General features: G+C 38.1%; 5 protein-coding genes across 5 annotated transcripts; 3 read left to right on the top strand and 2 right to left on the bottom strand.

Annotated features, from left to right (window-relative positions):
* Positions 1-13581: 13581 nt before the first annotated feature.
* On the bottom strand, positions 13582-15371 carry LOC140239244 (uncharacterized). Its single transcript, XM_072319124.1, has 2 exons — positions 14947-15371; positions 13582-14059 (listed from the first exon to the last, which is right to left on the bottom strand). The coding sequence occupies exons 1-2, from the start codon at positions 15369-15371 to the stop codon at positions 13582-13584; spliced, it is 903 nt and encodes a 300-aa protein (XP_072175225.1).
* A 5011-nt stretch (positions 15372-20382) lies between these two features.
* LOC140237913 (MIF-like protein mif-2) lies at positions 20383-22531 on the top strand. The gene is made up of 3 exons (XM_072317848.1): positions 20383-20490; positions 21433-21611; positions 22447-22531. Exons 1-3 carry the CDS (start codon positions 20383-20385, stop codon positions 22529-22531), a joined length of 372 nt encoding a protein of 123 aa, XP_072173949.1.
* A 3178-nt stretch (positions 22532-25709) lies between these two features.
* On the top strand, positions 25710-59997 carry LOC140239232 (uncharacterized). The gene is made up of 13 exons (XM_072319113.1): positions 25710-26038; positions 27823-27891; positions 28859-28960; positions 30550-30663; positions 31448-31597; positions 32392-32586; positions 33184-33279; positions 35928-36032; positions 36599-36706; positions 39110-39214; positions 44151-44264; positions 50457-50555; positions 59268-59997. The coding sequence occupies exons 1-13, from the start codon at positions 25918-25920 to the stop codon at positions 59423-59425; spliced, it is 1536 nt and encodes a 511-aa protein (XP_072175214.1). The 5' UTR covers positions 25710-25917; the 3' UTR covers positions 59426-59997.
* Positions 59998-64706: 4709 nt separating this feature from the next.
* On the bottom strand, positions 64707-139496 carry LOC140239222 (uncharacterized). Its single transcript, XM_072319105.1, has 5 exons — positions 139413-139496; positions 71500-71601; positions 70606-70709; positions 69361-70129; positions 64707-64785 (listed from the first exon to the last, which is right to left on the bottom strand). The coding sequence occupies exons 1-5, from the start codon at positions 139466-139468 to the stop codon at positions 64707-64709; spliced, it is 1110 nt and encodes a 369-aa protein (XP_072175206.1). The 5' UTR covers positions 139469-139496.
* Positions 80229-93286, top strand: LOC140239212 (uncharacterized). The gene is made up of 4 exons (XM_072319096.1): positions 80229-81440; positions 82481-82553; positions 92443-92515; positions 93225-93286. The coding sequence occupies exons 1-2, from the start codon at positions 80229-80231 to the stop codon at positions 82526-82528; spliced, it is 1260 nt and encodes a 419-aa protein (XP_072175197.1). The 3' UTR covers positions 82529-82553; positions 92443-92515; positions 93225-93286.
* Positions 139497-144179: the final 4683 nt, after the last annotated feature.

The raw sequence follows: 144179 nt of genomic DNA, 5'->3' as shown, positions 1-144179 counted from the left end.
CAATCAAGACATAATCCTAATCATGTTCCTTAATATTCATGCACATTTGAAGGAAGAATTAGACATTAACCAGTTCATACTCGGCATAGTAATATTGCAGCAATAATTAGAGGCAAGTCCATTGCATTTTGGGTTGATATTAGAGTTTAAATTCATCAGTTTGGTGGACCGAATCTCCTAAACGAGTGGCCGAATAATGTGTCGCCATTTTCCAATGCACAACGTAACGTGATTTATGGTCTTGTGTCTTATCTGACTCGTATTATGACATTGTTCTTAACTGAGATACTAATATACAGGTATATACACATACTATCACAATTTACATGTATCTTTCTAACTCAGTAGAACTGAGAATTGTTGAACTAATGTGGAATCAATTGTTAGAAGGTAGAAGGTTCAAAATGTACCAGCGTTCGTCCAGTCAGTTGTGGACAAGATTTCATTATGACCTTTATACTTCATGCGCGAAAGTTTAGAAGTTGCGGCGCTTCTGTAGCTATGAGCTGAGAATGTGATACCACTTTCATATTAGCATCCGTGGATGTCTTACCAGACCAGAGTCTGGGATGAACGCGGGATGACTGTGCTCCCAAATCCTTATGTATATGAGCACGAGGTATATACGTCCTGTGGTACCCTTTCATACTGATCTCGAAGACAGATCAAACTCGGTACATGTTCCCATAGCAACAATACATTCATACCTAATTGTATGCAACAGTCAGTACAGTGTACAGGGATGTACACGTACAGCTATTGACAGTATATTAGTTATATTTTAAGTGTTTATACAAGCAGCTGCGAGGGACTGGCTTTCAGCCTCCGCTCCAAGATGCTTGTCGTCACCGATTTGTTGGGATGTTTCGGAGGAATTATGAGTTTGCTTTCTGAACTTGCTCGTTGGAGATGTTCTGTGCATTTAATATACTCATGAAGAGTTGATCGGAACACAGAGTTTAGGGTTGGAGGTAAAAGAAGGCACTTTAATTACCTGGTTAGAGATATACCTTCCATATCTCTAATGTGCAAACGTGGCATCATCTTCCGGTAATGTCATAAGAACTAGATGTCTCAGCATTTGTGTACGTTTTGCCGAAACGAGCTAGGAAAATTGTTTTTGGCTCAAGGCACTGAAGGAGTCTATAGTTCATAGGTATCTTGAAACGATAAAAAGTGATTCAAAACAATTGAAACATCCCCAATGTTGTTGTATTTAGGCTTGCGAGGGTCGGAGTTAGATACGCCCTTCATAAGTTCTGACTATAGGGGCTGTTTGCCTATGTCATAGCTCTCGGTTTCAGGTAGTATGGAAGACCGAGCAGGTCTATGAGTTAATCGTGGGGTGGGCTTTGTTGAAAAGCTATGCTATAGGCTTAGATGTTGACAACGTGTTCTGTAGACGGGTTAAAAAGGATCACAAGATTGTTCAGAATACAGACATTGCTACTGTCTTCAAGCACCCTCATTTGTTTTGTTTATTGGTATTGTCTCGCCATGACGATGAGAGGAGCTTTGCAATGTGCTGCGATGTGTCTGCCACTTGTCATCTCTAGCAGAGAGCACCCATGCAGGCGGCTAGTGTGAGCTGGAGGCTCGTCGGTGGGTGAGGGTGTGGGGCAAGAATTTTCTCTAGGAGTAATAGAGGTGGGGCTATTCGCATTTTGAGCGATAATGAGGCCCATGGCTGCCGCCGCCATTGGGGCAGTGAGGATTGCTCAGGTCACCTTGTTCAGTTGAAGCTTGTGGAGGACTGAAAACGTTCTAGGGTAAGGAAAAAGGCATCAAAATTCAGGGCAATAAAACTTAGCTTCCATTTGACATGAGGAAAGTTGCTAATCCATATGTAGAGTTTGTGGATTGTGTGGTGAAAAACATGTAAAATAGTAATTAGTTGTTCATGTCTCTGCGAGACAAGCAGAAAACTTAAGAATTATCTACATCTGTTGAATGTGAAGCTGATATCCAATTGCTAGACACCAATTCCAATGTTGGCCGTGAATTCGTTCGGGTCAGGTATGCTACTAGCTGTAGAAATGTCTTACCGAATTATGAATACATGTAAGCACATTTTTTGTACACGAGCCACACAGGGCTTCAAGATCGTTCTGAATTGCAAGAGGTTCACACACATTGCTATGCGGGGAATTCTGTTTGGCACTCCAGACTCTCTGAGCAAAGGAATTGTCATTGTTCAGAATTAACTACTCTCCATACTGGGATGCAAGCAACTTGAAATTATCATGCTAATAAAGGTAGAAAGTAATTCTTTGTCTTGCGAGACAGCCACCACCAAAGAATGTTTTGTATCGCATGACTAGATAACGACACCAAACTTCGTGTCGATGTCATCTTCTGCTTTACGCAGAGCATTAGTTGATTTATTTTTTTCTAGTCCTAATTGACGAGAATGTAAATTTCTTTGTGGAAGGCATTATAACCCCGAAATTTGGTTTCGTTGCCATACAAGATTGAATTTCCAAGGGCAGTAACCTTGTCAAGCTTGTTCTGAGGAAAAAACTGAAAATCATTTACTGGGAATTAATATGAGAACCAAGGAAGGTCTCGACGTGCTTTGGGTTGAAACTGGATTTGTCGAAATCCTTACTGAAACTCTTATAAGGGTGACAAGTTGATCATTGGCTTTGTCAAGACACTCTTCTCTGGTGTGAGAAAGAATATGGATATCATCGAAATAGGTGATTGTTGTAATGCCACTACTCACCGAGGCAAAGACAGGTTTCATAACTTTAAGGGAATTCTGTGGGGTCAAATTAAGGCCAGATGGAAGGCACTGAAGCAATGCAGTGAAAATACTACTTAGTATTTCCATTCGAAAGACTATGCTTGATGAACAAGGTGAACGGATACGGATAAATATGCACCCTTTGGAGGGGCAAAATTAAGGCCGTAATCAAGCGAAACTGTTCCACTCTGAAGTGTTCGTATCTTACAAATTTGTTCAAGTTTTTCAAATTTATTATTGGACTTAGACCGCCGGTCTTTGGTAGCGCTAGAATAGAGTTGATACTCCATGTGAGGAATCTCTCTAATAGCTTGCTTTGCGAGAATGTTCGGAGACAATTCTTCATGGGTTGCCTTTTCCTCCTCGGTAGAATGTACACTTTGTAGAGGAAAAATTTATTGGTATGGGGTTGAAATGAAATTATTGGCTTCATAGCCAAATATTGTGGCCAATATCCAAGGCTCGGGAATTATTTTGACCAGTCATCTTTGGAAAGCTTGAGATTTCCAGCACTGAGCGGTCTTGGACAGTACTCATCCTTTTTTTTTCTCTCTTTTTTTTTTTTTTTTTTTTTTTTGCTGGCTTGCGTAGAGACATTCATGACACACGATGTATGCTTATGTGACACTTGTCAATTTCTCTCAGATGTCTTTCTGAACAACTTTCTACCAAGTGGAATCGACTTGCTGCGCAAGTGTTGCTGAGAAGGGTTGAGAAGGGGTTTTAAGATACCTCGATGGTGCATGCTCGGATCATACGATAAGCAAAGCCCGGGAGTGTCAGGCCATCGATGGTGACATGAGTTGTTACAATTCTCGTTGTGTCAATTGCATGGATGATTATCCGTGCATGATATGTGAATTTCAGAAGGGATTTATCTATGTGGTAGAAGTCCCTTCACTATATTTTGTTGTAGAAGTTGGGAGCTCACAAGACCCAAGGCCTCGTGAAGGAGGATCGCCCAAATTTTGCTCTCGATTTTTGGTGTGAGAACTGCTTGGGCATTCGATGGCAATTGAGCATTTGCTTCGCGATTTTATAGAGCACTTACCTTCTGATATGGGCAGTGTGACTGCCTTCATTAGCAAATCAGCCAATTTTTAAATTTGGCCCAAATGAGATCAGAATTTAAGTTAAAATCAAATTTGGTACCAGGCTTTGAAAGAGTTTGGCTGTAAGGACATGGCATCCGGATCAATTCGGTTGTCAAAATGACCATAACCACAAGGGCAGAGTCAAGGCCACCCATACAGGGCAACGCAATCAGTTTTGCCAGGAAGGAGGCTGAAATGAGAATATCGTCGTCTGTTGAGCTGCCGATGGGGATGGCTAGCTCGCTGAAGTCTTCGATGGGCGGGGCAGCGCCCCTGTCCCCGCGGACATGGCTCGCATGTCCGGACTAATCGCCGGAAGGAGAAGCTCTCCTGCACCAGCTGGCATGGCTCGCATGCCGTTTGTCATTACCACGGTGTGCCGCCGCCCTATCCATGAAGCGGGAGAGTATCTCGGTCTCTCTAGCTGAGCTTCAAGGCGGCCTTCCATGCCCTGATCTCCCCGCGGGGATGGGGGCTGAGAGGTAGCGTCGTCTTCCTGATCACTAGACATTGGAGTTTGAGATGTATAATCACGGAGGTGTCTCACCTCCCTGGTATAATTCACTGCCGTCACACTTGAAAAAGATGCTTACTGCTCACTGACACGGGTATTTATAGCCAACTGGGACTGCCTGGAATTTTTACCTACTTTGAATTTCATTATGTGACTTCACTGCCTTAAACACCTGGGAAATGCTAACCTCTGAAGACTTATACGAGTATTACGTAATAGAATACGGATACACACTCACGAGAAGTAGCGCATCTGTTCGGACCGTACCAGCTTGTACCTGATACAAAATTTGAATAAATTCTTGGAGTCTCTGAATGCACCTAATCTGTATGAAAACATGCGATTTCAGGCTTAAGTATATGCGACCAAGACATCTGCTATAATTCGTATAATCATTCAGGTCATCTAGTGGAAGTAAAAGCAGTAAAATCAAGAACATTATGATGGTGATATTAGCAGGTCTGTGTGGTTGAACAAGTAGTAGCATTAGCAGCAGTAGAGATGACTATACGTTACTGACAGTGGTACTGCTGGTGAAGAGCAGAACCTTTAGTAACAGCTGAATAAGCGACGGTCATGAGAAAAAAATGGCACAAAAATGATAATAATTCTAATCAACATAGTGGTGTCCAAATGATCTGAAGAATACGAATTGGTAGAAGTTTACTAGTATTGTATGCAATAATACTTGTAAAGGTAGTAAGCCTCCAGTGACCAAAAGAAGTGATATAGAAAATTTTCTCACAAGCTAAGTTTTGATAGTAGTACAAATAAAAGATTTGAACAACACGAACCACATCTTGCTGTTTCCTTTTTTTTTTCAATATTGCAACCCGATTAAATTCTTGCATTCAGTATGTAGCAAAATGATCATTACCTACGATGTAGTATCAACGTTTAACAGTAATGTTGTGTTTGTGTACGTGTTTGTATTAGTTGCTTTTGTTTGTCATTGTTGTGAAAATGATATCAAGTACAAGAGGACATGCGTAGTTTCAATGTTTCAACAAGTTTGCTACGCTCTTCTACATTATTATTTGCGAAATTTTAGATCTGCGACGCTAAAGCTAGGATGACGCTGATTAGGCCAAGAAAGGGTATTTTGCACGTGCTTGAGACAGCTGGTTTCATGGTCCAATTCAAGAGTTTGCGTCGTCTTATAGCGTTCGCGTGGCAGATCTAACACCATCTAAAGAATAAAAGCATAACGTTCCACATTTCTCCTCTTTTTCCTTCTCTCTTTTTTTTTTAATTTCCAGCCCCACCAACTCGTTTTCCATCAATCTATTCAGATCATTAATTCATCTACGTAGTAAACCTCACCGTATCTTTGCAGTGAGACATGTTATTGAAATAAAGTGTTTTCTTTTCAATGTTTTTGTATGCACAATATGTCATGTCTGGCAAGTTTCTGCAGAGCTTCAAATAGCAGCGTTTATCTCAATGTTTAGGTTAATGAACATACACACACACACACACACACACATACACACACACATACACAATATTATAATATAACTGTGAATCCAGCTCTGAAAAGGAGACACTGCGTGTATTAAGCATTTTCAGCGGTAAAGGATGGATTGAATGAATTAAATTAACTTTAAGGAGACACAAGTTGTCTCCCTAAGGCTGGAGCTATAATATAAACATAAATGTATAATATAATACATTGTATATACCTTATATGATATATAATACATGTACATATAATTTTATATAAACTAAAATATATACATGTATATATATATATATATATATATATACACACACACACACACACACATATATATATATATATATATATGTATGTATATATATATATATATATATATATATATATATATATATATATATATATATAAATTACGTATATAATTATAAAGGCCTATTATATTATCATTATACGAGCACACACACAGCTTTAGTCAATGTAAACAGACAGAAAATAGAATGTAGTGTAATACAGATACCAGGGTAGATCAATCCTCCATGCATTTATTTCAAAATTAAAGGTCTGAGTACTTGCTGAGATGCTGATACTGATACTGAGATGGCATATCAATATAGACTTCGATCTAATACACAGTTTGTCATGGACTTCCAGCAGTAAAAGACGGAGCGGAGATACTTCGGTTGACGTTTTCAGTGATTGATTGGTTGTTGTTGAGTCACTTTAATATGGAACAAAGCGTGTATGTAACCACAGAAAACGACTACTGTCTTTTTAAGAAGGAGACACGCAGGGGACATTAGCGAGGTTTAGATAATTATCATACGAAACTATTCTTACGACGAGGCTATGAGCAGAAAAAAAAAAAATGTTCTGCACATGCGCAAGAGAACTTCAACATAGATGAGGCGCGACATAAACATTAGTATTGCAGATGTCAAGCTCGCTATTCTTCACAGGACGTACGTAAAGCTATATGCAACTTTAAAATATATTGATGGAACCGATTCCGACGTTACGTATTTACAGCATAATTACAATCTTGGATAGTGGTTCAGACTAGTCTGGGGTCGACGTGACATTTATACACAGCACGAAACGTAGGATGGTACTTAGCAACGGCGAGAATGTAATTGAGGAATGTTATTGAAGAATAATATGTCACTGAAGAATACTATCTCTCAGTATGTTTATGAATGTTTAGATATATTATGAAATGCAATAAAGTCCCTCATTATCGAATGAGGCCTCGACGTATCGTACAGTTATGTCGGACGTTTGGTAGACGAGTAAATGATGAGCTCCGTCGGTTGATCGGACGATCTTGGCCTCGAGAGCGATTGATTCACGGGCTGCCGGCGAAGTCGCAGACACGGTAATATTTGGGCGAACCTCTCAACTTCCTGTCGCACCAGCAAGCAAAGCCGAATGGGTGTGTGCAAACTGTATATGAATATTACAAAGTCAGTATGTCGTAAATAGGAAAGGGAAAAATATGAAATAGGGGAACCCTATGACTTTTTGCTGTTGCTCATATCACTGTAGCGTTATCATCATCAGTACATGCGAGATGCCCATGCCATTCATGCATGACAGATATTTTCTTCTTTGATAGTACATGAAAAAAGAATACAGCACAGTGTGTGTTTCAATTTTTGCATGCTTCCGACAGAATTATTAACTTCTAAATGAATGAAGTCAACTAAAATCTAAAGCATCGGTGGCCGTGCTTTTTTTTCGTGATTTCACATGGCAAGCTTAAACAGTGGAAGAAAAGAATTTATTTAACTTTAAACTACAGGCAAAGACAAACAATTTCTTATGAGAATATCCCATCAAGTTTACTTATAGAAAAATCACACCTAATCACAGCCAGCTATGTCAAAAGAAAAGACAACAACATAAACACACACACACACACACACGCAATTATCAAATGGCTATCCAGTCAACGTAAGCAGGTAAGCTATTCCAAACAAACTATCCTATGCATTGATACAAACTACATCATAAAACCATCTTGGTCATGTTTCTTTGCTTGTTTCTTTGTTCCGTATTTCAACCTGAGAAAATGATTCGATAGCCCATATTCAGCTGCACTAGCTATGCTAGCTTGTCTTCAATGGGGTCCAGTTTAATGTGAGGCGAGACCACTTCACCGGGTTATGCACCTTGCTCTTTTCAGTGAATGAATGAATGAATGAATGAATGAATGAATGAATGAATGAATGAATGAATGAATGAATGAATGAGTGAAGCGGAATCATCCTTTTACATGCACGAGTTGTGACCCTCTCCCACACGGATTGTCCGAGGGACCAGGGAGCTTCCTCTCGCCTCCCGGGAGGGACAGAGCGGTTTGCCTTTTACTAGGCTGCTAGAGGGGACGTTATGATTACACACAACATTGAAAATCGAACCCGGGTCCTTTGGATCTGGAGGCAGACGCTCTACCGACTGAGGCAAATCACCGCCTTTTGCCCGTACCATCACATTTTAGGATGTGTACAGCGGGTCGTGTCAGAAATACGATATTCAATTGAATTATGTGAATATGAGCTGAATGTCATTTTCCTTTTCATGCATGTCATTGCTTCATGTTATTTCTAACATGTCTCAGAAGATAAATCTGCTCACCTTTGAATCTTCTCATGACGTTTGTTGCGTAATCCAATGTTTCTACGGACCTGTCGATATCTCCGTCGTCCGTGGCCTGTCTCTTGTCAAAATCATCGATATCGATGGTGGCAGCAACGACAACGGCCGCGACGGTAGCGATCAGGAGCAGGAATGTGATTTTTGACGCCATTTTCTTCAAAATCTGAAAAGAAGGAGAAGAGTTTAAAAAATAAAATGAAAAATGAAAAAAAAAAAGAGCTCTGGGGACAAGCAGTGGAGCGTATAATGTTTGGGAGAAAGAGTAGGACGGTTTGTCCCATATGTACAAAGTGCCTAATCATCTGAGTTAAACTATGGAGGTAGCGTTTTCTGTTTCTATGGTTTGTTACACTGTTTGTTTGTTTGTTTGTTTCATTTCCATCTTAGAAGATGGCTGGATAGACCATGGGTAATCTATTCAGCTGCAATAGCTGGTCTTCCGTGGGGTCCAGTTGGATGTTGGGCGGGACCACTTCACCAGGTGAAACACCCTGCCCTTTGCGATGAATAAATGAAGAGGGATCGTTTACGTGCATGAGATGTGACTCTCTCACAAACAGGACCTCCATTTTATGTCCTATCCGAGGGACAGAATGTTTTGCCTCTTGCGAGAGGGGACGGTATGATTATACATAGCATTGCTCAGTCTGTGGGACTCGGAAATCGAACCCGGGTCCTCTGGATCGTGAGGCAGATGCGCTACCGACTGAGCTAACTCACCGCCGCCGCCCTGGTTAAATATTACAGGTGCTGTCTTTGCCTTTCGCCCAGAGTGAGTAAAATAACACTTTGTCTCTGTGTACGTGTTTTTTTTTCTTTGCCTCAATAATCTTATTTCCCTCTGAAAGGAACCTATATGTTGGCAGGCACATTAGAGGATGGATCCTTCAACGAATTTGCACAGTTCATGCATCATGCCTAGAGAAGACATTCTGTTCTGCTTCCGCTGGCCAGAACGGGGCATTCCCGGGCCATTCCGAAGTTTTTACCCGCCGAAGCGGCCCTAGAGACAGATCTTCAGCATGCTGTGCCGGACCTTCAGATTTGCAAGGAGGTGGATGTTGAGTGTGCCCAGATATTTATACAAATGTAATTCCTTCCCATTATGTCAAACAAAGTCGAAATAGGAAATCCCTGTGTAATCCTCAAAAACAATAAATCTTAGACCTTGCTCAAGAACTTCACTCACATAAACAACATTTCATTCGTCTGTCGCAATGATATAGGGGAATACAAGAAATTGCATAAGATATATCCCTCTACAATAATTCTAAAGCGTTAAAGAATGGTCTTTTACGCATGTGATAATGATAACAGCGTGTCGTCAAGACACTCTATTTGTTTTTAGTAGTATACATGACAAAAAAAAAATGAAACTAGTCAATCTCACATTTGTATATTGTTAAAAATGTACATTATTGGCATACAATACTAAACTCGTTTCTCGTCCGTCGAAGTTTTCTCTTATGTCAGTTGTTGGTGGGTTTTTTTTGTGGTACATATTGAAATGTTGTTACTTTGAAATGTTAACAAATTAAAATCATTAACGTTTGAACTCCAAATTATCATTGAGCAACAGGCAACAATGAAAAAAAAAAAGAAGTTGATGAATGTTAGCTTTTGTTTCGAGATTTTCATGAAAAATTTACATCTCTGAATCACATGCATGCAATCTAGGTAAAGGCAAAGAGTTCGCAGAAAAACAAGTTATAGGGACAACTTGTTCACTTTGCTCAAGAAAAACCCTAAACAAAAGCATTTTAAAGGTGACCATGCGCCTTCAGCAGTTTGCACTAATCTCGCCTCAAGTCTTTTCATCCGAATTGCCAAATATCAAATGCACCAAAAATTGTGCACATTGATTTACTTTGTACAAATTAAGTATGACTGTATACACTTTAATGTGTCAAGGAAACAATACTCAGCGGGTTGAATTAAAGTGATGATATTTAAAATGGAAACTGTTTCGGACTTCTTATTGACAACATTAGAAAAACACGATAAATACTCACTGTTCTACAGCTGCTGCTGCCTTTGGTTGAAGTACGAATCAGGGGTTTTCTCAAACTTTTTGGCTTGAAAATGTGAGCCTCTTTAGCGTCTTCGGCCACTTCAACGTCTTGCTGGATTATTTGCAAAATTGCTCCTGGCATATCCACCAATATGCCAGTATTTATACCTTTCCGAGCACACTGAACGTTGTCATCTTGTCCATGAAATATTGAGTTTAATCATTCCCCTTCTACACGTACCCGCCCCCTCATGGATGTTAATATGTTCTGCATGGCATCTCATACTCTTAAATGGCTCTTTTTCCCAACTGACAGATTATCCGTCTGTTATCAGCATTAATGAGCCGCATAAACAGTCATCTTCCCCCGACCTGAAGATTGTTTCATCTTTTGGGTGAAACCCGAAACTTCAATTCCATGTCATTAGTTTTGTTTAGATTGAAGTCATGTCACTGAATTCGGCAGGAGAGATTGGCGTATTCATTTTGTTCTTACAGTCGAAGTATATTACACTCAAAAAAATCTGGTGAAAAAAAAGAAGGATGTGTGTGTGTGTATGTGTGTGTGTGTGTGTGTGTGTGTGTGTGTGTGTGTGTGTGTTTGTGTGTGTACCAGAGTTGATATCTGGGTAGAGGGAGTAACATTTCGTTGATGATAACGTTAAAGGCATTATTTACCACTTGCAGATGAAACAAAACCCATGCAGCTTTAGTGCTTCAAAATAGTTCTTAAATGTGAGTTAGGAATAGAAACAACCAATGATAAAATGTTACTTAGTAATCAGTATAATCAGTGTTAAGTATCGTTAACTGTACAAAATGTGAAAAATAATTTGGATTAAAATATTTCTAGAATAAATTTTCTACAACTATGGTTTATTGAGAAAATAGTGATATCTCCTTATATTTTATGTTTTATTGTGAACCACTTTTATATGGTAGGATGTTTTTGATGCAACGACCTACACATATGCATCAAAATTAATGTGATCACTCGATTTTTTGTTAATCGCTGCTCCCAATGGTAAACAGTACATTTAAGCAACTCTTGTGGCAGTTATGTAGCGAAAGAGCGATATTTTGTCAAAGTTTATAATCACTGTCAAGTGTCAAAATGTAGACTGTATAGAGTCTTCAGGAATCCATCGAATTAAAACATCACCATATTTTTTTTCGTCATCTTTATATGCTATGCCTGTACACTTTTTATGATTAATAATAATCATTTTGGTACTTCACTACAGGTATGATCACAGGACTGAATCATGACAGGAACCTGCCGATCAAATTTTACATTGATCCGTGATTTTTCTATCAGAACTCTGTTCTTTCTATTCTTGACTTTAACCGTATGTCTTTCTATCCACATTGTAATTCTTATTAAGCCTTCATTTTCTTTTCTTTCATTTCCCTGCTTATTTTTCCCTTCTCACTGGTGTCCTTGTTTTAGCAGGTGAACAATTTGTTTAAAAAACGTCACATTAGTCGAAGTATGTGATTTGCCAGCCGTGTCATCATTCCCAATAAACAACAGATTATCATCACGGTGATGATCTTAGCACATGGGGATGATATGATCAGCAAATAAACAACCCACGGCAATTGCAGAAACTTGTTTAAATAATCTGATTGGAATCATTCCCAGCTCCGTTGTCATCCAAGACAGACGGCCACTAACAGATTCAAAAAGGCGAAACTAATCATCTGGTATCCGATATCCGCATTCTAGCCTCGTTTATCTATACTCTCTACGCGCCTTTATATATACATATATATATATATATATATATATATATATATATATATATGTATAATATTTTTACCAGTAAGGTCATCATCAAATAGGGAAAAAATATCTTTTAAACAATACTCCACTCGTTACAAGAAACAAGAAATATCTTAAAGGTACTCTCAAAGTTATCACATAAGCCAGTACAATGTATTCTAATCCATTTTCTTATCTCAACTGGATAAAAATGTATATATATATCTGCTTTACATTTAAACTCTTACTCTCCATATTATGAATATATATATATATAGATATATATATATATATATATATATATATATATATATATATATATATATATATATATATATATAAAAGAAGAAAGAGTCTCAAATACGCCATGGATCCAACGATTACAAAAAAAATTTATTACAATTAGTTTTTATTAACGATTAATTTTTATTTATCGTTGGATCCATGGCGTACTTGAGACTCTTTCTTCTAATAATTACAACATTCGATGTCCAACACGTAGAAAATTCCTATATAAATATATATATATATATATATATATATATATATATGTGTGTGTGTGTGTGTGTGTGTGTGTCTGTGTGTGTGTAATAAGAACGTTAATACTACTCCGAGTTTCACGCACCGCTTGGGATGCGATCATCCGGTCATCGAGCACTCTGTACGAATTAAAATATCCCATCCAAATATGCATATATTTATGACAATTATTTATCTATTCATTTATCTACCTACAAATCGATCTATTTTTTTTTTTTCATTTACTTACGTATAAGGACACACAGACCAACACAGGGATAGAGGGAGAAAGGGAGAGAAGAACATGGCGGGCAAAAAAGCGTGAAATAAGAAGGCAAATTGAAAACCAGTATGATTTCATGTCGGCACTGTTTTATTTCACTCATCACAGAGCAATTTGCAAATGCTTCGGGTGGGTAAATATCAGCATTCATTTCAGTACATACCACTGCCTCCTTTAAAATTACTTAAACACAGCGATGTTATTAGCATTATAGAATTATGAAGGTTATGAAGGTTCGTCGGTTCCAATCATAGCAAGATAGATAGATAGTAATCAAAAGAATTATCTCACTTATGACTGTATAAAACGTTTCGGAATTTTCTGCTGGTTTGAGACCTAGTCGTCTGGACGCTGTTTCAGCTTGTACAGACGCAACTCTAATTAAAGCTTGATTCGGAGAAGAAAGTGTGATTGTGCTGCAGTAAATACCTTGCAAGTGAGCTAGGTCGCACTTGGCACTGCTTGAGACTTTACTTTTGTATTATGACGCCTGTTGCTTATTGTACCTCGTGATCGATTCCGAAATCATTCATGAGATTTAGCGCCTGAAGATGACCTTCTGAAGAAAGTCTTGGTAGCCGGCCGGGAGCCTCCGCTGGAACAGATTCTGCGGGATCCTAGCGTCCGCCGGCGGGGTGGAACGGGCCGGGCGGGGTCTATGATGAGGAGGGGGATTCTGTCCACCACCTCCACCGCTGCCTCCTCCGACTACGTTGCCGTCGCCGTCAGCGTCAGCAGCCTTGTAGCAGTTGTTGCCACCGACGTTGACACCCTGGGGCGTTCCCTTGTAGCAGCCGAGGATGTAAGGGAAATCGGCCGTGGTGTGATACTGGTAGACACCATCGCTGTTGTAGCGCCCGTGACACTCGTCGAGATCGCTCGAAGTCAGCGTGTTTCCGCTCTCGTCGACGGGTCCGTAGATGGCAAAACCGTCGAAGGCGACGCCGATCATCGGCGAGGGAACGCCGGACTCGATATCAAAGAGACAGCTGGATGGCTGCCTGTGATAGTGATACCTGCAGGCACATGAAAATGAAGCACATAAAAAACAACCTGGAAGCTTAGAGAACTATTAGACTAGAACAAACTACAAGGTGAACTATACGTTACAGTGGTGATTACGATTATTGGCATTTCCGTCGATTACCAGCTCTTTATGAAGCGAGCAGTGTACGGCATCGCCAAAGTTGAATGATATGTTACCGTTCATCACAAAACCAACAAGTTGTATGCCAAAATATTAATCAAGTGGTTGAAATGGGTGAACCTAGTCAATTTTCAGTTTTTACTATTTTCTGAGAGAGCGATCTTTCCTTTACATGTGTACGCTTTGGATTGTAAAATGAATGGGAAGTTGTGTTTTTTTTTTTGCAGTTTTTCTATAGAACACCTTTGTTTTTGTAGAAGTGTGATGAGGTACGTTTCAGAGGCCCTGTGTTATTTCTTAGAAGAAACCCTTTACACACTCTTCACTTTCAACTCTAATAACTTCTGAAAGATAAAGCTACTGCTTTGAAAGTTTAAAACGGTAAAATTTCATGGTTTTCCAATCTTAGGTTTGATTTTGATGAATATCTTGCTATTCTGTTCGTCTAATCTTACTCTACGTATAAAAAGATAGAAAAAAGATAGATGCATTTCAACGAAAGTAAATTTTGTCTAACTGGAGTGTCATATTTCGTTCCTTCACCAACCGTACTCCATGGAATAGATAAAGTGAGAATTACTGTCACTACGGGAAATGACTGGTGATGGTCTAACCGTTCTAGTTTAATGTAGAACATTGCATCTTACATGCGTTCATATCTGATGATTCTCAGCACGGAAATAAGAGCAACAACCAAAATATATTTAAGAGGGGAGCGGTTACCATAACTCATCAACTTATATCGACGCCGTTTACCTGCCGTTCTGGTCAGGATGTCCGTCGCACATGTCGAACACCTCGGCACCATCGCCCTCCACCGCGTTCTCGCCGTCGGCGTCCCACGGGTTGTAGATGACAATGCCGTTGACGGAGATGGCAATGGGTCCGCCGGGAAGACAGGTGGTAGTCGATGCCACCTGCGGTTCCTGCGGCACGGTATACTGGTTGCTCTGCTCCTCGATCGAGTTCGGGTTGTAGTTGCCCGGAAAGTTGCCGGTCTCGTGGTCGGGGATGTTGTTACTGCGGATTACCCAGTTGCTACCGCTCTCCGATACGGTTACCCAGCCGACGAGGCCGGTGTTTTTCTCAGTGATGCCCGTGGTACCGAAATAATTCGTCTCATCTTGAGTGATGCCGTGTGCGAGTGCCACGCACACCGCCAACAGCAATGTCGACCGCATAGTTGTATCTGAAATCTGAGACGGCGAAAAAGTACATTTACAATTTGTTCTTCTCTTTAGGCTTCTTCACCACATGGAACTTAGTTTTTGTCTATAGCAGCCCCGTCGTATCTTTCACAAGAAGTATCAACATCGAGGATAGGATAACGAAAAAGCTCACCACGCAGGGACCAAAGGATGAGTAGGAAGCAAAACATACAATTGTACTTTTTTTTTTTTGAATCAGAACAAATTTCGTAAACTGGAATAATACTGTGTCTTTTTTATTGAGCTCAAATAATGTAAAGGAGGTGTCGTGGCTGAGTGGATAAGAGCGCTCGTCTGTGAACGACATGAGCGTGGTATGGTTCGTGGGATCGAGCCCATGCCAAGCCCGACAGGTTTGCCCTTCAGCAAGGCACTTTGTCCACATTGCTGCTCTCTACCAGGAGTATAGATTGGTACCCGGTAGGATGAGAAAGTTAAAAATAACTTAAAACAAAATAACTTAAAATAAAAACGTAAGTTCCATCGAAAGTATTCTATTAAAAATCGAGAAAGTGTTGTGGTCCAGTGGTTAAGATTAATGGTTCGAATCCTCTAGCAGCTGCAGTTGTGCTTTCAGGAAAGGCACATTATCTCATAGTCCTCCAAAGGGAATGCCGATCCTGTAGTTGTCTGCTTGAATGAATTGCCTCCTCAGTGGTCGAGTAAAAAAAAAAAGTCATAATTAAAATCTTAATTTGAAAGGAACTTAATGGAAATATATCAGCTAGTAAACCGTTAGCTTCACGGTCACGAGAGTTGAAAATATCAACTTTTTGAAATGATTAAAAGTAATTTACAGCCGAGTTAATGTTGGTGTTATTTTCTTGATACTATAGAATGCAACTGAAGAGTACTAAGGATCAGCTTTCATACGACAGGTTCAAACACGCTAAGTAACATACCGTCGAACTGATGCTTGAGATTCTCTCGGGCAAAACTCCGCAACCTTTTGGACAGACTGGAGTGTCATCCCGCTGATCCGATATTTATATTCCTCGAGCTCTGTATACCAAGATTATAAAACAGCATTGAGGATTGTTGACATCGAATGCCTGACGAGAGAAAAAAAAAATAGGATGAAGCAAATATTTCCAGGGGATAACCTGCTTGTTAAGCATCTCACCCTCTAAGTAATCCATCAATATATCAGGGGGGCGTTTCATCAACGAGTTCGTCGGAGATTTCACCGACAAATTTGCTATCAGCCAATCAGACCAAGGATTTCATTAGCTTTTAACAGTTGTCAGTGTAAATCCTTGCGTCTGATTGGCTGATAGCAAATTCGTCGGTGAAAACCTCCGACGAACTCGTTGATGAAACGCCCCCCAGATCTTCTTTGTTCATCGAATCAACACAATAATTGTTGTCGTTTTGGTACAGTACGACAATGGAGCAGCACCAACGTCTTATCTCATTTCTCTCATTCATGTAGATGGACTGAGGAATGTTTACCGTAACAGCAATCCATTTACACACATTTACATACATGCACAGGCGAGCACATGCATACATTAAGACAATTAAGTATTATCAAACACTGTCAAATTTACGTTGACTTGATATCTGAGGAGTTTTTTTTTTTTTAAGCAATTGTGATCGGGATTATGGTGAATAGAATGTAAGGATTATTTGTGAATAGGATGCAAATATATAGAAGATTGTGTATAAGAAAAGATAATGAAAAGGAAAGGATGAATAGATGAATATGCAAAGCTTTCATAAATAAAATTATTGTGAGAGTTCTTTGCCATAAATAGATGTTATTTCAGACCAAACTAGACTAAATGTGAAAACCTGCGATGATCACGTACTTTCTAAACCTCCTTCTACCTCATCTACTAGGAAAGAATATTCTTCCATAATTTTGTTGACATCAGCAATATCATTCTGTTGATAATTTTTTAACCATAACAGCCAAATTGATATCGTAAGAGGCCAACTGGTAAGAATATGGATAATAATGAACAAGTTCTTTCAGTTGCTATTAGGTAGGTCATCTATTATGTTCATAACATGGCGTAAAAGGTCTTAAATGTCATTATTGGACTTGGGATGCAAATTGGAATTACTGGAAGTTTATCGTCCTCTTTAGCCGTTGTCCTATCTATTTCAACCCCAACCCGTCACAATTTACAATTCTGAACAGGTGTGTGTTTCTCACGAGCGATAGTTCGTTATATCATCATCGTTAATACGGTTATGTATCACACGAGCTACTGATGATAACGTGTTATCCTTGAGCAAATTTGGAGAGGACAGGCAGAAATAGGTCAATTTTTAACATAAAGCCGACTTCGATATTATTCTTAAGTGTGCGTCATGGCATTCTCTCACGTGACACACTAGTCGGTCAGGTGGCAGCGAAAACTGTCAGATGGTGATCCGAAAGGCATTCAGTGACATTCGCGTATGATCACGTGACTTCGAGTAGCTGTTCGGCTTTTGTCGTTGATAATAGAGATTAGTCTGTCCTCTGACACAGCTAAATGCATGCACAGATTTGATTACTGTCGGAGAAGAATAGAGTATAAATGATGATTGAAAGAAAGAACATGACCCGAATTTTATCCTCAGGTGTAATTTTTTTTAAATATTTATTTTTTATTTTTTATTTTTTTGCCAGGGAAATTAAGTGCATACAATGAAAGATGTTATCCACAGATTGAAGAGGTATGATAAGCCGATACTTAGGCTACGCTTGACATTCCTACCTCTATATATGAAGGAGAGAGACAACATTCATACTGCTTTCAGAAGTAGATACGGATTCATTCCGCATGATTCGGTCGAATAGCGCTCCTCGATCAAAGCTTATTTTGACCTATAAGTAATCAGTCATTCACAGGTTGCTAAATATCCAAAGTTAGACATTTTTTTTTTCTTTTTAGCGGCATGTTATCTTATTTTGATCCAGCTGGTCCATTCACAATGAGGTGAGATTAGTTAGGGTAACCTTATTTTATGTAACCCTTGCATAATATCATACAACAACGTGGTTTTAGTTTACACAAACAAATCTGTTGAAACAAGCTAAAAGTCAGTAACATGTACAAGTAATCGTGCATTCGTGTCGTTCCTTTGAGCACACAACGAATTAAAAAAAATTGTACTCTGCACACACCTCTTACTTGCTATTAACCCCTTTGTCAGCACACCTCCAAACGTTCGCGCCGTGCGTAAAGCAAAAACTTGTGAGTACATGCGCGGGATTGTTGGGCTAATACAGAAAGGCTTTGGACAGCATCCGAAACTACCAGGCTTTCTATCACAGAGCCTATCCGCGTCACGGGGTCGCTCTCATACAAAGTAATATGCTACCCACCCGAATCCAAAGACCTCAAAATAGATCCTCAGTGTAGTATTGATACGGTATATCAAATTTGCACCCTTTAAATGGCGTCACACCCGTAAAACAAACCCTAAACATGCTAAATGGCGTCAGCCGAGTCGTTGCATACCCTATATACATGACATTTGAATGAATGTTTTTTTTTACACTAGTTGGAAAATTATAAGAAATAGTTTCCATGAAATACGATAGGGAATCCAATTAAGCACATGTCACACTGGATTCAATCCACAAAATGTGGTAAAGAATGTCTAAAACGTGATTCTAGTTTTTAAATATAATATTATATGACACCTTAACATTGGTAAATGGTGAAACACACCCCATCTTTATGTCAGGAAAACAGACCCTTTTCGACGAACCCTTTCGAACCTGAATCTTTGTTAACAACATTGAGTATATGTAATCGAGTGAGCATTCATTTCTATCGCATATCTAAGATATCAGATGTGCATACACCGAGCGAAGCTCATGTCGAACCCTACGTGGAATCAGTTCTTCTTGACGCCCACTCCCTAACAGCCTGCTCTGATCTAGCTAGGAACCGGAATCCCATTATGACATCACCATGCAGTGTAATTCATTATTCGCCGATCTTATTGTCCCATTTATACAGTTCGATCGTTGTGACATCGCGTAACCCTCAAGACAGTATTATACTGACTTGTCATATAGCATGGTCTTCCTGAAAATTTGATTCATAATATTTCATGAATTCCTTTTCAATTTTCTCATCGGATAATCGCATGTCCTCAGGACTTCAGCATATCCTACTCTGTGAATGATGAGTCATTTCATAGAAATGTTTATAAAGAGGAAAATGATATTCATTACAGTTATTGTATATATTCAATGTATAATTATGATATGTGATAAAAAAAACCTAAAATGGCATTAGCATGTTTACAAACACACACACACACACACACACACACACACACACACACACACACACACACACACACACACATATATATATATATATATATATATACATATATATATATATATTATATATGTGTGTGTTTGTAAACATGATAATGCCATTTTAGGGTTTTTAATCACATATCATATATACATTGAATATATATTTAGGCCTACAGGTGTGTGTGTGTGTGTGTGTGTGTCCCCTAACGCTAACGTATACCCTATACTCGAAAAAGGTAACCTTACGAACAGAAACTTATAACCTTAAAACTTCAGAAGTGAAAAACTTACTTGATCCCCTCCCCCCACCACCATTTACATACGCACACACACACACACACACACACACACACACACACACACACACACACACACACACACACACACACACACACACACACACACACACACACAAATACAAACATGTGCCCAATTGACTAATGCATACACAATGTTTAAGGAGAGCGGTCCCTAAACATGCAGCTTCGTGTATTTTGAGGCTTAACCACGCGTTTCTACACAAAGAAAAGGACTCAATGGCTTCTCCGGTTCACTAATCACTCTACATTATTTCTGCACAACAGTACAGGTAGTACGTACTAAGACACTATATAACACAGCACAAACCTTCACGGAATACCGTGCTGTGGATGAGGATCTACATTTGTATACTGTATCGTATGAGAGTATTATACACCATTGCATACTATGCCAACTGTACGCGTCTGCACGAATGTTTCACAGAAGGATTTGCCGAAAGACTTTCTCACTGATCTGTTGGCCCAGCTAGCCAAGTCTCTCAAAAGAGACACCAGTGTAAGTAGGCCCTATCACCGTACGTGCATGAAACATTATGATGACCGGCGGGGGAAGGAACATACCGAATGTTCCACCCGAAGGGTTTGAAATGCTGTTGAGGGAGCCTCCCGAAATATCATTTCAAACCCTGAGGGTGGAATGTTTGGTACATGTTCCCGACAACAAAAGTCACCTATATGGGTTAGTCAAATACGTTAAATACGTCAACGTCAACCACCAGCACAACGCACTCGATCGCTCGCGCAGAGCCAAATTCACTGTGAGCGGGTCTTTCTGTCATTTTGTTACGTGAAAATGTTTTCCCATGGGAGAACATTACAAAAATGTTCTCCCATGAGCGAACATAACCAATTTTCCTCCATCACGTGACTGCAGTAGCCAATCACTTACCGGTATTTGACTAACCCATTTAATATACTAGTACCACAATGTATTACTACTATATATATCCGCCACGTGGACATGCGACCTGATACTAACCGTATCATATAGAGTTGGTACATTGGTCTTGTAGCCTTTGAAAGAATATTAACCATTTCGAGGAAAGAATGGAAGTATTCCTCTCTTTTCAAATTCGGTAGCAAGGAAATAAAATACAGAGTTCGAAGAATAAATTATTTACAAAGAAAAGTCTCAGTTGTCAAGAGTGTCAGTGATTCATATATTATGTGTGTGTGTGGTGTGTGTTGTCAACATTATCATAACATCATCAATTGAACTTTTTTTTTAAAAAGTACGATACTTGAACTTATGATACACGTATCGACATCTCGAGCAATGTTTCCGTTAGAGAGCACTGGAAGTAAATGATTTAGACAGGGAGGTGGAAGAGTCCACCTCCCTGCTTTAGATTACTGACACGCCGGGCTTTGGTATCAATGTGATTGCAAAATTATTCTACTGCATATACCACACGAATCTGTTCTTTTTCGAATTCAGCACATCACGCTACACTTCTTGTGCGACCAGCTCCTGATACGGGGAACAGCTGGGGACCGCATGTGTTATGTTGAGGTCTTCAACTCCAGCGGGCACGGCGACGCAGAGGAGATCCGAGAAAAAGTGATCGGCGTCAGCTCCTTCCTCAAGGACGCCCTCAACATTACAGACGGAGAAATGTGAGTAGCGGTCAATAAAACTCTCACTTCGAAAAAAAAAAAAAAAATATATATATATATATAGTAGAAGAAATGACAGGTATTAGACATGAAAACGGGGGAAGGGAGTTAGGGGTAAGTTGGGTGAAGCTGAGTGAAATTTAGAAGTAAGAAAATGAATAGATGTGCTGAAAGAAGGCACTTGTATACAACGGTGTATTTATTGTACTATTGGCAGTCCGAAAACACGGCACTTTGTTATACCTGTTGAGGGACGATGGTATTTCTTTTCAAGCATTCTTCTTTCGGTCCATTTCAACAGAAACAAAGACTGCTAAGATTGCGAACTTTCGTACTAATACAGACCCGGCTTAACAAAAAAAAAAAAAAAAAAAATACTGGCATATAGGCAAAATTCTACATGGAAAATGAAGAAATAACTTACAACACATACACAAAATGTAAGCAATATGAAAGCTGATATTGTAACTTTCTGATATCTATATAGCAGGCTACATTGCATTAGACGAGATTTAACAGTTAGGCTTATGTGTAGAATACCCAGTAAATGAAGAGTTAAATAGCAAAAAGAGCTAACTCCAGTCTTGTTGAAATATGTACGATTAAAACAACTGAGAAACAAAAAATGATAAGAAAATACGGGATAATTTTAATCATTATTTTCAAAATATTCCTATAGTTATGCTACAAGTGTGGTATTGCTGGAAAAGTTTTATTTTGCTCTATGTGATGATTAACTTACTTTAAAATGATTAACAATGGCCCTTAGTCCACTCTGGGAATTAACTCTTCAAATACTGTGTACATGTTTCTCTACATCCTTTATTTCTTACAGGATCCAAGTCTTATTTCACGTCATACCACCTCACCAGGTTGGCATAGGAACGGGGAAAATACTCACCGACTTCATGAAATCATGATCGTCTCACCATCGATGATCGTTCATTTTGCCATCAGACTGCATGTAAAGGTTGCTGCCATCCATATTTTGTGAGGAGAAAGGGGACGATAATGAATAATTACCAAGTGTCTGTGCTGAAGAAACGTCGAAAGGCGACACATACGTATGAGCGTGCGTAATAACTGTGTTGCAGGGCAGGCTTCGGAATGCAGAATTTGTTACAACCTCTGATTTCAGAGCCACAATGTTCAAACGGGTGCACGTCACGAGCTTGACACCCAAGGGTCAAACAGCCCCACGAGTAGTACAACCCAAGAGGTATAGGGTTGCCTATACATATCACGAGTTATGCGGCCCACGAGTCATAGAGCCCACGAGCTAGACGCTAAGTGAACAAGACCCATGACCTCGGCATCAAGTAAAATAAGTCCACGAGCTATAAATGGTCCACAAGCTCGACACTAGGCAAAGGCCCATGCACACTAGGTAAACAAGGCCAACAAGCTCAACATTTTAGGCGAAAAAATGGCCGGGAGACTGGTACTTCATCACCAGGCCTACGCAGTGTTGAACTCGTGGACCTTATTTTGCCTATTTAGCATATAGTATCCAGCCCATTGCCCTTATATGCCTATAGCGTCGAGCTATACCATGGCTAGTGTGCCTTTTTCGCATGGATAGTGTGGAGTTCGTGGACTGCATTACTCATGAAGTTTTTTTTTTTTTTTTTTTTTTTTTTTTCCAATGTCAAGCTCGTGGGTTGTATGACTCGTGGGTTGATAAGCTCTCAAGATGACCCAATTTACACACCAGTATTAACCCATAAGATGTATACTCTTGGTAGAGTGAACTTTTATACTAACATAGCAGTATCGGTTGGCATACTGTATAACCGAGTGTTTTAATTTAGTAACGCAGGGTGGCGATCGTACCTGTCATGGTGCAGACCTTATAAGTAATAAGTAAAAAGCTAGCTGAGAAAAGACATGGAAAGTACCAGGATTAGTACAGTAGAAGTGAAGAGTTTGAACGCCATTTTAACTTTTTAAAGTAAGGTAATCATCAAAATGGAGACATATGAAATCTTTTCTATGACACTGCACTCGTTCTCGTTATATAACAAGAACTATATGAGTATTTTGAAGATTGTTATGAAGAATTAACACATATAACTAATATTGTTTTTCCTGCAGCTTCAATCTTATTATCTTAAGATCAATGATTAACAAAAATGGATGGCTTTTGCATTTTTAATCTTTAGTTTTATTGTACAGCGGAATGAAGCTGGACCAACTCCTGTGCATGACAGGAGAAGAAATTAAGTTCATGTAGCCATAAATTCTTTCTTTTTCACCTTCTTATTTTCTCCAAATTTTGGTGTACGTCAAATCGACAATAATTGTAGCACTTTATATCGTGTCATAATTTCATCATAACAGTATTGTAACTAATTCTCATTCTATACAAATTAATTATCTGAGTGCGTGAGGCACTGGCAGCAGTAAAGCAGCGAAACTTTGCTGTACGCTTGATGAGATTTCATTCCTCATAAAGTTATATCCCATTTATTAATTATATGTCTCAAGTAAAGCAGACTTAAACTTTATATTTCCTCATTTTCCTAAATTTGGGCTGTAAGTTAAATAACTCTTCTTAATGCCCTGCTTAACAAATAGGGAACGCCATACTCGATGTTTGGTTAACGCAATCATCTTATAAACTATATAGTAATCAATGCAGGATTAAACTCCTAAAACCAGCTGAAAACGCAAAGTACTCGTGAATGTTGTGGGTTTTTTTGTTTTTGTTTACAAGTAATCACATGTGTTGACAACTTAAGACACTGCCCATGCTAATCATTGGTGTGTGGTTGTTTTTTTTTTGTTTTTTTTTTGTTTTGTTTTTTGTTTTATCCGAGAGTATCAGCATCGTAGCTATACTCTCTTGATGCCACAAGATCGAAGATGGCAACAAAGGCAGACTGCACGCCCAGTAGGCCTAAAGGATGTCAATTTCGCACTCTTTGGGAAAACTCTATATTTTGTGTTATGAGATTTAGGCCTATAATAAGATTTAAATATAAAAAAAAAACGTCTTTTAGATTGCTATTGTCGGTCTGTACTTTTCATTATTAACACATCACATGTGTTCAAATTCATGAATTCAGTTGCAACATCACATGTGCTTTTATATGGAGTGCCAATAAATATCAAACGTTCTTTATAATTTTATCCGAATCAGCTGGTTCTGCTTCATTAGAATGTTATTGCATATAAGCTAAGCAAGCTAGAATGGTTTGCGACCTGGCATTACGATTTTCCTTTTACAGTCATTGCAAAATGCACTAGTTGTCACGGCAAGAACAGCTTTTCAAAATGGTCAAGACTGACTTTTTTTTTTTTTTTTTTTACATTGCTGTGCAAATTTGCGTACAACGTGGGTCCATTTACAGCCAACAAACTTATGTTGTCACATATTATCTACTATAATAACCATCATATCAAACATCAAGAAACATATTAATGCAGGAAGAGGTCTTTATGACGTCATCAAATTAGAGAGTGAACTCGCTGGTCAGGGCAGCTGTAATCAAGAACAATTATGATAATGACAGTGACGATTGCTTTATTTTCCAATGTCAACTTATACTAAGGCATTGGGAAGCGCATTAGAAATAGGCCTACATCCAGAACAGAACAAAATAGATATTTACAATATTTACAACTTTCTTTACAAAACATGAATGAAAACTATATACAAGTTCGTGGATTATGTTTATGCACATTACATTTTGTAAACGAAAAGGGAACGTTTATCATATTTATTATTCTTGAGCCATTATCATAAACGCACTGCCTTCAAACAAATGCATAAAGACATTCGTCGCCTTCCCGATTAGACTTACAGATGAGAGGGTTTTTCCTTTCTGCATTGAAAATCTTGCTTCCTACCAGTATTACGACAGGTTCTGTATTCGATAGCCTATGGCTGCCACGTCTAGTAAATTAATCTGCTAATTAATCACTAAGCGCGTAGTATACTGTATTATGGCGTCATGGGTTAGCGCGCGCGACCTTGAGCGCGTGTGATAACCATGCCGACGTACAGATTTCAAAAATAATACAACACCGTAGGTAGCATGTAGGCGGCGCCAACCATCCATCGTACATTATCCAGTGCTAGTGCTTGTTGTGGTATGTGCATGCTGAAAAAAAAAAAGTGCTCGGTCCCGTATGCTTGTAATTGTACACACGTTATGTTGCACTACTTCAATCTCTTTAATTGTATCAAGTTCAATTTCACTGTCACGTCGCCGCCAAGTTTACGTTACTGAAGTACCCCTTTTCTACGTTGTGAATTCGTCCATCTACGTTTTAATTCGAAGAGGAGAAGCAGAGCTCGAGGATGGAAACTATAAAAGAATCCGTAACTGAGGCTTCTCAATCTCAGGACATCCGTGATCCAGCAGACAATGGGTCAAAAGACACAATAGCAGCCGGCGAGGATGGCCAACATGGAACTAAAAGTGCGTAGGCTCCTATCGTTTTCTAAATGTTATACTCATAGGCCTATATTTTGTAATGTACCGGGTACCAGACAAATTAGTTAGACTCTAGGCAGTAGAAACCTTTGCCAGAATGAACAGTGTGGTCAGTTAGGACTTAATGTCTAGAGAAAAAAAAAAGAAAGAAAAAAGACAGATGAATCCGCTAAGCAAACTTGAAGATGATATTGACTAGAAAGGGTTCTGTGTTACTGTTAGGCCCTACGTCCCACCAAAAATTGCAATCAGATTTTCGCATTGATAACACCCAATATGATTAAACTGTCTAAATGCTACTTCAGGGTCTTAAAATAGACTCTATAACATCTTAGCTGTATTTTGCAGAAAACCCCATCCGATTTGGTTAAGCGGTTACAGAGAAATGTGGATTGTTGTAAAGCATGTCATGAGTCTGATTCTTCCAAGTTTAGCAGTTCGATGGTCTTGTGTGTGAATATAATAGACAGAACTTGGAGGGAAGAGATTCCTGACATCCTCTACAAAATTCCTCATTTCTCTTTGACCATTGAAGCAAATCGAGTGGGGTTTTCTGTAAGATGTTGGCAATGAGTTCATACCCTGAAATTGTATTTGGATTGATTCACTATTATAGTATTAAAGCTATCATTGTGGAGGGTACCGCTGTTTGTTTGTTTGTTTGGTTGGTTTTTTTGGAGGAGGGGGGGGGGGGACATACGGTACAGCTTGTACAAGCAAGTCGACAGGGCCTAAGTAAAACGTATGCATTGTATGTTAGAACTATAGCGTAGGACAACTAGGAGATCTCTAAGTTTAGTCTGACGTTAGAACTTACGTTTAAGTAGCGTGGATTGCCGATTATGTCTAGCAGGCCTAGTACCTAGTACTTACTAGACCTCTGCTCTAGTTTTATGAATACGTTAGATAGATCTCTAGAAAGACCTAACATTAGAATTTGGGACTAGACATCTAGCAGAAGTAGAAATAGAACGCAGAAACGGAGAAAAGTGACTGCGATGGAAGAATCGGCCTTTACAAAAATATCTTCCCTTACTAAGTTAGTATGATAGAAAATGGAAATGATAGAAAGAATAAGTGCGATGTTGACAGATGTAAGAGAAATGCAATATGCAATAGAATTAGAATCTGGAACAGAGGCTTCTCGGTCTATTTTATTTTGTTTTCAACAATCTCCCCTCTCCCATTTGCTCTAGGCCCACTCATCTTGATTCTATTTAATACAAAATGTCGATAGGAAGAATGTCGATGCCGACTCTAACCCTAACTTTAGCTGTCTTGCTTGTCTTTAGCTATCGATTGAGATTTCCACGATCTGTAGAAACCACAAACAGATAAACTAAATCACCAGAAGTAGATCGTCGTATCATATTGTTCTGTCATTCCCTTTTATACAAAATTCATAGTATAGCTTATAATAATATTGGAGTCACTGAATTTCAAAGTTGCGTGTTAACTCTTAGTTTTGTAACATACAGTAGAAAATCTCTAGATAGACTATAAATCTAGACTGTATCAAACGTGCATTTTTTTAACAAGTAGAAGGTCTACATCCATATACTAGTAACTGAATTGTTCAATCAACACGACATATAAAGGGCCTGTCTATCTAAAGCCTACATGTTTTCATCTGTTTACGTCATTCTAGTTTCATTTCTGGTTTGGCTATAGTAGGCTCCTAGTCCAGTCTATACTTACATAGTCTATAGTAGATATAGATCTGTTGAACTGATTTCCATTTCTTATAATTTTGATTTCTTCTCCGGTAGGGAAACATGAACGGACCGCAATGGGAGATTACATTGTTCCTAAAGGAGGCAAGCCTCTTACTCAACAAGGTATGTTCGTTTCCTATAACTAATGGGGTAATGAGTAACGGAGAACAGAAATCGGAGAACATTTTTATGCCTCCGCCACGAAGTGTCGCCGGAGGCATATGTATGAAGTCGATCTGCAAATGAAGTGGATACAACATCCAGAACAATACTGAGTGGAGTTAGGCTTACCTATAAAATGATGACCTATAATTTATTTGATATACCGGGTAGCTGTCTGCCTCAAACCATAGTCAATTGGAACAATCTACCCATAAATGTTAAAAAAAAAACCAACCAATATCTACTCAAAGATTTCAAACAGCATACAAAAAAAAATGGCAGGGACACGTTGCACAGTAGCTGCATCATCCCTGGATAAAGTAAATCCTGAGACATTGTAGGGGAAAACAAAAATCTTCAGGGGACAATTTACAATAATTTATGACTGTGATGACTCTTGACATTTTGACACACAATTCGTGACTTTGTCAATGCATTAGCATTGATTAGTTTCTGGTTGATATCCTACCATTCCCTTCACTTGTCCAAGCGTATGTATCTGTTTTTAAAATCAGTGACACTATACTCACAACATTAAACATGTTATCCGCAGAGAGACAAAAAGTGCGACTGGTGATGATTACAATCGACAAGACACTCGTAACTGTAGCAACAAGAACCGTATACTCTATTAGGTACCAAGAAATATTGAAAAAAAATGATGAACCATGATAATACTGGTCCTGCAGGCGATAATTGGAAAAAGGATTCGTAATTTCATACTATCCCTCTTCCTAGGAAATATGACCAGCTGACTTCATCACTATTTACTTTGCAACATCACCTTTGGATTGAATGAGAGTTGACGATCGTTTTGAGTGTTGTAAGCTTGTCAGAAAGGATGGAACCTACGTACATGAATGATGATCATTATGAATTGACATTCACTATTTTTTTTTTTTTTTTTTGTTTGTTCATGTCCCCCAAGCTTTTCCCAGTCCAGGTCCCGCGGACTATCTCCCTTGCCAACAACTCACGCGACCCGCCTTCCCGCACTTCTCTATCGTTGGTCGGAGCAAGGACTTCAGCGGTAACACGACTTGAGACTTCTTTGTGCATATTATGTGTACAAAAATTATTCGAAAATGAGTGAATTTGCTTATGACGCAAAACTCAACATTTAACTTTTGTAAAGACCTGAGATTAGGAAGAAATGTTCAGTGTAGTTATACATAGTTCGCCCGTACTGTTTACGTGCCAAAATATTACACACGAACACATCCTGCTCATAGTAAGGCCAAAGATGGAGTGAAGGATCTTTGGTGAGCCTATCCCAGCTAACATTTGGACGTTTTCTGAACGTTCTTGAAACGTTCCAAGTTCGTTATTCTGACGTTTTATCAAAACGTTTTAAGAACGTCTTTTTGTGGAAGGTTTTCGATGTATTTAAAACGTTTCAAATGGACGTTATGAAAAAACGTTTTCAAACATTTAAAAAAAAAAACTAAAAACCTTTCGGAATTTTCGAGGACGTGCAGGAAACCTTTTGGACGTTAAAGACGTCAGTAAAACCTTTTGAGAATACTCAATACGTTCTGTGGACGTTCTGCGGACGTCTAGAAAACCTTTGAAAACCGTCTAGAACTTTCAAAAAACGTTCTAAGACGTCTGAACAAGTCTTATGACCCGTTCCAGAACGTTTAGAGAACCTTTCATATCCGTCTAGAACGTCCAGAAAACCTTTTAAGAAAGTCTAATGTTTATTTTTTTATTGGGTATCTCAAAAAGAAATTATAGATATGAGATTATGCAGGCACAATCTGGGATTTATGTCCCCTAATCCTATATAATCCTATCCTAACTTGTTCCTAATGTCCTACCACCTATAACTATATTACATCCTATTCCAAATTGATGAATCTGTATCACATTCTTTTATATACCAGCAAAATCTTATAATGCATGAAGACATGGTTAACAAAATTAAATCACACACACCTTAATTAGGCCTATTGACATATGAAAATACCTCTTTATAACACAATTTGAAATTGTGAATATCTGAACAATAACGTAGGTAAGTTTATTTTTAACACTGAAACTTTGAACCCAGCATAAATCTTTAGATTTCAATGTCTTTTATCTATTTCCACTAGTTTTCAAATCTTATATTTTCTTATTTGAATATTCATAAATAGGCATGAATATTCATGATAAAAGATACCAATGACGAACACGTAGCGGACCAAATAAAAATGTTTTTTAAACGTTCATTTAAGACGAAGTCGACGTAGCAGACATAATAGAAACGTTTTGTAATGTCCATTGACGTTTTCAAAACGTTTTCCAAAAACCTGTGCTTTGTGGTAAATGGTAAGTCCCAACTTTGACGTTGTATGTACGTTTTAAAAACGTCCATTTTATACGAAGACGTACGGAACCCCCCCCCCCAAAAAAAAAAACAAACAAACAAACAAACAAACAAACAAACAAACAAAAACAAAAACAAAACAAAACAAAACAAACGAACAAAAAAAATTAGGAAACGTTCTGAAAACGTTATGTGTTTGCTGGGATGCACGTAGAGCATGAGCTTTAACATTCAATATCACGAAGTGAGCTGTGTAATTCAATGATAATTGCACTTCATGTACTGATCATGTTCTCATTTACATTTAGCTAACAAACCTGCCCCGGGACCAGCGGACTACGACACCACGGGAGATCTGATATGGACGGACAAGAGAGTGACCTTAAAGGGCAAGGGGAAAACAGAGCTGACCGAGGAGGCTAGTAAGAATGTCAGCTTGGTATTATCTCAGTCACCTCCACCTTCTCCTCCTCATACAACCACCGTAACATCATCGTCATCATTAACGTTATGTTCATCCTCTTCAAACTCATCCCCACCTTCCTTCTTTTTCTCTTCCTTCTCTGCTTCCTCCTCTTCTTTCTCCTCATACTTCTTCTCAATCTCTTCATCATCATCCTCTTTCTCTTCATTTTCCACCTCATCTTCCTCATCTTCTTCATCATCATCATCGTCATCATCATCATCATCATCATCATCTTCCCACCCTCCTCCCTCTCACTTTCGACATCATCTTCTTCTCGCATTTCTCTAGCTCTCTCATTTGTCTGTCTCTTTCCTTTCCTCTTCTTCATTTGTCAGCTTCTGTCACTATGGTAACGGTAAAGCCTTGCAATAACGTCAGGGTGTGAAAATGGAAGAGGCATTTCTATTTTCACAATTATAAGAAATGAATGATAATAAATAATGATGTTAACACTATCAATAGTGATGTTAAAACTGAACTCGTATCATCAGCTTTGTTGTCCTCATAGTGATAACTGTCGTTAGCATTAATTCTTCTCCTTATATTAAAATTATTTCTCTATTCAAAACATTTTCCGTTCAACCTCCTCTCTGTCTCTGTCTCTGTCTCTCTCTCTCAAAAAAAAAAAGAAAGAAAAAGAAAAAAAGACGGTTCATCTGTGAATGAAAAATTATCGTGGTTTTACTTTCACAATGTCCTACTGTATTTTCGATATGACTTCGTTTCGTTCTGTTCCCAAGCTGATTCGACGAATACCATCGGACCGGCCCAGTACAACGTGCGCTACTTGAATACAGGCAAGCACGCCCCCAAGCTGAGTGTCTCTTCCAGACACCACGAGAAGGTGAACGTCGGGCATCCTAGCAACGCATTGTCAGGCAACGCACACGGTGTGTAAAACGATTATATCATTCTTATATTACATCTCATTCATTTTCGAAACCACACACTCTAATTCTTCCGTTTATGGTGGTTTGTTATCGTTTTAAGTAGGGACGGAGGAGGGTTCGGAGATCATTAAGACTACTAGTATAACGCTCATGATCAGATCGTAACGGCAAGCAATATCATTGATAAACGTGTTGTTTTATTTTGAATGGGTGTTGGTTTGGTTTGTATGTATGTATGTATTTGTGTATTTATGGATGTATGCTCGTTTGTTTTTAAAGGTGGAGGGGGAGGGGCTCTTTTCTCACATTTGGCTTTCACTGTGTTTGTGTGGTTGTTCATCAGTGAATATAGACTTACCCCAAAAGAGGAAGAAGATAAGATGCAAGTTATAAATCAGAGCATCCATATCACTAGACAAGATCAACTGCAAGTAAATTCGAACAAGATATATGACCAATCTCGTCATCGTCTGAATATTGGTATAAAGGGATCTATCGTGGTTCTCCAAATCGCAACCCCTCGAAAAAAATCTTCGCTGTCACGTGACTCCGACGTCATTTACGTTTGGTCTTCACCAATTGGCTACAAGAAATATTAATTATTATTGTTATTTTTTCTCAAACCGGCTTGACCTATAGTTTGTTTTTGCTCAACATCTATAAAAGTCTATCAACAGCAATCATTCATCCTATGAGACAGAAAGTTCACTTAACGTACGCAAAGAATAATATATTGCGTTCTTAACTCAAGTAAGTGTTCATGTTCATTTATCAATGCGGTTTACTTCTCGCAGGTATTCCGACACCGGGCCCTAATACCTACACCCCGAAGCTCAGGGATGATGGCCCAAAGAAATCGTTCGGCATTCTCCACAGACGCGAGAAGTCGCTGGGCCTGGGCCCGGGGCCCGCCGCGTACAACGTGACAGAACCCCCGACGTCTTCGGGATATACCCTGGGGAAGAGACTTAAACCGCAGTGGCAAACAGGTGTTGTTTCAGTATTAATAAGCGTTGATATTAATGACTAGTACACTGTAATAACATTAAAAACAACATTTTTCACAAAAGTAGAACTGCCAGTGACTAACAAGAAGTTCTAATTACAACATAGAAAATGATAATGAAAATGCTAATGACGATGATGAGTTTTATGTTGCTAGTATTATTACTGTCAGTATAAAATGATAATTATGATATGATAACGATGGATATGATAATAACGATAAATTATAGGTAATGATAATCATAACAATAATGGTGACAATGATAATACCAACTACATGTACAGTTATAATCTGACCAATTGTGATGATGATAATAGTCATAACATTATCATTGCTATTATATGCTATTCATGATCACGATGATAATGATGGTAAAGATGAATATGATGGCTTTCTCGAGGTATGATTTGGTATCTTGATACCATTCTGTTCAGTTCTTGAAGCATAATTGATGCAATTTCTGATGGAAGATAATTCCATACGTATATATCGTCATGCTTAGCTTCAATTTATTTACTCCTTTTCTCCTTTCTCATCATTTTCGTTTTCATCTCTCACTCGTTGGATTTTTACTTCAAAGTTTCTGATTCTCCGTCACCGTTCGCCTATAATGTCGGCAGCAAGATTGGCAAAGGTCTCGCCATGTCCATACGAAGCAGACAACCTTACGAGCCGAGTGAGTTCATCGCAAAATAATTCATCAGTCTACCGTCGTAGAGTTTTACGATGCTTCTGTTCTCGTCCTCATAGTTATCACCCTTTGATAATTAACGTTTCTCTTCATGTGAGTATTTTTTTTTTTTTGTTGGTTTCTTTCTGTTTTGTTCGCAAGGTACGCAAATACACAAATCAGAACTAAAAACATAAATTGGGACTGCTAGAGCTTATCTGTTCTTAAAAGCATGAAAAACACTTATTCTATTTTGGGGGAGGGGGATGAGTTACACAGGGAATCCCCCCCTCCTAAAAAAAAAAAAAAAAAAAAAAAAGAAGAAGAAGAAGAAAGATTCAGGACCTATGACAAGCTAAAATCAACCTTTATGATCCTTTCTGTCGGTATGCTGTTGCAATGCCATTTGTACTTGTAATTTAGAAGTGTTACAGGCGTTGCAACTCTTTCGTATGAAGGGACTAAGATCCTCTCACTTCCGTTAATTCACATATCAACATTGGTATTGACTGTTCCCTCGTTGTCAAATGTGATGGCCATACTTATACTGTCAAAAGCAAAAGCTTGAGCTGTACTCTTTGCTTCATATTTTAATTTCTAGACCACAAATCCCAGTAAAACTAGGACACTTCGTTTGTTTAATTCAGGGAAACGCCCGCGGTACACAAATTGTATCTAAAGTGATATGATCGTTACGGAACAAACATAGCGTAATAAGTAAAGCAAACACAATGCAAAGAGGCTGGGACTAACGAATAAAAGTCCAAAATAGAAATTGCCTCGTAAGGATGACAAACAATCAAGTCGAAGTTCCCATTGAAACGTTGGGCGTGTCTACCAATTACGCGTAGGAAACGCCCCAAGCATATTAAGACCTATAGATGCGAAATCCAACCCTAACGGAACAAACACACTTTAAAATATAACTAAATACCATAGCAAAAACTAGGCTATCGGAGAGGTAGGAAAAATCGAAGGGCCTGGAGGATCTCTAGAAATCAGTCTACTGGGACTGAGAGAATGTGGTTACCTTGCTAAAAAGTACAAATCCTGCTCTTCCCGCCTTGAAAATTAGTCTCCTGTCTAAAAAGAAGAAGAAGAAGAAGAAAGAAATAGCAACAAATATAATGATATGTCGGTTATCTGGCTGTCATCGATGATGGCGCCCTCCGGTCACTATGATGATGCCAGCAAGAGATAAGGAGAGGAAATTCCATGTCGATGAGAAATTACTTCTACGCATCACTGTCTCTTTCAACGACACAGATTTATTAACGTATCATCCTGATGGACTATATCAAAGAAGAGGGTCCTCTTCAGTCCTATGAAATACAGTGAAGTCAGTTTGTCAGTAACCTCGAAGAAAAAAAACCCGATTATTAAAGAGTTACAGCTTGTACAGAGTAAGTGAGTAATGTGAGCTTGTGAGTAATGTTTGAGAACTTTATATCTCATCTGACAGTACCTGACATTGGTTTCACTGCGAATATTTGAATGTCTTTCTAAAAGTAGGTCCTGGGGCCCGTTTCATAAAACTTGTTATCAGTGACAACTGCCACATTTCTATGACAAATTTGCTCTCAGCCAATCAGATGCAAGGATTTCAGTAGCTTGTCACATCTATGACAACTTGTCACTGATGACAAGTTTTATGAAACGGGTCCCTGATCTGTTTGTTTGTTGTTGTTTTAACACAAAAAAGTAACACACCATATAACCCATTTGTAAGAAAGTGCAAACCCATGAATACCTTGGGCTGAATTCAAATGATATTTTGTGCATAACTCTCATTCCACATGGAAAGCGCTTCTCAAGAAAACTTGAAAACCATGAGAATAACAAACTAAAACGTGGAGTTCAAGACAACGTTTCCAACACGACGAAAAAAGCTCCCTATGATTCAAAAAGATATACAGTAGAAGACAGAAGCTATCAACGATAATCATAAATGATAATCTCGAGAATAATGACGTGTGATATTTTATAGGCTACAGAGAATGCCTATCGCCTTTCTAAGAAGTTTTCGACCTACAAACAGAACTCGTTTTATCTGATATTCTTTTCTTTGTGCTTGTACAGTAGCATGATTTTACTTTCGATGACCTCCTTTTATTTCGATACCAACAAGTCAGGTCCCTTTTCTTTGTTTGTTTGTTTGTTTTTGTTTGTTTGTTTGTTTGTTTGTTTGTGTCTTTACCATCAATTTCTTTCCAGTGTTCATTCTGTAGGTATCGCAAATGATTTTTTTCGACAGCCTCCGTTTACTTCATTGCCAACTCATGTGTTTCTGTCAGTAGCATTAGCTTGATTTCAAGATCCGATGTCCCCCTACATAAGATATTAAGTAATTCATACAGACATAAGTTATTCTTTGGAGAGAGTTTCATTTCCCTTGGACGCCATAAACTTGTTACGTGCTGTGGTAATACCGAATGCTGCTCCTCGGATGCTAAACGGGATGGCATCTATACCAATAAGGAAAGTCAGGGGTGTCTATTGTGCCTTCTTTAGCATCTAAAAAATACAAAATTTAATTAGTGTGAGCGTTGAGAGTAACGGCGTACCTGAATCTTTTACGATATGTGTTCAGCAGCTATTCTTAAATTTCTTTTCCAGCATGATAGTTTAAATTTGTTTGCTTTTAACACCCACAGAGACGTACGGTCCCAGCCCCAACTCTTACTTCCTTCGGGATCTCATCAAGAACTCCGACGCACCCACCGCGTTGATCACCTATCGCCCGTTCGAATCCGACGCCGGTGAGTACTAGAGTAGCCACCTAATCTATTTACTCTCTCATAACTAGAACTTCAGAATACAAGGAGACATCTTGTGTTTTATAGTTGTCCTTTAGCAACGAGAGATTTAATCATGAGGAGGTGCAACATATTTGACCACCCGCTTCGTAAGTCGATGTTGTATGGGTAGAATTGAGGCCAGTCTTCTTTCATAATCTATGATAGTTGCTAACCATTCTTTCTTTATTCTCTACGAAATTAAGAAAAAGGACACGACATGACAGACCTTTGAAGCCGCCTGATCATCTAGAATTACAATACATAGTCATCATGATGTCACAAGCACATCGGTTCATAATCTTTACAAGAAGTGTTCAAATCGTATACATATGCATTTTATTTATTTTGCAAAGTAAAAGCGTATGCGTCACACTTACCCTGTCTGAGTGCGGAAATAACATTGAACACAGCAGGGACATTTACGAAAAAAAAAAATACCCATAAAAACTTTTGCCATCCAGAGTTAAAAGAAACTAAAAATGATCATGGTCATTCCATGCACTGTCTGTTTCTTATCTCTCTTACAGAGGGGATCGGACCTAGTTCTACTCACTACACTGTCAGCGACAAGACACTCCGGAGAGCGCCCCGCTATTCTTTCCGCGGCATCTGCAAATATCCCGTCACACAGCTCAGTGAGTTCTCCTCTAAAAATGTATTTGAAAAAGTAAAACACTCACACACGCACACACACACAAACACAGTAACAATCCTGACGAAAAGGCAAATTAGAATAAATGATAATTTATTAAGCGAAGTGCATTAAAAGTAACAGGACTATTTTCAAGCAATCGTCAGGTTGGTTTGTTTGTATGAAAGACAAATTCTATTTATTTATAAATCAACATTTGCTGCCCTGTTTTATCATCGACAATTCCTAAAAGAGCTAATTCGCATCCCATACTACGTCTAGCACAAAACAACAAAGACAATTACAACTAGGAACATCATGCCGACTTTTGTCATTGTTTTTCTTTTCTTTGTGGAGAGTGATTCCTAAATGCTTCGATTTTGTATCATCGACTCTAATGTGCTACTATTATGTAACTTAATTTCTTGTTTTGATTATTCTATGAAGAAGAAAGACCTCGGGTTGTCTAATGTGAAAGTTGCAATGATAAAGTCTGACCATGTTTTTTCTTTTCGGTCCCGACCCCACCCTCCCTCCCTCCTTCCCATTAGTTTAGAGGAATTCATGCCAGACATTGCCTTTTCGAAACAACAAAATTACTCCAAGCTTTTCTCCGTTGTTGAAGATTACAACTAATCAAGGAATTCGTCTAGCGTTACAGTCAATAATGCCACTTTGGGACGAGGTTCATCGCCGTTGCTCGGTGTGAGCTTAAGGGGGCGTCCTAAACAAATCCGAAATTTGTCAGAACTCGTCCATCCCTGCAATGGCGAATCCGTTGCTTAAAATTGGTTTTCCTTATTGTCAGATATGATTGCTTGAAATTGTCATGGCAATGAGGAGAAATCTTGAAGTTATCTTTGAAAGCCTTCAGAGTAATACTAGTAGATCAAGGATGTAAAATCTGACCCAGTTACAACATGATTAATCATAATGAATAACAACATAATCCAATTTCGTGCATCATCTAGATAACAAAATGATAATGTAAGTAAATATATGAATGTACGCATATCTATATCATTTCAATCGTTAGTCTTTATATATGATATACATAATTTATCTGTGTCTCGAACTCTTTGCATCATAAACCTTAAAAGAAATCTGACGTCAAAAGAAATGTAAAAAAAAGAAATATATATATATATATATATATATATATATATATATATATATATATATATATATATATTATATATGTATATATATATTAAACCCGACGACAACCGTCAAACTTTTTATTGTTTGCAGTGTCAATATTCGTCATATTATAGCTTGTATCCAAACTGTTTTCGTTACCATGTAACGTGGAGACACATCATTGTCTTCAGTTGGGATCAAAATAGCAACGGTGGGCCACAGGCCTAAACAAATAGGGATGCGTGACGGATCCCATAACGGAATATAGACAGATTAAGATCAACGAGAATATGAATAGGTTGTTGCTCGCGGGCACCAGCAGTTGTGGGAGATTTTTAGTCTTTTTTTTTCTTTTTTTTTTTAGGAAGACAACGTAGAGACAGAGGGAAAGAGAGAGAAAAAGAGAGAGGGGGGGGGGAGGAGAGGGGGAGAGAGAGTATAAGGAAGATGAGAATGATATTTGCGTGGAGTCGACATTTCTCGCAAATTCTATTTCAGTCACACGAAAGGGAGTATAATGCACGAACTCACGGACGTTGCCTTCCCGCTTTCGCATCAGATGATATACCATGGTATTTTTCTTAGGCCCTTAACTATCTGCAAGTATCTTACCGAGAGACAGACACATGGACACATAGACAGACAGACAGACAGACAGACAGACAGACAGACAGACAGGTAGAAGGAGAAAGGGGGCGAGGCATGGGTTCGGGTGTTCCGGAAACCGTTGAGATATGGCGTATATATAACCAAGGAGGTACTAGTTCTACCAGTATAGTATCACGTATGTTAACTCTCCCCATCACAATCTCCAGACCAGTAAATATCATTGAACTTTAAAATGCAGCACGGTTCAACATTTCTCCTCTCTACCCTGAAGAGAATGTTATTATTATGATAGAATTTGCTTTAAACAAAAACAGAAACCACAGGACAAAAATTGTTAGATATAATCATCTAAACCCTGTTGTGTCAAGTGTTATACAAATTCCTTATGTGTATGATCATTATACAGAAAGCATACAATGATGGTTGATAGGAAGATTTTGGTGTTTAAAGCTTCCAAAACTACATAAAGGCTTTAAGATTAAACTACGCGTCTGTACAACCATTGTAGTAGGAACAAAACAAAAATATACATGTATCTACTATAACAACTTAGCTATACAATGAAAACGGTTTAGTCACAGTGTATGTAAATACATGATGCGATCTAAGATATAATTATATCTTTCGCTGATCATGACACTGGAATCATTATCTTCAGACCCCGAAGATACCCCAGGACCGGGCACGTACCTGAGACCTCGCGTTTTCACTGACAACGATGCTCCTGCCTACACCATGGGCCGACGAACGACCCAAGTCAACGGTGAGTAGATATTATGTGCGACACACTTAAAAAAGAGGGTTTACTTTTAACATCTCATCTGTCACTATAAGGAAGTGATATAGAATACCGATAGAGCAAGCAACTATGAGACTTGGAAACCGTCGTTCCCGTGTTTGCTTACTCATGAGAATTCAAAGTTTCCTTCAGGTCACGCAAAAGATTTCAGATCTTAAATCAAATCAAATCGAATCATATCAATTCAAGTGGAGAAGCTCACCAAGATGCTGGAAATGGAGGATGAGGTGATAGTAGAAATACCTTATCTGGAAGATGATGATTTCCGCCCGCCGTGGATTGCCGGTTCTCTTATGATTGGATATATAATTATTGCAACCTCTTCAATGTTGGCGCTGCTCTTCAAGGGGGGTGGGGGGGGGGGATGGGGGGGGGGGAGCCGTTAAATTCAATAGGACTACCCCAACATTACCAGGAACCAGGAAGTCATTTATGAATTTTTTGCCCATCAATAAACGCATCGAGCAGGATTCGAACTCAAGTAGGATTTTGAGCTATTTCCACTCAATTTTCAAATCAACAGATTTGAAATTTGCAAAACTGGGTGCACATCGATTTTTTTGTGGTAGATTGTTCCAAAGAGTAGGTCCAGCAGCTGCAAAAGATCTGCCCCCGTAATATAAAGTGTTGATTCTGGGAATGTGAAGAAGCGCTTGGGTGCTTGAGCGAAGTTTGCGAGGAGGGTGATACTGCTTGAGCAAATCTGCCAGATATGTTGGGGAAGAACTATGTTGTGCCTTGTAGGTCAGCAATATGAATTTGAACATTATACGTTTGTCAACAGGTAGCCAGTGTAATTTTTTGAGGGTATGGGTTATACTTTGTTGACGAGGAGTTCGAGTAACAAGTCTGGCTGCGATGTTCTGCAGCATCTGCATGCGGTGGATGTCGGTAGAAGGAAGGCCATACAACAAGCTGTTGCATGAGTCTATCCGGCTGGTGACAAATGCATGAACCAGGGTGAGTGTAGCTTTATTTGTGAGGAAACCTCTGACTTGACTGATGCATCTGATTGCTGCCATAGCCGATTTGCAGACAGTTTTTATATGTTCCTTCATACTGATGTGCTGATCAAAGACGACCCCCAAATTTCTAGCATGAGGCACAGGGTTGATTTGGCCATCGCCAACACAGACATTCAAAGGGTTGGGTTGAGAACAAAACTTTGATGTGAAATGGATCACTTCCGTTTTGGCGTCATTCAGAGACAACTTGTTCTTCATTGCCCAAGCTCTGACATCAGCAATACAGGCGTTTAATCTTTCCAAAGACTCTTCACGCTCGGTGTTCTTAAACATTATGTACATTTGAGTATCATCTGCATAGAGCATTACATTCGCATCATGAGCTCTTGTGATGTCATTTATTGGTGCTGTATACATCGTAAAGGAAAGGGGCCCGATGACGGATCCTTGAGGAACTCCTAGTTTGTCACTGCAGGTTTCCGAAAAGGCATCTTTTATCTGAACTGTATGCGTTCTGTTCTTCAAATAGGAGCAGAACCATTGAAGAACAGTTCCCCTAATTCCAAAGTAGCATTCCATTCTCTCAAGCAGAAGATCATGGTCAATCGTATCGAATGCTGCGCTAAAATCTTCCAACACCAGTATCGCTTCCTGAATAGCATCTAAAGCCAGAAGGAGATCATTCTGGACCTTCAAAAGAGCTGTCTCCACACTAAAATGTTCACGATAAGCCGACTGGGTTTGAGGAAGGAGATCATTCTCACTCAAATACTCCCTGATCTGTCTAGCAGCAGCTCTCTCGACTAATTTTCCAACGTAACTGAGATTTGCTATAGGCCGGTAGCTTTATATATCATCATGGGGAAGATCATCCTTTTTTAGTCTGGGATGAATAATTGAATGTTTCAAGCATGTTGGCACAATACGGTTTTGTAAGCTGGTATTCACAATCTTAGCAAGAACTAGAGTGAGACAGTACATCACATTTTTAAGAAGAGTAGTGGGTATTGGGTCCAGATCACAATAAGCATTGGATGTTGCTTTAATGATTTTGACTATTTCATCCTCTGCCACCATGTCAAACTCACTCAGACTAGATAGAGCAATGCTCTCGGACGGGAACAGACAGGTCCTTGTAGACTGAAGTATCTAGATTCTGCCGGATGCGTTTGATTTTCTCGTCAAAGAACCTACGAAAAGACTCTGCAAGTTGAAAGGGGGAATCATGACATGGCAGGATCTGGTTTGATGCACTTGGTGATGACAAAGTCCGAACCATGCGATACAACCCTTTTTGATCACGAGGATCAATTTTCTTCAGAAAATAATCCGTTTTCGTCTGGCGAAGAAGTGCAAAATAAGCTTTACACTTCTCTCTATAGATGTCCTAATGAACTTGAAGACCAGATTTGTAGCATGCCCTTTCAGCTTTCCTGCGCTCTTGCTTTAGTCTCCTTAGAACACCAGAATACCATGGAGCGTGAGGTCTAAGGATGAATTTCTTCTCCTCACGTGGGGCATGTTGATCTAACATATGACATATATCATATTTGTATATTCAAAAAGAAGTACAAACTAGTCTCTATCGTAGTCAGCGACGTACTGTATTCCTGAAGCGCCCTCCCCGTTCAGCGGTGGGTAGTTAGAATGAAACTGGTACGTAGTGATCGAATCGTGCCCGAGCAGAAGTATTGAGCTTCATACGATTCACTCTTCCGATACAAAATGTAATCGATGTAAATGATTATAAAACATCACGTAACAACAACGATCGTGTATGCTCTGAGATTGTAATACTTTCGGCATACCTTTTGTGGTAACATTTCGCCATTTTCGTCGTTAACCACAACCGAAATCGTGTAATCATATCGTCATTTCACACATTTCTTATGCATATGTTTCCATTTTAAAGTAAAATCGACAGTCTGCAGTTATTTGAAAACTGTTTTCAAATGTTTTACCTTTGATATTCAATGTATCTATCGCTTCTGTTCTTTCAAAAACTACTGCAGTTTCACAAGGTATACGTTGAGTGTGTAATCGATTTACAATGCATGTCAAACTGAACATTCTGCGTCGATTTTTAATCTCGCTCTGCGGCGATTTAACCTTTATCATACTTAAGGCAAGACTATCATGTGTGCTATCAATGACAGTTGAGACAATGGTCCGGTTAGGGTTAACCCAGTAATCGTATCAGTTGACAATTGAGGATGCGAAGACCTTTCCATAACGGTAAAACTGGCTTGTCATAGATCATGAAACAAGTGTCCCCCATACACGTAGCAGGAAACGGAGCCGACATGGGACTTACGTTGTCCCCAATTCACTTTTCTGGAGAGGATGCAGCTCATAAACCTGTCCTAGGTATTCCTCTCTGTTCCCGCTACTGCTGTTCTATGATTCAAATACATTACAAATAAGTAGGAAACGCGTTCACTGGACATTTTTTTTTTTCTGATTGCATGCCTCATATTATGTTGACCATGTCCTTACTTAATTCCTATTTTGCGTGTTTCTAGTGCTTTGCTCATTTTAAACTGGCTCGTACTGGCTATGACAGGTAGTTTGCTTGCCATATATGATATCCGTTTGTACTAACAGCCACCAATGGAGCGTGATGTCTATACCCACACCCTCCTTCTTTTACTCCATCGTGGAAATGGGCGGTTGAGGTACCGTCCCTGCGGGTCATGTGATACAGGGCGCCCACTGGCGGGAGACGCACAGTAAACCGCGAAGCTTACTTCGGTTTGGGATGGGGGGGGGGGGTGTCCGAAACATTGCGAGTGATATCTTAATCAAGGAGATATTCTCTCCTCGTCCATTACCTGGAGTTTCCCCTCCATCCAGAGGAAAATAAGATGCTGACATCTGTCAGTCATAATTTTGCTCCCTTCATGCTTTTTTATTGCCAGGATGTTGTCAAACATTATAAGAGAGCTAACCCTGGCGTTCGTCGTCTGCACGGCAGTTCGTGATTCAATCCGCGATCTCCCGCTCGACGGTAACACTAGTTTCCGTAACGTGAGAACTACCCACTCCAATCACATCCTGTGCTATGACTTGCTCACTTGGACCGGAATAACTTCATCATTGTATGGGAAATTATCAAAATGGAGAGAGGAAAAAAGTATAAGGCGCAACTTGTATTTTCAAACACATTAGACAGGAGACTAGAAAGGATTAGATGTGACGGTTTGCCTTGGATAAGAACGTGCGGACAATTTCTTATGAGCTGTCTTAAAGTTTCCCGAAGTTCCCCTAATATTTTTCGTGCTAGTTCTTCCCCCTTTCCACAGAGGGGAGATCACTTAGGGACCACAGAGTGTCCCAAATAAGTTAGTATATCTCTTAACGGTCGTTTAACGAGCGTTCAATGAACTCAGGGGTCTACAGTGATTCCTTTTAATGTTCTTTCAATGAATGCTATGGTCGGTATGGTCTCCAGATAATGAACTGGTTCTGTAACGAGTCTCTCAGTAGTCCCAGAGGAAATCGGGCTTTCAATGAACTTTCATCGACGACTCAACATTGAGCGCCCAATGGGCTCACCAGTCTTTCAATTTGTTAACAAACGCAACTATCGCTGTCAAAATCATTGGTAAACCGTGCTCTGAATGAAACATTGCCGAAATACGAATGAACGATCGGCGTGACTTTTGGTGGTTAATTTCCTTTCAGTGAGTGTTTAATTCCCTTGAATGAGTGTTGAAGGATCTCCAGAGCGATCCAAAGAGACGTCTTCTTTCCCTTTTTCTCCACTTTTTTTTTTTTTCGGGGGGGGGGTGGTGGATAGTCACGGAGACTGCGAAGAGATGTTGCCAATTATTACGGCAAGTCCGTTTGCATTAAACATTTGAATAGATTTGACACTGGGCTGAGGGGTTGAGACTGGAAATCTTATTCTTATATTTGGCTAACTCTTCTAACAGATTCTGTGCCCAGCGGTCCCGGACCAAACCATTACCACATAGCCGTCCGACACCGGCCCGATGGAAAGAAGGCACCGAGTTTTACCATGGCAGCAAGATGCGATCGCAAGGACAGTAAGTACAGCTCCACTCTGCCTTAGATTTCGGCTCCTCCACCGTTTTTTCTTCCTTCTTCTGTCTCATAATATCAATATCTATCTATCTATTCATCTATCTATCTATCTATCTATCTATCTATCTATCTATCTATCTATCTATCTATCTATACAATTGTCTATCTATACATCCGTCTGCGTGTATCCATCTATCTACTGCATGTATACCTCTATATACCTTTCTGTCTATCGATTCATTCACGTGTATCCCTCTGTCTATCTATCTATCTATCTATCCATCCATCCACTTACATGTATCTATTCATCTATCCATCAATCCATCCACATTATTATCTGTCCGTCTATCCATCAATCTATTGCTCTATCTTTCCATCGTTACACATGTATGTATGTATCTATCTATCTATCTATCTATCTATCTATCTATCTATCTATCTGTGTCTCTAACCCACTCCCTTTACACATTATGTATCTCTTTCTTTACTCCCCTAGTCATTTTTTTTCTCTCTCTCCCTCTAAAAGGATGGCAAATTTTTGGTTGAAATGGGACTTAAGGTTTCCAACTTTTTGTGAGATAGGAAACCACTTATGAAATATTAAAGAGCGTACATTCTAAGACGAATTCAAAGTTTATTTAATGAAAATTTGTTTTGAAGTGGCTGAGATATCCAGGAACAAAGCGGTCCTAATAAAAGTGGGACCTACCTCTTATTATAGGATCTCTTTTCTTAACTCTGTTTTTGGATATCTCAGCCATTATACAAAACCGATTTTCATCAAATATTTCCTGAATTCTTCTAGAATTGTATGCTCTTTAATATCTTAAAAGTGGTTTCTAATAATCTCGCAAAAAGTTAAAAAACTTGAATCCCCCATCTCAACCAAAACTAAACCATCTCTTTAAAGCCAGTGCTGCATCTAGGGACTTTTTGCGACTCAAGTTTGATTCGAATTCTCGGTCGTTTCATGGAAGAACATTTTTTTTTTCTTTTCCTTCATTGGTAAATCCTCCTGGTATCGACATTCATTCATATAATAGATATCCCCACAGGGCACATCAACATGACGGGAAGTTATTGTGACGAAACGATGACGAAAACATTATAATGCGACATACAATTAAAATAACTTTTGCGAGGCGGTCATTTGACGAAACCGCAATGGCACCTCTTTTTCTGTTTTGTTTTTGTTGTTTTTTTTTTCAACATTAATGAATGAATAAATAAAGAATAGACAATCATGTTGCTCAATTGCACATCTAATCCGTGAAAAGAATTCTAAAATACCAGGTACAAGTCCGATGACTTGGTATACATCGTGCACTGCGATTACTATTAAAAACAGTGATTTTTAGCTTGTTTCAGAGACACAGGCAGATAACGATGTGACCGAAATCATTATAATGGAATTGTTTATACCAACAACAGTTTGCTCACTACTGCCCCGAAAAGCGTCTGGTTCATATTCAAAATTTATACACTGTATTTCTCATAGTTCATCATTAGTTGAAAGTTTATCCCTTAAAGAAAAAGTAGTAAAACAAACAGTTGTACAGAATTTAATATCACATTTAAAAAAGATACACATTTGCACGACCTTATCCATTCCCCCATCCCACTGCACCTCCAAAATTCCGATTATTTAATCATATCTTTAAAAGCACCTTGAGAAGTATATAAGCACCAGGCAGGCGTCATTCGGCCCTCTGAGACCATGAAAACATGAAAAAGAAGACTGCGGTCGATCAAGAGCTGAGATATCACAGCCAAACCCATCTCCACGCGTTAAAGCCTGGGAACGATCTATCTCCCAATGGATCCATACGTGAACAGATGGATTGATGTAGGTTTTACGCGCTGTCAAGATCTTGTACTTAAGATACATCGCGCCTGATGAGAGTGAATGAACTTATGTGCACAACAACTTTAAGCTGTTGCATTGCGAGTATCATGTGTAGTGGGACTCGAACGAGCAATTATACTATACATCTAACCTTGTATTTCATATTCGTGTGGATTGGAACGTGTTTTTTTTTTTTTTTTTTCATTCATGTATACATGATCTGATGTATTTTCCGCAGCAATGAGCCAATGCAATATAACAACTTGGAAAGAGATTCCTAAACTGTTGTTTTTGGGCTTTTTTTTTTTTAGTTACGACATTGTACACAACAACAAACAAACAAACAAACAAACAAAATAAACAGAAACGAAACAACGAAGACAAAACGACCGGACTGCTTGCTTTATGCTGGGTCCCCATTGTCGTGCGAGGTGCTATAATGCACGCCACGATTGGCATTACTACGCGTAGCCGATCGCGGATTTTTTTTTTTTAATGTCTATTACAATCTACGCCACGATTGAAATCGTGGTTTGATTCGTGGAGTAATCGTGCTGATCATATCAGATCTTATCAGATCTTTAGGTCAGTCGTGGCAATCGCGTTGTTCGTAGACAATATTAACCGTCCAAAACTCTTCTTTCTTTTTTTTTATCATCGCAATTGCCACGACTGAACTCAAGATGTGGTACGTTGTACGATCATCGCGATCAACATACTCCACGATTCAAACCACGATTTCAGTCGTGGCGTACATTGTGATAGACTTAAAGAAAAATTTCACGATCATGGCCAGTCGTGGCGTGTATAGCGGATCACACAACAGGTGGGAACCCAGCATAATACACGTCAGTATAATGAGTTGTAGAAACGCAGACCAAAGTCACGACACGTACGTTGTATTGCATGATCTTGTGAGGTACCACGGATCATTCAATTCCTGAGATAAGAAGAGTTCTTTTTCTCAAGCCACGACTACAGATATTTCGTGCAGTGTAACATTGAGCAGACGAGATGAACCACACGGGATGCCCAGCGGTTTGAAGAGTTTGCGTGCTCCCCAAATTCCCCTCCCGTCTTTCCGGCGTGAAATAAATGAAGTAGACGCTGATGTTCGTCATCAGTTCCGTTGAAGCCCCAGTCATCTCTTACTGTACAGACGACTGATTTGAAATCATTTTTAGGTTTCTCGAGAATTTAAACACAAAAAAGGCCAATTATATTACAACGATGACGAAGGATATCCCCGAAATACATTATATGCTTCTTCTTTTTTTTTTTTTTTTTTTTTGTCTCGATAGATTCCTCTTACAATGGCTTGAGAAATTTGATGTCTTGTGTGCATATGCCGAAGAGTAGCGACCGCTAGTTACAATGAACAGTCATGAAAGTGGTTGGTTCGATATACCACAAAATGTTCCATTAACATTTACTGTGCTGTTATATGATACGACAGTAATGTGTGCACGTTATTCTCATATGAGCTATCATCTTTAATTGTAAAAAGGGGCCACTCTAATGTGAGTAACGGTACTTGATTTGAGCACAGCCATCTTAAACACATATGCAGTGACATGAAGGAATCGATAAAGAAGAAGAACGGAAAAAGAAAAATCTGTTTTAACCTTAACCTTGCAATCACCACTTGAAATATTTCAACATGAAAAGATTATAATGATTGATAAAGGGTATATCGTCACCAACCCCCTGCAAGATCCGTCAAGTTAAATGACCAACGAAAGTCCCAGCAGAATTTCACGTGAGGAAATAGATTATCAGTGAATTCTGTGTGGCTGTCAATGACTGTATAAATGGCTGTACTTCATATGCACGCGTGTTTTTTCTTCTTTTTTTTTTTATTATTGTTCATCAATTCGTTTATCATATCTACCGCAAAGTTTTATCGAATGAAACGTTTATCTGCAATATCCACTCCCCATGTTTCCACGCAAATACTTCAATCTTATACTCATGAGAGATGCAGGTGCTGTAAACAGGAATGTGGATCTTGTTAATTATTTCATATCAGAAAGAGTCATTTCGTCTTGCACGCCGCTACGCTGAAAAAAAGATATATATACCACTATATCTGGCCATATTTTTCGATTTCATGTTATACTATATAGTATATCTTGTCAACTTATGTCTTTTGTATCTCAGAACGTAGCTTTTTCTGAACCTGAATACACACTAACAAACACGCACTCACATGCAAAACAAACAGACAAACAAACAAACAAAAACACTAACAACGTCAAAAAACATGCAAATGGACATACAAACAAAAACAACCTGTTGAGGATCTGATCGTCGTTAGGACTGCATTTCTGTCATACCCCGTAATTGGAACTTTCTCCTTATTCCTCTGAAATTTTAGCTCGTAGCTTTGTATCATGTGTGTAGAACATCATGATAAACACGTTAGTACATCACGTTAGGCAGTCAAGCTTGAATATAAGCCCTAATAGATGCAAAGTTCTATTTTCTGGGTTTTTTTTTTTTTTTTTTTTTTTTTTTTTATTAAGTGACGATGTCCTCATATACTAGCCGGTAATCATAACGTCATAGAGTCACGAGAACAATTAACAAGAACCTCTGTCGGTGGCGTCGCGTTGCGTCTCGTCGCTTCTTATTTCTTTCTTCTTCTTCTTTTTCTTCCTAATTTGATTTCATGTCAGTTGACATTGGTTCCTTTGATTTTTTTTTTAATAATATCTAATTGTAGTTTCATTAATTCACTGTTCGTTTTCTTATGTATTTTTTGAGGGTCCCATATCGTACAAGCTTTGCTTTTTAATGGGACCTTCCATTCCCATCCTTATCTGATTTGTACTATGCATATGTATACTAAAAAAATGCAATTGTTTTCTTCATTTTGTTTTTCATTATCACATGTATTTTGTTAATTTACGTGTTTGCAATTATTACACATATGTTCTACTTATACATTGTATATAATTTTCTCTGTTTATTTGTTGGAAATAAAAATGAATTTAAATTCAAATTCGAATTTGAATCTCTTCTTGTCTTTTCGTTGGCGCAACAAATTCTTACTATCTATAACCTTGCGGTTTGGAAGATAATGAGTATCCTAATAAAGAGTGGAGAATGTTAATCGTCATCACCATTATTAGCAACACCGACTATCAAAAAAAAAAACAACAACAACAACAACACACAAACAAACAAACAAATCAGTAATAAAAACCAAAGTGGCTTCATGAAGTAGGGGGAAAAGGAGAAACTGATAAAACAAAGGAGCAGATCACCCTGTATATGTCTAAATGTAAAGATTCAGATATTCGATGCGAATGGCCTATTGAACTTTTCCCCCTACTGAATACCCGACACTGCCCGAGAAATAGTTGGTGGGATTTTGTTCGTTTGCTTACCCACGAACGTTATTCTTTTGGGACAATTGGAAGCACGTCCCATGTATATAAACACGTCATCTCGTCTGATCAATACAAATACCTGGTATATATTTACGCTTCACGAACACGCGCATAAAAGATACTAACGGTTACATCCAAAACAGACTGCTCAAGATTGAGCCTTGCTAATCAGCTCTTTTCACCGGTCTCAAGATCCCATTCAATTCCTAGTTTTCCCCTCGAAAGATGAGAAAACTAGTTTTTCTCGATTTTTGCGCCAGCCGAACATATACAACATATATTTTCTTGACGAAGGGTTATCATGTAGTCCTGGGGGCGATAAGCTTTCGTACTCTCTTTGAGCAATGCACATCCCTGGTCGTGGTCGCATTGGTATCGATGGGCTGAAAACCTTCCAAATAAGCTACTTCCCTCTCTCCTTCTCCCCCTCTACCCACCTCTCTTATTCCCTCCCCCCCCCCTCCTCTCTCGCTTTGCCCTTCTCGATTTTTGTTTTAGTTTGTTTTTGTTTTTTTGTATGTTTTTACTCTTTGAAACACATTCAGGCCTTGCCTTTATTGTTCACGAATGTTTCTTGCGCTTTGGTTCCGTTCAAAGGCTGACGATTGAATCAATCGACGCGACTGAATTTTCAACTCAGTAGTCCAAGAGGGACCATAGACCTTAAATATAAATGAATGGCTATCGGGGTAACTTATTATCTTTAATAATTGTATCGTTCATATTATAATTTGCACACTTTGGTCATCAAGATGACAATAAGTATCATGTTGACCCGCGCGAGAATGCATGCATGTATGTACCATTCAAATCAAAGCATGATATTTGACGAAGAATATTTTAAAAACTGTCATGTAATCAAACCAAGATTGAAGCAGAATCAAATGCATCGGTCCACGATATGTTTGTACGTCAGGAAATAAACTATTTCTGCTTGACTTGTTATTTTCCAGAACGCATTGATAATCCGGCTCCCACCGCTTACACGCCAAAAACCGACACAAACCAAGGACCAAAATACAGCATGACGTCTAGACCAAAAGTGAAAAAGAGTAAGTTTCACGTCCGTCGCAAATGTATCCCAGAATTATTGTTGTCATTGCCATGATCATTACTATTACTATAAATGGTATCATTTGTCAATATTTCTGTCATCATTACTATCATTATCAATGTTATATTAAGTACAACTCCTACTACCACTACTAGGCCTACTGTTGAGAATACTATTGTCATTACTGCTACTATCACAAAATGTACCGTTATAGTATTTTTATAGCATGTTGACTAAATTTTCATCATCAGCATGATCATTAGCATTTTCTTATAATGGCTGTGAAGGTTCCAGGTATATGCCTGTCTTCTTGGATTTTCTCCTTCCGGATTTCTATTTGTGATTGTAATATCACATCATCGTTCCTGTATTTAAAGGGATGGTACAGTTCTGGTTGAAATGGGGCTTTAGGTTTCCAACGATTTTGAGGGATAATGAGAAAGCACTTATGAAATATGGAAGAGCGTACAATTTTAAGAGGACTTTGAAGTTTATTTGATGAAAATGTAATTGGTTTTGACTTGGCCAAGATATGCAAAATTTAAGAGTTTGTAATAAGAAGTGGGACTCATCTTTATTAGGACCAGTTTGTTTTACTGTGTTTTTTATACATGTATCTCAGCCATTTAAAAACCGAGTTTCATGAAATAGATTTTGAATTCCTCTTAGAGTTGTATGCTCTTTAATATTTCATAAGTAGTGTGTAATCATCTTGCAAAAAGTTAAAATCAGATTTTATTGGCTTTTATCACGTTTATGAACAAGATGAATAGAATCAAAATTGAACAATTAGCAGAGTGATGGAATTTTCATACAGAGCAAACCAAACCCAATTCAAGAAAGTAATGGAATTTAAGAGTTCTATAACCACGTTACAGTAATAATAACATCCAGTAAGTAGCATAAACCTATATGTATGAGATGCAAATGATATGACTTGATGACATCATGGACTTGCAAGTCTCTAAACAAATACACAAAATTTTACTCATTGTCCACTTTTTACATGAAATCTAAACGAAAAGCGTGCATTCTTCGCGTCAATCATGTACGTGTGTGCGTGTGGTGTGTGTGTGTGCCTGTGTCTGTGTGTCTGATGGATTTGATATAGCCTAAAAATGACTCCAACAGGGGAAGTGTTGTCCTATGCGAAATAACCGACCAAAGTATGATCCTTTGATGTTTTGTTCAAACTTCGGCGAAGTAATTGTGAGCGGATGACACCATCACCTCTTGTAGGTCATGATCATCTTGATTATAATACGTGTATGTAATTACGACTAAAATCACTACTCGACGAAAAACATGCAGAACTCAACAAACTTAACTCAATCGTTCATTACACTCCTCCTGTATAACACCGTTATATACTGCTGTATTTGCACATTATACAAAACATTGTATTCCCGTTAAAGGTCAAAGAACTGGTTATGACACAACATCATGAGGGGAAAGGAACTGAATTTTATTTGTCGGCATGTGATCGAAAGTTAAGTGAGATCAAGCTGAGCTTGATTAAGTCTATGGCCACTTTTAAAAAAAAGACTTTGTAAGTAAAAAAAAAAAAAAAAAGATTCAAAAACGATATATATTGAGCACTTACGATTTTCATGTTCTTGCATTTATATTTTCATAAAAAATTATCATTTGTTAATGGTCAACGCGTTCACGCAAGCACTGTATTCTTATTTTGCACTCCTCCAGTAATGTGTGGTAGGATCACCTATTTAAATGTGATACACATCCATACTGCTGATAAATATATTATCAGCTACATTAAGGGGTTAAACTCTCCTCATCATTTCCTTATGCGATTGGTAACCGAGTATTTTTATCACATCCATGCACTTGCTTTCCACTTGGCGGACCTCGGTCCCGCTGAGATCTTTCAGCCAACGCCTAGCAACCGATTTCAAGGTCCTCGTGCTGGAAGCACCCTGCGCGTTGCTATCGCCAGTGCTGCTACCCAACGTATTGTTAGTAACCCACTGTTTGGTCCGCTCGAGGAGACTCAATCCTACAAACTTGTAGAGGTCTTTCGTCACTCCAAGAGGGTTGTTCGCAAAATCCTCAAACCGAAGGAGATGGTAGTGGCCCTTGAGCCAGTCGGGCATCGCGCGCGGTAACATGACATTTTCCCTCAGCCAACGGCAAAGGTTCACCACAGAGTCGCGATTCTTGGGCTCAGTTGAGAGCAAGTTGAGCGGCACAAGTCGCCCTTCTTTGGAAAAGTTGATATGCGCCTGCTGCACCTTGTTGACCAGGTACAGGTAGTTGATCCTGGATGCGATCGCTGCCCTGGGATCGCGCACCAAATGGATCACCTTCACGTTGACTCTGTCCTCAGTGATGAGTGGTCGGATCATTTCCAGGTTTGCCCGGATCAACTTGGCCGCAAGTCGCCCTTCATACTCCGAGCACGTTTCGTGGAACCACGTGTCGCTTGGAATCATGCACCCGAACGACTCGGTCCTTTCACACAGAACACGATTTCGAGATCTCCCGCCCCATTCGTTAAAGATGGTCACTGGGTCCATGAAGGTGTCGCTGAAGTTGCAGTGCGCGAAATCCCGCAGGAGCTTCGTCGAGTAGTAGTGGGTTTCACGAGAACAAGGCCCGGGGATGCGCCATAATTTCACCATCCTTTCCACCACCCACAGCGGCTCAAAGAGGAAGAAGATACGCGGGTTCTGGTTAAAGATCTCGCTGAGGACGCCGGCTCCAAAACGCCATTGGGACAAAATGATGATGAATACCGGGGGAGGTGCTACATGTATATGCGATTTCTTTTCCTGTACATAAGTTTTTCCCCCATTGACAACATTAGATCTTTGCGTAGTTTTCGTGATAGTCCTGTGTTCAGTAGCGTCGTGCCCGATGTTTTTCACTGAGTCTTTCCAGTTGTTGGCTGTTGTGAAATTTTCCGAAGTGAACTTTGACACACCAGTGCCCGTTTTCCTCACCGCTTTATGTTCACTTCCGTTGCGTCCCTGCCAGTCATTACTGTCGTCACCGTCTACGTTCTCGTGCGTGCGATTGGCAAGAACCGTAGCTCCCTTCTCGACACCGCGTACCCGTGCATCTGCCTTATCTACCACCTTGTCGACGAGATGCCTTTCGTCTCGGTTCCCGTTCTGCCGGTTGAAGCGGACGTTCTTTACGACGCTGAGTTCTGAAAAGAAGTAGAGAGTCCCAAACGTCGCCAATGTAGCCAGAGCGTACATGGATCGCCTGGAAAGGAATAGTCGCTTGATTTTGGCCAGCATCATTATCCACGCGGCGACGGATCCGCCGCGTTTCTCGCAGTCACCACCGATAGTTCAGCTCCAACGCTTTGAGTGCACATTTATGAAAAATCATCTCAACGGTTGCACGCCTTTCATCAGGCATGTCCTGTTTGTTTTGTCGCAAGAAAGATGTCGTTAAGATGTCATGACGATTTGGAAACTGGTGAAATGTTCGCACACCGCCTGCTATCTTCGGTATTTCCTCCGTAAAGTGCTTCCTCTCTCGTTATTGAACGGGTCAATATAGCACCCATGCCAACTGGATTTTCACCCATGTATTCATTCTTGAGCAAACTATGCGGGTGCTCTAAAGTACTATGGAGCCGGAGAGAATTTCTTTGTCACAACGAAGCCCTTTATGTGCACAGACTCGTCCCTGCAAATAACTTTCGTTTGTCTTCGCAAGAACGACGAATAATTGCAAGCTCAGGGCAGTGGACACTGCAAGTGGACCAAATCCGAATAATAATGGAGCGCTGGATTTATGAATGGCAAGGACGACTGGCTCCCTGTACCGGCCTAATTTGAGGAGCCGGAGTGGCAATCCATGTCGTAATTAACCCAGTTCATCAACGGTTCATAGCCATGAGTAGACAATACAAAGAAGGGACAAAGACTGGAGTCACTCTATATATTGACCTACATCTTCTTGACCTGTACACATATTGTCGAGAAACATGTAGATGAATTAGCAGCTCATTGTTGGTAAATCTCTCCCTCCCTCTCTTTTTCTCTCTTTATCTATTCCCTCTTTTTTCTCTACCCCTTCTCTTTTTCAATACCTCTTGCTTTGTATCACAAATCAAAGCCGACATCACCCCGTCAAACGGGCTGGGTGAACTGAACATAGGAACCATTGTAAAATGTTGAATGAGTCCTCGTTATGTGCAAAGTGCGCATTACACGCTTAAAACAATGTTTACTGCTTGGTGCTTGCAGGACAATAATTCATTGAGCTTCACAAGTCGTGTGAAATCACGTAGCTTTGTAACAGGGCCATATAGGTAAGCCTCGAAACTTTCTTCTTTCTTTTTTAAAAGGGAATTATAAGTTGTCATATGAAACGTAACAAAAATTGCTTTACCTTTTACTAAAAACCAGAATTAGATGATGTACATTCTTTCCTCCCTGATAGAAAAGTTAAATCGAATAGTTATCAATTTAGTACTAAGGATACAGCGCAAAATTGACCCTTGAATGTCATATTACACACACCTACACAAGGAGTAGGAGGTATAACTGCGGGTTATCTAATTCCTCGAGGGACAATTATAAATGAGTATAGAATGACAAAGACAACTCCTGGCTTTTCGAAGACCCCTTTTGGAATATTCCGGCAATTTACTTCCAATTAAAGTAAGCCCATTCATGGCGTTGGTGAGCTGACGCTTTAAAGGTAGGGAATCCCATTTGCAGGCCTTAAATGAAGAGTTGTATAAATACAGTGGTATGTTGAAGAGAGTATCATTTTAGAAACTCCCATAAAGTATTGAAAGTGGAAGGTAACATTTAGTACATTTTTATTGACCGTTAGATTTTGAATTGAATTTTTTTTCGGGGCTCACCGTAAATTCCAGTACATTACTAGGCTACCTTTGCAGACCTATGCACTGCATGTGTGTCCATCATGTATATTTTGTGAAGAAAGTTCATCAAAACTTACAAACATTTCTATATACATTCTTGCCACACACTCTATATGTTATTACATCAGCTCTTATACTTTTAGATTTGTGTTTATAGATAAAAAATACAGAAGACTGCAACAAAAAGGCTTAAGTGTGGCTGACACACAGAACTACTGAGTAGTTGAGTTTTGTGCATTATTTAAATTGTAGATAACTGTTGACTTTCAAATTTCTCAGCAGTGGCCTAAACAAGTCCCCTGAGGTTCATATTTAATGTTTTGCTGCATTTTGGGAGGTCTGTAAAAGGTATCCCCTACCTTTAAGTTACTGAAAGATCGAGTGAATCGATTAACGTGCCGCTTTTGTTATCTCCCCTCCCTCCTCCCCTCCCCCTCCTCTCTCTCTCTCTCTCTCTCTCTCATTCAACTGTTCTTTTATGACGATCATCTAATATCTTACGCTAGTATCCAACACATACATATATACAAACATATATTATGATAATGATGATGATTTGATGAAAAGGTCTTATTTATCCAGGGTAGACTCTTCAGTGTTGCCACTGCTCTACCAGAGGGCCCTGCCATTATCATTATTATTACCCCAGCGTTGCCAGGTACTTAATACACCTAGGTCGAGAGGGTAAAAACATCTGGGTGGGATTCGAACTCGGGCCCTCCGATTGGGACTCGGAAGTCCTATCCACTATATATGCCACAGCGCCCCCATTATGAATGAAAGCTATTTCTTTTTTTTTCATATCATGAAATATAAAATAAATGAAGGAAAGTTCGAAGTTATTCATAACGGGTATGAGTAAGAGAGGGACAAGCTTTCTTTTGGTAGTTTTGTTAATCAAAACAAAAAATATGACACATGTATCTCTGCAGTGAATGGAAACATATTTTGCTTCTACGATGTGTTTGTGTTGGGACGTTTTTGTATCTTTTGTTTATGTCTTCTTCCTTTTTTTCTTTTCAAAGTTTGCTTCAAAAAAAAAAAAAAAAAAAAGCTGACCCCATGTATTTTACCTGAGAAAGCATGAGCATCACTGTGAGAGAAAACATTAATTTCAAAGAGAAATGAACCAAAATTGAGCAAGGCAAATATATCGGACTCCCGACGGATGTCGAGACTTTTTCGACATAAGACATTAGACTTTTAATGCCACACTTTATTCCATATTCAGCCTAATCCGTACGCCATATTTGCTTGCCTGTTATACATTTTTATCAAAGTGCGTGTACTTGCATAACGTTGTTCAGGATGAAGGAACCCCCTCAACAACAACAACAACAACAACAAAACCAACAAAACAGAAGAACAGACACAACGTTTTGCTAAATACCAAAGAAATTCCTGAATCAGACCTATATGGGAAAAGGGCAGTGCATAAAAAAACAAACAAACTGAGCTTAAAAGCAATTCCAGCAAACTTTATGGAAACAGGGGCAACAGACATTTTGAGGACTAAAGACACTATCAAACCGTCGTCATCGAGGCAAGGAAAGCATAACAGTGCGCCAAATTTCATTTAAAAACTCTATTTTCCTTTCGCTCACCCTACCGCTTGTCTACCCTTCGACCTCGCTTCCTAATCACCTGGCTCCGACTGCAATATGTTTCTCCCCGACATTATTGTCCCAACAAGACCCCGTCCAAACTGCCAATCTTGCCGTGAAATCCTCTTTTCTTTATAATATATCCTCGTCTTTGCTGTGATGTTTTCATCACCGTGACGCTTCCCCTTATCTGGCTTCCCAGATAGGCGTTAAAAAAATCATGTTGAATTTCCCTGGTAAAGTAAAAGCCTTTTCTTCAGCAGAATTATAAGGGCCCTTTCTATGCAGAGTGCAGGACATCGCTCGCATTATTATGCAGAGATGAGTCGGGTGCAGTAGCCCATTACCTGTCTTTCTCTGGCTTCCAGATATTCTCTCTCGGGTTTCTAATAAGCCAGTTCGTAGTTCCACTTTGCGCATGAGCAGAAAAAGGTCATTTGTATACCAAGAGGCAAGTTGGTTTTTATATTCACTGAGATAAGCATCTGTCATACAATAATTATTCAAGCAATCCTTGTAAATGTTGCTTGCCAGTACATCCACCTGACAGCAAACCTGGTATTTGGCAATAAGAATAAAACAGTTTTTTAATGCATTCAATGCAAAACAATGAAATGGATGCTTCCCCGACGGTTGATTGACGGACCATTCTGGTCACCTGGTCTATGCAAGTTCATTCATTGTTTGAGCACGAATTCCATGAATTATTACGTCGGGCAAGCTTACCGGTACCCATAGGCTCGAATTCACGAAGGTGGTACAAATGAAACCATGGTTTAAACCATGGACAAAAACCATGGAGCGCCAAGTGTCGTACGGGATATTTCGTTACAAAATCAATCATTTCGTCGATGAAATGATTATTTTGTAATGAAATGACAACATTTTGTATCTAAATGAACATTTCGTCCACGAAATGATTATTTCGTTAACGAAACGGTCATTTTGTCAACGAAATGACCAATTTCGCAACGAAATATTCCGTGCGACACTTGGCGCTCCATGGTTTTTGTCCATGGTTTAAACCATGGTTTCATTTGTACCACCTTCGTGAATTCGGGCCATTATGTCTCTTTGAAAACGATTGAAGTGCCTAACCAACTGAAAAAAAAGAAAGGTCATTTGTACCAACGTGCCCATGAGCTAATTATGAACTGGCTTATTGAGATCTCCCCTTTGCGTGACAACAAAACAATGACAAACAAACCACCACTACAGGCCTGGGGCGGTAAGAGCTAGCTAACAGAGGCACAGTGCTAAGTGAAGGTCAAAGGGATTGACACACTTTTTACATTCCTATTATAGCATGATTATCCCGCACATTTGTCTGTTGCATCCTGTTGTACGATGCTATGTCATATCACGGACCTATCAGCTCTATGGTTTCAGGATTCTCAGTTCTCAGATCTCAGATTCTCAGTTCACTTGTGCACTTCGGTAGCTGTTTGTGGATGGGGTCTTTATGTTGCTTGTTTGTTTATTAGTTGGTTGGTGTTGTTTTTTTCTTGGGGGGGGGGCTGTCTTCTGAAGTCTTGGTATTTTAATACGTGAGTCACATTACCCCACCACACTAAAATGTGCGGCTACTACTATGACATAGCGGAAGGATCTTTAATCAGATTCATCTTCTGTATCTTGTGTATGCTGCCAGAAGTTTTGTTGTATCAAAGGTATATAGTCGAAGAAAAAATAAGCTCATTATCTTGTTGGTTATTTGGATGGTCAAGGAGATATATCAAGGTTACTGTTTTCTAGTTTTTAGTCCTAGTTAGATGGGCAGTGGACGAAATTCAGTATATTCGTTAAGAGTACACGGTCGTGGAATGTATGCCCCTCCCATGCATTCCTGCCTGGGGAATATATATTATGAATCTACTGTAATTATTTCAGTATCATAAGATATGATGCATGCTCTGTCTCAGACCATCTCGACTTTATTGTATGATCGCAGTGATCGAGCCCATACAATTCTAATAACACTCTTTTTTTTTCTAATTAGGAATTTGTCTTGTACATAGTCTATTAAAGTGAATTTCCAGGTTATGCAGAATCATTTTGCATTCAGTGTTATTGGCAGCATTGTGTTTCACCAAGACCCTTTGGCACCAGACACACCTTTGCTAATCTCTTTTTAGAAATCAAAACTCTCGCTCTCTTCTACTACTTCTACAATGTACTTCTCTTCTACAGAATGGTTGTAAACTGAATTATTCCCTAACTCTATTCTTCTCAGGTAACAACCATCCCGCTCCGAACTCGTACAACATCACCACCAACCAGACGGTGAAAGGGCGGACCACGGGTTCCAAGGCAACGCTGAAGGGGCGGAACACTCGCTACCTCTACATGGGGTACGCCTTCCAAAACTCCGTGCGATTGTTAGAATCCTAGTAACATATGCAAACCCACCAAAAGAAGGGCAGCTCGAAGACAAGAGGATACGATGAGTGGACGTTTTAGATTAGCGTCATCCTGAACTACACTAACGTCTTTCCCCTAGCGGTATAATCCCCTTTCGCTTTATTGTTATATTTGTTTTCTACCTGCTGAGATTCTCTGTCTCCATTCAAAGGAATTTGTTGTTGTTGTTGTTGGTTTTTTTTTCCCCTCACGTTCAGTGGCTCGTTTTGGTCTTGCCTCTCATACATCAAGTCATCAAGCGGTAGATCAAACTTTCTTGCGGATAGGGAGACAGATAAACATGTAACAAAGAATAAATGAAATATATCCGTGGGATTATACTGACGAAAGCATTATGCATGGAGATGATATTCTAAGAATTTAAAACAGGCCACTGCGCCACAACATACGGAACAAAAGAACCTCCAACGTCAATCATTAAAAACATCACTGACAAAAACGACATCATTTCGCCCTCTATTTCCCGGAATCACATACAGTATGTCAAAACGATTTAAAAAACAGATAATAAAGTTTATCAATTATGATATGAACAACTGCCAGTGCGTCTCTGTGTCATTTATAATATTGTTGTGGATATTCATGGTGTGGTGATAATAGATTATGGTGAAACGTATTAGTCTCACGTATGCATGGTGCCATGCAACATTACACTTTGCTTAAGATTTGTGGAAGGAATTTCAAGAGGGAGCAGCAGGTTATCAATGTTTCTTGAATTTGTCTCCCTTATTTCATGTAGTATGTCATAAACTGTCTGCACAAATTGTCTTTGTCAGAAAAATTGCAATATAATATCCGGAGTCTGGTCAAGATAGCAAAAACATATGATGTTCTTTGAAAATAGTTCAAAGATGGCAGTGCGAATTAGGTAAGATTCTGAAATACAAGTCGATTCTAGTGTCAGTAATGTCATCTTAATATGACCAGTTTTATATCCAAGAATGTTGAGATGCAGCGTCCAGTAATGTGTAAATATTTTGTTTTGCGTGTTGCTGCAAAATGTTGGTCATTCGACACATTTTGGGGGAAATACACGATTTTTTGCATCACTTTGAAATCCTTTGAAAAATATTTAAGGTCGAATTAATTGACTCTTTTCTATTCTACTAGCCAGATTCGGCATTAAGAATACGGAGTGTTTACGAATGTGAAAGGTAAGATATCACACTGCTATTCATTTATAACCAATAATGTGATATGTTTGTCAGTCCTTCAGACTGCCTTTTAAAACAATGACTGATTGTTGTCGTTGTTTAAAATCGTGCGTATGTTGTTGTCATCACTTTTATTCCTGTTAAGATATTTGAAATTTTCTCCCTCATTTAATGACATTGTGGTCCCGTCGTCAAAATCACTATATCATCGTCTCAGTTAACAGTTGTATCACTTCTAGTGCAAAATCTTTCTCATCTTAATCAGCGCTAATGACATAGGTATCATTGTCGACATCAACATCGCTGAGATTACCATCACAATGAGTCCTGAATGATGTAATTATCATCATCATCATCATCATCATCATCAGTATCATTATCATTATCATCATTATCATCATCATCACTATTTGTCATCATCACCAACGTCATAATTATCTTATGCGCCATTGTCTCAATCACCGTCATTATCATTACCGTTTTCATCGTAGCAATTATTCATTGTTGCTATCACCGTCATAGTCACTATCATCGACTATTCTCCTCCTCCTTCTCATCATTATCTGTATATATCATCACCATAGTTACCGATATTTTTTTTTTTTTTTTTTTGTTACTGTCAACAGCACCTTCATCAGGACTTTGTCAATCCCCAGTATGGCTTCCATTGCCATCCAATCCAATTGCTAAAATGTGTCATTTTGTATACACTTGTCCGGCATCGCTGTTTTTGTTTCTTTTTTTTTTTATGTGAATTTGATTTGAGAAATATTCCAACAATTCTTCAGAAAGATGTCGCTTAGCTCGTCTCTTTCTCATGTCCTTTCTGTAGCAGCAAAAATACACGCGAGTTCGCTATATGCACGTACACTTTGTGAAAATTAGTCTAAAACTACTCAATTTTAAGTGTAGGACAATGGAGACTGAGATTTGAGGATTTGTTCACTACATCAGAACAGACAAAAAACAACAACCCACCACCGACAACAAGAACAAACAAAACTGAGCAGCAAAGTTAGACATACTGTAATCTTAATTAAACTGGAACATTTTGTCTCATGTGACGATAAGACCCATAAAAAGATATAATGCACAACTAGAAGAGACAGCAGTTCATGGAATAATATATTTATTTCCAATTTTCACTGAAGCCATTTTGCGTGGTATTTCGTACATTTATTACGACATGATGACGTCATAATCGTAACAGCTGACGCATATCACGAGATTCACGATATGCGAAGATTTGAACAATCGGTGTACGCGTTACCAGATATTGACGTCTTTTATTCCATTCATGCGTACGGCTTGATGTGAATTATAAAAAAGTGCTGCTTTGCAGATTATGTCAAACGTACAAATGATTCGAAGGATTGATCAACTGCGCGTCTTTTGTGTTTGTACATGATGAGAAATTATCATATTTATTCTTGTTTCGTATCATTTTCGTCTCACATCAGGGAGGCACTTTTATGAACGTATTCCATAAACTTATATTGCTATGAACGACTGAAATTAGCACAAATAAAAAGGACACTTTTATGCTTTTGTTTTCTTTTTTTTTTCTCTTCAGCCTGTTATATAGTACGTAATTTGTTCTTAAATATGTACGCGAGACTATCTGGTCTTAAGTCATCGATTTGCGTAACTTTGCCACAAAAATTGGTCGCAATGTATTCCTGAATATTAATATACACATACAGACAACACACACAACACACACACACATTCAAATGCACAAATACAAACAGGTATTCAGTCTCTTTATTACCATTTTTTTCTTTGCGTATAAAATATTTCGCCAGCATGAGATTTGACTCCCCACTGTTGTGCAAGAATTGTGCGAGGACATCCTACCGCTCCTAATTCCCTATTTCAGGATGTTACTGACATTACGAATCACCCTCTTACTAGGTATTAAAAATATAATTCGATGACCAATACCATGTCTGAACCATTCCTATATTTGCATAAATTATATGTGTTCTAATTATCTCAAATTTTCAGTAACTAATGGATTGATTTGGCAACCTTTCTTATCACAAACTGAAAGTACAACAGTACTCACACATATATTCACTGAATTCTATAGAACATTGTAATCAGAGACAACTTTGCCCGAGATTTGCTTCAAATACGTAATCCATTAGAATTTTTTGCCAAAATCATAATTTTGGGACGAACGTACGTTACGCTGGACTGACATCTATGTACTAACCTTATGTTAGACGTTATGTATGTTATAATAAACGTCCATTGAAGATTTGTTATTTTTCAACTGAATGGCCAGATATCGATTAGAAAATATAGTATCAACCCCCAAATTCTATTGAACACTGTGTTTCATACCATTTCTAGACTTGGTGGTGAACGTATGCACTTAGACTGACCGAACTGTCGCATTTTTTTGTCAGTGTCATGTGTCATTGAGAAGTTACGTAATTTCATCATGATTGGAAGGCACATTTGGAAACAAAAACAAGAAAAAAATTGACCATTGCAGAAAGTATGGTGGACACTGTGAGGCGAAAGAGTATACCAACTGACCGGTGGACATTGTGAAACAAACGACGTAGAATTAGATCTTAAACAAATTTAGTCACAAATGTTGGTTGGAAATGAAATGAAATACTGCAGTGTGACAAGACGCGGCCAAGTAATCAAACAGTTTTGCGATTGATTTCATTGAATTCGTATTTGAATATCCGAAGAGGAAACCTTGACTGGACGTCTCCTTGTGGTCAGAGTTACATATGAATGCCAAGCAAAGCAACAACGTGCAAATAAACAAACAAACGAACATACGAACAAACAGAACTTTTGCCAGTTTGTGAGTTGAAGCATTTCTTAGTCAATAAGGCGTCCGTCAATATCGATGATCTTGAAAAATTGTAGAAAAATAGTTGTTGACAGATGACGCTCAAACCTCAAATCATTAGAACGTGAGGCACCTATCCTGGGGTTGTCACACCCCACTAAAGGTCCGTGTCCCTCTTCGAATGCGAGCTCGGTCAATATAATCCCTCTCCGAATAAAGCACTATATGGCTACAATCATTGTTTCGAACAAGGCTCTGATTGACAAAGGTTCGTAACTAATCTGCACACCCTACGTGCCATGACGTCTAGTTCTAGCACAGAGTGCTCACTTTGGACGCTGGCATCTGACATTTTCGCGATCGCTTCATGAACTCTTTCTCCAGAGTGGACAGTTTGGACATCGACTCCGACAAGAACTGCGTGGACATGAAACGCACTCCTCCTTTGTCGACGTCGAGCAAATTCGCGCAATCGGACGGCTGGTTATTGTTTGAAAATTTGAATGGGACGGGTTCGTCGTGACTCTCTTCTTCGTCGGTCCCGATGTCGGAATCTGGCTCCAGGACGTGATAGACGGGTTTCGGTGGCGAATTGACACGCTTCAAAGAGTTCACGTGGTTGATTTGGGTCTGCGATCCCGTGTCGACTCGATCGCTGATGCACAACTGTGACGTCCACAGGGGTTGCCTGTGATCAAGATGGTCGTACTTGCGGTCGAACGTGCCGACGCCCTCACTTTGTACGGACTCGGTGTCGCTGTCGAGCGTCTCGTAAATGGGTTCCCTTCGCGTCTTCCTCGGGGGCGCGTCGTCGATTTCGACCTTGTGTTCGAGAATGACGGGGCAGATGCGTTCTGCACTCCTCGACTTTATCATGCCAACACCGACTTCAAGCCTCGGCGGATCAGTGGCTTTGCTCGTCGTCACGGCCCGCGTGTGAGCAGCATTTCTCCTGGGCGGAACGACCTGCACAACTTGAGTTCCCATCTCCGCTTTGTAAGCGACGTGTTTCCGATCAAATTTCAGGGCTGGATGAGCAGGCGGATGGACTCCGCCGTCTCGAGCAGGAAAGTCCTGACCGCACAAGTGAGTGTAGGTGTACGGTCCCGGCTTTGATTGCACGCCGCCTTGTCTGTAACCACCCGAATGACCACTAACGACCGAGGCGCTGTCCAGGGTCGAGGGCGACGTGGTCTCGAACATGGACGACGTCATGCTCGTTGCCTCGTCGACGTACTGCTCGGAGAGGGAGCCCTTGACGATGCCCGAGTCGCCGTCATCACTGCAGACGGAACTGGTAGATCGAAAACTTCCACGATTTGTGCCGCGACTCTGTTTCGTCGCGCCCCGCTGCGTCTCTGAATTTTGAATAAAGAGACGAAATAAGTTAGTGTTGTCTCCTTTATAGACTTAATATAAGATGTCCGTACATAATTCTTCCACATAGTGTATCTACATTTCCATTGTTTGTATTTTTACGCGAAGGGTTGATTAAGGTGTGTTTTGGGGACATCGTAGAAGAAAGGCTTTGACCAGTGAGGAGGGAGAAACTTCATTGCCTTGGGTGAATTAGACACCCCGCTCTCAGCATACAAAATCTAAATTGATTAAACTTCCTATCTCGCTGATTTAATGTCTAGGACTGTACCGATCAATTTCAGGTGACTCCACCTGTCATAGGGAACCTCCTGGTTGACTTCGATCGAATCAATTAAGATTAAGTGCCAATCTGAACAGATCGGATGTTTTACATCAACTAGCTGCAGAATATTCATCGGAAAAAAAAAATCAAGATCGTATCTTTCTTCATGCAATCACACTCTAACCCTCGTCTTTCCAAAACCAGCAGGATATTTGATAAGACGCTGATGAGGAGTCTGAATTTGTTTCAATTTCACATAATCCCACTGATCGCAAACGCCATTTTAGTTCTATTTCTTACTTCTTATGCTTTCCTTCTTCCTTTTTTGTTTAAAATGTAATCGATACTGACATGGTCGGATTTATTAGCCGTGGGATGTTGCGATTAGAAATAAGGTATAATGACGGGCATGTATTGGGCGCGAACATTAAATTTCCTGCTTATTAGTCAGAGAGTGACCTAGATCAAAATCTGAGGTTGCAAAGGGGGTCTGCATTTTTTTTTTCATCTCTCCAAATGCATAGCAAGGATTTGAGGAGGAAACATTCGTTTTCAATAATATGAGAGGACAGAATGAGAATAATGTATGGCCTCTATAATTCATTTTCTTGTTGCCGGACATTGTGGCGATTTGGATCACACATTTTCATTCGACCAAGTGCCAGTGCCCTCGCAATATTGTAAATCAGATCAGTTACTCCCGCCATTTCGTATTCTTTTTTTTTTTTTCTTCTTTCCGGCGAAGCTTGCTTCCTTGTCCGACGAATTGTGGAGCTAGATGTGAGCTGCTCATCGGTTAAATCGGTTTCATCGTCTCCTCTGAGAGCACGTCAGGTTTACGTAATATTTATTATTCTTCCCTCTCTTCATAATGCTTCATTATGCTTAATTTGTTGGCAGAGCAATAAATCAGCGTTGATTGGTTTGTCAAATCTGCCGTATATGATAGATGTAACAAAGACAAACAAAACCCCAACCTACTATTTTGCATTTCCGTTTGTCGAAGTTAACGTACAACTTGCAAGAACTCACGAGAATTACCCCTTGATTTGGCTTGCTTTATTGCATCAAAAGATTTCAATATAATGAAAGTGCTGATATTGAAGTACAGACAATGAATAGGCTAACCAGGTAGTCTGAACGTCTAAAGATAGGTCGGGAGTCCATGAGCATGAAATAATTGGTTCGCTATTACTTGCAAGTGTGGAATTTTAGGCACGCCATTAAGATACCAATTTTGATTGGCTGACAGCAGCGTCGACTGTGATTTTTTTCTCACTTACGACCAAATCACAAATCATAAAGAACGTGGTTTTACAATGAGTACAAAGTTACACAACGTCCACACTAGACTAAGATGACACGAGACATGCGTGTGCTATCTACTGTGGTGTGGTATACTGCGTGAAAGAGCCGCCTGGTCAATGCTGGTTATAGTCTCACATTTTCCGCCATACGTATGATGATGAGGCAGCATGGAGTATATCATCAATCCATTGTGTCAAGCAAACGAGTCAAAGAAATAAAAGCAAAAATTATGTAGCAGGCATGGTGCTTGTTTGCATTGAAACAAAACATGGAACGTGGCATGAAGTACAATCATGAAATGCGCTGGATATAATGTACACAGGCATGAGAAACTGGTACAATGGTGTAATTTATTGCATATCCAATTTCGATCACCATCGGATAAGTGATGATGACGTGGAGAAATAGCGGATTGGACAGCATGCGTTCTAGTTGTATTTTTTCGTCAATCTTTGATATTTGATCTGATAAAAATGAAAAGGGCTAATTCTTGTTTCAGTGTTTCTCATCCTCTCTTCCGTCTTTCTCTCTCTCTCTCTCTTGTATATGTATAATACAACGACAGCAACAACACACACACATAGGAATGTAGGTGTGGTTGACAACCAAAATTAATTGTAACCTCTCGTGGACACAATTATTATTATCATTATTATTGTTGTTATTATTATTACTATTATTATTATTATTATTATTATTTTGGTGTCAATAGTGTTAAAATAGATATAATGACCGATTTAGATTTTTTTTCCTATTATAAGACATAAGAGATTGGGGATGCGATTTCAAATATGTAATACATACAACTTTGTGTAAATTTTCCTTCTCCGTTGTTAGAGTTTCTACTTCCATATTTCAATGTTTTTGATATACCACAATTTTATTCATTCTTTTTTTTTTTTTTTTTTTTTTGGTTATCGTTAAAACCCTATCAAGAATGCAATTCAAACCTTACGATATGAATCGTGATCTTTCACAATTTTTTTCTCTTGTTTTGGTTGCATCATAACGTCCAACTGTCCTCGATATCGTATTAGTTGTTGTTGTCAACTCTTAGATTTGAATTACTGGTATACGTGCCATGATGGTTGAAGTATAGACAGGCTGTGTGCCGAGTTCGACGCGTTACCTATAATGATGGCGCTATAGCGTCTAGCGTGAAATGTCATGTGGATACGATGATGGCATGCGCCGAAGCTTTGTGAATGAAGCATTTTCAGACTCGCTGTTTGTGCATGTCTTGCTTCTTTTGCATGAAGAGTCGATCTTTCGCAACACTGCTCACACATGACACGTGTAATGACTGTCCCGTGCAAAGTGAGACATATCATGGTCCTACTTGGCCAGTTTAAAACAAAAGAGAAAAATATGCAAATCTTATGATATCGTCAACATTGTGCTATTTGTTCAGAGCCTGTCAAAACAATGCGGCATTTGGAAATTATTTTTTCTCTTTGAAGATCGTAAATGTCTCTGCGTATTTGACATTCCCATTGCAAATTTGCAGTTCAGCACAACATAATATAGGTACGATTGCATTCTACATTTGGTTTGTTGCTTTTCCTTATCAATTTCCAGAATATAGAAAAAAGAGGCAAAAAAAAAAAACGACAAAATCGTTTTGGCCCCATGTCTCGTTATACATTGTGCTGCGTGTCACGTGTGATGCCGGTTTTGCGATCGGTTCGAACCGGAAACCGACTTACTGCTGGGCGAGACCGGATTGGTCACTTTGGCCGCAGCCGACTGCCCTTTCTCCACGTCATCAATCCTTATCCTGTATGGGAAGGAATCCCAACATGAACGTGAAACTGGGACTCGGCTACATAGGACTGGGATCGATTCGTTTCAACTGAAGTACCACACTACCCATCATTCAATGACACCCATCAAACCGAGTATTCACAGTAATTTGGCGGTTGTTTGGGGTTATAGTATACTAAAGAGTTTGTCCCTGGTCGTAGAACCACATCGAAAATTTGCCTTGGCATCGTAACACCTGCCACAATAAATATTTCAAAATTAAAGCTTTCAAAAGGATAAATGTCTTCTTTTAATGAGATATTTTGTATTTTTATAAACATAACCATTAAATAACAAAAAAATACGTAGAACGTGACATGTTATCGCAGAACTTGATAAATAAGCACCCGGGGTGAACACACACATATACATGGAACGCACTAACAAATTAGATAATTTTCTTTCTGAAATTCATTGAATAGTTCTAATGTCATTTAGAGAGTCTGCTTGAACCATTGGGTCCAACCCGTCATTATCATGAGTGACATTTTGAAATGAAACTCAGAGATGAACATGTTTTATAAATTCTGTTGTGATAGTTTACAACACACTAAGTGGCGGTGCACTTAAAAAGACAATGGTTAAAGGGGCATCAATTATTATGCCCAAGGTAAATACTGAGTACCCTGTAGTAAAGTACCACTTTGTGTTCAATAAAACATGAATTTGAAAAAGTGAGGAAGCACAAGTTTCATTGAACTTGGTTTCCAAGTAAGATAATTATCTTCACGAAAATAATATCATGTTTATACCTGACGGTTTAGCAACAACAGCAGCGCCTCCCTTAAAGGTCTAAATGTCTAAATTCTTCAATAAATTCTCTTTATAATATATTTTTGATTCATTCTATTCTACTTCATTTCAATAAATGCAATTATATACCGGTTATTATCATCATCTCAATCATTTTGCATTATGATAGTGACCAACAGAACTGTTTTTGAAACCAGTTTACATTTGTAAAGATTTCTGAATTTTGGCATTATCTGATTTGAATCAATTTTCAATTGCTACGTTTTCCTTAGAGCTGAATTGTTTTCTTTGTTGAATTTGAACAAGTAGTGGCATATCACGTTAGGGACTCCACTGTACCATTAATTGGATATGTGGAGGTGCAAAATTGTGTCTGCACATAAAATCGTATACAGTGACGCTCTTATTTTGTCCCCAAGTATCTCACCGGAATGATGATCGCCGTAGACGCACACTCCTCCGCCCCGACGAGTCTCGCTTTCTGCTAAGATACATCATTAGTACTGCGCCTAGACCAAATACTCCAAAGACACCAAGTAGCGCCCCCATAATGGTCACTATGCTGCCACTCCCGGTGTTTTTGCTGGGTTGCTGATCTGTTCCACCATTGCCCTCCCCAGTGGGTCCTGCTCCTTGTCCCTGGCCCGGGACCCTACCGGGAATCAAACCCGGCCTGACGTCACTCCCCGCTCCACCTGTATTTGTTCGTCCACCAGCGCCCCCAGCGTTGCCTCCGTGGGGTCTGCCTGAGCCAGGTGCCATGGGACCAACAGGCGGTCCAAGTGGTCCACCGCCCTGTGGACCTTGCGGTCCCTGTGGTTGCTGGGGAGGTTGCGGTCCCGCGTTTGGTCCATTGGGAGGTACTGGACCACCAGGTTGACCAGTTGGTTCGAATCCGGGCCGGGGATTGAAACCATTTCCAGCCCCTGGTCCTGGACCGTAGCCGGGGCCATAGTTTGTTCTCTCTGCAGGTGTGCCCGGGCCGAATCCTGGTCGCGGAACGAAGCCAGCACCAGGTCCAAATCCACCGACACCAAAGCCGGGACCCGGATTATTTGGTCTCTGTCCTCTGCCTCCCAAACCGGGTCTACCTACCCCAGTGCCAGGTCCGTAAGCCGGATATCCGGGGCGATGCGGTCCTGACGGATCATAGCCATTGGGACCTTGTGGAGGATTTGGTGGGGCCACTGTGGGAACTACATTAGTAAACCGAAAAAAAAAAAGAACCAGGAAAGAAGAAATAAAGAAAGTGACTGAATTCTGTTAACACTGTTGGTCTATTGTATGAGGAAAGGATTACTTTGGAAATTGGTGATTACGATTTCCTGCTATTCGGAGTATTTCATACTCTCGAATTGTATATTTTGACTTGTTTCATACGTTCAGAGCTGCTTGAAATGATTCCATAGTGTGTTCCATTGTGAACACACATTTTACTCTACTACCTTTGAATTCATGCATGGGGACAACTTAGTGGTGTAAGAACAGTCAATAGTGATAACGTGAGACGTGACACAGGTGTACTATCTTCAGGTGACATATTTTCTGCATTACTCATCGGACAACAATGTGCGCTCGCACATTCACTCGCATTCTCGCTCTTAAATATCTACAATAGATCATTGTTAAAGCAGACTGTATATTTAATCACGCTGGAGATTCCAACACTTACGTTTTTCGCAGCTCTGTCCCTTTCTTTTCCAGCCACTGCAGCATTTATATTCCGTTCGGTAATTTACCTTCGTCGTCCGCTTGTAAACTGGTTGAAACGTTACTCTGTATAGAAGAGAAATGACAGATATTACACATCTAGCATCAGCTACTACCACACATTACTATCGACATCACTACCAAGCGTTATTTCAGTTATAATAGGCAACATCGTATTGAGAACGATTCCGTTAAGTCCCAACCTTAGAGGTTAGTGTTACTACAGCAACGCATCTGTCGCCAACACTATGCACTGTACGACCACAACGATTGTGTCATAGTACTATTTTTACCACTTTCCTCCTAGTACTGAAATAGGCATGGTGATGAAATATTGGTAAAATATTGGCATGAACGTACATGTGGTAATGAATGATGGAGATATCACTGCTACTTTTACCACTTCCAGTACTATCGTAGCATTGATCACAACAGTAATGTACTTATTGTTGTTATAATCATCATGAGTGTTCCTGTGTCTTCATTCTTTTTCCCGCTTCTTGTTCTTCTCCTCTTGCTTGTTCTTCTTTTCCTCCTCCTTCTTTGCTTCTTGTCTTCTCCTCTTCCTCCACCTTTTCTTTCCACTCTTCATCATTCTCCTTCTTCATTTTATCCTTTTTTCTTCTACTTCTCTTTTCTTTTTCTTTTTTTTTCTTTTTTTTTTTGCCGTTTCTCCCTCTCCTCCGCCTTCTGCTTCTTCTTCCTTAAAACTTTCGACCTAAACTACAATGAATGAGAGTTAAGGAATACGGGAAGGGAAACGGGTGGTGATAGAGGGGGGTGGGTGTGGTCATGGTGGTGGGCGTGGTCATGGAGGCGGGTGTGGAGGCATCGCACACCGGGGTACGAAGCTTACTTGTACACCTGGCATCCAGTGATGTGGTGCAGCCATGAGCACGCCCCGTTGTACGGCACTACCCTACTCTGTATCGCCGATGTCACCACGGTGTCAAGGCGGCTATACAAGAGAGAAGGTGCACAAACACGATAATAAACACAAAGTTTTAAACTGAAATATTTTATACCGCCAATGTACTTTGTGATATCATTCCTTCTTTGTTGTGACGTGACCAAGAAGAGGAGGTATTTTAATCATCCCTCTTTCTCCTCCTCCTCTTCCTCCTCCTTTCTCTTTGAAGAGGACTGCTTGGAATATGAAGCGAGACTATCGTTCAGTTCTAATACAGCGCACTCCCCTTATAACGAACACGGTTATAACGAAATTCTCGTTTCAACGAAGTAAACATTCAAGGCCCGCAAATGATAATCTATATAATATTATGTTATCTTTAGGTAGACCCTGCTTTATTCGCAGTTCTACTCTAAAGAAATTTCGATCCAACGAAAGAAAACTGCCAGTCCCGAGAACGTCGCTATAACGGGAGTAGGTTGTATACAAAAAATGAGATACGGTTCATAAGCTACAATGGCTTCGTGACATATCTACAAGCGAAACAGATCAACTGAGAACAAAATAAGTAATGACAAAAACTAAGCAAAAATACAATCAACATGAAACAGATCTGCAGAGTTTTATGCCACTACGTATTTCAATAGACGATGACTAATACCTAAAGAAGTCGGGACAATTTTACTCAACCACACTCGGTCATTTAATGCACGTCTGGAATCTTGAATTGAGTTAATTGGAGGGTTATGCTACTTCTGTCAACAATGTATTTTTGTCAGCAGTGATGACAAGTTAGACCATAGGGAAAGATGCAGACCCTGAGCTGAGGGGGTAGCTGTCGTTGGGGGTGATGGCACGTCTTCGTTTGAGTCACAACGAACAATGCCCACAATTACCATATTCTACGACACAACAAGGATAAAGTAGGTTCAGGAAGTTCAGGTACTCAGTACATGACGTTGACTCTCTCAAACTTTCGTCACCCTGCCCGCAAAGTCAAATCAAAAGAGGTGGGGCGAATGGGTATGAATCACTCCAAGGAAAAAGCAGGGCTGAAAGAGTCAAGGTCTGAAGATGGTATTTTTCTCCCTGAAGACCAAGATGTCATATTTCCAAATTAATGTTACATTTCATGATTTACGGTTTGACTAATGGGTTATGGAAACATGCCTTCACAAGGCAAAAATACATGAAGAAACATCGTTCGTGAGCATTGGCAAGTGCGCAGCATGCATGCATCATATTGATAGCTTGTCTGAGATAACTCGTGAAGACCTGACCGCGTACGAGATAACCATATCCCATGCGATGTTCCAGCCGTACGTAAACAGGAAACTAGTGTCTTCTTCCCCCATGTGATATCTGTTATATAGAAGATGAGACTGCGCCTGTGGGGAGTTTTGCACGAGACGCTGGAGAAATGAAATGGTGTAATTGCGCCCTCTGAGGGAGATGAATCACGGGCGTGACGAAATTGAGTCTTGCTGCCCCAGCCTACCCCGTCAGGGTTGGGTTGAATCACTGACTGCTTCGCGAGGACTCAAAGGGCATTTTGCAGAGAGAACTGTGGCTAGTGGGCTTTGAAGCTGTGCTCTTTGAGTGTCTATACGGATTAGGATAAGTGAGTTTTAACGTAGCAGATCAGGAGACAAGAAAGAGTGACGAGATGACGTGGTGCGAGAGGAGGAGGAGAGCAAGTGAATATGAGGCCTGGAAGGTGACCCCCCCCCCCCCCCCCCCAAAAAAAAAATAAAATAAAAAAATAAATAATAATACAAAAAAAAAATAAATAAAAATGTCGAGAAATGCAAAGAGAAAAATATATATAATAAAGGAGGAGAAAAAATATGAACATGAATAATCTGTTTGTTTTGGGAGTTCACTTTGGATGGTCAAAATATCTTGGTGCAGTAATGAAATGTGTTCACACTTTTTTTTTGTCACTACGACTAAAACGAGCAATGAATTTTATGAGGTATTATTTGCATCTTGGATATCAACTTTACATTACTTGCGGCTGTCTGTTTCTTTCGGTTTATAGGCCATGAAATATTCACAGACCACGCCCAACACGCTTCTCCTTTGTTTTTTCTCATGATGATACCATAATAACGTCTTTTTACATCCTCAATTTGTGTCGGCTAGGTGGTCTGCAGACAGCGGTTCGGCAACGGTGTGAACTGCTAACGATTCTGAACGAACGAACGAACGAACGAACGAACGAACGAACGAACGAACGAACGAACGAACGAACGAACGAACGAACGGGTGTCATTTTGTATTGGTCTCATATTTCGATGTTTATTATACAGATTAATGAAACGATTGCGCTGAAAAAGCGGCCATATTTTGTAAATATTCCAAAACAACAATAACGACAACAACCTTGTAAAATCGGCGCATAGCAAGTATTGAGTATGTTCTCGTCTCCAGTAATCGGAACCACGATGTGTATAACACAAAATGATAAAAATATTACAAATACTTCTCCGATTTAACATTTCATTTACACCTTCAATGAGCTTTACAGTTTACGACAGTGTTTCTACTTTACAAAACCACTTTGGAAGTGACTATATTCAAGAAAAAGCTCGATTTAATTCATCAATCACCTCCCTGTCATTCATGTCAAGGTAAAGTTGGTTCAAAAAACTTTTTTTTTTCCCACGGCTACTTGAATTTCTTTCCTCATGAAACACTATCATTTAATTTCTATACCTTTGTTCCCAGGATTATTTGATTGATTATAATATTATGGATGATTGCAGACGAAACGTCATAAAATTTGATCTCTTCGCCCATAAGTATATAATATAATGAGAATAGTCAGTGATAGTAGGTGACCGAAGATTCGAAAACGTCTTCAACAGCAAAAGAAAACTAGAGATTGTAATTTGTCATTACTGACAAATTAAGGTGATCCGATTTTTTTTTCATCAATGATTCGAGTCCTGATCGCAATAGGCGTAACCATACAGCTTTCATCTGTGTTTAGAGACATTGGCCGTGTGATGTTTGGATTCTCATTTAGAAAAGGGATTCATATCTGCCATCTTTGGTTCCAAATTCTGTATGCACTAGATAACGAAGGCACAGTAACAAATACATATGACCTTTGACCCACCTTTACACTCCCAAGATGGCATCCGAGGAAAAAGTGTTTAGTTTGTGAAATGATTCTTGCGACATCGTCTATACGTGTCCAAATTACGGAAAAGATTGGACAGGTATTCACCAAGATACAGGATGAAACATCTATGACCTTTGACCCTAATTTACATACCCAAGATGGCGTCTGATCAAGTAGTTGTTATTTTATGAAATAATGTTCGTGACATGAACTAAACATGTGCTAAGTATGGGGGTGATAGTTGCTGTGTTTTTTTTTTTTAGTTATTGCAAAGAAAGTTGCAGAAAGAAATTCTCAGTACATCGAAGATAAGGTTTAATTTCAACCAAGTTTTCTAACGTAATCACAACATTGAATGGAAAAACGAAGGGCACACATTCGATAGCGCAAAGCCTCAGCTACAACATATTAAAATCTGGGAGAGATTCACTGAAGGGTGAGTGAGCAAGTGCTTGGTGAAGGGGATCATGTCAATTTTCACTTCCAATCCCGACATCGTGTGAAAAAACGGAGGACGCTCACACTACAGCTCAAAGTGTCAGCTTCAACATATTAAAATGTGGAAGAAATTCCGGGTAAGTGGCTAGTGGTCGATGTAAAGACAATCATGCCAATTTACATATAAATCTGGAAAAATTCCTTCCCATAGAGATAACACGTACGTCATGAAGATATAGAAAGAAGTACGCTGTCCTTGGTGCCGTACGTATGGCGTACGTTTGACTCCAGTTTGCAAAGGCTAGATGGCACCTGAGCAAAAAGCTGTTATTTTGTGAGATGATTCTTGTAAAATGGTCTTTGCGTGTGCGAAATACGGGAGAGATAGTACATGTGTTCACCAAGATACAGGATGAGAAAATTGTGACCTTTGTCCCTAATTTACATAGGGGAGAGCGGGGTGAGTTGGGACGCGGGTCAAGTGGGACACGTTCTCTGAATCAAAAACTGTTCAACCAATCAGCGATTGGCTTATATCTAAAATAAGCCCCTAGCAACCATACATCACACTAAGAAAGCCATGCAGCTCGGCAAATTCTAAGTATGTATAGATTGCTATTGAAAATTTCCCCCAAAATATGACATTTTTTTAAAATCAGGCTAATTAACCTGTTGTCTTTGTATTCATGATTTCAAGGGCACAATTGAAGCTGGTGGTGAGCCTTATTGATATGCAACTAATATAACTTTTTTTTGACAAATGCCTGCGTGGTTACTGAGCAGTCGTACATATTCATGTATATGCCATGTGAGGGACAGTTGGGACAACGTGTCCCATTTGTCCCTAATAATAGCATTACATGTAAAACAGTTCAGATTTTCAAACATGTTGTTCAAACTTGTTTTGTTAAAATAAAGATCATTTTAAAGCATGTTTGACTGTTTTCATTACCAATGTTTCATTACGCCTTCCAACTTTGGCATTTCCGACATTTCTATAGGATGTCACACTTTACCAACACCGTCCCATTTCTCCCTTGCCGTTGTCCCACTTGACCCACGGGTGGGTCAACTTCTCCCCCAAAATAAGGTTTTTTCTTTTTATTAACTGCAGAAAATTGAAAACAGTGCCACCCCCAGTTTATAGCTCTTTATGTTACCTACCATATGAACCTTCATGCATGCCCGAAAGGAAATGTAATCATCTCTTCTATAAAAAGATATAAGAAGAAAATCGGCGAACTTGAAATAATGTCCCACTTCTCCCCGCTCTCCCCTACCCAAGATGGTCTCCGATCAAGTAGTTGTTATCTTGTGAAATAGTGTACGTGACATGAATTAAACATGTGCAAAATATTGGGGTGATGGGGCTGTTTTTCATGCGTTTCTGCAAAGAAATTTGCAGAAAGAAATAATTCTGCAGAGCGATTTTTCGGTCAACGGCTACCCATGAAAGGGGGAAATTAGTCTGGTTTCCAGACCCTCTGCCAACTGGACTCCGCGGCGACGAAGTCGCCGCCTTTGCCGAATCAACTTAAGCTATACTAGTTTTCGACGTTGAGGGCGTCAATATCATGGATAGCGAAATAGGATGGGCAGAGGGTCTGGAAGCCAGACTAGGGGGAAATGTACCATTCATAGCGTTGTTGTTGTTGCTACAACAACAAACAACAAACAACAACAACAAGCAACAACAACAAACAACAACATTCATAGCCGCAGCTTTGAGAATACATATATGTGAAGACAAAGTTGTGCATAACTTGTTTCATGAAGCTGTTCGTATATAAAATTACGAACAACTTACGAGCGACTAGTGATCAGTTCTGAATTGCTATAGTTATCAGAATTTCAATAATTCAGCACAAGAACTGATCACCAGTCGGTCGAAAGTTGTTGGTGTCTTTACGAAAAGCTTTATGAAACGCCCCCGAGTTCTCGGGCGTGTGCGCCGGGCTTTCCATGGTGGTATCGCGTCTCGCGGTGCAGCTCCCTCCGTGATCCACACAGTGCATGCATGCGTGTGGTAACTCCATGGTCTGTCATCATTCTACGTGTATAGCTGAGCTATTGCATTGGCGGGACAGCGCAGCGACAGGCTCACAAATACGGCTTCTGAAGACCTTTGCTTGAGACTGACGGTTTGATTAGTTTGGAGTTCGAGTACCAGGTGGGTATTAGTCAGTAAACGCAGGCATGCCTTAACATAGATGGTGGTTTTTAGAACAAAATTTCATGTGTGTGGTCGTGGTGCTGTTTCTGTGTTAGTGTTAGTGACTAGATCTGTAAACGTTAGAGTCTATCAGTATTATCATTGAGTCTTATGTGTTCAGTAGTGTCTGGCCTCATCATGCCCATCGTATAGCGTATCCACCACACCTCAGGCCCTAATACGTGTGCTAAGCTATTGTAGTGCGTACGCCGTGCGTTTAAATGTCTGGAGTAGCAGGAAGGAAGTCACGTAGTTTTTAACGTTAGTCCACGTTTCTTGAATGGGCGAGGTGTGAGCCATACCTATGTAATTACTAGGAATGAGTTCCAAAGAACCTACGTTAAGAGTTGACGTTGACTAAGAGGGCTTCCTGATGGGGCTTACTCTCGTGAATCGCTTCAAGGCGAGATGCGGACGCCATTACTTTAATGCGTAGCTAACACCACGACCAATAGAGGGCGTATTTTACAGTGCTGAGTAGCGGTGATTCCTGTACCCCTTTCATTTCACCTTTTTTTAGGGGGCATGCAGGGGAAGAAATATAACGTTACTTAGCCTGGACCTTGTTTTGTCATACCGAAGTGTCATTCTTGTTAAAATCATGAAATGTAATTGAAGAAAAGTCATTTATTTTCCGATATGCAGTCCGACATTTACACATCACAAGCTTGACTTTGAGCTAATTTCACTGAGTTACTGACCGTGTTATAACAATAGGGTTTCCTTGAATATGTGTGCACAGTGGAACATTTGTTTTTAAGCAAGATTATAAGTTTAAAAGATGGTTTTCCTTTGTTAAAAGAATTGTTTAGTTTGCAGGAGCAGTAAAATCATTTTACAAAGATTTGTATAAAAAATTTGGGTGTTGTGCCTCATAAGTTATATTTCTCTCAAGTATGTGTTTTCAGAATGTAGATTCATAATTAGTGGTCTCACCTTAACACAAGGTCCTCAGGACCAGAAAAATGTGCTTGTTATAATGAAACCTTGTTATATCAGGGTTACAAAAATAATACTATGCAAATGAAAATTACAATCTGGGATCACACACACAAAAAATTACCTTGTTATAGTGAACTTTGTTACATCAGTGCTCATATTAATGAGTGTTCACTGTACAGGTATTGTTGTAATATTTGTATTTTTTCTTTCTTTTCTTTCTGCAGGTACTGGTTTCCTTGGAAGCAGATTTATGTTGGTCTTGTTGAAAGTATGTTTGTGTTTGTGTTTGTTATTTGTTGAATCATCTTCATCCTACATTTCATATCATACCATTTCACCTTCATCCTTGAATATTCTCTGAATATTCACTGAGATCACATCTGGAAATTCATCCTGGAATTCACGAACTCATCCCTGAAATATCTGAAATATACCTGAAATACCTGAACTTTACCTGAAATACCTTAACTTGAACTTTACCTGAAATACCTGAACTTGAACTTGAGGAAAGCTGAGAAAAGAAAACTTCTGAGTGCTTGAGAATAAGACAGTATTAGAAGGAGAGAAAGTTTCAGAATCAGAGGCAGAAAGAGAAAGAGTCAAAGAGAAAAAGAGTAAAATCAAAGAGAGGAAGAGTGAGAGTTGGCGAAAAAAGAGTAAAAATTAAACAGAATAACAGAATTTTAAGGAGTGTTTGAATGGAAGAGTGCATTCTTTAAAAGGATAGTTAAAAACTGTGAAAAGAGAATTGTTGTAGAGAAGGCGAGAAGTTTGCTGAAAACTTGGAAATGGAAACACTTAATTTGAGAAAAGGTGTTTATGAGTCCAGATTACACTGAAAGATTATTAAAGAGTGCCGTCTTAACACGAAAGCATTATAGTGTCGTAAACGTAATTGGGGTAGACAATATTCGCACCTTCAAGGATTATTTGATATTTGATATACAGTATTCTGCATTGAAAGTTGCTGCAAATAATTAAACTACAGTTGGCAAAAGCTAATAGCTCGGAGGTGAAATTTTGAAGGAATTGTTAAGAGTGTGAGAAACAATTTATGTGGTGAGGCGAGAAGCATACCAAAAATTTTATGTAAAAATATTGTTTGGTATCTTGAGTCTTGAATTTTTGTTAATTGTTAATAGGATAAAAGAATAATTGAAGAGTGCCATCTTCAGATAAAACGCATTTTAGTCATAGTAAAGGAAGGGAGAGACATTAATATTGCACCTTCAAGGGCTATTTATAATTATTGGGCTGTGAAAACAAAAGCACAATCAGTAAAAAACATACCTTTATTGCAAAAGGAGTCATCTCAAAACAGAAACATTATTGTTTCTTTAATTGTCAGTGAAGACAGAATAATTGGTGAAATTGAAATTTTTGTTGCAAAAAGCCCTACCCTAAGAGAAGAACATACAAGGGAGGCTGATTATTGTGCTGTTAAGGCAAAAGCATAATTGGTAAAATTGAAACATTTATTGCAAAGAGCATAATCTCGAGATAAAGGCATAATTTGGTCAAATCAAATGTTAGAGATTTGAAGCTGAAATTTCTGTTGGCAGATATCGTAAATTGGCATAGCTTTTCCATAAAGTAGGAATTGGAGCACGTAACAGACAAAGAGTGCCATCTGTTGCTGGAAACAAGCAAACATTGTAGAAATATCCCCACCTGTTGGTAGAAACATTATATGGGTTGGTGTCGCAGCTTACTGCTGGAATTTGTATTGCAGTGATATATAGTACATTTGCTGTACACATGTGTTAGTGCATCTTTCAAAGCTGTTCAATCCGACAATTTTGTTACCAATCGCAGTACTAGTGGAGTAGGTGTGATTCCTAAAAGTATATAGTGATTCAAGGAATATAACTTGATTGGCAGTTGATTGATGTACATTTATTTAGTAATAGGTACCATATTCTTTCAAAGATTCGAAAGCCCTGTAGTTTGACAATGGAAGCAAGTGAATTCAAGATTGTTATTGGTGATATCCTAGATATCCTCCATAGTTGTGACTTGATGAGAAATGTAGAGGTCAGTGAATGTGATGCATGTTGCAATGTGATCAATGAAAATGAAAGCAGAGTACCATGCGAGGATTGTGGCAAGCAGTTTCATGTAATGTGTACAGGAACTATTTCTCATGAGGCTAGAATGTGTGATGCAAGGTTGATTTGGATATGTTCAGCATGTGGAAGCAATAATATTGCCCATCGCATCTTTGACAAACTTGGCATTCCCTGTCATTTCAATAGATACGAGCTTCTCGAAGACCTTGGTGATGAAGATTTTCATGTTGATGTTTCACTTTCATCATGCAAGAGCAACCAGAGAAGGAAACCAACGAAGAGTCTGAAAAAGAGGTATGTGAAAAGAAAGAACAAACGTGGTGTTCTAGAAATGACAAATGTGTGTGTGGAGGAAAGAGCAAATTGTGACAGAGATGAATCAGATCTGACATTCATCTCAAATTTCACTAGGAGGCAATTTCAACCATTAGAAACTGCAGTTGATGATGGTTGGACAACTGTAAAATCAAGGAAGACAAAAGTGATTGAGAAGGCCAAACTGACAACATCCCAAACAATGACTGACAATCCTAAGACCAAGACCAATAACAAGAGCACAGTGAGATCTGTAAATGGTGTGATTCTCCAACCTGGTGTGACCTACATTGGCAAAGCAATGAAACACTACTATCTTGAAAAACAGAAAAGAGCCAACACCAGCAAGGGCAAGAAATCAAAAGTAGAAACAAGGCAAAAAGAACCTGGTGAACTAGTGAAGCGAAATGTGAATGCAAACTTGGCCACAGAACGAAATGATTGTCTGCAGGTATATACTGAATCTGTGTTGAATGTATATTCAAAGTGTGTTCAGTCACCTCACATTATGGCAAAATACTCTGAGCAAATGTGTGCAAAAACACAGAGAAGTTGGGCTGATGTGGCTAAAAGCACTTCGAATATGACCAATGAATGTTGTGTGCTGAATGGTGATCAGACTACATGTGCCTCTGTCCCTTCCACAGACATTGAAAAAGAAGTTTGGAATGTGACCATGATCTATGGTGGTGGAAATGCACGGCAACCAAGAAAGAAAGGTCGTTTCATGAAGATCCGCAGGAAACAAAGTGTGCCAACGGTAAAAAATGCTGACTCACAGGTGCGTAATAATGAAAAGGTGAAACATGACATTCCTGAAGAAGAACATCCAGCAAAGAATGAAGATTTGTGTAAGAATGAAATATCTGACCACGAGGACAGTGATTCCACAAGTAGAGATAACACAGACTCGAATGATATGTCCAAAGCAAAATGTGACAGAATCCACAATGTGCATGAACTAAACCCATGTTACAGTGAAACAAAAGATGTTGAAGGTGACAGTCAAACATCAGTGAAGGAATTGTTCTCTGTGAATTCTACTACAAATGTGAATGTTCACTCTCCATGTCACAGACCTGTTTCAGGTAAACAAAACATGTGTGTTCAAGTTTGTAATGAATCAATATTCCTGCCTGAACGTGAAAAAACTACTAATCCATCTGATTGCATAGTAACGAATGATGATTCTGCAAAAAGTGCTGACCATCATCATTCATATGATGTTCAGGAATCTACAGTATTTATATTAGATGATGAACCACCTGCAAACGATTTAGAGACTGAAGAACGTGTCTGTAAGCCTGTTTCTCTTTCGAGTTCTGTATGTGGTAGAAGGGAATCATATTCTATGACCAAAACAATTGCACAAGGAAATTTTAATCAAGGTGATCAACGATTTGGTTATACTGCTGGCAAACAATGTGCATGTAATTCCCTTGTGGCAGTTCTCTACACCCAAACAAAGAGTGGAATTGAAATGAGACCTCGTGATCTTGATCAGATTCTGACTCTTGGGAATGAGTTGTATTATTACTTAAAGAAGGATTCACCACTGAATGAAGAGCTTGTAATGATAGATGAATTACCCAAGGAACTTCATATTTTGGATGAAAACTTTGAAATAACCTATGCTGAATCAAAATATGGAATGTTGGATGGAAATCAAAACAATTTGTCAAATTTTGGTGCTTTGTCTTTGAGCCAAGCATTAGAACAAGAACTGTGCAGATATGATGCATGTCTTATGAATTTTGCTGAGAGTACATTTGCAATTATTAGACATGACAACGGTTATTATGTGTTTGATTCTCATTCCAGAAGTCAGGATGGATACTTGGTACAAGATGGATGCAGTGTCTTGATTAGCATTTCATCATGGCAAGGAATACAGGTACACTGTTTGAATTTGGCGAAATCAATGGCATGTGATTTACGTACTACTCAGTTTGAACTAACTGGTATGGCATTAGACTCCAATTCTAGGAAAAAGGCATTGACAACTAGTGGCTTCAAGAGATCAAACCCAGTAAGTACTGCATGTACGAACACAAATGATCAAAATAGCAACATTTCAAAATATTGTGATCATGATAAAGGAATTAACAGTGATAGCTGTAAGACTCAAAATGAAACAAAGAAAAACAGAGTAAATGTAAACAGTGATGAGTATGGAAATGACAATGAAGTTGAATTTGTTTCAGTTGAGAAGACAACAGAAAGAAGAGATCAAAATTTCAAATTTGTGCCAATTACACACATAGAGAAGCAGTCTTTGTGCAATAACTTGAATATCAGTTACAGTGGTGCTGCCAATGAATCAATGGAGGATAGAAATGAAAGTTTGTGTATTGGGAAACCTGTAAATATCAAGAGAGTTATTGGTGATGGCAACTGCTTTTACAGAAGTATTGCTCATGTAGTTACTGGCAGCGAAAGAAACCATTTCATGCTCAGGAAATCCAATGTGGCTCATTTACTGGAAACAGGTGATTTATTTAAAAATGTAATAGACACAGTGAAATATCAGAGTGTCAGGGACTTTGTTCTTCAAGAGAAATTGATGGATTTAGGAACATGGGCTGGTCACACTGATATTAGTTCAATGGCACACATGCTAGATCGTGATATATATGTTTATGATGATCGAACAGAAAATTGGCAAATACTGTCTGCAAGGGAACCTGGATACTACAACAAAGTAACAACTGAGAGGGGCATATATATTCTGTTTACTGGAGGCAATCATTTTGATGCAGTGGAAAGTGTAACTACTGCTTTGTCTAGTACTATGGATGAGAAATTACCTTTGTTTCATGTGAATTCAGATACAAGTATAGGAAACAAGAAGGAAAGTTATGATTTATCATCTAAGATTACTAAAACTCTAACATTAAAGAAATGTAGTGTTAAAATGAGGAAAATGTCATCAAAACAAACAATGATGTCAAACCAGCAAGAGACACAAATCCCATTACAAAAGATGTGTGAGCAAACAGTAAATGCTGACATTGATTCATCTGAGGTGAAACAAGTTGGAGAAATAAAAATGATTGATCTCCTGTACAGACCTGTGAATAAATCTGATAGAGAGAAGCTTTGTTGCCAATTAGGTATAAAGGTTAATGGCAAGTGTAGCAGTAATGCTATGCAAAAAGATATGGTAGAAAATGATGATATTACTATTCTGTCACAACCATTGACTATCTATAGAATTACTGGTGATGGAAATTGCTTTTACAGAGCTATATCATATGCCACATGTGGCAAGGAAGAGTCGCACCGTGATGTACGAAAAGCAATAGTTATGCATATTTTACAAAACAAGGGAGATTATGTAAGCTTTTTAAGATCAGGATACACAGATATTGTAAAATACATTGCGAAGGAAAGAGTATTCAACAATGGCACATGGGCTACAGAATTAGAAATAATGGCCTTATCTAATCTACTAGATACTGATATTTATATATATGAAGAAAACTGTTCAAGGTGGATGTTATTTGGGGCAAGCAAACTTCAGTTTGGAATTGTTACATCACAAAGAGGTATTTACTTGCAACACACAAATGGCAATCATTATGATGTTGTAGAATCTGTGTGTCCAAGTAGGATCCAAACATCAATTTCATCCCAAAACTTGCCAAGACCACAAAACAGTACTGATATGGAAACAGCTGTGACAAGAAAGAGAAAACACACAACAAAGAGGAAAGTTACAAAACAAGTGGATGATGGTCAAATCAGTGTGTTGAACGATGGAGTATTAGAGGGTGACACTGAACGTGCGGTTAAAATGAGTAGGCATACTGAAGAATCTGAAGAAGTTAAAACTATTAGGCAAACTAAAAAAAGGAAAAAACAAAGAAAAAAAAGTAATGCTAATGTTACCAGGCAAAAGAATAGAGAGCGAATGAGAGCATTGAGAGATAAGGAGAAAAATGAACAAAGGCAGTTAGAAATAGAATTTTCATCAGATAATCATTCTTTTCTATTCCGCAAACTAAAAAATGCAGCTGCAAAGAAAGTAAAATACCAAACAGATGAACGTTACAGGTTAGAAAAGAGAAAAGAAGTTAAGGAAAGACAAAGAAACAGGTACTTGTTGGATCCTACTTATAGAGATAATGTCAAGAAAGCAATGAGCACAAAGATGAAAGCTAGATATCAACGTAGTGCTTTATTAAGAGAAAAGATCAAGAAAAGGATGAGGGCGATGATGAAAGCCAAATATCAAAAAATTGCTTCATTTCGAGAAAAGATCAAGATGAGGATGAGGGCAAAGAGGAAAGCTAAATATCAAAATGATGCTTCATTTCGAGAGGAAATCAAGGAAAGGATGAGGACAAAGATGAAATCTAGATATCAACGCAATGCTTTATTAAGAGAAAAAATCAAGAAAAGTATGAGAACAAAGATGAAAGCCAAATATCAAAACAATGCTTCATTCAGAGGAAGGCTGAAGACAATGAGGAAAGTAAACTATGGATGCAATGTTCTACATAGAGAAAGGCTTAAGACAATGAGGAAAGCTAGGTATCAAAACAATGCTTTATTCAGAGAAAGGCTAAAGAAAATTATGAGAAAAGTTTCAAACATTAAGTACAAGACAAATTCTTTGCACAGACAGCAGGTTGTGATGAAAAATGTGAAACGAAGAAAGCAAGAAAAAATTAATATGAGAAATTGTGACCATGTTTTGAAAAAGTTTAGGGAAACTGTTTCACATGGCCCTGAATATGTATGTTGTGTATGTTTGAAATTATTATTCAAGAATCAAGTATTGAAGTGCACAAAAGCAAAATATAACGATTCAAAATGCTGTAAGGGGGAGTATTTACATACATGTAGTGACGACTGTGATGTTGACTGCCAAATAGTGAAGTCATCAAGAAATTCTTTATGGATTTGTTACACTTGCCACAGGAAGTTATTAACTGGTAATATGCCTGCGGAAGCTAGCAGAAATAATTTAGAATTACATGCTATTCCTGCGGAACTTGGAAATCTAAATCAGTTGGAAATTCATTTGATTGCACTAAACATTCCATTTATGAAAATTTTGAATTTGCCTAAAGGAGGACAATATGGAGTACATGGCCCAACAGTTTGTGTACCTTCACGTACAGATGAAACTGTAAAGATATTACCTCGACCAGAGTCTGACGATCAATTAATTCGTGTAAAGCTGAAGAGGAAACTGTCCTATAAAGGACATTATGAATATCAGTTTGTCAAGAAGAACAATGTGCTGGCAGCATTGGAATATTTGAAGAAAAATAATAAGTGGTATTCTGATATTGTTATAGATAATGAATGGAGTTCTGATTTATCAGAGAAAAATAATCAAGCAGCTTGTGTTAAACCATTGGGTGCATGTGAAACTAATGATGATGATGATGATGATGGTGATGATGATATAGAGGGTGATCAAGATGGACAATTACGAGGCATTCAATTGGACACATGTTTGCAAAAGGTTGATATGAGGCAAGAAGTGCTTGATCAGTTTTTTGATGATATTATATGCTGCGCACCTTGTGAAAAGAATAGTCCTGTATCACTGTTGATGGATAAGAGTAATGAGGCAAAATGTTTTCCTGCTCTGTTTCCAACAGGCCAACCAACATTTCATGATACAAGGTTCATTAAAATAACACTTGGTCGTTATTTACATAATCGTTTGATGCATGTAGACAACAGGTTTGCAAAAAATACAGAATATATCTTCTATGCTCAGTGTATTTATGAACTGCAACAAATACTTTCTAGTGTTTCTATAGCTGTCAGAAAAAGCTCACAGGAAGTAGATAATTCAGTATCGATGCGATGTTCAGATCTAAAGGATGCAAGAAAACTTCATGAGATACTGGATTCGAATAAAGGATATAAATTTCTGAAACAAATCCGAGGAACACCTCCATACTGGCAATGTACACAGAAAGATGTGTTAGCAATGGTTAGACAACTTGGAAAGCCTACATGGTTTGCATCATTTTCATCAGCTGAAATGAGATGGCCCGAAGTTATTAATACATTGCTAAATCAACAAGGTGATAGAAGAAAAGCAAATGATCTGGATTGGACAGATAAGTGTAATTTATTAAAATCAAATCCAGTGACAGTAGCTCGTATGTTTGATAAACGCTTTCATGCATTTTTGAACAAAGTGATTCTTTCTGAGGCAGAACCTATTGGCAAGATAATTGACTACTTCTACAGGATTGAATTTCAACAGAGAGGATCTCCACACACACACTGTTTATTCTGGGTCGAAAATGCACCTAATTTGGGTATCGATAAAGATGAAAGTGTCATAGATTTTGTTGATAAGTACATTTCATGCAACATTCCATGTGAGGATGAAGATGAAGAACTGTATGAAATAGTGAAGAATGTTCAGCTTCACTCAAAGAAACATTCAAAATCATGCAAGAAAAAGGGAACTTCCTGTAGATTTAATTTTCCAAGACCACCTTCTGAGAAAACATTTATTGTGAAGCCTGTTGATAATCCAGAATTTACTGATGAAGCCCATGATATTATGTCTGCAGTAAAGAATTCATCATGTATGGAAGGGAAATGTGATGATGCTAGACAGCTCTTTGAAGTTCTTTGGATGTCCCAAAAGGAATTTGAGGATGCCTATAATGCTGTAGCTACAAAAGAAGATATAGTCATGAAAAGAGATCCAAAAGATGTATGGGTGAATCAATATAATTCATTCTTACTCAGAGCTTGGAATGCCAATATGGATTTGCAGTATATAACAAATGAGTATGCATGCATTGTTTATGTTGTGTCATACATGTCAAAAGCAGAAAGAGAGATGGGTTTGCTCTTGAAAAATGCAGAAAGTGAAATGAAAGAAGGTAATGAAGATGCTAGAAAAAGTATGAAAGAAATAGGACATGTTTATATGCAAAACCGTGAAGTTTCAGCACAAGAAAGTGTGTATCGTGTTTGTAGCCTGAGATTGAAAGAGTGCTCAAGAAAAGTGGAGTTTATACCAGTTGGACCAAACCCTGTGAGAATGAGTTTACCATTGAGCGTAATTCAAAGCAGACGAGACGATGATGATAGGAGTCCATGGATGCCAAACAGAATTGATAAATATAAAGCCCGACCTGATGGTTTTGAATTTGAAAATATGTGTTTAGCCACATTTTGTTCAAAGTATAGACTACTCAGTCAATCTGATATGAAGGGTAAGAAACAGAAACAAAATGTGTTTAAATTGAGAGATCAGCTGGGCTACATACAAAAAAGAACAAGAACCAATGATGCTGTAGTGAGATACCCTCGTTTTTCACCGACTGTAACCCCAGAAAAGTATTATCAGAGTATACTGCAACTTTATTTGCCATTTCGTATTGATAAGCAGTTAAAACCTGACCAATTTTTGACATATCAGGAATTTTATGAAAGTGGATCTGTGCGAATGTTTAATAAGAATCTGGAAAGTGTCAAAAGTATTGTCAATGAAAATCTCAGGCAGTATGAAAAAAATGGTGATACAATTGATCAGGCGCAAGAATATCTTGAGAAATTTGGTCCACAAGAAGATGCATGGGGATTACTCTGTCCAGAAACAGAAATTGAAAGACACGAAACAGCTAAAACCCATGTGGAAGTTGAAGATGCTGATAATGAGTTTAGAATCCCAGATCTTGAGTCCAAATCTCAGGAGAAAGAGTCCTATGGCATAGAGTTTCGATCATGTAGCATTTCGAGAGAAGACAGTAATGTGTTATTAAGAACTTTAAACAGCAAGCAGCAAAGAGTGTTCTACAAAATACGACAATGGTGTCTTGACAGAGTTAATGGAAAAGAACCCACACCATTTCATATATTTGTGACAGGTGGTGCTGGAACAGGAAAAAGTCATCTAGTGAAATGCATATGTAATGAAGGGACAAGAATTCTTAGCAGAATGATGCATAATCCAGATGATATTTCAATTATGAAAGTAGCTCCAACTGGAATTGCAGCCTACAATATTGATGGTAGTACTATTCATAATGCTCTGTCCATACCCATTTCTGCTTCTCTACCTTATCAACCCCTTGGAGAAGAAAAGATAAGTCATTTACGTAGTCAGCTGTGTCAATTACAGATGCTAATAATTGATGAAATATCCATGGTTGATCAGAAGCTATTGTGGTATATACATGGACGTTTAAGGCAAATAAAGCAGACACGTGATGATGCACCATTTGGAAAGGTTTCAGTTATTGCAGTAGGAGATTTTTATCAATTACCCCCAGTAAAAGGTACTCCTTTGTATAAAGATACACTGCAAAATTCTTTATGGACAGACAACTTCTCTGTAATTAACTTGGATGAAATAATGAGACAAAAGGATGATGCAGAGTTTGCTGTTCTTTTGAACAAATTAAGGATAAAAGAAAAGAAAGATGAATTATCTGGTGATGATATAGCAGTTCTTCAATCATGCCAAACTGGAGAACAATGTGATGATGCATTGCACATATATTCTTCAAACAAGCAAGTAAATGACTGGAATAAAATAATGCTTCACAAGAAATGCACAAATATCATCTGTATTGATGCAGAAGATTCTGAACTTGGTGATAAGGGTAAAATCAAAGCATGTGACAAGCCACGGAGATGTACTAAAGCTTCTTTGCCAGCATACCTTTGGATTGCTGAAAATTCTAGAGTGATGCTTATCAAAAATGTGAGTGTGACCAAAGGTTTATCAAATGGCTGCATTGGCACTGTAACTGACATAATAAGAGTAAATGAAAATGCAAGACCCACAAGTGTGCTGGTAAAATTTGACAATGAAAAAGTAGGAACTCAGTCAATAGAAATGCAACAGGAATCAATTGGGAAAAAATATACCAGGAAACAGTTCCCCTTGAAATTAGCATATGCGTGCACAATACATAAGGTTCAAGGCATGACAATGGAAAAAGCTGTTGTTTCTCTGAAAAATATATTTTTGCCTGGACAAGCATATGTAGCTCTGAGCCGTGTTACTTCATTACGTGGACTAACTATTGAAGATTTTGATCCTAAAGTTATGTATTGCAATCCAACTGTTAAAGAAAGTTTAGAAAACATGCCAACATTTGTTGATGAAAAGAGCATTGCTAATGATGTCTCCATTGCGACTCTGAGTATAATGTTACATAACATTCAAGGTCTTAAAGCACATTTCAAAGATATCCAATCAAACTTCCTGTTTAGAAATTCTGATATTATTTGTTTAACTGAAACTTGGCTTAATGATGACATTTTTGATGTGAATTTAGATCAGTTTAAAATGTACAATCAACCTCGGTCAAAATCTTATTCAGATGAAAGTCCCTTATTTTCTGCACTGAAATATCAAGCACATGGTGGAGTTGCAGTGTACAGTAAAATCAAATTTATTAGTAGGCTGGATTTACATGTCAATAATCTAGAATATATCACATTTGCAGTAACTTGTCCTTCATGTCTCATTTCAGTGATATACAGACCTCCTAGATATGACAAGAAACAATTTTGTGAGAAACTGAAGAGACTACTCATAGAGTTGCAGCAAAGATGTACAAAATGTATAGTTATTGGCGACTTCAATGAAAATCTGAGACAAGGTTCAAGTGATTCATGTGTGCATAAATTGATGTGTTCTTATGGATATCAACAACATGTACTTGATGCTACAACAGAAGGTAATACATTGATTGATCATGTATATAGCACAGGTATAGATTCACTTCATGTTGAAGTTATTCCACTTTACTACAGTTACCATGAGGCTATCAGAATACAATTTTGATCAGTGGTGTCGTGAGTTTATGCAAAGTAATGATGTTATATCAAATCAATTAATATTCATTTTCATTTGTCACCATATTTCCTTTTGTGATACAGAATGAGGTAAATAGAAAAGTGTGAATAAAAGAGAGTGTACAACAATAAAAAAAAAAACAACTTTGTAGAAATGATTTAGTGTAATCAATACTGAGGTGTTTGCATGTTTAAAAAAAAATGCAATGAGTAAAACATACAGAGTATTGAGGGATCCACTGGAGAGAGTATGCTTGTGAATATGAAACAAGACTTCAACAAAAGTATGACTACTAGTACTAGGAAAAACAGCGACATTATGAGACAAAGTGACAATTCAGTGATATAGAGACTTCCTAAATATGACAAAAAATTGTGAGAAATTAAGGAAATTAGTTGTTGATTTGCACCAAATAAGTACAAAATATATAGTTCTTGGTGATTTTAATGAAAATCTCAGACAAGGTTAAGTAGTTCGCTTGGCATACATTGATGTGTTCTTACGGATATCAACAACATGTAAATGATGCTACAAGAGATGATGGCACATTGATTGATGATGTTTACAGTAGGTATTAATGAACTCATCGAAATTATTCTGTTCTACAGTTATCATGAAGCTATTTGAATACACTTTAACTGAACTTGTTTTTACTAGTAGCATTAGATGTTTATTCAAGGTTTTTTTTTACAATACTGAAATCAAATGAAATATATTTTCATTTTTCATTATATATATATTTCATGATGTTATAGAGGATAGAGTTAATATGATGAAGTGAAATGAACAGAATGTACAACAATAGTGAAACCTTACAGTAATAATAAATTGAAATGAATACTGAAGTGATAGAAGAAAAAAAAACAGTGTACAAGAGCAAAATGTGCAAAGTGTGGAGAGACCCACGGAAAAGACCTTGATTGGGCACAGGAAACAAAACTTGGGCAACAATAAGACTGTACTACAAAAAAACATTAAGATTATAAATAAAAAAAAAAATGACTATGCAACAACAAGAGCACACAACAGAAACAATGATCTTTGATTGCTTGTTGAAAGAAATGTGGGCATGTATGTCAAGAGGAAGGAAAAACACATAAATGCATAATTGCAAAACTGATATAAAGGACTGTAATTAAAATGTTACATGTGTGTCAGCAATAGTGATGACATATCTAAAGTGGTAATGCAGAATCTAGGTGAGATTTATCAACTCTTTTCACAAAGCAATAGCTGCTGGCAGTTGTTCTTCTCTACACATCAGCATTTGGAAATGTTACCAAAAAAAAAGGGGGGAAAAAGAAAGAAGGGGATACAAGCACAATGTGAAAGAGAAATAAAATTAAAGACAGGAAATGGAATTGAAATAGAAAAGACGAAGAATAAAATAGAACAGGCACAACAGAAATAGAATATAGCCCATAAAATGACAGTGTATAAAGGTAGATTTAGCAAAATAATCATTTTGAAAAATGTTTCTACTCAGAGAATTAAACGCTGGTAATGATAACTTGGTTTTTCTGTGTGATGGGTGTTTAGAGCAGACGAAAATCAAATTGTAAACAGTGATGAAAGTGCTTTAAAATAAATCTTAAAAGTAGGAGTTGCATCTACATGTGCTAAACCTGTTCAGTAGGTATGTGTTGTAATTGATAGAAATGAATATTTCACTTGACAAGATAGAGTGAAATTCATGAGTGATCGTGTGTATCGTGCAGGAATTGTGTTTATCATGTATACATTATAAGCTATATAGCAGAAGATTTGATTGGTATCATGCAAATTTATAGAAAATATTTTAAATTTTCAAACCTCTGTTTCTCAAACATTTGCTTTCATTGATTGCTATCATTTATTTGTCTTTGCCAACCATGGTAGTGAGAGTAAAGCACTGGCAAAAGAAGAAAAAAAAAGAGCATCAATTAGGTCTGTTGCGTCTTGGTATTTATGGCTAACATCTTTCATGTCTTCACATTAGCCTGGTGAATGATGAACTGGTCTGTGCTTGTGCCCCAAACATGTCCATCCTTGTATCCCAAGTGTTTTCACTGGTAAGTTTCCATTTCTTCTTTCTTTTTTTTTTCTACATTTTGTAACATTTATATGCACTTAACTTCTCTCGCAACTTTTGGACAAAATGAGGCTCAATCACTCTCAGTGATCAGATTAAACATATTATAATCTCTCCAAGCTGTGTGTTTTTAAAATGTATTAGCATAATCTGTAGAATAATGCACACACAGGTATTTCCTTCGAATTAATTTTTTCCTCTGAAATGTTTGTAATCATATTTTCTATCATCGATAGTCTTTGATCTGAAACAGTTTAATTCCATATTGCATTTGTGGAATTTTATTCACATATTCGTTATTCTTATAAATGTGACTGTACAAGTATAGTTTTTTTTTTCTGTCCAATTTACATAGTACCTACATAACCTGATATACATCCAAAGAACTTTGATGTATACGCTGTACTGCTGTGAGAGAAATTGGTATATATTCATGAAATGAAGAGTGATGTGATGTTGAGAATGTTTCAGTACAGTTGTTTTCGCAAGTTATGATTACAAGAGATTGGTTTGGTTGTATTTGTTTAAAACATGTAAAACATTATTTAACTTTCTCCATAGCATTTGTGATAATGTCATGTATATTCTCTCATTCTAACAACATACATTTTAGTCCTTTCATTTTAGGGATGTTTAAAGATATGCAGTGTCCTTCATTTGTAATAGCATGTTGTTCATGTCTTTCAAAGCAGGGTCTTGCCCAACAGAGCGGACACACCAGCGTTACTTTGCAGCATTGATACAGCACAGGGTGTAGAACTCTTCTGGTTAAAGGCTCAAACCAGTCAAGTGGATCAGATATGGATTTCATCTGTTTCAACTGTGTGGACAACAGTCAATCTTGGATCAAACTTGGTTAGCATGCAAGACCCTTCATATCAGATGATAACAGATGAGCAACTTCATAGTTTCTCAGGACTTCCACTTCCTTCCATCTACAGTAATTCCAATTAAGCACAGTGAACAGTATGCATGATTGATGCAAAAGCAAAGGGTATAAATCTATTTGAAGTATTGTGAAATAAATCATGCAATATAAAATACCTGAATAATTATTAATTTCATGTTTATATGGTAGTAAGTAGATCATGTGTAGTACTGAAAGGTATACAGTAGGTTAACCATAGTGGCACGTTAAGCCACCATCCCTGAAAACACTCAAGTGGTAACATGTTAATGACCCATAGCATAATCATTTACACCACCATATTGTTTTCCAGATCGATAAAGAAATTTCTTTGATAAAGGGCAAAACCGAAATGTAGACCATATAAGTAGGAATGTGTGAAATGCAAGTGTGCACTATTTTTTACATTTTTCCATATGGATCAAAGCTATGACATAGATATTAGATAGTGATTGTGAGAAGCAGGAGTTGGTCTTTTTTTTCTGTTCTATCCTTGTGAATAATTACAAAGATGTAAAGTTAAACCAAAAAAAATTAACAGCAAGATTTTCATGACTTGATGTCGCGGCGCTCTCGCGCATGTGCGCGCAAATGGTAGGGGTATTCCCCCTCCCACGGTAGGGAGCTTTTTTTTTAAAATTTGTTGTTGTTAGAGGATCTGGTGCATAACTAAATGACTATTTGTTTACTAATTTTAACATGATAAAGGGAAACATACCTTCAATTGCAAGCATCACTTAGATCCTTTAGGCTATATTCCTCATTTTTGCCTCAAATCACAATTTCACTTGACGTGTGAGAAAAATAAGTGCTATGTGTGAAATTGTGATGCAGACCCTAAAAGCATCAGTCTCACGCATAATGCATGAGATTTCGTTGGTCTGTAATTGATGCATACATACAGTTGAACCTCTCGTATCCGGACAAGTCGGGACTGGGGCTCATCCGGATAAGGGATTTGGCCGAATACGGGAGATTCAATGCTTTATACATGTACATATACACAGGTACACATGTACTGATGTAGCCCATTGTAGTACCACATGTAATAATATGTATGCTGCAACCTTTTCATTGTTATATTTGGGGATGTTTGGGGATGTTAAAATGTCTGAAGGTAAGCAATTTAGAAGGAAATTTGATGTAATGTATGTTAATTATGTTGGAAGTATTATGTAATTCATGTGTGTTTGTGTAGGAGTTCAAGTTCTCAAGGAGTTGGGAATCCCCCTTTCCTCCCGTAACTATTTAAAAAAAAAATCACGGCGAGATTGCGTCCGTATAATAGAGAGATCCGGGTAAAGGGAGGCCGGATAAGAGAGGTTCAACTGTGTTTTGTGTATGTTGATATATGTAAACCTTCAGTAATGCTACAGTAGGTCTGGGGTTAGTTGAGCAAGACTCTATGACTCTGTTTACATTGTGGAGCTGGGCCAAGCCATGGCCAAGCTGCGGTTGAGCCTAACTTCAATTGCAAGGCCGAGCTGCGCAATTTTGTTTGTTTACAATGCCCGGCTCAGCCGCGCTTTTTATTCAAACTTTCAATATTTTGTCGTAGTGGCGCTCTGCTCGTAAACAAACGCAATTCAGTATTGTCTGGTTTTCAGACCCTTTGTCAACTGAATTTCGTGGCCAGAAAATCGCCGTTAGGACAAAGGCCTTTGCCAAAGGAAAAAACCCTTTGCAGGACAAAACTACCTTAAACTACAGTGTATACTAGTTTTCGAGGTTGAGGCGGTTAATATCCTGATAAGCGAAATAGTACAGGTAGAGGGTGTGGAAGCCAGACTAAAATTGGCCTTGCATTTGGCCCACTTTACGTTTGCATTGGGGAAAGCCTGAGCTCGGCCGCGGCTCGGCCGCAGCTCGGCCACCTCGAGAGCGAGGCCAAATGCGAGGCCAATTTTGGCCTCGCATTTGGCCTTTTGCACATTTACACTGAAATGGAGGTAGGCTTGGCCATGGCCGAGCTTTGGCCGAACCTCGCACTGTAAATGGGGTCTATTTGGCAAATTGAGCCAAGGCTTAACTTGCCCTAAAGACCTGCATTCATGACAATGGTACAATTGAAAACATAGTTTAAACCATGGACAATTTGTATGGAGCACTAGGTGTGGTGTGGCCTATTTCGTTAGGAAATTAGTCATTTATCAATGTAATGACCATTTCTTTAAAAACGTTCATTTCATTTAACATTTTGAAACATTACAAAGAGACTAATTTTGGAATGAAATACGCCATGCAATATTTAGCGCTCCACACAAATTGTCCATGATTTCAATTGTACCACCTCCGTGAATTTATGCTCTAAACGTTAGCACATCTCAGTAAATACAATGTGTATAATCACTTCATACCTTTAAATATTTCTGAGATATGATACTAAAAAAAAAAGAAGTCCATTTGATTTATGTTGGAAAGGAAAAAAATAATGTTTTTTTAAAGAGGTTTTCAAAAGTTACACTGCTTCTCTGTGTGGGAATAGCAAGTAAGCACTGCATGTAGCTACTTCAAATTTTTCCAAAGAATGTGTGGGAATAGCAAGTAACCACTACATGTAGCTACTTCAAAATTTAACAAAAGCTTAAATGAAATGGCATGTTACAAATTTCTGCAAAACACACATTCTGATGCATCATGCAAAAAACGAAAATTGACCCATTATACCTCACCTTCACCAACTGCAGAAAATGTAAAATTTTAAACCATCTCAAGGTTTTCATGAAAGAAGAATGGAATTTTGTATGTAGAATATGTTTCAGTGGTAATTGTAGATGCTGGGTTTTTCTGAAAAAAAAAATATTTGAAAAGGTTGCTTTGTCTTATGTAGAATTGTTGAACATTGTCATTTGTATTGAATCAAATAACGGAGAAAGCATAAATTCTTTTGTATCATAAATTGAAAATTAGGAAATTTAGTGTCCATATAACATATTGTCAATGTGACTTGAAACAAAATGATGGCCATGTTGAAGGTAGCTCTCATCGCTTATTCAATAGTTTGTTTCATTATAAGTGTAATCAATTCCAGCAGTATTGATGTTTTAGTTATATGTTTTAATAGCTATTTCTTATCATATCAGATATGACCTGTGACAAAAGTGGTGTAATTTTTTTAGCTGCTTGCTTTCTTCAAGAAAGCTGCCATTACTAATTAATATTCTTTGATTTTGTATATAGAGGTTAAATCAAGTTGAAGGGAAGAAATGTTTCTCTTTTGTATTATAAATTACAAATCACCATTGTTTATTTTAAATTCTTTGACATTGTCAAATCAATTTAAGGGTTGGGACTATTTGTGTCTCTGTGTGTGTGTGTGTGTGTGTTTGTGTGTGTGTGTGTGAATCAGGAATTTCATTGTCCATGTTGTTGTTAAAATGGCAAATAATTGAGTTGATATTGTGACAAGGCCCTTTTTTTTTGCCATAATCCGCCATGCGATGAACAACATGAAGACTGTAGTTGATGTCCTGAATCCTGGTCAGATTCCAGTCCTTACATGTAATCACACACTCGACACTCTGGCAAAGCAGATCCAATGGAGCAGCCCTACAAGTTATTACAGCACTCATTCCATAGCGATTTTTGTTTGACTATACGTTGTGAGGATATCCTGACACACTACACATTGTGTCAGATTTAACCACAGCAGACAGGTTGCAGACAGATACTTGCAGCATGAGAGCAAACTAAGCAGGAGACAATTTGAGCTACTAACTATGGTTACTAAAAATGGCAAAACTTTTTTTCACTACGTAATTAAAACCAGACGACTCTGCTGTACTTCTTGGTTTCTTATGGAAGAGATATTACCACCAACAAAGATCTCATCACCACACAAGGTAGTGACATTCTTTGCTGCAATTGTCCGGACATGCCAGATGATAGCACCATGGACATGTGAGGAGGTAGACACTGGTGCATTGTGTTCTTGTGCACCTGTAGGATGCCGTACAATAGCAAATTAGCAAAGTATCAATACGCATTGTTGATACAAGTATTGTACCCTTCAAGCTTGTCCTAGCATCAGCCATCATCAGAAAATCTGTGACCACTGGATTGCCTTTAGAGCTGGGAAGAGCTTCAGGTTCTATTGCTTCTCATGGGATCATCAGAGCTTTTGGACCTGGCTGAAGTGTTGCCATGCCACTGTTTCATGTTTTTAGTGGCTGTGACTTAGCGACCTGTTTTTGTAACAAGGCAAAAAGATTGCATGGGTACCTGGACTACCTATGAAGAAATCACAACCATATCCAGCGCCTTCTATGCTATGCAGACTTCCGTACCATTGAGGAGTAGATGCTGTTAATGGAGCAATCTGTAGTTTGTTGGAGTATGGCTGAAAGATAAATAGATGCAGAGGATGTTGACAATGCCAGAATGTGACTTTGCAGTGTACAGCCCTAATTTTATTTGTTTATTTGTTTATTTGTTTTTGTTGTTTTTTGTTTGTTTTTGTTGTTTTTTGTTGTTTGTTTGTTGTTGTTGTTGGTGTTGTTTTTTGTTTTGTGCAGGGGGAATTGGTCTGAGTTTTATACAATGTACCCACAAAAAGAAAAGTGCTGGCAAGCATCTTTAAAAGTAGCTATTTTTGTCACAGGTCAAATCTGAAATGTTATGCACACAAGAAATTACTGATGTTTGGCTGAAAATATCACAGGAAAACATATGCACCCGAAAACCTTGCTAATTAAGATGTATAGCCATTTACATAATGGTCACCTTTTTTGTCAAAATCAAATTTGTCTAGCTCTATATATGTATTTAAGCTAGTATCTTCATGTATGGTTATTTTGCAAATGAGAAGATCACATGAAGTGTATTAAGAGGGTATTATACAGTAGATAGGTCCTACAGTGTGTGATCAATTGGACCGTCTGTTGTAATTGTTAAATAGAGACTTTTGACAGTTTTGAAGCAATTATTATGGAAATTGGGATACATCATGAAATTGAGGCTGCTTGGCTGGGCAAAACTTAAAGGGTGTCATAATTTTCTTGTTACTATTTGCTGTGTTTTTCACTTTATAATATTGAAAGATACAATAGAGGTTAATGTTACTTGGGCGAAAAATGTGTGCCTCATCGGAAAATATTGAGTGTTGTTGTCTGTAGGAAAGCTGATGGGTTTTTTTTTACCACCATTTTTTATATAGGAATCCACGTCTGCGTCACTTGAGAATGATAAAGGTGTTAAGTTGCCACTAAATGCATAGTCTTCGAGACAACTTAATGCCCTTCTCATTCTCAACAGACGTATAGATGATGGATGTGTGTCAGTCCAGATGAGAAAGGAAGTTGAAAGTTCCTGTCACAGAAGGAAAGTCCCCAAATATGCTAAAGGAAGTGATAAATTAAGGGTCTTTTGTTTGATGTTGGTATGTAAATGTTACATTCATACGTTTACTTATTTATTTATTCATTTATTTGACCATAAGATTGCGATCTAAAGCACAATTTCATATTACATATGTACAGGGTATAACCATAATTGCTGGAATTAGTACATGTAAATATAAATGTCAAAGTTGAGTTGATGCAAATTGACCATGTTTGCAACTAACATGAAAGAATGTCAAGCTACATCACACAGAGATTAGGGCATGTACATTGAATGTTTTGTAGACATGGGAAAGGAAAAAACAAGACTTCCGGTCATGCAGACATAAATAATAAATGATTTGATGAAAGTTGAGTATAATTGCAGAGATCAATTTAAAGCACTGCTGTAGTTGATACAACTGCATTGTGTCAGTTAAAGTTCAGATGTCAGAGTTCTAGGTTTATTCATACAGTGGTGAAAATGATGGATAAATATTTCTTTTGAGCAAGGCTGAAGGTGTTATGTAAACGGAACTGTAACATACAAACTTTGAATCAGTTTGAAGCTGACATGCACTTCAGATTGTGGTAAAATTATTAATACATGTATGCAAAAGTTGCAGCTACTGTACAGTGTTATTGTATACTTGCAGTCTTATTTTAATAAAAATTGGATTAGTTTCATGATTTGAGGAGAGACACAGTGCGTAAATTATGTATTTAGTGTTGATATTTTGTCCTGAGATCAAATTCTTGATTAATTCATTTTGTTCATTACATACAAGGCAGGCAGTGATGTAGCAACCGAGTAAAACATACCTGTACCTGTGCCAATTTATCTATAGATACAACAACACATACAAAAAGTGCATTGGCTAGTAATTCCCAACCATTGTATGTGACAACATAAAGGGATGGTACTGTATTGGTGGAGACGAGGATTGTGCTGTTAACGTTTTGCGAGATACCAAGTAACTTTTATGAAATAGCACATGGCATACCATTTTTAGAGGAAATCAAAGTTTAATGGAAAAAAATCAGGTTTGAAATGACGAAACATGCTTAAATAAAGTAAAAAAAAAAGCGATTGTTATAATGTGTGGGTCCCACATTTAGTAGAATCGCCAATTTGGATATTTTAGCCATTTCAAAAGCAATTTTCAAAAACAAAACTTTACTGTTATGAGTCAGTGCATGCATTCATTAAGTGTAAGTTGAAGAGCAAAAAAGCTTGCACATGCACATAAGAGCTGGAAAGTGTGGTTAGAAAGTAAACTATGCCTTTTTTATGTGACAACAAATATATGGTGTATCAAATAGGAATAGTAGGATAATTTTCAGATGATTAGAGTAGCCGGTTCAATATCATACATATATAAGAGCATGCATTAAGCATACAATGATGATTGTGCTAACTACAGGTATGTGGGTGGATAAAAAGAAATATGCAGTATGTGGAAATAGCAAAGTACACTTGAATGAGGTATACATTGTTATTCAGGCAGGTGTTAAAAGAATACGCACACAACAGAAACTGTGTAACACAAAAGCACATTTATTTATGGAATTTGTATATTTCTATTTTTCACCTACTAAGATAAGATTAATCGTGACCATGACCATGAGAGTAACCAGAGTAGCTGACCCTTTGTGAATCTTTTAAGAATGCAGTAAAGAAACACACCACAACAGTCAAATTTTGACAAGAGTCTACTTTGTTTTTAGGCCATTCAGAGGTGTAGATGCGCAAGACAGTTACTTTTGTGGGGGTTTTTTTGTACGTGTATGTGTGTGTGTGTGTGTTTGTCACAAAAGATGTTGCTTTAGTAATCGCAATTCTCAAAAAGTCCTGTGGAGCAAAATTCTTCTACAGTAATAAAACATCATTTCAAATTTGGTATAATCACTCATATCATAATGGATACATCACATGTGCGATGAAACTTTAGATGTGTCAATATTCAAACACTCAGACGTAGAGCCTACACTGCGCGCGCACACACACACACACACACACACACACATTATTATGCACATGATATGGCTATATTGTCCAGCTTATGATACTGCTTGTATTTTGATATAATGAGTTTAATGTGTTTCTATTTTGAAGGAATGGAACAGTGTTATTGGTGGAGATGAGAATTTGGCTTTTATTTTTTTGTGAGAAATTAAGTAAACACTTATTATGTTACACAGAGCATATTATTTTAAGAGGAATTCAAATTCTATTTAATAAGAATTGGGTTTAGAATGACTGAAACATCCAAAAAAAAAAAAAAAAACCACACACCAAAGTAAAACAAAGGGATCATAGCCGTAAAGTGTGGGTCTCACAATTTATTAGGATCGCCATTTTTTGGATATCTCAGCCATTTCTAAACCAATTTTCATCAAATAAATGCTGAATTTCTCATAGAATTACATGCTCGTTCATATTTCACACAAGGTTTTTCATTAACACACACACACACGCACAAAAAAAAAAAAAAAAATGTCGGAAACCTGATATTAGGTCTCAACCAAAACTACATGATCCCTTTAATGTGAATTTTACTACTTATTAGAAAACTCGTCTGCCAGTAGCATAAACCTGGTGAGAAAAGAAAAAAACAATAATGTGCAATTTAAAACAAACTCGAAAGTAGTCAAAATGAATTAAGCGCTTTTTGGTTGAAAGTTTTTTTTTGTATATAGCTTTGAAAGCTACACATGTTTACACCAAATGAATTATACACACATTTCCATGTGTTCATGCACAAACACACACACATACACACACACACATGTTATTATATTCCCTATGATATGCTTGTAATATTGTCTCTGGGAGAAATTCACCGAAGGGTAAATGAGCTAGTGCTCGATAAAGACAATCATGACAATTTTCACATCTGGAAAACACCCTTCCCATAGAGATAAAACGTCATAACGAAGATACAGAAAGAAATACATATGACCTTTGACCCCACTTTGCACAGACAAGATAGCATCTGAGCAAAAAGTTGTTATTTTGTGAAATGGTCCTTATAACATGGTCTTTACGTGGGCAAATTATGGGAAAGATAGGACATGTATTTACCAAGATACAGAATAAAACATTTATGACTCTTCACCCTACTTTACAATACACAAGATGGGGTCCGATCAAGTAGTTGTTATTTTATGAAATAATGGTCGTGACATGAACTAAATATGTGCCAAATATGGGGCTGATACGATACGTATTTTCTTAGTTATTGCAAAGACAGTTGCTAAAAAAAGAGAGATATCTCAATACATCGAAGTTAAGCTTTAATTTCATCCACTTTTTTGACGTGTTCCCGACACCGCATAAAAAAAAAAAAACAAAACAAAACAAAGGGCAGACTTACGATAGCGCGCAGACTCAGCTAGAACATAGTCTGGGAGAAATTCACCCAAGGGTAAGTGAGCTAGTGCTCGATAAAGACAATCATTTCAATTTTCAAGTCAATAAAAATTCCCTCCGATAGAGATAACACGCCTTAACAGCGATAAAGAAAGGAGTACATGACCTTTGACCCCACTTTGCACACTGCGTTTAGAGACATTGGTCGCGTGATGTTTCGATTCTCATTTAGAAAATTGAGTCATATCTGCCTTCTTTGTTACCAAATTCCGTAGACACTATAACGCAGATACAGAAAGAAGAACATATGACCTTTGACCCACATATACACTCCCAAGATGGCATCTGAGGAAATAGTTGTTATTTTGTGAAATGGTTCTTGCGACATCGTCGATACGTGTGCAAAATATGGGAAAGATAGTACAGGTGTTCAAAGATAGGACATGTATTCACCAAGATACAGGATGAAACATCTATGACCTTTGACCCTAATTTACATACCCAAGATGGCGTCTGATCAAGTAGTTGTTATTTTATGAAATAATGTTCGTGACATGAACTAAACATGTGCAAAGTATGGTGGTGATAGGGTATGTTTTTCTTGAGTTGTTGCACATAAAGTTGCAAAAAGAAAGAAATATTTAAATACATCGTTGATGAGCTTTAATTTCAACCAAGTATTTTGACGTGAGACCGACATCGTGTGAAAAACAAAGGGCACTTATATGATAGCACAAAGTCTCAGCTACAACATATTAAAATCTGGGAGAAAATCACTGAAGCATAAGTGAGCTAGTGCTTGATAAAGATAGTAATGTCAATTTTCACATCTAGAAAAACTCCCTCCCACAGAGATAACACGTAATAGCGAAGATTGAGAAAGAAGTACATACGACCTTTGACCCCACTTTACACACCCAAGATGGCATCTGAGCAATTAGTAGTTTTTTTGTGAAATGATTCTTGTAACATGGTCTTTACGTGTGCAAAATATGGGAAAGATAGGACATACATTTACCAAGATACAGGATAAAATATTTATGACCTTTGACCCTAATTTACACACCCAAGATGGCATCTGATCAAGTAGTTGTTATTTTGTGAAATAATGTTCGTGACATGAACTTAACATATGCAAAATATGGTGGTGATAGGGTATGTTTTTCTTGAGTTATTGCAAAGAAAGTTGCAGAAAGAAAGAAATATTTCAATACATCTAAGATAAGCTTTAATTTCAACCAAGTTTTTTCACGTGATCCCGACAACGTATGAAAAAATAAAGGGCACACTTACGATAGCCCAAAGTCTTAGCTACAACATATTAAAATCTAGGAGAAATTCACCGAAGCATAAGTGAGCTAATTCTCGATAAAGATAGTCATGTAAATTTTCATTTCCAGAAAAACTGCACTCCCATAGAGATAACACGTAAACTAGTCAAATTTGACAAGATGACTTTTAATCCATTTTTACGAGGTGATAACGTCATCCAATCAAAATTTTTTAAATATATTTTTGAAAGAACATTGAATAAGCTACAACATACTGAAATCACGGTGAAAATTGGCAAAGGATAAGTGAGATACGCTCGAATGAACTTGAAATTAGATGACGTCATTTTGAAAATTTCCTTTTTTTATTTTATTAAGAAATTTGATATCTTTTAGTAATTTTTTCAGCATCGCCAACCCATGAAATGACATATACAACTCATCAGCTTTCAGAATATGTAAAGGAAATGGGGGGTCACCGTCCATCCTGACGAGTAAAATCGGATTTAAGATTTGCGGTTTTTTGGCATAGTTGCACTGTCTATCGCCATTGACGCGCGCGCGGAATTTCAACTTTGACGGGCCCGTATGACGTCATATTGAGTCGGATTGACTTGAAACTTGGTAGAAATATTCCTTGACATTTCAGACATCTGATCACAGTGAAAAAATGGGAAATTTCTATTGCATATGACCTGTGCGTGCGCATATGCGCGCGCGCGTACGCGTCCGTCCGATTTTTTCAATTTTTCAAAAAATGCTCTAAATGGTCTGAAACGTGTGCAAAAAAATTTTGGGCTTGATTGGAGCATACAAATATTTCAACGCGCGCGTACGCGCACGTTTTAAGAGAAAATATGAATTTTGACAATATGAATAGAATTCGCTTGACTTGAAATGTATGTGACGTAAATTTCATTTAAAAACTCCATTCCATTAATGAGATATGATTGAGAATGTGTTTTTATATAATGACGTCATAGTGACGTCACGGTCGACTGATCACAATGATTTTACTTGATCTGTCGTCTTTGCGACACGATACATACATGGTATGAGTTTGAACTTGATAGGCATAGCACTTTCTGAGCTAACCTCTGCACAACTTTTGAGGAGAAATAAAGAAAGAAACAAAGAAAGAAGAATAAAGAATCAGTACAGATACAGAAGGTGATCCGAGAGGATACTCGGATCACCTAATTAAATATCAAAATCAGTACCACACATAATCAAATATACATATTCCACACGCATGATCCCTTATTGTGCACACACACAGGGAAACATACACGCACACACACACACACACACACACACACACACACACACATGAATTATGCAATGCTTTTTCATCACCGTTCCAGGGGCCTCCAAGGAAGCACTTTAAATTGTTGTCATTTATGACTTCGTTAGCCCTATTTCCTTAACCGGTAATTGGCTATGACAATGCCGACTTTATTGTCTTAATCTTAATCGCCTGTATAATACCCACGCCGCGCTGGGTAGCACCCGACCTTTACCTTCAAAAACACTTCAGTTATAGGCGTCCTGAATGAACTTTTGAACCTTTCCACAAAGGTTTCGTAACAAACTTGCCCCCGTAAACGTTGCATAAATATTTAGGTGATCCGAGTATCCTCTCGGATCACCTTCTGTATCTGTACGGATTCTTTGTTGGGTCTTCTTCTTCTTTCTTTATTTCTGGACAAAATTTGTGTATCGATTAGCTCAGAAAGTGTTCTTCCTATCAATGTCAAAATTATACCATATATGTATCATGTCCCAAAGACGACGGGTCAAATAAAATCATAGTGATCAGTCGACCGTGACGTCACTATGACGTCATTATATGAAAACACATTTTCATTCATATCTCATTAATGGAATGGAGTTTTTCAATGAAATTTACGTCACATATATTTCAAGTTATGCGGATTCTACTCATATTCTCAAAATTCATATTTTCTCTTAAAACGTGCGCGTACGCGCGCGTAGAAATATTTGTATGCTCAAATCGAGCTCAAAATTTTTTTGCACACGTTTCAGACCATTTGGAGCATTTTTTGAAAAATTGAAAAAATTGGACGGACGCGTACGCGCGCGCATATATACGCACGCACAGCTCATATGCAATAGAAATTTCCCGTTTTTTCACACTTATCGGATGCCTGAAATGTCAAGGAATATTTCTACCAAGTTTCAAGTCAATCCGACTCAATATGACGTCATACAGACCCGTCAAAGTTGAAATTCCGCGCGCGCGTCAATGGCGATATACAGTCCAACAATGCCAAAAAACCGCCAATTTCAAATCCGATTTTACTCGTCAGGATGGACGGTGACCCCCCATTTTCTTTACATATTCTGAAAGCTGATGAGTTGTACATGTCATTTCATGGGTTGACGATGCTGAAAAAATGATTAAAAGATATCAAATTTCTTAATAAAGTAAAAAAAGTAAATTTTCAAAATGACGTCATCAAATTTTAAGTTCATTCGAGCGTATCTCACTAATCCTTTGCCAATTTTCACCTAGATTTCAGTATGTTGTAGCTTATTAAATGCTCTTTCGGTAATATAATAACAACATTTTGATTGGATGACGGCATCATCTCGTAAAAATGGATTAAAAGTAACATTGTTAAATTTGACCAGTTTACGTGTTATCTCTATGGGAGTGCAGTTTTTCTGGAAATGAAAACTGACATGACTATCTTTATCGAGCACTAGCTCACTTATGCTTCGGTGAATTTCTCCCATATTTTAGTATGTTGTAGCTGAGACTTTGGGCTATCGTAAGTGTGCCCTTCGTTTTTTCATACGGAGTCGGCATCATGCCCAAAAACTTGGTTGAAATTAAAGCTTATCTTCCATGTATTTTCATATTCCTTTCTTTCTGCAACTTTCTTTGCAATAACTCAAGAAAAACAAGCTCTATCAGCCCAATATTTTGCACATGTTTAGTTTATGTCACGTACATTATTTCATAAAATAACAACTACTTGATCGGACACCTTCTTGGGTATGTAAATTAGGGTCAAAGGTCAAAAATGTTTCATCCTGTATCTTGGTGAATACATGTCTTATCTTTCCCATATTTTGCATACGTAAAGAACATGTTACAAGAATCATTTCACAAAATAACCACTTTTTGCTCAGACGCCATCTTGTCTGTGCAAAGTAGGGTCAAAGGTCATATGTACTTCTTTCTTTATCTTCATTATCACGTGTTATCTCTATGGGAGGGAATTTTTCTAGATGTGAAAATTGACATGATTGTCTTTATCGACGACTAACTCAATTACCCTTTGGTGAATTTCTTCCAGATTTTAGTATGTTGTAGCCAATGTAATACTCTTTAAGTTTTGTTCAATCAAAGTTTTAATCGGATGATGTCTTCACCTCGTGAAATTAGATATAATGTAACCTTGTCAAATTTAACCAGTTTACGTGTTATCTCTATGGGAGGGAATTTTTCTGGAAATGAAAATTGACATGACGGTCTTTATCGAACACTAGCTCACTTACTCTTCTGTGAATTTCTCCCAGATTTTAATATGTTGTAGCTCAGACTTTGGGCTATCGTGATTATACCCTCCATTTTTTCATACGACGCCGAGATCACGTCAAGAAACTTGGTTGAAATCAAACTTATCTTCGATGTATTGAGATATTTCTTTCTTTCTACAACTTTCTTTGCAATAACTCAAGAAAAACAGCCCCTATCACGCCCATATTTTGCACATGTTTAGTTCATGTCACGTATATTATTTCATAAAATAACAACTACTTGATCAGACACCATCTTGGGTATGTAAATTAGGGTCAAAGGTCATAAATGTTTCAACCTGTATCTTGGTGAATACATGTCCTATCTTTCCCATATTTTGCACACGTAAAGACCATGTTACAAGGATCATTTCACAAAATAACCACTTTTTGCTCAGATGCCATCTTGGCTGTGCAAAGTTGGGTCAATGGTCAAATGTACTTCATTCTGTATCTTCGTTATAGTTTATACCAGGGAGGTACCTCCCTGGTTTATACCGAATTTGGTACCAAAGATGGTAGACCTCACTCTCTTTTCTAAATGAGAATCCAAATATCACACGGCCAATGTCTCTAAACACAGATAAAATCTATATGGTCATGCCTATTGCGATCAGGACTCGAATCATTGATTAAAAAAAAAAATCGGATCACCTAATTTGTCAGTCTTGACAAATTCCGAGTCTAGTTAGGTGATCCGAGTATCCTCTCGGATCACCTTCTGTATCTGTACTGATTCTTTGTTTTTAGGTGATCCGAGTATCCTCTCGGATCACCTTCTGTATTTGTACGGATTCTTTGTTGGTTCTTCTTCTTATTTCTGGACAAAAGTTGTGTATCTACTTACTCAAAAAGTTCTCACAGTATCAATTTCAAACTCATACCATATATGTATCATGTCCCAAAGACGACAAATTTTATGTATCACTGTGATCAGTCGACCGTGACGTCACTATGACGTCATTATATGAAAACACATTTTCATTCATATCTCATTAATGGAATGGAATTTTTCAATGAAATTTACGTCACATACATTTCAAGTTATGCGCATTTTACTCATATTCTCAAAATTCATATTTTCTCTTAAAACGTGCGCGTACGCGCGCGTTAAAATATTTGTATGCTCAAATCGAGCTCAAATTTTTTTTGCACACGTTTCAGACCATTTGGAGCATTTTTTGAAAAATTGAAAAAATTGGACGGACGCGTACGCGCGCGCACATATACGCACGTACAGCTCATACGCAATAGAAATTCCCCGTTTTTTCACACTTATCGGATGCGTAAAATGTCAAGGAATATTTCTACCAAGTTTCAAGTCGATCCGACTCAATATGACGTCATACGGGCCCGTCAAAGTTGAAATTCCGCGCGCGCGTCAATGGCGATATACAGTGCAACAATGCAAAAAAACCGCCAATTTTGAATCCGATTTTACTCGTCAGGATGGACGGTGACCCCCCATTTTCTTTACATATTCTGAAAGCTGATGAGTTGTACATGTCATTTCATGGGTTGGCGATGCTGAAAAAATGATAAAAAGATATCAAATTTCTTAATGAATTTTAAAAAGTAAATTTTCAAAATGACGTCATCAAATTTCACGTTCATTCAAGCATATTTCACTTATTCTTTAGTTGATTTTCGTCCAAATTTCAATATGTTGTAGCTTATTAAATGGTCTTTCAGATATATAATAACAACAATTTGATTGGATGACGGCATCACCTCGTAAAAAGGGATTAAAAGTAACATTGTTAAATTTGACCAGTTTACGTGTTATCTCTATGGGAGTGCAGGTTTTCTGGAAATGAAAACTGACATGACTATCTTTATCGAGCACTAGCTCACTTATGCTTCGGTGAATTTCTTTCATATTTTAGTATGTTGTAGCTGAGACTTTGGGCTATCGTAAATGTGCCCTTCGTTTTTTCATACGGAGTCGGCATCATGCCCAAAAACTTGGTTGAAATTAAAGCTTATCTTCCATGTATTTTCATATTCCTTTCTTTCTGCAACTTTCTTTGCAATAACTCAAGAAAAACAAGCTCTATCAGCCCAATATTTTGCACATGTTTAGTTTATGTCACGTACATTATTTCATAAAATAACAACTACTTGATCGGACACCTTCTTGGGTATGTAAATTAGGGTCAAAGGTCAAAAATGTTTCATCCTGTATCTTGGTGAATACATGTCTTATCTTTCCCATATTTTGCATACGTAAAGAACATGTTACAAGAATCATTTCACAAAATAACCACTTTTTGCTCAGACGCCATCTTGTCTGTGCAAAGTAGGGTCAAAGGTCATATGTACTTCTTTCTTTATCTTCATTATCACGTGTTATCTCTATGGGAGGGAATTTTTCTAGATGTGAAAATTGACATGATTGTCTTTATCGACGACTAACTCAATTACCCTTTGGTGAATTTCTTCCAGATTTTAGTATGTTGTAGCCAATGTAATACTCTTTAAGTTTTGTTCAATCAAAGTTTTAATCGGATGATGTCTTCACCTCGTGAAAATGGATATAATGTAACCTTGTCAAATTTAACCAGTTTACGTGTTATCTCTATGGGAGGGAATTTTTCTGGAAATGAAAATTGACATGGCGGTCTTTATCGAGCACGAGTTCACTTACTCTTCGGTGAATTTCTCCCAGATTTTAATATGTTGTAGCTGAGACTATGGGCTATCGTCACTGTTCTCTCCAATTTTTCATACGACGCCGAGATCACGTCAAAAAACTTGGTTGAAATCAAACTTATCTTCGATGTATTGAGATATTTCTTTCTTTCTGCAACTTTCTTTGCAATAACTCGAGAAAAACAGCCCCTTTCATCCCCATATTTTGCACATGTTTAGTTCATGTCACGTACATTATTTCATAAAATAACAATTACTTGATCAGACACCATCTTGGGTATGTAAATTAGGGTCAAAGGTCATAAATGTTTCAACCTGTATCTTGGTGAATACATGTCCTATCTTTCCCATATTTTGCACACGTAAAGACCATGTTACAAGAATCATTTCACAAAATAACCACTTTTTGCTCAGATGCCATCTTGGCTGTGCAAAGTTGGGTCAATGGTCAAAATACTTCATTCTGTATCTTCGTTATAGTGTATACAGAATTTGGTACCAAAGATGGCAGACCTGACTCTCTTTTCTAAGTGAGAATCCAAACATCACACGGCCAATGTCTCTAAACACAGATGAAACGTATATGGTCATGTCTATTGCGATCAGGACTCAAATCATTGATTAAAAAAAAATCGGATCACCTAATTTGTCAGTCTTGACAAATTCCAAGTCTAGCTAGGTGATCCGAGTATCCTCTCGGATCACCTTCTGTATCTGTACGGATTCTTTGTTGGGTCTTCTTCTTTCTTTATTTCTGGACAAAATTTGTGTATCGATTAGCTCAGAAAGTGTTCTTCCTATCAATGTCAAAATTATACCATATATGTATCATGTCCCAAAGACGACGGGTCAAATAAAATCATAGTGATCAGTCGACCGTGACGTCACTATGACGTCATTATGTGAAAACACATTTTCATTCATATCTCATTAATGGAATGGAGTTTTTCAATGAAATTTACGTCACATATATTTCAAGTTATGCGGATTCTACTCATATTCTCAAAATTCATATTTTCTCTTAAAACGTGCGCGTACGCGCGCGTAGAAATATTTGTATGCTCAAATCGAGCTCAAAATTTTTTTGCACACGTTTCAGACCATTTGGAGCATTTTTTGAAAAATTGAAAAAATTGGACGGACGCGTACGCGCGCGCATATATACGCACGCACAGCTCATATGCAATAGAAATTTCCCGTTTTTTCACACTTATCGGATGCCTGAAATGTCAAGGAATATTTCTACCAAGTTTCAAGTCAATCCGACTCAATATGACGTCATACAGACCCGTCAAAGTTGAAATTCCGCGCGCGCGTCAATGGCGATATACAGTCCAACAATGCCAAAAAACCGCCAATTTCAAATCCGATTTTACTCGTCAGGATGGACGGTGACCCCCCATTTTCTTTACATATTCTGAAAGCTGATGAGTTGTACATGTCATTTCATGGGTTGACGATGCTGAAAAAATGATTAAAAGATATCAAATTTCTTAATAAAGTAAAAAAAGTAAATTTTCAAAATGACGTCATCAAATTTTAAGTTCATTCGAGCGTATCTCACTAATCCTTTGCCAATTTTCACCTAGATTTCAGTATGTTGTAGCTTATTAAATGCTCTTTCGGTAATATAATAACAACATTTTGATTGGATGACGGCATCATCTCGTAAAAATGGATTAAAAGTAACACTGTTAAATTTGACCAGTTTACGTGTTATCTCTATGGGAGTGCAGTTTTTCTGGAAATGAAAACTGACATGACTATCTTTATCGAGCACTAGCTCACTTATGCTTCGGTGAATTTCTCCCATATTTTAGTATGTTGTAGCTGAGACTTTGGGCTATCGTAAGTGTGCCCTTCGTTTTTTCATACGGAGTCGGCATCATGCCCAAAAACTTGGTTGAAATTAAAGCTTATCTTCCATGTATTTTCATATTCCTTTCTTTCTGCAACTTTCTTTGCAATAACTCAAGTAAAACAAGCTCTATCAGCCAAATATTTTGCACATGTTTAGTTTATGTCACGTACATTATTTCATAAAATAACAACTACTTGATCGGACACCTTCTTGGGTATGTAAATTAGGGTCAAAGGTCAAAAATGTTTCATCCTGTATCTTGGTGAATACATGTCTTATCTTTCCCATATTTTGCATACGTAAAGAACATGTTACAAGAATCATTTCACAAAATAACCACTTTTTGCTCAGACGCCATCTTGTCTGTGCAAAGTAGGGTCAAAGGTCATATGTACTTCTTTCTTTATCTTCATTATCACGTGTTATCTCTATGGGAGGGAATTTTTCTAGATGTGAAAATTGACATGATTGTCTTTATCGACGACTAACTCAATTACCCTTTGGTGAATTTCTTCCAGATTTTAGTATGTTGTAGCCAATGTAATACTCTTTAAGTTTTGTTCAATCAAAGTTTTAATCGGATGATGTCTTCACCTCGTGAAAATAGATATAATGTAACCTTGTCAAATTTAACCAGTTTACGTGTTATCTCTATGGGAGGGAATTTTTCTGGAAATGAAAATTGACATGACGGTCTTTATCGAACACTAGCTCACTTACTCTTCTGTGAATTTCTCCCAGATTTTAATATGTTGTAGCTCAGACTTTGGGCTATCGTGACTATACCCTCCATTTTTTCATACGACGCCGAGATCACGTCAAGAAACTTGGTTGAAATCAAACTTATCTTCGATGTATTGAGATATTTCTTTCTTTCTACAACTTTCTTTGCAATAACTCAAGAAAAACAGCCCCTATCACGCCCATATTTTGCACATGTTTAGTTCATGTCACGTACATTATTTCATAAAATAACAACTACTTGATCAGACACCATCTTGGGTATGTAAATTAGGGTCAAAGGTCATAAATGTTTCAACCTGTATCTTGGTGAATACATGTCCTATCTTTCCCATATTTTGCACACGTAAAGACCATGTTACAAGAATCATTTCACAAAATAACCACTTTTTGCTCAGATGCCATCTTGGCTGTGCAAAGTTGGGTCAATGGTCAAATGTACTTCATTCTGTATCTTCGTTATAGTTTATACCAGGGAGGTACCTCCCTGGTTTATACCGAATTTGGTACCAAAGATGGTAGACCTCACTCTCTTTTCTAAATGAGAATCCAAATATCACACGGCCAATGTCTCTAAACACAGATAAAATCTATATGGTCATGCCTATTGCGATCAGGACTCGAATCATTGATTAAAAAAAAAAATCGGATCACCTAATTTGTCAGTCTTGACAAATTCCGAGTCTAGTTCTTCTTCTTCTTCTTTATTTCTGGACAAAATTTGTGTATCGATTAGCTCAGAAATTCCTCTTCCTATCAATGTCAAACTTATACCATATATGTATCATGTCCCAAAGACGACGGGTCAAGTAAAATCGTAGTGATCAGTCGACCGTGACGTCACTATGACGTCATTATATGAAAACACATTTTCATTCATATCTCATTAATGGAATAGAATTTTGCAATGAAATTTACGTCACATACATTTCAAGTTATGCGCATTTTACTCATATTCTCAAAATTCATATATTCTCTTAAAACGTGCGCGTACGCGCGCGTTGAAATATTTGTATGCTCAAATCGAGCTCAAATTTTTTTTGCACACGTTTCAGACCATTTGGAGTATTTTTTGAAAAATTGAAAAAATTGGACGGACGCGTACGCGCGCGCACATATTCGCACACACAGCTCATATGCAATGGAAATTTCCCGTTTTTTTAAACTTATCGGATGCCTAAAATGTCAATGAATATTTCTACCAAGTTTCAAGTCAATCCGACTCAATATGACGTCATACGGGCCAATCAAAGTTGAAATTCCGCGCGCGCGTCAATGGCGATATACAGTGCAACGATGCCAAAAAAACGCCAATTTTAAATCCGATTTTACTCGTCAGGATGGACGGTGACCCCCCATTTTCTTTACATATTCTGAAAGCTGATGAGTTGGACATGTTATTTCATGGGTTGGCGATGCTGGCAAAATAATTAAAAGATATCAAATTTCTTAATAAAGTAAAAAAAGTAAATTTTCAAAATGACGTCATCAAATTTCAAGTTCACTCGAGCGTATCTCACTTATCCTTTGCCAATTTACACCCAGATTTCAGTATGTTGTAGCTTATTAAATGATCTTTCAGTAATATTATTACAACATTTTGATTGGATGACGGCATCACCTCGTAAAAATGGATTGAAAGTAACATTGTCAAATTTGACCAGTTTACGTGTTATCTCTATGGGAGAGCAGTTTTCCTGGCAGTGAAAATTGACATGACTCTCTTTTTCGAGCACTAGCTCACTTACGCGTCGGTGAATTTCTCCCAGATTTTAGTATGTTGTAGCTGAGACTTTGGGCTATCGTAAGTGTGCCCTCCATTTTTTCATACGATGTCGGCATCACGTCGAAAAACTTGGTTGAAAATGGCACGAGGCTTTGATGCAGCGTCATTTTGCTTAATACACAGGGCCTATGGAGAATGAAATAGGTCATCGCGTAGCGCATCCGACTCGTAACCCTAAGGTCCCTGGTTCGAGGCTCACCCCTGCCAATATTTTTTTAAATTTTTTTAAACACTTTTTTCCTTCTTTTTCTTTAGTTAATCTTAATCTCCCTTTCCTTACTTTATCTTTTCCTGATTTTTTTATGCTTCTCCTTCAAATTTCTATAAAATAACATAGTTTTTCTTTATTTTTCTTTCTTTCTACTACTTTCTGTGCTATAGATGAACAACAACAACGGCTATCAATCCCATATTTTGCACATGTTTAGTACATGTCACGTACATTATTTCATAAAATAACAACTACTTGATCGGACACCATCTTGGGTATGTAAATTAGGGTCAAAGGTCATAAATGTTTCATCCTGTATCTTGGTGAATACATGTCCTATCTTTCCCATATTTTGCACACGCAAAGACCATGTTACAAGAATCATTTCATAAAATCATCACTTTTTGCTTAGACGCCATCTTGGGTGTGCAAAGTTAGGTCAAAGGTCAAATATACTTCATTCTGTATTTCCGTTAGTGTATACGGAATTCGGTACCAAAGATGGCAGGTCTCACTCCCTTTTCTAAAAGAGAATCCAAACATCACACGGCCAATGTCCCGTCAACACAGATGAAACCTGTATGGCCATGAATATTTGGATCAGGACTCAAATCATTGATTTTCGAAGAGATCGGATCACCTAATTTGTCAGTGTTGACAAATTCCGGTTCTAGTGTTAAACTTCCCGTTGTCACAAAAAAAGTTCTTTCTCCTTAAATGTTGTGTAGAGGTTAGCTCAGAAAGTCCTCTTCCTATCAATGTCAAAATCATACCATATATGTATCACGTCCCAAAGACGACCCATCAAGTAAAATCATAGTGATCAGTCGACCGTGACGTCACTATGACGTCATTATATGAAAACACATTCTCAATTATATCTCAATTATGGAATGGAATTTTTCAATGAAATTTACGTCACATATAGTTCAAGTCAACGTGATTCTACTCATGTTTTCAAAATTCATCTATATACTTCAAACGTGCGCGTACGCGCGCGTTGAAATATTTGTATGCTCAAATCGAGCTCAAATTTTTTTTTGCACACGTTTCAGACAATTTGGAGCATTTTTTGAAAAATTGAAAAAATCGGACGGACGCGTACGCGCGCGCACATATACGCACGCACAGCTCATATGCAATAGAAATTTCCCGTTTTTTCACACAAATCGGATGTCTGAAATGTCAAGGAATATTTCTACCAAGTTTCAAGTCAATCCCACTCAATATGACGTCATACGGGCCCGTCAAATTTGAAATTCCGCGCGCGCGTCAATGGCGATATACAGTGCAACTATGCCAAAAGACCGCCAATTTTAAATCCGATTTTACTCGTCAGGATGGACGGTGACCCCCCATTTTCTTTACATATTCTGAAAGCTGATGAGTTGTACATGTCATTTCATGGGTTGGCAATGCTGGAAAAATGATGAAAATATATCAAATTTCTTAATAAAGTTAAAAAAGTAAATTTTCAAAATGACGTCATCAAATTTCAAGTTCATTCAAGCATATCTCACTTAGTCTTTAGTTGATTTTCGTCCAAATTTCAATATGTTGTAGCTTATTAAATGGTCTTTCAGATATATAATAACAACAATTTGATTGGATGACGGCATCACCTCGTAAAAAGGGATTAAATGTAACATTGTTAAATTTGACCAGTTTACGTGTTATCTCTATGGGAGTGCAGTTTTTCTGGAAATGAAAACTGACATGACTATCTTTATCGAGCACTAGCTCACTTATGCTTCGGTGAATTTCTCCCATATTTTAGTATGTTGTAGCTGAGACTTTGGGCTATCGTGACTGTGCCCTTCGTTTTTTCATACAGAGTCGGCATCATGCCCAAAAACTTGGTTGAAATTAAAGCTTATCTTCCATGTATTTTCATATTCCTTTCTTTCTGCAACTTTCTTTGCAATAACTCAAGAAAAACAAGCTCTATCAGCCCAATATTTTGCACATGTTTAGTTTATGTCACGTACATTATTTCATAAAATAACAACTACTTGATCGGGCACCTTCTTGGGTAAGTAAATTAGGGTCAAAGGTCAAAAATGTTTCATCCTGTATCTTGGTGAATACATGTCTTATCTTTCCCATATTTTGCATACGTAAAGACCATGTTACAAGAATCATTTCACAAAATAACCACTTTTTGCTCAGACGCCATCTTGTCTGTGCAAAGTAGGGTCAAAGGTCATATGTACTTCTTTCTTTATCTTCATTATCACGTGTTATCTCTATGGGAGGGAATTTTTCTAGATGTGAAAATTGATATGATTGTCTTTATCTACGACTAGCTCACTTACCCTTCGGTGAATTTCTTCCAGATTTTAGTATGTTGTAGCCAATTTAATACTCTTTAAGTTCTCTTCTATCAAAGATTTAATCGGATGATGTCTTCACCTCGTGAAAATGGATAAATGTAACCTTGTCAAATTTAACCAGTTTACGTGTTATCTCTATGGGAGGGAATTTTTCTGGAAATGAAAATTGACATGGCGGTCTTTATCGAGCACTAGTTCACTTACTCTTCGGTGAATTTCTCCCAGATTTTAATATGTTGTAGCTGAGACTATGCGCTATCGTCATAACTCTCTCCAATTTTTCATACGACGCCGACATCACGTCAAAAAACTTGGTTGAAATCAAACTTATCTTCGATGTATTGAGATATTTCTTTCTTTCTGCAACTTTCTTTGCAATAACTCGAGAAAAACAGCCCCTTTCATCCCCATATTTTGCACATGTTTAGTTCATGTCACGTACATTATTTCATTAAATAACAACTACTTGATCAGACACCATCTTGGGTATGTAAATTAGGGTCAAAGGTCATAAATGTTTCAACCTGTATCTTGGTGAATACATGTCCTATCTTTCCCATATTTTGCACACGTAAAGACCATGTTACAAGAATCATTTCACAAAATAACCACTTTTTGCTCAGATGCCATCTTGGCTGTGCAAAGTTGGGTCAATGGTCAAAATACTTCATTCTGTATCTTCGTTATAGTGTATACAGAATTTGGTACCAAAGATTTCAGACCTGACTCTCTTTTCTAAATGAGAATCCAAACATCACACGGCCAATGTCTCTAAACACAGATGAAACGTATATGGTCATGTCTATTGCGATCAGGACTCGAATCAATGATTTAAAAAAAATCGGATCACCTAATTTGTCAGTCTTGACAAATTCCAAGTCTAGTTAGGTGATCCGAGTATCCTCTCGGATCACCTTCTGTATCTGTACTGATTCTTTCTTCTTCTTTTTCTTCTTTCTCCTCAAAAGTTGTGTATGGATTAGCTCAGAAAGTCCTCTTCTTATCAATGTCAAAATCATACCATATATGTATCATGTCCCAAAGACGGCAATCGAACTAAAATCAAAGTGATCAGTCGACCGTGACGTCACTATGACGTCATTATATGAAAACACATTCTCAATCATATGTCATTAATGGAATGGAATTTTTCAATGAAATTTACGTCACATATATTTCAAATTATGCGCATTCTACTCATATTTTCAGAATCCATATTTTCCCTTAAAAAATGCGCGTACGCGCGCGTTGAAATATTTGTATGCTCAAATCGAGCTCAAATTTTTTTTGCACACGTTTCAGACCATTTGGAGCATTTTTTGAAAAATTGAAAAAATCGGACGGACGCGTACGCGCGCGCACATATACGCACGCACAGCTCATATGCAATAGAAATTTCCCGTTTTTTTACACTGATCGGATGCCTGAATTGTCAAGGAATATTTCTACCAAGTTTCAAGTCAATCCGACTCATTATGACGTCACACGGGAACGTCAAAGTTGAAATTCCGCGCGCGCGGCAATGGCGATATACAGTGCAACTATGCCAAAAAACCGCCAATTTTGAATCCGATTTTACTCGCCAGGATGGACGGTGACCCCCCATTTTCTTTACATATTCTGAAAGCTGATGAGTTGTAAATGTCATTTCATGGGTTGGCGATGCTGGAAAAATGATTAAAAGATATCAAATTTCTTAATAAAGTAAAAAAAGTAAATTTTCAAAATGACGTCATCAAATTTTAAGTTCATTCAAGCGTATCTCACTTATTCTTTTGTTGATTTTCGTCCAAAATTCAATATGTTGTAGCTTATTGCATGGTCTTTCAGTCATATAATAACAACATTTTGATTGGATGACGGCATCACCTCGTAAAAATGGATTGAAAGTAACATTATCAAATTTGACCAGTTTACGTGTTATCTCTATGGGAGTGCAGTTTTTCTGGAAATGAAAACTGACATGACTACTTTATCGACCACTAGCTCACTTATGCTTCGGTGAATTTCTCCCATATTTTAGTATGTTGTAGCTGAGACTTCGGGCTATCGTAAGTGTGCCCTCCATTTTTTCATACGATGTCGGCATCACGTCGAAAAACTTGGTTGAAAATGGCACGAGGCTTTGATGCAGCGTCATTTTGCTTAATACACAGGGCCTATGGAGAATGAAATAGGTCATTGCGTAGCGCATCCGACTCGTAACCCTAAGGTCCCTGGTTCGAGGCTCACCCCTGCCAATATTTTTTTAAAATTTTTTAAACACTTTTTTCCTTCTTTTTCTTTAGTTAATCTTAATCTCCCTTTCCTTACTTTATCCTTTCCTGATTTTTTTATGCTTCTCCTTGAAATTTCTATAAAATAACATAGTTTTTCTTTATTTTTCTTTCTTTCTACTACTTTCTGTGCAATAGATGAACAACAACAACGGCTATCAATCCCATATTTTGCACATGTTTAGTACATGTCACGTACATTATTTCATAAAATAACAACTACTTGATCGGACACCATCTTGGGTATGTAAATTAGGGTCAAAGGTCATAAATGTTTCATCCTGTATCTTGGTGAATACATGTCCTATCTTTCCCATATTTTGCACACGCAAAGACCATGTTACAAGAATCATTTCATAAAATCATCACTTTTTGCTTAGACGCCATCTTGGGTGTGCAAAGTTAGGTCAAAGGTCAAATATACTTCATTCTGTATTTCCGTTAGTGTATACGGAATTCGGTACCAAAGATGGCAGGTCTCACTCCCTTTTCTAAAAGAGAATCCAAACATCACACGGCCAATGTCCCGTCAACACAGATGAAACCTGTATGGCCATGAATATTTGGATCAGGACTCAAATCATTGATTTTCGAAGAGATCGGATCACCTAATTTGTCAGTGTTGACAAATTCCGGTTCTAGTTTATATTGATTTTGCATGTAGATAAAAGATTTGTATGTCAAATGGTCATTTTTTTTTTTTTTTTTGGCAATGTATTTCTTGAACAAATCGTCCACCTCATCTGCGGTTGCTAAGTTCAACCTCTGTAATGATTTCCATCTGCTGTTGAGAACGCTAGACAAGCTTTTACATCCAGGATTCTACATATTATTTCTGTCGATATACTCTAACATTCGTTGGCTATAATGGAGACAAATGTGAAATGCTCCAGCATTCATTTCTGCACTAAATATAAGTTAGAGCACTAACTAAAAAATCAATTGCTTTTTCAGATTCAACTAACTACTACTTTCAAAAGGGACTGCCATAGGAGAGTATAGACGAGGGAACATCCGGTGTGCTACACGAATCATGGTCGGTCGTCTTTCGTTTATTGAATGCAGTGGTACATTTCATAAAGTTATGCATCGAACATTTCAATTTCCTTGTCAGATCTATAGGTCACCTTAAAAGTATTGTGGCACTCGCAAGTCAAGACAGAAACAACATCAATAACTATTCCTGTCTACCCCTATCTTTGTCTGAGTTTAAAAAACAATAACAACAACTTTCCTCTGTGCAGTGAATTGAAAAGAATTAGACGTAATTATCGGATGGCCACGCCTTATTTTTTCCTTTCTTTCCAAACTTGAATATCCTCATTCTGCACACAAACATACTAGGGGGTTCCCACCAAACTGAACTGATCTACAATAATTATAATAGTCACAGGGCACTTATACTGGACCACCAGCGTACTTTCAGCAAGTTGGATTATACTGTTTGGTGGCTAATTTCCCGCTTCCTACTAACCTACCTGTGTCTTCTAAATTGAGGTTTACCTCGGCTCCCAACGGACTATCTCCGAAAGGAGAGAGAAAAAGAGAAAGAGAGAGAGAGAGAGAGAGAGAGAGAGAGCGGGAGGGAGGGAGAGTGAGGGGTGAGGTGGTGAAGAAGAAGAAGAAGATCCGAAAAGAGATCACAAGAGAAAACTCAGCCATTTTAATTTTGTTCAAACAGCCGTTGAGCACCAGACAGTTTGTACGGAAATTTGCAGGGGCTTATGTATAGACGAGTGGAGATGAGCGATGCAAGATCCGTCACAGGACTTCAAGAAAATAATCATTGTATGCCTTGTCTGACGAAGAAAATACTGTCGTATTATTTCCTTGTCTGAGAAAACGACAATTCTGATCTAGAGAAAAGACAGAGATATTTCCATGTAAGAGATCCGACTTTAAAGGGATACATCGTGCTCACTCTTCATCAAAGCAGATATGAAAGTGAATAAAAACTACGATAAGATCGACAAAAGACGCAGCTCTGCCGCTGCATGTGTCGTAAAATAACGCTTCTTATTATACCCCAGGTCTAATTAGAATGCTTAGCTTGGATGGACTTCATTTCCGCTTGGTTAACCTATCATATCAAAATTACTGTAAACAAAACGATAAAGATACACCGTGCGACAAAAAAAAAAAAGATCAGAATCATTCAGCCATTGAAACGACGGGAGACTTGAATTGTACTTATTAAGATTTTAATGATAATTTTATTGCTTAAAATTGATAGTGTCTTAAAGATTCAGACGGATTAAAATTGATATTGAAACGACAATGATACTTGCGATGCTTACAATTAAATCATGATTCCATGATTTGTAAAGCAAACTCTTGTCTTTGAATAGTTCACCGAATTCGCGACCAATATGTAAGTCCTATAATGTGGCCTCACAATTATTATTTCCCGTTATACACAATGTGACATTTTGCAATAGGCTTTATAATGAGAACTGCAGGATGTACAAGGGTGTACAATAAGTTATGAAATCTATTTTTTTTAGGCTAAAAAAAAAATCTACTGGTATGTCAAAATCGAGCGGTACTGGCGCCTATATGCAAGCATGTCAAGGTTCAAAATGGTTCTCTATTACTCTAACCGATAGATTTATATCTTTGGGAGAAACTGTAATAGATGAGTGGTCACATGTGTCTTGATGATGTCACTGTCGTGACTGTGCACTTTTTTCTTTTCTTTTTTCAAGTGTAGAAGTGTCTTGATTGCTCTATTGTTTAACTAGTGAACAAGAGATGATAACTAAAAAGGACGTAGGCCCTAAGTACCGCCCTGGCGTAAATTGCGAGCAGAAAGTTCTGAGAACTATAGTCGTTGCGATGCCACTCGAAATTCAACGATGTGTCTCCATGGTGACCATGCCGCGAAATACCTCGCACTTTAAATGGATATCATCTTGTTCTTTTTTCTAACTCGATACATAAATTCAAGAAGAGCGCTACTGTACACAAAATATGTATTCGTGATGATATAGGCCTATATGTTTACGGCAAGAGGACACGAAAATAAGATAAATCACTGTCAGCCAAAATTTGATACACCATTTATAATGACAGACGTGTAGTCGTATGGTGTTGCAGTTAATATTTATAACGTCCTGCGTTTTATTATAGATGTAATTTATCCTTATAGTTAAGTAAATCACGTGTTTTCTAGCACAAACTCTCAGCTATAAATCATGTTAAGAAGACCCAAGGTATAATATTTTGATATCTTTATTCATTTTTTTTTCTTCGTACCCCATGCTTTCATCATGTGGCTCATCTAATAAATTTGGAGTGCATGGGCATTCGTCCAACTCAGCAACACTCACCTCTTCCTTTTTAAAGCCCCATTACTTCAAAGATCCTACATGTTAAGAACTATTTCTTTTTTTTAATGGAAACTGATTATGAATACTATATATGACTGCAGTATACCCCCTATCCCCACACATTTTTCGAGATATTTCTCGATGAATAGGAACACCTATATGCTACACGATTCTCCAGAAAGTTATCGAAGGCACAAACAAGAATAGATTACCGACTGCAACGGCTATAGCCCGACGACTATGGTCATGTAATTCATGAATATAGTGGGCATCCGCAACGTCGCAACTCGCTTATTTTTAGTCAACCAACAGGAACGGCGGGAAGGATGATTGTACACAGGCTACTGACCTTCAAGATAAAAACAGCCATGGCTCACCCTCCCCCATTTTCTTTTTGTTTTATTGGAATTATCCAGCAAATTCTCGTGGCTAGGAAAATAACAACAAACAGAGAGCGGGAAAAGATAGGAGAGCTATTGAGCACACGCAACTTACGTAGCACGAAGGATATTAAAGGAGGATACGTGACTATAAATATGAAAGCATTTCAAAATGTGTGGGCCGTTTATGGAATTCGATAACGAAATTGAAAGATTCCTATAGATGTGATCATATTACAGTCGACCTACTTGCCGAAACAACCCGGGCGGCTATAATCATACTGAGTCCTTGTGCGATGAATCTGGTGACTTCGGACATCGGCAATATTAATATCTAATGAAGATTTTCAAGTGATTTGGTTTTGAGCTGTTGGGTGATGATGATTGTAATATGACACTTGGATTAAAACTGAGAGAGTGTAGTCTCGATAGCGCTATCTTATGTTTCATGTTTTTCATTCATTTTCTGCAAATATGCATTTGTGCATTTGTATGTTAATATAATGTCTTAATCGGTTCGTTGTGTCGATACCGGAATCGTCTTTTTGTATTGTATCATTGCGGTATGTACAGAGTTCACATAAAATGACTTGCATATAAGCGCGTAGATTTAAGACATAAATTAGTGGTATATGTAAATGTACAGAAAAGGTTGTCGACCACATTCATTTACCAACATCTTTATGCGTAATCTTAGATTTGAAATCTTAAATCTAGATTTTGAAAAAGTCGCCCAAAATCGGTTCATATTCAAGTCATTTTCAATACGAGAAACGAAGAAACAAACTTATTAAAATTTTGTTTTAATGCATTCTTTTCAATTCCTTTTGGCACTGAAACTAATCGTATACAGGCTGTATGCATGCCAGCGAAATAATGATATCATTGCCTTACAATTTAGCCTTCACTACAAACAATGTATCTTTGGAAACTGAAATCATATTTTGGTAAGAGACTTGTGAATGTAAAACTTTACTCCGTTTGACAAGACTAGTAGCTTATGATGTAACCTCTAAATGATTAGATGAAGGGCATTCTTTGGCACGATGGTCGTTTGTTGATTAATCACACAGAATTCTTTCTAGGTTGTGAGGTCATAACATTCCTCATGGGGCTATACATACACACAACCTTTGTCCCTGTTTCATGACATGTCAGGAGAATTTAAGTTTCAAACAAATTTCTTCGACTGTACGTGTATAACGGGCCTGGATATGGTTTGCATAATAAACAAATACAGATTTTTGCTGGAGATGCTTGTGCATTTTAATTTTGTGTGCAATGTGTGTAATGTGTGTGATGAGAGGTGTTGTGACCTCGGAAACGAATACCGCCGCAGATGCCAAAAATAACACGTTTGTTACCTCAAAAGGAATGAACGGGAAGAAAAAGGGGGGCATGGAGAGCCCCCTCCCTTTCCACCCCAACCCTCGGGGTCACGCTCTTCCTGTCTAGACGAAGGGATGGGAACCCTTCTCAAAGTTTTGTGGTGGCAACAAGCTTTAGATATGGCCCGTTAGATTGAAGATTTGACCATGTAGATCTTTCTAAGCAGGGAGGTGAGACCTCCCTGTTCTAAGCCTTATATTCTTTCTCTCAGTGAAAACATAAGCTAACTTGCATCTCGCCTTTTGAATATTGTTCTCTCTTCCCCGCGTGGCAAGTTCCTCGAGATACTAGCTACCAGATTTATGTCCTATATATTGTCTAAACTCCGATTTCATCGGAAGTTCGATCAACGAATAGTTTGTGCAGCATTTACATCTGAAAATATAAACATATGAATTTGAATTCTGTTAATGAAGCGTTGTTGAAATTTATTAGTTATCAATATTAACATGTTGATTAAATGTTAATGAAACATTGGTGCATTAAAAAAAAAGTGCAATTGACTGAGTATTTGATTAATCTCTTTTATCACTTGAATAGTTGTGAAGTACATTTTATGAAATAAATCATTGATCAGTAAATCAATCAATAACAATAGGTTAGCAAGTAAGTTATAATTTCTTATTTGTCATTGGTTTGTTCATGTAAGCATTTCCTTGTATATCATTTGATAGTATGTATCAATGATTGATTTCAAGTGTTTAAATAGGTCGAGAAAAGGAAATAAAGAAAGAATTTTAAAATGAAGAGAATAGACTATATAGTATAAAAACGTTTGTAATATGCCGTGAAACAACACCCAAAACATACAAAGAAACAAATAAAATCGTAATTTGTATCTAGAAGCATACACATTTTAACAACCCCCCCCCCCCTTGAATAATATTTTTGTTTTTCTTCATTTTTTTATAGTTTAAATTCGAGAGAATGGTATTTACAACTAGTCAGATTAATGGAGTTGAGGAATTGATATTTTGTTCCGTAATTTCGCTTCATTTACTAATCACACGCATGGCCTCACTTTTTTTTATAGTTCAACCTTCCACCCATGACATGATCATACATAATATTGAGTCATGTAAAGGGCCTAATCAGGGCAAGTGTAGAATTTGGCAGTGCATCACAGCAGATGTAGAGAAAGTCATTGACGTAAAGTTCGCTCACTCTTCGTTGGGTGATGAATCCCAGGGGCCTGTCCACGTATATCAAAATAATAAATGTCATACAATTGTAGTTTAATCTCGACACCGTGACTTCATTTTAAAGACTGTGCGTGTATATGGCATCCGTTTCCTGAATCAGAATCAATAATAATGGAATAATCAAGTAATAAAGCAAGGTAAAATTAAGAAAAACGATTACAGGGGTTTATTTAATCAAGAAAATATTTTCCCGCAATAACTCTGCGCCGTTTTTAATGAAAAAAAATCGAAACCAACCGTATCCCTCGCCGCAGAGATAAACTCCGAAATGCCAAACCGCAAACATGAATTCTTTTCTCTCCCACTCTGTTAATTTAGGTCGCCATCTTGGAACAATGTTCCGTGGAAATTCCGCTGATTGACCACGGCCACCTTCATCTCATTAAAATCAACTTTGTCTTCTCTTTTCTTTAATCTCCCTCGAGGTTTTCGCTTTGTTTGTTATTCAGGAGTGCGATTTCATGTTACGATGATAACCTCGGTCACGATTCGAAAAGGGAAGCATTTAGATTCAGCGCATCGAAATTTCCGAAAGTTACCCCAATCAAATTTCCTCCACCACGCTATCATACCTACTAATCTGGCGCCAGTACTGAGGCTCTCCGCCGATAAAATCAAAATTGTTTAATGCCCACGAGATCACATCTGCGCCTAAAAAATGTTCAAGCTCTGTATGACATAATAATATGTATAGAGAGAATAGAATGTTAATGATTATAATGTGTGTCTAAAATAACGGCAGTGATTATTTCCCCGTAAAATATTATTTATATTATTATGTGTCCCATATGTTCCTTTTCATATCTTGTCATATCTCTCTCTCTCTCTCTCTCTCTCCCTGTTTGTGTGTGTGCGTAGGCGTATGTGTGTGTGTGTGTTTCCAAGGGAGCTTTGTTGTGCTTCTGAATATGACATTTATTTATTTATCCATTTCCACAAAAGCATGCTATAAATGTCTACTTGAAAAATAAAGTGTGAAATAGGAAAGTTATCACTTTGCACACGGCTCTATAGTTTCATGACAAAAATATCGATGCAACATCATCAGGTTCACAAAGTTTACATTACATAAGACGAGGTACGGGGGAGGGTGGCAGAGATATACCTGGTTGAAAACACTGAACGTGAGTTTCCAGGAGAGAAAAGTGCAAATGCTCTATATTCTTCTAGCGAACAGTGAAAGTAATCTCACGCCTCTGTCAAAAAGTCGCAACCTATTGTCGGCGTTCTTCTCTTGCTACGCCATGTATGCCAGTTCTGTTTGTTTACATCTACGGCGCTTCTAAATAAAGAGTAAACCACGTACAGTAAATTTGAATAATTCATCTTGCGCTCTTGCAATTTGTAGTTTGATTTCTTTCACAAATTTCTCCTCTCACAATCATGCGAGAATCTATGTCGGACTTCGCACTACATCACACCCTATGATAATTTTTTGAGTTTCCTCCATTTCCTCCACTCAATGTGTTTTTGTTTTCCTTCTCACCAAGAACACTCAGTTGTACTTTTTATCTATTTTGTTGCATATTTACTTGAGAAATATCCAAATATAGATGAAATGGCAAAAGATTCCCCGTTTTCACCAAGCAAACAAAAAGGGTTGGGCAATTTTTTTTTTTTTTTTTATCCTGAACATTTGAACAGGCTGCATGTAAGAGTTTTATGGTACATGCATCAATTCGATTCAAAATTACAAAAAGAGAGAAAAAAAAACCATAAAACGTACCAATATTTCCGCGTCTTAAAAGTGTCAGAACACGAGCCCATGTCACTACGTCAAATCAAACTTTAAAAAGTACGTGAGATGACATAGACTAGCGAAAGAAAAATATGATGAAAAAGGTAAGAATAAATCAAATTTCTTCCATTTCCCCTACAAACAAGAATTGTACTTTCACAAAATATAGTGATATATTTCAATCTTAATCACGGTGATGAAACTCACGCGAACTACTGTAAGATTTCGCGCGAATTCAGCAGATGAATATGCCTATACAAGCATTGAGATTTTGATTTGAAGATGACTTGCTGAAACTTGAAGAAACGTCCAATATCGCGTTGGAGCGATTATTATCTCGGTGACAGTTTAATGACTTTAATACTTCCCTTTGCTTGCTCTTCACATCATAATATATATGCAACCGGGAAATTGCACGCAGATGTAGTTTGCTTGAGCTAAGCTGCTTCTACTTTACTTCTTCTTATCTCTGTCTCGCTCTTTTCATTAAGATGAGAAAAAAAAAAAGTGAAATTGGATCAAACTCGGGCAGAGGTGATCATATCAAACTCGTTCCCAGCATGTGACTGCGCGCTATCGCTGCCGAAAATTTCGCTCTGACGCAAGCAATCTCAGCGTGAAATGGTGGAATAAGCGTAACATGGCGTGACAGAGCATTTTACATCTTCAAAAAGTGTCATCTTGAACAATCTGGGATCTTTAATAAAGTCTTCCGAAAGGATTTCACGTTCAAAAAGAGACGTTTAAAGTTTGCAGCATGATATAGCTGACTGCGTGCAAACTTTCAGCAACAGACCGATGGCAGTAATAGTAACAAGAGGAGGGGGAGAGAATGTTATTGTTACAAGATATGAAATGTTCTTGTTGTATTTGTTCATGTAGATTCCCTCACAAAGCTTTGGAAATGCGGTTAATTACCCCTGTATGACTAACTCCATTCGAATTCCAAAATGAGCTGCTTAATAAGCCCGACGAACTCGATGCCTCACGACCAATCATTCAACAATACACTGTACTCGCACTTGCTGTGAACAGCAGGGTCACATCTGGAACTATCTCATCCCACACAATATTCGCTGCACGATGACTCCCTCATGTGAAAACATGAACACATACACGCAGGTTTAAACTCGCATACAAACACGCACACACAACACACAAACTAAAGCCTGTGCTAATTAATTCTTTCGCTTGGTGCTAATTGATGTATGGTTTCCGCTGAATTCAACGTGACACAACGTCCTGAAGATTGCTGGGTATTGATCGACTGATGAACAAATGTATATTACCTCAACAAAACTGTTCCTGAAGCGTTGAATGTTGAATTTCATCAGTGAAGGAACAAAAGCGTTGAATGTTGTAATTCATACGTGAGAGAGAGAAAAAAAAAACACGGACAAACTTAGAAAGATGTTTGTAATTTATGTTTTGAAGCCATACCAAACATATTGCCAAAGGTTAATGAATTTTGAGCTCGACATAGAATAGATATTACTCTCCCTCCACTTGCATTCTGTACCTTTGCTCGTTCGTCCATCCTCACCCCTCTACCCTTTCTCCCTGCCCCAAGCTTTCACCCCTTTTCTTCTCTGCTGCCCCCTAAAATTGTCAAGTGTTCTGGAAATGTCTATTGCCTTGGTCACTTGTATTGGCGTTTCGGTACAAGCCTTTTGTACCGAATTTTGTACCAAATTTGTATATGTGCGTATACCTGTGTGTGTGTTTGTGTGAGTGTGTGTGTGCTTTAGCAAAGTGTGTGTGTGTGTGTGTGTGTGTGTGTGTGTTTGCGATTCATGTTCTTACTCGTTTCATTTTTTATGTCGAAGGGATTGAAGTGAAATGACGATGGATATAAATCCAATTGGATCCTATAGAAGACGAGCTATTGCAGCTGAATATGGGCAATCCAGCCATCTTCTCAGATGGAAAATGGCACAAACAAACAAACAAACACTACATGCAGTATTCACCAATGTAAGCTAGTACACTAGATTTGACACAGTTCGGCCAAGACAAAGAAGCAGTGTGTATGCTGAGGAGACACTAAAAATGAAGGCAGCTTAGCAGTGAATTAGTCGCTAATCGCTCTGAGTCACTGTCAATAATGACTCGCAGTGACATCATTATAGAAAACGGGAAGAAACAGACACTAAACAGTTGCCTTCATGGACGTGCGTATGGATGTAATACCATGTGTGTGTTCTTCTTTTGTATACTTTAATGTATGTACATGTTCTGTTTGTGTTTGTGTGTGGACGCTTTTTAGGTTCCCTTTGTCACTGTTTGTAGACTTTTGCCATTGTATTCACCCTGGGTTACAGAGGAGATGACGGACACAAGTGTTCTTGTTTATAACGTTCCTGCATAATTATGGACCTGCATTTTATAGAGAATAATGAAAATAAACCGGCAAACAAAACTTTGCATAGGCCTTTGTGTGTGTGCCTCGGCATGATAATTCCAAGTAACCTTATGAAATAATTCCACAGTTTCAAAAGACGACCTCATCGCTAATTCTATCTCTAAAATAAAAAATAAAAATAAAAAAACTCGTGAATTTTCACTTCAGCTTGTGCCTGATTTCATCCATTTACAAAAACTAAAACCTACGGAGCAAATTTTTTTTTCAAGGATGTTGTAGAGTGGGAATGCGAGAAACTAGCTTACACAAACAGTATCTGTAGTAGATTGAGATGCGCCTTCACGTAATTGTTGGCAATTTAAGACATCTTTTAGCAGTTGTATCGTGAGCCCCCCCCCCCCAAAAAAAAGAAAAGAATAAAAAAGCGATCTAAATTGCAACTTAGTCACGCACCAATTATAGTGAAGTAGGAAATTGCATGGACATGTTTTAAAATAGAACCTTAGCCTTGAAACAAAAAGTGCGGATAATATCATCCCGGGAAATAAAGAAATTGAACTGAATTAAATTGAATAATCAGCAAACTCTATCACTTGTGTCACACAAAGAAGAAAAGAGGAGAAGAAGAAGAAAAGTGAAAGAAGAAGAATACTTTACTCTATTTACACACCTAGGTTATCATGCTGTGGCAATTTTAAAGGGTGTGTACAGTTCTGGTCAAGGTGAGGATTTAGCTTTTAACGTTTTGCGAGATATTCAAAAACCACTCTATGAGATGTCAAAGAGCATGCAGTTCTAAGGGGTATCAAAAGTTTATTCGATGAAAATCGGTTTTGAAATGGCTGAGATATCCAAAAACAAGGTGAAGCAAAGAGATCCTAATAAAGTTGTGGCATGTCGCCTTTTATTATCAGCACTTTTTGGGATATCTCAGCCATTTGAAAACCAATTTTCATCAAATAAACGTTGAATCCTTCTTGAAATTACATGCTCTTTCATATTTCATAAGAGGCTTTTCATTATCTCACTTAGGAATGTTCAAAACATGAATCCCCACCTCAACCAGTACTGTACAGTCCCTTTAAAGGTCCAGTTTACCTTTGGGAGCAGTGATTTTAAAATTGTGCAAGATATCAAATTTCATCAATATGTGTAGGTCTGTTGTATCACAAAACATCCTACCATATAAAATTTTTGCAGTAAAGCCTAAAATATAAGGAGATATCAGTATTTTTCTCAATAAAGCATAACTGTAGACGGTTTAATCTGGAAGAATTCTTATTATAACTATTGTTCACATTTTGTGTATTGAACAATACTTAACATTGATTATACAGATTCAAATTTTTACGGTGGTTGTTTCTATCCCTAACTCACATTTTAGAACTATGTTAAAGCACTACTGCTGGATTTTTGTTTCATCTGTAAATGGTAAATTATCCCTTTAAGGCACATGGATGTAGCAGAGTCCCTTATTCAGAAAGAAAATAAAAAAATTGAAGATAAAAACGAAAAATGTTTGGTATGAAATATCTAAAATGTTCAAATATCGAAGTTATGATATTCAATAAATCTTGGTCGATTTAATTGCTGTCGCACATAAATGGTATCCACACACACACACACACACACACACGCACACATGTACGCACATGTATATATATATATATATATATGTATATATATGTATATATATATATATATATATATATATATATATATATATATATATATATATATATCAAAGCTATAAACCATAAAGCATGGATAAATGGATAAACTTAATTAGCAGTATTCCCGAAATGCGCCGCTCTATTTGGCAGGAAATTGGGATAAATGTTATCCGCCCTGAAACAAAAAAGAAGTACAGTCAGTCTCGCCCATGATCAAATTTCCTGCGACGTCCAACGTAATTCAACATTACGAATGCCTTCACACCCTGGAACGGCAGTACGAGAATACGTGATGCAGAGAATCCGCTCACTACGATGGTTATTGTGACAGTCTATAGTGGGGTTTTCCATATTTATTTGAACGTATAACTTAACAATGATAACGATGATGATGATGAGCATAATAATAATGATAATGATAATAACAATAACAATAATAATAATAATAATAATAATAATAATAATAATAATAATAATAGTAATAATAATGATAATAATGATTATAATAATGTCTTCTTTATCAGGAGTAGCCTCTTAAGAACATGTCCTTTCAATACAAGACACACTATTTCTTATCATAGTATATACGTTATGATAATCTTGGCATGAAATGATTATGGTATGTACAACTACATTTATCAAAACACTAAATTTCAAGATGTCATGTTGCACTTTATCGAATAGTACTCAGGTTCCGTTCAAGTATGTATTATGTTAATGTCCATTTTCAAAGATGCGCCTTGAGACGAAATCAATGTAGCAAACGTATTCAAATTGTATTTTGTGAAATAGTGTTATAGAAATCTAAACATGGCCCTAAATAGGTATATTCATGTTTTAAACGTTTGCATCAATATTGCTGGAAAACAAACAAACAAAGCAACAACGTTCCTAAATCAGAATATCAATAGTTTTGCAACTTGTGTGTGTGTGTGTGTGTGCGTGTGTGTGTGTGTGTGTGCGCGTGTGTGTGTGTGTGTGTGTGTGTAGGTTTTCTCTCACTTCGAGATTTGTCAATCGTGCATGGATCTGTCAGTCAGCGCGCCGTCTCAACGTATTTCCTCCGATTGGTCTAAAAAATCTCGTCCCAATCCATGCATGCTTAATATTTCTTCGTCTCACCCAATCGGTGTCGATCCACATCACCCCAGCAGCGCTCGACCGAGTGAAAGCTGTTAGTGCCTGGTCGACACGGGTGAGGTGGACCGCTTAATAAGTTCTCCGCCTCTTTGGAGAGGATTAGATGCTCTAAACTGCCAATATACCGCCGCTTGTAATTTAGGTTCTTGAAACAGGCGAAAACAAACTTTGTAAGTAGCCTTGTATCATGCTCCATTATTCGTTGCTATGGTTACAGAAAGCACTCTTTTCAGAAAAAACAAACAAACAAAAAAATCTCAGAATTTGTATATTTGTATGATGACACCGGTACTGTTCACTCTTAGAAGTCTATCACAATGTTTTCTTTAATAGTTGAAATACTATTTTGGCATTCAAACACAAAAAAAGTTGAAAATGCAAGAATTGGTAAATGGCGCAAGGGGGTGAACTTTACCTCCCCCCCCCCCCCCCTTCCCCGGCCCCCTCAACCCCCGCTCTTACAGATAATTTCCTGCACGTGGGCTTGGAAGATGACATTTTGACGGAACATGACAGAACCGAATTAATCCCGATAGACGCTGAGCAACACCATCTTTCCATGTCAGAATAATGTATCAGATATACACGATGCGGAAAGCTGACAGTCGGGTTTGCTGCGTTGCAGAGACCCGTTCGTCAGTCAAAGGGATAAACAATGTGACAATTTAACAAGCACGGGACTGAAATAGTCATCTATTAATAGTTAACACGTGGAAGGGAAATGAAGCTAGATGGGTCCCTCTTGAACATAACATACAACGTTCGTATACAATGAACACGCCAGCACTCTATACATATATCTCGACTACATTACATTCGAGTGACATGTAGTTCTTGACATATAACTCCACAGTAGCCCTACGTTGGTAGAACTTATTCTTATATTCCGACGGAAGAACTAAAGTGACGAGATGGCTGTATCTCTACGACTGCCCTTTTATTATGCACATTTTTTAGTAGTTTTCCTCATTTTGCTTAGTTTGATATTTCCCGTTTCCTGGTAATTGTTAATATCGTGGAATTTTGACAATTTTGGGGAGCTGTTCCTGATGTACTTTATTAAATTTACTTGCCGAGTAACCAACATTAAATACTCTTTATATATGAGTCTTAAAGAAAAGTAATGTAAAGATCTTATATCTAGTGGGATAGATTCATTGGTAATTTACATTCATTTTATCTGCTTATGTACACATTTATTTACATTTATTTTTTTTTTTCACATTCAGTTCTTTTTCTATTCAAGACCCTGGCGATACACTATAATTGATATTGACTAATATACTGTATGTCACGAAATGCGTCAAACACTTTTTCCACTACAGAAACGAGGAGCGAAATAATACGAGGGAAAGTTAAATTCAATAAAGCCGACATTCGTCTAGCCGTGATTCGACAATAAGATTCTCTGTCCCACTAACACTCACAGTCTGTAGGAATACTCCCTCGCAATACGTTGACATTGCGTCTGTCTGCTCTACAAACAAACTCGACATTTGCCATTTAAAATTATTACTAGATTTACAGTTATGAGTACTAGAACTGACAGCGATAGAAAAGTTTCGGCAGTTTTCCGAATGTCATGAATTACTAGTACTTATATAATAATTTGATCGTCTTTGTTACTCCGCACTGCCATATAAAATCAAGAAACAATTCTATGTGCTTCTAGCTTTGTTTCTATGATGGTCTCAATTCATGACTTTACTGCACGTCCGTATCCATCCATCACCCCGCCCTAACGTACACTCCCGCAAACGTTTTTTTTTTTTTTCCTTTCGAGAGCTAACTTTCCATGAGTGTAACACACACATACAAATCATCGAGTCTTCACGCTTCTCTCTCTCTCTAGGGAACTCCCCTGTGGCATACCAACACCTGTGGAGGGAAGAGAAAATGACAACGCCCACACCCTCTCCGCACTGACTCTTCTAGCTATGCCCGCACCCCCTTTCCCAGCAGACTCTTCAAACCACGCCCAAACCTTGCTCGCCAGAAGACCCACCGACTGTCAGCATACTTACACCCCATGTTCATCTTCTTTCCGTTAGACGAGCAGACGCGATGATAACAAGGTAACAATACTTTCTCCGATAATCTACCGGTAAATCCCCCTTTGTAAGCCTCTCGAGCCCAGTGGATTTTGTTAGGATTTCCCCTCTCCGTGCGCCCCTCAAATTTTGGGATATCCCCCTGGCTTTTTGCGCTAACATGATTGGAACGTGTCCACCTCGCCCTGGCTCTTAAATTTGAAAAATAGAAGAAGAGAAGAAGAAGAAGAAGAAGAAGAAGAAGAAGAAGAAGAAGAAGAAGAAGAAGAAGAGATTATGTCTTTTTTCCTTGTTTCTGCTTGAATTTTCAGATGATGGTCGTTATCGATCATTAACAGCAATGTGAGAAGATAATATTCAGGATGATGTCGATAATGACGGGTTAAAGGAGCATGAAAGAAGGTTGTGTCTAGACTTATCACTAAATCTTTGAACTTAAAAAAAAAAGAATAAAAAAAGATGTGGGCTCAATTCCTAGGGAGAAATCGTTGCCACGAGAAGTTTAAGTTAACCGAAACAAAAACTCACAAGTTAAGAGACATCTTGACAATGGGCTGGTCAGATAACGAAGAAAAACTGCACATAAACTTTTACACCCTTTCTTATTATATATCTTTAAAAAAAAATTTGACCGCTGGTTGTTGTTTTTTGTATCTTTTCAAACATTAAAGTTTATGCCATCGGATGATTGAATAGTTTCTAGTTTAGTTCTTTTTATGAGTAAAATGCTTACAGATAATAACACTATATTAAGAAAGAAGAAGTTGATAGTTGCAGTTTCTTCAAGGACCTTTTTTTTCACACTTCACTGAGTTGCTATAGTTACTCAGTTACCTCACGCCTAATTCTGAATTGTATATTCCTATATATCTGTCATAAATTAGTCAAGCTGTATGTGTATCCATAATAGATGTATTTGGTTTTGTTTCCTTTATTTTCGATGTTGCCACGTTAGATCAAATCAGGGGAGATTTCGATTCCATCTATTACTTTCGTCCTGAGAGATTCGAATATCCTTTCGCAATTATTTTCTCCACCCACTTTGTCATGTCAACAACTCTACGTTTTACGAGAAAAAAAAAAAAGCTGCTTTATCTATATTAAGTCGATGAAGTGTGTCTTTGTTAGGCTGAAAATGGAAAGAACAAGAAAATAGTATCTGGCCCTGTCTGTGTAAAATTCTCGGGGAGATTAACAATATCCTCTCCAAACTTCGCAGCCTTCCTATAAACACAACGCAAACGCTTCCCGTCCATTAAAACTGCTCGCGAGACAGTTTCGATATAACGAGAAACACTGGGCGCGTGATAATGACGGCATTCCGTTTTCCACCGTAGGTCAGCCATTCTCACCGAAGGGTGAATATTTTATACAAAATGTTGATTTCTTTTAATCCTAACAATGATTTTTTTTTTGTGAAACGAAACATGATTTCACAGCATTAAGTCGGTATTTTGGTAAGATTACGATCGCATCAGATTTCAGCAGTAAATTTTGAAAAAACAAATCAAGTGAAAGAATTTCCAACATGTAGATTACTTCATTCCTCTTAAAGACATAGTGTTTTGTTTTGTTTTGTAGCTAATTACACTTGTTCTTTTTATATTCTAGTTTCATGGGCAAGGGCATCACATGATCGAGAACAGTCGAACAATAATTTCAATATCTGTTCAATGGATGATCGCCCATTTAAAGGTTCAGGTCGATCTGATTCACGTACTCTATTCGAGGCGAATGACACAGCGTTAAGTCAACGCGCTTGCTGCCCCTACCCCCGTTATTCTTTTCCCTTTTTAAATTCTTATTCATCCACACTGTCTTGTTCTTCATTCCAAACTCAACAGTGTACCGTCGGAAGTTGAAATTTAACGAGGGCCCCTTTGAACTATCCGCGCCGACTTCCGTTGCTACAAAGGGCAGTCTTCAACGCATACACCCTAAAATAAGGTCATAGTGTTTTCCGTTTCGGCCATCGCATACAATGACCTAGTACATGTACTTAAGCCGTTCCATACTTAATTTTGCAACCCCCATAGACTTAATACACAGACCAGCAGGTTCCCATATGGAACGGGTTAATACAATGATGACCCAAGTGAAAACTAGACGCATGGGGATTGGCAAGCACAGATTACACATATCTCTATTCATGATCTGCGTTAAGGTTGCATATCTATGATATTTTTATCATGCAGAACTAAAACAAGGTTTTACATAATGTACTATATCAACATTTGATTACAATAATGAAACTGCTGTAACGTATTCTCAACAATTCAAGGGAATTCCAAGACTTCCACATGTGACAAGCAACGATTTGTCGACTTTGAAGTACAGAACGAAAGACGGTACAAATTAAGACGGATATCTTGTCACAAAAATTATCTTGAGTTTGACAACCTTACCTAACACATGGAGCTGACTTTGGTGTACGGAGTGCTAAATGGTGATTATATTTTTAGCAAAACCGTTAAAAAATGAACATGTGTTTTTCAACAGCGGTTTTAGATTTGAAGGTGAAAATACGATAAAAAAAAGCAAAGCTTATTCAAGTTTTGAAATTATCAAAGCAGCGCAGCGTGATAACCTAGCTGTTAATGTTTATCAAAAATGCGAACAAGAAACTATTAACCAAAATGACCACAGCTCTGACAGAAAGCTGAAAGAGTGGTTTGAATGCTCGCACTGTCTTATCGGCGTTGCCATGGCAACGCAACCTGTCCATCAAGATGTCATCTGAAAAGACCGCCAAAATGAGAGGAAGAGCATTGCAATCGCCACTATCGAACATCGATGTTTTTTACCACGGCATGAAACACGAGCGGGTGAGACTGAAGGCTTGTGACAGCGACAAGTTCTGGGATATGTCATACAAGAGCCACACAAGTATTGCTCTCTTCCCCCTTCTTTCTTTCTTTCTTTCTTTCTTTCTTTCTTTCTTTCTTTCTTTCTTTCTTTCTTTCTTTCTTCTTCTCTCCCTCCGTTTCTCTTCCTCCCATTCTCTCCTCTCTTCCTCCCTCTCTGTCTCTGCTTCAAGTTTGTTTGTTTTTTTCACGCTTGTGGATTCAACATATAATAATGTTAATTGGCAAGCCCAATTTAAGAGAACTGAGCATGTGACCCCAGCGAGTCAAGTTCGTTAGAGATTATTAAGTGAAAAGTTCTACCTATTGAAACTTTCCAAACAAGATTATACACAAGTATGTTTTTTATTTGCGGAGTTCACCTTTTAAGTCATTGAAACTCTGTAAAACGTTTCAAAGACTATAACATGTATAGTATAGAAAGCAGAGCATTAAACACGTGACTTCGTTAGTGTTTTTGCGGTTAAACCTGGTAATCAACATTTGGCTGCGACGAATGATATTTCTCGCCAATTTTTCTAGCAAGTGTCAGAACAAATGCTCCAGCTGCGTTCTTATCTCTCTTTTTTGGACGACGTTCATGGCAAAGAGTCACCTGCAAATGGCATCGTACCGATGAACTTTTTAAAAATCACCTGCTTGTGGTAGTTAATGTCGCTCTTCGAGTGTTCTTGCATGACTTCTATACTGAAGAAATTGATTTTGAATATCAAAAAAACTACTGCAATTTGTCTGCTTGTGGAAGTTTATCTGTGAGTGCTTTAACACCCCCCCCCCCCCACACACACACACACACACACCCACACACACACACGCCGACTCTTCTAGGATATGTTGATTATTTTTTGCCTTTTTTCATATCGATAATTACCTTTGCTTCAAAATATACACCATAATAGTGGTGGTAGTTGGTGGTTGGTAGTGATTATATACATTGCTTTTCTCTCTCTCTCTCTCTCTCCTTACAAGTGTAGGGACTTGAAAAAAAAACACAAATCGTATGGAATAAGATAAACTGTACTTAAGAATAAATTCTTATTTTCAAGGTAAGGATGAACATGGGGTTGATATCATTTTGATGATGATAAATCCCTTGCAAAGAGGAGATTGCAAGTATACAGAGACACAAAAATGTTCCACTACACACACACACACACACACACACACACACACACACACACACACACACACACACACACATATATATATATATATATATATATATATTATATATATATATAAGCATATATGCATAGATATGTATGTATAGATGTGTGTGTATTTTAGATAGACAGATAGATAGATTAGAGACATACAATAGCTTGCAGCAAATACAGTGTTGTCGAAAATTTGTTTTACGCCGATTTTCGTCATCAAAAACCATTTTGAGTGATGACATATCGCAGAATCAGCTAACCCGTAAAAAGCCCCACTAAATGCCTCGTGATTACGCTGTAATCGCCGTCGTATTTATAGATACAGATATTATTCCGACACAAGCGATAAAATATTGCTCGTGCCGTGGACATATGGACGCATGGGTTAATATTCAAGTTTGTGTGTGCGCTTGTTTCCTGCTGTGTATGTGTGCGTGTGTGTCACATGAATATTATGACAATCTTGCGTTGCATAAGTTTTTCTTCTTCTCCGTTCAAATCGATGGTATTACAAGAGATATCAAGAATTTGAGATTGTATCATACAAATATTACATAACAATAGTATTTCACCTGCACAGTATGCAAAAGAGAAAAAAAAATCAGGAAGTGTGATAAAGAGAAGAAAAAAGCGGAAAAATTGAAACGGGAAATTGGTGATCTGAACAACATTGTTACTAGTATCTTGTTTTCTTCCTTCTCCTTTTTTTTCTTCACTCTTGGGCATGGAATCACCGTTTAAACTGTCATCACTTACAAAATATATCTATTATCGCAAAATGCCTTTGTCCGTCAGATTGACATATCACTATCATCATCGCCTTCGATCATCTTCTATCATGAAACTGCTGATTGGAGTTTGTTAGTTGAGTCTAGTAGAAGTAATCGTTTGAAGTTCTTGAACTCAACGAAGTTATAGAAGAAACGAGAAAACATCATCCACCTCAGTCCATGGTTCTCGTAACATTTGGTGCGGGTGCCGACAGAAGCGGGTTAAAAAAGAGAAGAGTGACATCAAAATCAACTTTTCATCGTAATTATAACTATAATTTCTTCAAGGAGTACCATTCGTCTGAATGATATCTAATTCTATTCGTCATTAAAGTTAAAAGAGTAAATAGGGAATCCAAATCGAGCATTTCCGCCTCCTGTTCTTATTTCTGGAGGAAAATGACAAGCATATCATGATACATGGAACATGGACGGCAGGATGTTACATATCTGAGGGCCACACGAGGACGCAAGGTTAGAGTTAATTCTTTTTTTTTTTCATGAGATATCAAATGATATCTTGCATCGAAATAGAGATTCTTACCTGACCATGTGTGTACAAACGCCACTGCCGACTGGGTCCAACTCGTTTTGTCCCATCACGGATACATGGGTCGCCAGAAGGACCAAGACCAGGCCCCATCTCATAGTCCTCAACAAGTCGGACCCAGACAAGTGTCCCATCACCATCATCATAATTTTCATCTCTCCTATAGAAATTTCTCCAGAAATCTCCTGTGTTTGTTGTTTTCCGATCCCAGGACCTTTCACACCTGCCGAGAATTTTGACAAATGTGTCCGATCCCGAAAGTCGAGCAGTTTGATGCTCACGATCTCTCTCCGTTCTGCATTTTTGTCTCTCGTATTTTTCCACAGCAACAGTTTCTGAGAGAATCAGCTAGGTAAGATCCTCCCTCACTCCTAAACGTTGGGTAAAAGAATTACATCAGCTGTGCAATGTTCGCAATAGAACAAAACATAACAGATAAGCAATGGAGACGCAAATGGACGCATTACTTCGGCGACTACTTCATCACGTAGTACCCATTGCTACATCTTAAACAAGTGGATTCCTTCCCTACGCGTTCCTGCTCAGAGGTTAAGAGCGAAAGAAACTTTCTGAATGACGACTTTGCCCTGAAAGTGGTATCTCAGAACGGAGACTAGACCTAAACTTTCTTGGCCTTCTTGTAAAAACGAATCGTCCTTGAGAAGACAAGAAAGGATGGACTGCATGTAGCCTCGGAGATGGACCACGTGCGACGCCAAATTTATCGTTAAAGTGTTAAGAACTTAGTCCTTCAGAAGGTACCTCCTCTCGTTGACAGGGTGACGATGCTACTGTTCATTCGTCCCTTCTGCGTCAGAAGTTCCCCCTGTGCATGTAATGTTTACCTCTATACCGATTCGAGTTCGTATGTGCGCATGCGCAGTATCACGACAGCATATTGTGTTGGAAAACCAGAACGTTGGAATGGGGCACCTTTCATGGCTGTAGTAGGTATATAGAAGGGAAGGAGGAGGGGGAGGGGGAAGGGGGAGGGGGAAGGGGGAGGGGGAAGGGGGATGGGCATAGGAAGGGGGCAAGTGGACAATTAACCAAGCCACATTTTGAGATCAGTGGCGACGCTTTTAGATGAGACGGCTCCCTTCTCTCTTTCTGCTAGCGAGACAATGCTATCTCATGGGATATCACCTATACTGAAAATAAAGTGTTGAGATATCCTGTGTCTCTACAGTAAAGGAAAATACATCCATGATGAGGCAAGGTACATGCAGACGTCAATCTTTCAGCCGAAAAATTCGCAACTTTCTGCATCACTAGTATGGATCATCAGTTTACAATAGGCAATCACGATCTGTCTATAAACTGAGTCATATATACTACAACAGTTCAGTAACACAAATACTAAAGATACAGTTTTGCTTGTTTTGGTTGCTCTAATGAAGATCATCATGATAATTGCAATTGCAATTTCATCTTGTGATACGAAACATAAACACACATATTACAGATAAGCATAATTGATATGTATGTTTTTACGTTATTTGACGTATATATGCATGTAATATAACAGTAGATACTTTCTTAATGGCTAGATTTTCATCACATCACAAAACATTCGAATTGGGGTTGAACAGTGTTGCAGTCACCTATTGGATTCCATAGTAAAGTAGGTAGATTTAATGTTCATTCATTCAATGAAATGATATCGTATTATTGTATCTTGCGCTCCTGACATTGTGCACTCCATTAGTGGATAATAATCCACTGTTGGTATATTTGCATTCTGCAGAGGTGAAAGGAGAATATAGAACTGGGCTCTAGGTTGTAGTAAATCTTGTAATTCTTGAAGTAATCTGAACTTATGAATGTATGACAGGGTCTTTTATCGTGTTACTAGTTCGCCAAGGTGACTTGATTTCAATAAAGTGATAAGGTTATATATCGAGCATGTAACGTGACGAGTGCTCTTAATATTATCACCGCAATTCAAGGTCCGACTTGCGAGTCAGGATGACCCAAATTTTGATCGAGGGCCTTGTCTGTATGATTGTATGTCGCGGACACCTCGACGCCAAGATTAGCCCGAGAGACAAGACGGGGTGGCCCCCGGCGTGTCAGCCGGACGAAGAACCGAGGAAAGCTTCCTCCCTTCCGCCTGTTGCATCCTTCTGATGAGAGCTGGTCGGCGGACGGCTTTCGGCGGGTGATGGAGGACGGAGTGCCGTGATTGGGGGCATCCAGAGTCTTCTGTGGGTGGATCAAAGAATGGTGATCTAGCGAACTGGTCGCACCTTGAGCAGTTGAGGGAGATTTTAATCAAATGTGACAGAAAGTGTGCTGCATCTAACGGTATTTTCATTATGACTATCAATGCGGCCAAAAATCATGTCAGAAGTTGCCTTCATGAACAATAATTGATATAAACTGTCCGTGGACAAAAATAAAAGGAGACTTATATGTCAATTGTTTAATCTTTAGATCAAATATATATACTAAAAATAACACACTAGTGACCCTAAATAACAGTAGCCCATGACTTAAGAGAGTTTTGTCTGTTCTAAGGGCGGCGGTGGGGAAAAAGTCTTTGTATCACCATATTGTAGCTGTATCTTGCCTAGTTGAATTTTCGTGAAATTTCCTGTTTCTTAGATAAAATCAATCATATCTACTTAGGTTTCCTGTAACAAAACATTATTGCGGTGTCGTAATAACCTTATATCGATTCCTTTAAACAAGGTATGGGGTGTAGTTGATAGCATTTTTTTTTTTTTTTTTGTAAAGGCATACAGGTGTATGTCATAAGTATGTCTTGTGTGTGTGTGTGCATGCCTATTTGCGTATTTCAATCATTATGACGAACGACAGCAGCACATGTACTTCATTTGGTATCAAATTTGTCCAAAGCATCACTCCCAAAAGGTAGCAAGAATTTCACCATTCATTAGTATTACTACCTGAAGTACGACATCAAATGAAGATTGTTGAAGATTTGCTCCCTATATGTTTCTCCAAAATCAACCTTTAGTGCAATCCAACGACCGCGCAAGATGGCGCGCGCAAATTGGTTTTGATTCCATGACGAAATTTCAAAAATCACAATTGAAATGCGTCCTGCACGTGCCGTAAAACGTGACGTTGAAAGGGGTCTCCGAACGCCATGCTCAATTTCGATGACGTGGCGGCTACATAAAAAACAAGACAAAACCCACTGGCAAAGTCTCATGAATGCTTATCATAAACTGAACATATAGGAACCAACCACGAGATATATTAGGAAAAAGAAATCCCACGTGCCTCGTTAGACAAACGAGATGGAGTTTTATGGATACCTCACGGCTTGATCAGATGGCATTACGGATATTCTCCGTCACGCTTTGCAGTTCCCGCTCCCTCTTACCCCGAAAAGGTTCCGTCAAAAGCCCTACTGAAATTTAGGGGATCAGTAGAAAAATGCATTCTTTCTCCCGAACACAGCTGGGTTTCATAAAAGTGATTTCGTAATGATTTGTTGTTGTTGTTAGTATTGTATAGGGGAATGTGTGGTCCACAGGCGAGACTTAAATTTGATTTTTGTTTTCATTTTTTTTTTACGTGATAATCATATCAAATATAGAACATTTTGAACATTGATTGAAACAAGGAGAGTAACGCGTGTACAGCATAAAATAAGTGACAATATTGATGATGTATATCTTTTCTGGTTAAGGTGGGGAAAGTAGCTTGCTTCGGGATAAAATGTTTCTCAAACGCTTACAGCAACCTGGCCACGCTATGTCAACAATGATTAATGAAGTCAAATATAAAGCACACACATACACACACACACCAAAAAAAAAAAAAAAACAAGTTAAAGTAACGAAACACTAATGGAAGATACCTGAAGAAACAAAGCTTCATAACTTCAGTGGTTGCTATAAAAAGTGGTGTTATGGAATGTCTCCTATGCTGAATAGCCTACATGTTGTTGTTGTGATGTTGTTGTTGCTGCTGCTGCTGCTGCTGCTGCTGTTGTTTGATAACATACATTAGTGTCGTCGTAAACAAAGTTGGCAAAAATTCCAGAAACACCACGGTACTTAACACATCAGGGAAAGAAAAAAAGAGAGGTGTATATTAGGTGTGTAATGATGATGATGTGCGCATGTGTGAATTGGGTAGGTGAAATTGTGTGTGTATTATGAATAAAAAAGGAATATATAATATATATATATATATATATATATATATATATATATATATATATATATATATATATATATATTATATACATACATACCTGCGTGTAGAAGAGAGAGAGAGAGAGAGGGGGGGGGGGGAGGGAGAGAATGCTTATCACGAGGCAGGAGTCGATAGTTGGAAAGTGTTCAAGCAGGAAATATGGCCCAGGTAGACGTCTATACCGGTTGGAATTTGTGAGTATCGCTGCCGAATCGCAAATGAATCACATTACGCTACTTTGTCGAGGCGCACACCTGGACGCGAGTGCCGCAGTCTGATCGAACGGGCTGCATGCGGAAATCGGGTTAAGAATGCTTTCCTCCCCTTTATTATTCGCACATTGGACACTTTTCACGAGCGATAACTTCCTCTCACGATATTAATCGATGTGGACCTTAAGGGTCTTGTTGGTGGCGATATGTCGTTCTCGATTGCTCGGCATGTATTGTCATAAACCGAGGAACCAACGATTTTTCATAAACAAAACGATACACGATATCCAACGATTAATGATTTGCACAGGTAAGAAAGTAACGGTCAGCGGTCTTTTGCAGAAAATGCCTTAACTCTGGTTTGCAAACAAAC

The sequence above is a fragment of the Diadema setosum genome, chromosome 2 (assembly GCF_964275005.1).
Source record: "Diadema setosum chromosome 2, eeDiaSeto1, whole genome shotgun sequence".
NCBI classification, from domain to species: Eukaryota; Metazoa; Echinodermata; class Echinoidea; order Diadematoida; family Diadematidae; genus Diadema; species Diadema setosum.
The sequence above is the reverse complement of the archived record's forward strand: the minus strand, read 5'-3'. Positions and strand labels throughout refer to the sequence as shown.

Excerpts from the sequence above, each read along its gene's own strand:
- LOC140239244 (XM_072319124.1), bottom strand. The coding sequence starts at position 15,371 with ATGCGGTCGACATTGCTGTTGGCGGTGTGCGTGGCACTCGCACACGGC. Across the intron at positions 14,060-14,946 it reads CATCCTGACCAGAACGGCAG|GTATCACTATCACAGGCAGC; the intron begins GTAAACGGCGTC and ends ATGTGCCTGCAG.
- LOC140237913 (XM_072317848.1), top strand. The coding sequence starts at position 20,383 with ATGCCAACTGTACGCGTCTGCACGAATGTTTCACAGAAGGATTTGCCG. Across the intron at positions 20,491-21,432 it reads CTCTCAAAAGAGACACCAGT|CACATCACGCTACACTTCTT; the intron begins GTAAGTAGGCCC and ends TTTCGAATTCAG. Across the intron at positions 21,612-22,446 it reads AACATTACAGACGGAGAAAT|GATCCAAGTCTTATTTCACG; the intron begins GTGAGTAGCGGT and ends TATTTCTTACAG.
- LOC140239232 (XM_072319113.1), top strand. The coding sequence starts at position 25,918 with ATGGAAACTATAAAAGAATCCGTAACTGAGGCTTCTCAATCTCAGGAC. Across the intron at positions 30,664-31,447 it reads AGAGCTGACCGAGGAGGCTA|CTGATTCGACGAATACCATC; the intron begins GTAAGAATGTCA and ends TCTGTTCCCAAG. Across the intron at positions 33,280-35,927 it reads CAGACAACCTTACGAGCCGA|AGACGTACGGTCCCAGCCCC; the intron begins GTGAGTTCATCG and ends TAACACCCACAG.
- LOC140239212 (XM_072319096.1), top strand. The coding sequence starts at position 80,229 with ATGGAAGCAAGTGAATTCAAGATTGTTATTGGTGATATCCTAGATATC. Across the intron at positions 81,441-82,480 it reads TAAAAAATGCTGACTCACAG|AAGTCAGGATGGATACTTGG; the intron begins GTGCGTAATAAT and ends TTCTCATTCCAG.
- LOC140239222 (XM_072319105.1), bottom strand. The coding sequence starts at position 139,468 with ATGGGACAAAACGAGTTGGACCCAGTCGGCAGTGGCGTTTGTACACAC. Across the intron at positions 70,130-70,605 it reads GGGACAGAGCTGCGAAAAAC|TTCCCACAGTGGCCCCACCA; the intron begins GTAAGTGTTGGA and ends TTACTAATGTAG. Across the intron at positions 64,786-69,360 it reads CTACGGCGATCATCATTCCG|AGACGCAGCGGGGCGCGACG; the intron begins GTGAGATACTTG and ends TTCAAAATTCAG.